Raw genomic sequence first — 144179 nt, 5'->3', positions numbered from 1 at the left:
CGAAAGAATCGAAAACGAATGCTTTATCATCATTTTTGTGGTAACATATCCAATGCGTGCCTGGATTTTCTTGATCGTCCAAGTTGACTACTCCGCATTCTCTTCTTTTGACGGTTGAAGGTAACGAGTCGGACATGAAAACTCCTCTGAAGTGTTTGATTTGTAACGGTTCGATCAGAGATTCAATGTCTCGGTTGGTGAGTGCTTCTGTTTCTTTTTTTTAAACTTTCTCATCACGCCCTTCCCCTTTTTCTTCTCCATGGCCAGGTTGTGACGTTTCTGTTCTTCCAATTCCGCCTTGATCTTCTTCGAGTCGATGACGGTTTTCGCGATGGCGGCACTTCCGCCGGCCAAACTTCCAACGGCCCCCAATGCTGCCAGGATGGCTGGGATGCTGAATATGAAACCTCCGATCTTTTGCTGTTTCCGCGAACGCTGCAATCTTTTCAATTGAGGTGTGCTGAGCAGCAATTTCATTCCGTGTCCTTTCGACAAGCAAGAACGTTTCTTCTCGCGTTGTTTCTTGGTGAGTAACCCATCGAGAGCACCTAGATTTTTTAGATTGGAGTATGGTATCTGGTACACGACACCCTTGGGCTTCATGTTGATGCTCTATGTGTTATTTTCACGGTATGTTATTTATATATATATTCTGAGATTTTTTCTTGTGTAGTTTTTTTACGGTATGTTATTTATATATTTTCAAGGCCTCGCAGTCGTTACACAAATTCTATTATGTGCATCGTTTTCTTGCCAAGAAGTTCCTTTGTCCCCTTGTACACGATTCGAGTTTTGTTCTCGATTAAAATAGATAGCTTCTCGTCGGATAACATGTTAGCGTATCGATCTGGTAAAAATAGACTGTATTGTGCGTTGAGCAACAGGCGTACCTTGGGGCCATACTGGGTAGAAACGATTGAACCGGAAGTTATCGTGTAAGGTTTGTCGACTTCCAATTCCTGAATTTTTACATACTCGAGTGACAAATTTAGCATTTGTTTTAATGCTTGGAGATCGCTCATTTTTTCAGTTGTCAGAGTGTTAGAGAGAAATTTAATTGCTTTTTTTTTCACGATGTGTGTTATTTATATATAGCGAAGATTATTTTTTTACGATGTGTGTTATTTATATATCAAGTTTTTTTTTTTACGGTATGTTATTTATATACTCCACCCCAATTTTTGTTTCGTGTTCATGGCGATGGTGGTACCCAGTGCGGCGACCCGTTCACCCAGCGATGCGTCTCTGCTCACGAACCTTTCGAAAGCTGCATGTTCCAATTTTCTGTCTGCTTCGTGACGTGCATCCAGATCCGTCTGCGTGGTGTTGTAGGCGATGTCGTGATCTTTGCATGCCGCGTCCAACGGATTCACACCCTTGTCTCCTCTCTCCAATCTTTTCTCGAGTTTGGTACCCGGTCCGCAGTACTGGTAGCCAGGTAGATGCATCTCGAAAGGTAACTTGTTGATGATGTCGTTCACGAGTCCCTTTCCTTCGGCCACGTTCCAAAATTTCGGAGGCAGCGTGTTGATGATTTTGATCAGGTAACCTATGCCCTTGTCGTCGTTCACGATGAAGTTGGAAAGTTTCGTGCTGATCATGTCCACGATGCCAACCTTCTCGTTGTAGAAATTACGGTTGCCTGCATTCTCTTCGCCGGCTATCACCAACAATCGGTCCACGAGTTTCCTAACGTCGTCCACCCAAACGAATTCTTTGGGTAACGTGTTGTAGCGTTTGACGCCGCTGCCTGTTTTGACCTGGTTCCAAATCGGTTTGATGAGATTCCTGTACTTCTCGCCGCTGCTCGATTTCACCCTATTTTGCGAGGCGTCGTTGTTCTGGTACAAGGCATCCGTCATGATCAGAATTTCCTTGTAACTTTGGTAATCTTCGTCGGTGTAATCTTTCGGCTGCTTTTTGGCGACGAGTTCCCACAGTCCCACCGTACCCGGATACCTGTTCCAACTATCCTTGTCGCCTAAATTGACTTTAATGTCGTTGCCTTCGAAGGTCACCTTCGATTTCCCAATCTTCCACACCACACCGCCGCCTTCGCTGGTTTCCATGCTGGGATACAATCCGAACACTTCATCCTTGTCGAATTTCCCCGTGCTCAGGTAGTCTCGTGCCAAAGGTCCCAACTCGATTTTATCCGAAGACGACGACGTGCTGCCTATGGCTCGACGTCGTGCCGGTGCATCCTTCAGTTCGAACGGTGTCGAAGGAATGCTCGAAATAGGTGTGGGTACGGCGTAACTTTTAGCTGCGAGCGGTACGAGTTCATTAATCAAATTTTTATTTTGTTCCGTGACACTTTTAATTTCTTTACCTAGACTGCTGATGGCATCGATCACAGGTTGATCCTGACGTTTCTTCTCTTCGTAGAATCCGCGATTCTCGGATTTCCAACCTTTGAAGCGTTTCGCGAGGTAATCGCGAAGCTTGAGATTTTCGTCTTCAATTTTTCGTTTCGTCATGACGTTATTTATATACGTCGTTTCTCACAACGTTGCAACGTTTAGAAAGTCGTTGATTTTGTTTCTGTATTTTCCGTCGTTGGGTTTCCTCGTCATGTCGATCGTCACGAATCCGAAATCGTCACCGTTCCAGCAAGTAGAGCAGCCTTCCGAAAATTGATTGTAGTTCATGTCTCCGCCTACGTAGTCATCGTACGCGTGCTTGAGGTTGGTGTGATCTTGACGAAACAAACATATGAAATTAGCGTTGTCGCGTACTAACTGTTTTGGAATTTTGGAAAACGTTTGAGCTAGGTAGAAGCAATCCATTCCTTTGTGACGACCTTGCGTGAAAAAGTTGCGAATTTCATTTTGATTTTCCAGGATGGCGTCGTCGAACACGACGACTGAATTTTCACAACAATCGTCGAGTGGTTTTATTTCCGAGGCGAACGTTGCAATGTCCAGGCCATCGTACAGTTTCATCAGTTGCTGGTATTTGGATTGCTCCAAACTTTTCGAGAACACGTACAGGTGCCTGTTCTTCCAATCCAACCAATTCGGTGCGAGGAGAAAATTGTCCACGAGCAGTGTTGTTTTCCCACACCCCGAAGGACCTACGATCAGACAGCGGATGCTGTCGGGAAGCAACTCGCCGTTCTTTTTTTTTCTCGTTTGACTTTCTGGATCCGGTAGACGCTTCACCACGTTCCACGTACTCACAAGATCACTTCGTTCGCGTCGATCCAACTCTTTTCTGGAAGTCCCAGCCATTTGACAAACAGTTTGTCACCTTTCCTACGCAATACTTTCTCGATGAGGTACGTGTCAGGGTGTTTCGTTTTAGAGAGTTCCTCTTCGTAAAATCTTCCTTTCAAAATCTCGCCGCTACTATCTTTTATTATATACGTGTGTCGGTTTCCGGGTAGAACTCGAACCACCGTAAAGAGTTCCGTGCTCCAATTTTTTGTGAACCCCTTCTCGAAGGTGCGTTTGAATTTGCTGATCCTCACCCGGTCTCCAATTTTGTATTTAGCTTTTTTTGTCGTGGGCGTGTACTTTGGACAGTAAACGGTAGAAATTAAACGCTGCTCGTCAGACTTGGTAACGTCAGCTGGCTTCATGCCTATTGTTCTGTGTGCCGTTTCATTATAGGTGTCGACGAGTTCCGGCAGGATGTCGACCCATTTGTAATTTCCCCGAAGCGTGAATCGTTTCCACATGTGTGTTTTCAAGGTTCGATTGAATCTTTCCACGATACTGGCTTTGATGTGACTGAAGGTCGAATAATGTCGAATCTTGTGTTTTTGAATAAACTTTTGGAATACGGCGTTGTAAAATTCTTTACCGTTGTCCGTTTGCAGAAACCGTGGTCGTCTGCCGCCGCTTTCGCGAAAAATTAATTTGAATGCTTCCGTGACGCACGTTCCCGTTTTCGCCTTCAAAGGTAGAGCCCATGCGAATTTCGAAAACGTGTCTATGACGGTGAGGAGGTACTTGTTGCCCTTGTTCAATTTATGCACGTTTTTCAAATTGCCGCTGCTCATCTCCACGAGGTCACTTTGCCAGAGGTCGTCGATACCCTTGGTTACCACAGCCAAACGTTCGTAGTTGCGGCGTGCAGGTTTATGCAATTCTTCGACGATGGCTTGCCTAGACATTTTTTTAGAGATTACGTTTCAAGAGAAGCACAAGCGTGATGGGATTCAAAGAGGGTGGCACTTCGCTCGTGTTTTGAATGATCAGCTTATCGCCGGCACTCACGTCGAAAACGGTGAGATCTTCGTCTTCGTGTATTTCATATATGTTGCGCGTTTCGTTCCAACGTGCCAGAGGAATGTTTCCTGCTTTCTGGACACCACGATTCGATATCAAAGTCATGGTGGGAACGCTAGCTTTTCTACCGTGAGACCAGTACGAAAATTCGTTTATCTGAATCGTGCCATCGAGGAGAAACTTGTAGTACGGATGATAAGGATGCAACATGTACAGTTTGTTACCTTCGACGAACGTGGAGATTCTCTGTTGATTGGGTACGCTGTTGATTTCGATGGCTTGCAGAGAATGCAGTTTAGCGAATTTAGTGTCGACGCCGAGCAGATTACTGTGAACGTGTCCGAGTTTATTTTCGATGGGCAGCAAATGCTCGACTATGGTATCCGTTACGGCAGACAACGACGGTTTGATTTTCACTTCCACGTTCAACTGCTTGTAGTTTTCGTTGAGTTCTTGCAACTTGGCACCGAAAGAAGCCAGCGTTGATTCCTGCGTGGATTCCAGCACACCGACTTGATCTCTGATGTTGACCACAATGTTCTGAAGGTTCTCGACTTGATTCAATTTCGAGCTCTTCTCGGTAAGATCGTTCACGATGCTTCGCATCTCTGTAAACTGCGTGTGAAGGTCGGCGACGCTCTGCGAAGTGGGCAGTGTCGACACCAACGAACTAATTTCGTCTCGAATCTGTTCCACGTTCGTCGTTTCCGTTTCCAGTCGTTTCAGCATACGTGATATGTTCCTTTTCAAAGCGTGTAATTCTTTGGAGGTAGGGAGATTGGCCACTTTACTCTCGAGATCGCTCAACGAACTTTTGATGTCACTCGAATCGGATAGTGCCGTCACCGCCGTTTTCAATTTTTCCAAATCTTCGCTCGAAGGCACGCTCGTTCGTAACGATTCCAAGTCACCCTGTATGTTGTCCAGTACGTGATGAAAATGAGCGAGATTCGTTTCGACGTTCAAATTTTCTAAATATTCGATCTTCTGCCGAACCGTGCTCAACGTGTCTTGAATGCTCGTCAACGCTCTCGCTTCAGCGTGAATATTTTTAATTTCTTCGTTGATCAATTCCAAGGACGCCTGAAGCGTAGCGATGGTGGTTTGAATGTGTTCGAAATCTCGATAGGCCTCCAGTTGAATTTTTATGTTCGCGACGCTTTTACCGATGACCTGCAGTTCGTCCGACGATGGTAGGTTCGTCATTGTATCTTCCAAAGTCTGCAACTTGGATTTAATTTCTTCCAACGTGCTGGTGAATTCTTCTTGTAATTTGGAAACGACGACATGCAAGCGTTCTACATCAATATCGTTCACGACGGTTTGAAGTTCAGAGAAATTCTTTTCTATTGCGGAAGTTCGTTCTTCGATTTCGAGTTTCAATTTTTCCAAATCTTCATTTTTCGATTGAAATTGCTGTAATTTGGCCAAATCATTTTGAAGCGAATCCACGCTCAACTGTATATTTTGAACGCTGTCGTAAGAAGGTACGTCGACATAATTTTTTATCAGCGTTTTCAGTTCGGAATCGATTTTCAGAATAGGGTCGAGACATTGCGTTTGGAGCGTAGCGATTTCCGACTCTAAACTTTTGTTTAAGGTTTCCTGCAAAGCGATCAAATCAGTCCTCAACTTCTTAACTCGAATGTCCAACATGAGAATCTCTTCTGCATGGTCCACACGCTTGGTGTTGCCGAAAATGTCGTTAGGCATTTTTGGTTAACGGTTATTTATAATAGGATAGACGATTCGTAATTCTACGAAGAGAGGAATAAGTTTGTCGTAGTCTCCGAGGAGTTCCACGTAAAGATAATCTCCTGCAGACACATCGTACGTAATGTTAGAAAGTATCTTGTCGTGCTTCATTCGAAAAATGTTCTTGCCGGTAGAAATTTTGATTTCGCCTGCGTTTTCCGGATTCACGGTGATTTGAAGTTTCCCGTCGATCGGAATTTCGTAGAAATGTAAATTGTTATTAAAAACATAAAACATCTTGCCCACATCGTCATTCAGTTTCGTCCAAATGCTGTTGAGGTGAATGATCAACAGACCGTTGAGTTTAGGTAACACGGAAGGTAAGACTTCATGATCTGGTATGGTTTCCATAATGATCTGTTTTTTAAAACCGAACAAATTCATAGGCATGCTGGTTATTTATTCTCACAACGTTGCAACGTTTAGAAAGTCGTTGATTTTGTTTCTGTATTTTCCGTCGTTGGGTTTCCTCGTCACGTCGATCGTCGCGAATCCGAAATCGTCACTGTTCCAGCAAGAAGAGCAGCGTTCCGAAAATTGATTGATCAACAGACCGTTGAGTTTAGATAACATGGAAGGTAGAAATTCATGATCTGCCGTGCGGTGTACAGTCTCCATTGTTTGCTTTCGGAAACCAAAGTGATTCATTGTCCTTGCTAGTTATTTATTGTGTATGTGAGATAGTTAATTTTTTTTATTTTAGTTATAGTTATTTAAGTTCATTTTTTTTTCATTTGCATTGCCTACAATTTTTACTAATTTCTAAACGATAGTGTCCCCAAGGCAACGTGTGGATTCCACAAGACAAAATACATCTTTTATCGTCATGCGGATCTAATGCTACTTTCCTAACTTTGTTTGTTGTAATCACGTGGTCTACACTTTGGATTCTTTGTTCTATGCTTAGTATCGTCGATTGTGAGTAAAGGCAATCGATGTAATCGTGGAAGGTGAGTTTGTTCTCCACCGTATTTTTGCCCACACCTTTTGCTTTCTTCGTGACGCTACTCTCTGTTCTCATGGCATACATCTTCGAACGCAAACCCGCGAACTCGACAATAATATCACCGTTACATTCATCTTTCAGTTTACCTAGGACTTTTTTGTTGAGGGATGGAATTCCAAATCTGTTGGGTTGAGGGTACGCAGAAGTATCGAAATACTCAAGCATGGAAGGATTTTTTATGTCTTCGTATAGGTTAGGTGTTTGTATGCTGTAAATGAAGCTGTCGGTGTCCGTGTACAAAAGTGATATTTTATCATTGTAGAAGGGTTTCATCACGTCATAATGAAATTCGAACATGTAAAGTTTCGACAAGTCGAGAACCGTTGCACCAACGTAAATTGGTTTTCTGAATTTCATCAATTTTATATGTAGATTGAAAAGTGCTAAATTCTCGTTGTAAATTTTTCTCGACTTGAATCTAGGATCGGCTATCCACTTCCGACATTTATTCTTATCGGAAATTAATTTCACGTCTACGTGCTTTCTAACATTCTCCATGGTCTTTCCGTACACCGCATTGTTCATTAATTTAAAAAAATCCTTGTCTAAATCGGAAGTGGCAGCTGTTCTATGTTGTGTGTTAGTTTCTATGTAAGGTCTTAACCACGTGGAATGTTTAAACTTTAGTATTCTTCTAACATTTACTATCTGAACACCCTTCCCAATCAAAAACCGGAGATTCTTGTAGTGGACGACGTATCTCTGTTTAGGGTCCAATGTTAACAAAAGCTTGTCTTGAACCGAGTCGGGTGGACATTTGATTTCGGGAGTCGGAGGCAAATCCGAAAACATGTCGTGCAGGTGGTCGGAGAATTGGAGATCTACCTCTGCGAAGAAACCACACTCGCTATCGTCGAAATGAATAATATCTATCGAAGTGGGATCTAACCATTCGAATCCCCCGTAAGGAAGTTTCTGAACCATGGCATGTCCGTAGAGATTATTAACGTCGGCGTAGAAGATGTAATTCGATGCTCGATTTGAATCGTAATCTTCTTTCATGTGTACGTTATTAGCTTTCGCATGTCTCTGTACGCATTGCACCATTCCACCTCGTATCCCTCTTTCGATAAATAGCAACATGTCAACGTCCGATATCAGTTCCAGCTTGACCTTTGTCTGGAATAACATTGCCGACCACGCTAATCCCGGTAGACTGTAGAAATATGCTGGATCTAATTTGTAAATATTCGTTGCCGTTTTCCTGAACGCCTGAAAAACATCCGCGAGTATCGTGACGTCTAATTTTAAGTAGGCATCGTGGTAGTCTCCGAGTGTCCTACATTCTAATTTCTCCCACATGAGTTGCGCGTGTTGGTATTCTTCGTCCGTGATTCCTTTCTCTCTGAGTCTGCTGTAAAATTCCCTTGGAGGTGGGAGAACGTCGTCGTTAAATTTAGAATCATCACTAACATATTCGTAAGGATAAACCCCTTTACGTCTAACGAGTTCTATGTCTACGTTGGGAAAACTAGCTCTAGTTATTTTAAATTGATCGTCGCTGAGTTTGTTCGCTAAAGCATCCAGACTTGCAGAGAGAAATCTATACGAATCCAGGAAGCGCATCTCGATTGTATTTTTCGTTCCCGGAATCGACACTTGCTTGCTGAGACTAATGTAGCGTTCTTCATTCTCGGCCAAGACACCTATACGTTTCGGATCGTAGCCAAGATGTCTCACCAGGTGGTGAAAATCATATCCGCTTCCGTTGTGAAAGAATATGGGGATGAATTTAGGTTTCTGGATTTTAAGATTGCACGTGTTGCAAATTCCACCTATGTAGTTTCCGCTGAAATGATCGTGGTGGAATATTTTTTTGTTCTCATCAGTGAAACTTTGATCACATACCGGACACACCTCAGTGGAATTGTAATTTTGAAGTTCATTTTCAGTTAAAGGTGCCATCGGTTTTGATGTAAGCAGTACGCTACCAATTACCTCAACCTCCTCCACCATTTTTTCCAGGAAGTGTTCGATTACATTTGGCCCGCGGTATATATATGCTTCATTTATTTTATCACGTCGCACAACAACATAGCCGAAACTGTTTGGTTGATGAAGCTGGTACGGCGTTGTGGAGGAAATTTCAGGATCCGGTTCGCAGTAGGAGAGTGGTTTGAGGAACGCCTCGAAATCTGCGACGATGATTGCGGGATGTTCCAACAATGCCTTGTGCATTTTGAATTCTTCGACTTCGTTCGTTTCGGGCATCAACATTCTAGCCGGTCTGTTGTCGCCGCAATAAATTTTATGTTCGGCAAGTTTCTCCAGAGCAATTTGACGACTATGAAGATTTTGATGATCACGTCGGTCACGATCGTCGAACGTGGTTAGGCATCTCGGGCAAACTTCGATGCAATGTTCATGCTTGGTAGTTTGACTTTTGACCAAACGTGATAGTGAACGAATTAGCGTGTAGTGATGAACATCCTCGTTTGAAATTAGAAGAAGATTAATCACACGAGCATCATCATCGTCGACATCGCTTATCCTGACGGGATGCACGAGATATTTATCTGACGTGAAGGAATACACATTAATAGCGATGCGTTTTCCTGCACGATTTTCGAACTTTGTTATATCCGACAATGTCATCGGGTATTCAATGTCAGACATTACACTTTCAAACTCGGACTCGTATTGCTTGTAATGAGAAACCTGTTCTGGATTATTTGACCAATGAACAGGATGCAGTGCAGCCAATATACACCAAAGGAAACACTTGTTATCGCTGTTCTGTATATTTAACACAGCCCTCTTGTGTTGAATGTTCGGTGGAAGAGGAACGTAGCTGGAAGCGCGAAGAGGCGAGAATCGGTTCACGTAAACGGTTAACGTGTGAGGACTTCCACACAGAGACCATCCCGACCCTTTAGCCTCGAAATCGTCATGTTTCTTAACCAGCTCGTTGGAAACTTTATAATAGAAGTTGTCCAAATTTTCGACGTCAGCAAAATAAAGAGTCTGGTTTTTTGTACGATGATAAAAAATACTCGTTGGGCCATCAACTTTCTCGTATTCAGAAAACAGAACAACGTATACTTTTATAGAGTTGTTTTCAAGTTTATCTTTTAAAATATTTAGTACAGATGTTTTCGTTTCATCCAAGAAACTAAGGATGTCACGACCTGGTTCTGACTTAATTGAAAAATCCTGGAGTTGGTCGTTAAATGCAGATCTAATTGGTTTGCGTTCATTAGATAATTTAATTTGCTTGGAAGTGGAAGCTTCCGTTTCTGAATTATCGATTTTCCTTTTCGATGTTCCTTGTTCGGTCGATGGTTTGCAAATTTTGAGATGTTTACTTAAATTTGTAATGCTGATCATCTTTCCGCATCGAGCACAGGGCTTAGAAGGTAACGAACGATTAATTCTCGAACCTGTTTCGCTACATCTTGCCCTGTGTACCGATAAATTGTTCCTTGAGATTAGCTTCCCACAAGTAACACATTCAGTTTTATCATTTTTACGATTGAAACTGGTGGTGGATGCCATTGCTTTCTCCAAAATCACAGAAATCAAAAAGTCTAGTATATAGCGACACAATTTTCAGGTATGTTATTTTATATAGAATTTCTTGGAGTGATTACAAAACTCAAAAATTCAATCTACTGTAAATAGAATTTCAGGTATGTTATTTATATAGAATTTCTTGTGTACGAATACAAAAACTCAAGAATTCAATCTACTGTAAATACAATTTTCAGGTATGTTATTTTATATAGAATTTCTTGGGGTAATTACAAAACTCAAAAAATGAATCTACTGTGAATATAATTTTCAGGTATGTTATTTTATATAGAATTTTCTCGGGGGCGAATACAAAACTCAACGTTTCAGCTACTAGGACCTCATTACCATGAGCCTAATCCTAGTAAGCCACATACACACCTGTTCTTCGTATCGCATATGCTAGTAAGTCAGATGACATATTGGGAGAATCACATTTCCCCCAATGATCCCACCACAACAAACGTCGCACATGCTAGAAGCGTCACATCAAGCTTCAGGTATGCATCGTGGTAATCACCGAAAGTTCGGCAACCCAACTCGACCCACATAGACTGAGCATGCTTGTACTCCTCGTCGGTAATACCTGAACCTCTCAACTGGCTGTAGAACTTATCCTGGGGAGGCAGCAACTCTTCTTCGAACTTGGAAGGGTCTGTGACGTATTCGTAGGGGTAGACCCCTTTACGTCTGATGAGTGCGACATCTAAGTTTGGGAAACTTGATGTAGTAATGGCTAGTTGGTCGTCTCTGAGCTTCCCAGCAAGAGCATCGAGGCTTGCCTGGAGGAACCTCAGAGAGTCGAGGAACCGAAGCTCGATGCTGTTGCTTGAGTTGGGGATCGGCACCCAGTTGCTGATGCTAATATAACGCTCCTCGTTCTGCGCCAGGACATTGATTCTCGCATTGTCGTACCCTAGATGTGTAACCAAGTGATGGAAATCATATCCCGAGCCATTGTGAAAAAAGACCGGTATTTCATCAGACGGTTTCTTATACTTGCAGCATAGCACGGCATAGAATTTAGTGGAGTATGTAGGCAATGCTTCGTTGAGGATGGATATTATCTTAGCTCGCTCGCTCTCCAGAAAACTACGCACATCGCAGAAGCTGTCTGATGTTATGTTAAAGTCTTCTAATAAATGCTCAAACGCAATTCGGTCTGCTTTCTTCGTCAGCTTGACGCATTTGGTAGGTGGCGATGCATCGAGGGAGGTTACTTCTACCTTTCGCTTGGAAGGTTGCGGTAGTGATGTTCCAGTGCTCTTGCAAGTAAGCTGGTGTCGCTTGAAGTAGTCAATAGAAAAATTGTTTCCATACTTAGAGCACAGTTTGGTCGCACATATTCGCTTTCCCGGCACACAAGTACGACAGTGCCTTTTGAAAATTTTTACTTGATACAGTAATTTGGCACGTAGGGCAATTTTTTTCAGAACACATAATGCAGAGATTTTTTGGGGGTATGTTATTTAATACCAAATGCTGTGCAATGCAAAATATAATTGCTCACTTTTTTTTTAACTATTTTCTATGACCTTACTTTGGGTTTTTTTTTTTCGCCAAATTATATGCTTCTAGTCTCCTATACAATACAATATACGTACAATATATTGTCAACGGTATTATATTTGAGCGGGCCGCTTGTCGCCTAAACACTACAGCTCACAGGTCGGGAAAATCTGACATGAAAGCAGATAATACGCTTATCCTTATTTATATATAATTTTCACGGGGCGTACAATATTGTCAACGGTATTATATTTGAGCGAGCCGCTTGTCACCTAAACACTACAGCTCACAGGTCGGGAAAATCTGACATGAAAGCAGATAATACGCTTATACCTTATTTATATATAATTTTCACGGGGCGTACAATATTGTCAACGGTATTATATTTGAGCGAGCCGCTTGTCGCCTAAACACTACAGCTCACAGGTCGGGAAAATCTGACATGAAAGCAGATAATACGCTTATCCTTATTTATATATAATTTTCACGGGGCGTACAATATTGTCAACGGTATTATATTTGAGCGAGCCGCTTGTCGCCTAAACACTACAGCTCACAGGTCGGGAAAATCTGACATGAAAGCAGATAATACGCTTATACCTTATTTATATATAATTTTCACGGGGCGTACAATATTGTCAACGGTATTATATTTGAGCGAGCCGCTTGTCACCTAAACACTACAGCTCACAGGTCGGGAAAATCTGACATGAAAGCAGATAATACGCTTATCCTTATTTATATATAATTTTCACGGGGCGTACAATATTGTCAACGGTATTATATTTGAGCGAGCCGCTTGTCACCTAAACACTACAGCTCACAGGTCGGGAAAATCTGACATGAAAGCAGATAATACGCTTATCCTTATTTATATATAATTTTCACGGGGCGTACAATATTGTCAACGGTATTATATTTGAGCGCGTCGCTTGTCGCCTAAACACTACAGCTCACAGGTCGGGAAAATCTGACATGAAAGCAGATAATACGCTTATCCCTTATTTATATATAATTTTCACGGGGCATACAATATTGTTAAGAGCGTTAGTTTTTGTAGAGCTCTCTTTTTCCATCTTTCCTCTATACAGTGAAGCTGTAGAAGACGCAATTAGCTAACCTAGCATACAACATACCTTCCTAATTAATATGGATATTGTCACACATTCCTCTTATTTTATACTGTTGTAAATAGAAAAAATTATGTACGGTAAATGTTTTGTATATTATAGGAAAAAAAATGCAAAATATCCCCCAATTTTAATTCGAATTTTATCGAATTTTTACATATTTCCACGCCACCACATATTGTCCTATTTGCTTCTTTTACTTGCCTTTCTTAATTAACTCTCGCTAATTAGCATTTTTTTTGGAAGAAGTCAACTAGAACAACATATGGCGGTATGAGAAATATGTAAATTAAAGAACATTTTAGCAATATATGGGCCCTAGCAATTAGCTTTCTCGACTAAGAGTAGTCCTTCAAACATCTTCTGCTGATCGTATTACTAAACGAGGACGTTTAAAATTTTTGGGTGTTGAAAAAGTTTGACCCTACTTTTTTATTTCTATTGTTTGCTAATAGATGGCGCTAATAGTACCCCCTCCCCTCCCCTCTCCCCTCTTCTCCTCTGCTGTATGACAAATAGCACAAACATAAAAATCAAGATTTTGGAGAGCAAAACATAAAATTTGCATGCATCTGATGTCGAACCAGGAACTTTTATCTTTCGGGGAGTCAACATTATTTTTTTACTCAGTCGTCATATAACATGAACACACGCAAAGATTCACATGTGCTTTTTATTATTTTGTGTTCGGTAAGTACAAGTATATTCTTAAAAAAAAAAAAAAAAAAAAAAAGGTAAAGTGTTCCCCTGTGCATAGCACCACGCCATGAAGGCGTATAGGGGGTGTGAGGGTAACGCCCCACACTTTCTTGATCCGGTCGTGAGTGGGGGTGATGTGATCAGCATCACGCCCCTGACCGCCTTTACCCCCCAGGGTTTCCCCCAGGTACCCATGTTATTCGACGCTGGGTGGGCGCCGGGGCCGCTTTCACCGTTAGAAAAGTTCCCGGATTTGAACCGGCCGGGGATCGAACCCGGGACCTTGAGCATGGTAGTCAGACGCGTTACCGACTGAGCCACCGCGGCCACAAGTATATTCTTACATAAATTATTGTTTAATTTAATAAATTGTAAACTCAAAACCTGCTAAACTAACACTCCTTCTGTATTTCATTAAACTATTGAAAGCGAATGTTGCGTGCATGCGGAAATAACACAGAAAAAAAAAGCGGATGGAAGCAATTTAAAATCACTGGGGCAAGGTCAGTATTACGAGAGCGTAAAAACATGTGCTTCCATTCAACTTCGAAAAATAAGAATAAATGTGTGCATACAGAACACATATGCTTTCTTTTCACAGTTGTAAAATCATATAAATTGTGCATGAAGTAAGTTACGGGAAGGCTCTTTTTTTTATGTCTGTGTATATGTTGTACAATTAGGTACAAGTATTGTACAATTAGGTACAAATTGTTGTACAATTATTTTCCCCAGTTGCCCAGTTGGAGTTGGGGGGGGGGGGCATAACACTGGTATTATTTGTAATCACAGTGCTTACTCATGTATTTTGTTTAATATTTTATTTCAAATTCACTGTCAGAAACTAGTGTTGTTAGTTTCTGCATGTAGGTTTATTTACTCTGTTGGTTGTCACTGTCAAGTTTTTAGTATTCGTACAGCATAAAAAGCTATAACCCCCCTCTCAAAATATATACATTGTATACGCCAAGATGCCCAATAGCCTGGCAACACATCATGAAAAAACATGCCAAGAAGACCCAGTGGGTTTATAAGTCAGTGGTGCCAATTCCTATTTGTAGGTTAGCTTAGCCAGTGAAAGATCATATAGTAGAATTTTTGTAGAGTGGGTGTTTGCGAGTTCCACGATGCCTTGCCCGAGGATACCCTATGCAGTGTCATCCTAATTGCAGAGAAGTCCTTCGCCTACGACGTGAAGAACGAGAGGGTCACGGAGCAGTTTTAAAATTCATAAAAAATTGCCACATACTAAAAATCAACATCCAACACATTTTAGGTTATATAAAATTTGTGAAAACCTTATAATACTAAAATATTAAAACAAACAGAGTCCCTTGTAGGTTAGTTCGGTGCGTAAATAAAAAAATGATAGGTTAAGTTATATCACTTAGGATCGTAAAAAAAATTAAAAAATCGTAAAAAAAAAAGATAGGTTAAGTTGTATCACGTAAGATCGTGATATACCTACCAAGTATAAATGGAAAAAATAAGTGCAGTGAAAATTTGTACTAAAACATCGCTAAACGCTATAACATCGACAAAAAATTGTCAAAATATGTCAAAAACTTATATTCGATTGATAAAAAAAAAAATACCTACAAAATATGATCCTCAAATGATGACGTTCAAACAGTGCATAAATAAAAAAAATGATAGGTTAAGTTATATCACTTAGGATCGTAAAAAAAATTAAATAATCGTAAAAAAAGGATAGGTTAAGTTGTATCACGTAAGATCATAATATACCTACCAAGTACGAGTGGGGGAAAAATGAGTATAGTGAAAATTGTACTAAAAACATTGCTAAACGCTAAAACATCGACAAAAAATTGTCAAAATATGTCAAAAAGTGATATTCAATTGGTAAAAAAAGAGGATACCTACTAAGTACTACTTTGAAACGCCCCAATTACACTACTCTCCCCCTGTTAAGCATTCCTACAAAAGTCTCCATTTCTTTCCTCCTTGCGCCCGAACCCTTACTCTAATATTTCCTCGATAAAACATCTTGGATTTTCATTTTATAAGTATTATCGATTACACATAATCCTTTATGAACTTTATCCGTATATTGCATAGATTTCTTGTTATTTCGCAAGTAAAAACGAAAATTTTGAACTCGATTGAAGGATGTGTAATTTTATTAATAAATCTCCAGTCATAATTTTCACATTTGTGTTTGTACCAGATGGCTACCAGCACAGCTAGGCTTACCCGAAAGTACGTTACAGCTCGCTATTGCATAGCATCTAACGTTGTTCTTTATCCACATGTTATTTCTTGTAGCATTGGCCGTGAAAGAAATCTCAACGAGGCCAGGGTTGGTGTCGATCGAGCTCAGCGGAGCGGGAGCATGTGTCCTACATCCGAACAGATGTGGCGAAGACAGCTGTTCAAATTTTGGTTAAAAAACCGCCCACTGCAAAGAGATATAGCGCGGTTTTATTTCAGACGCGTGTCTCCTCAGTAAGTTCTTATTCTGCAAAAACAAAGCTCCTAGTGGCCGGGGATGCAGCCACAATCGAAGGTTTTGCATATGGCTTGCACCGTTGTCAGCCAGGACGACATGTAGCAACTGGTTCCTGTAATCCTTTTCTTTTTTTTCATTTGCCCTGGAGTGGCAAGACGGTTGTTGCAAGCGATCGGAAGGTTGTGCAATCGCCTTTTGCGCAGAAAACAGTTTCACTACGTGTTGAGCCTCACGGCAGCAGGCATTGCATTGACTTTGGGGATGGGTGAGGGGCCAAGACACCTCCTGCTCCTCCCCATGGGCGTCGCGAGAAATTATTGTAAAGGGGGCAAGTCATTGATAAAGCTTGAAAAGTAAAAATTATAACAATAATTTTTCATTGCTATGATTTATAATTATTCAATAATAACTTCTTAACTAATAAAAATAAACCAATTTTATGTAAAAGGTATTAATTATTGTTATTACATCCTTGGAAAAACTTTTTTCTACTCAATCCATCAGAAGAGTGATTATCCAGTACAACTGTTTGTCCATTTTATTAAAAATTTCTTACTGAAGTGCACAGTTATCCTATTTTGTTTTTAACTTCAACACACCTTCAAGAAAGAGCTTCAAAAGTTGGGGGAAATTTTTACTCATAAAGTTTATGTTGTGTGATCTCACATAAAACTTAATTTTTTGCAAATTTGAAAATCGTAGAATCATTTAATTTTTAGTTTAAATGTAGAATACGAAATCATAACCTGGTTCCTGTATTTTAAAATCAATTTTTGATCTAAGGCACGATTGGTTATTTATTGTTAACATTTCAACGGTGAACCTGCCTATCCACAAAGACCCTGCAATGGCCTGAATGGTGCATGGTTCGGTTACACTATGTTGATAGCATCCACACTGCTAAAATGAAGCAATACATTCCATTTTTCTTCACTGTACTGTCAATATTTTCATATCTTTCCCAAAGAAAGATTGGTTTGGTAAGAATAAACACCATTTTAAAACGTGATCAATCATATATTCTTAATCAGTATGTTCTTTTGCTGCAACTATATGTATTCTATATTTATGGTACTGTTTTTAATTAGGCACGTTTTAACAGTATTCTTTGTAAAGTACGTTAATGCAAGAAAACCTCATTTTTTTATTTATTGTACTTTCGTTATTCATTATACCATTGCTGACAGTAAAAATTAAAACATTAGTTAATAAGCTTTCCAAGCTGTCACTTTTTTTTTACACGCTCGGCTTGTCGATCGTGTATTCAAATTACAAATATTTCATGTTCAAAGTAATTATATTGTCACTATGTAGCTAATATTATACCTATAAAATGTATTCGGGCGCATTCCAATGGAACCGAATACTTTTTTTCTTCTTTTTTTCCCCAGAAAGTACAAATGTGGCTAATCTGAAAAATTAGAGTGTGTTTTCCATGATCTGGGACCAAGCAGGCCACCTGGGACCAAGTGACCATTGGCGGTCCGTGAGCCATACTTTCAGAAACACACCTTACATTCTAATTTACTGGAATCCCAGACGAAAGAGGACTCTCGGAATCGGACACGCTCTTGGTCTCATCCCCCAACAGTCTCAAAAGATCTTGTTCCATCTTGACTCATCTAGGTTTATAAACAGCAATCTCGGTCATACATGAACTATCACTTTGTTGAACGAAACGGAAGAGAAATAATTTACGTTGTAGTTAAAAGGAAACGAAATTATCGCTTAAAATCTCTGCTCCAAACTAAATATAATGTTGAGTGTGTCCCATATAAACCTCATCGTCTCCCCCTTCCTCCGTCCCTTTCGGGCAAGTTAAGAGGACTTAAAGTTCTTGAAGGTAGATTTTCTCGAGTAATTTCCTAAACAAGATGTAAATAATATTAAATTCGGATATCAATGTCAAATCTCTGGTGTCAAATATTTAACTGATATTGTGTATTCCTTAACCCGTGGCGCAACAGCCCGTGAGGTTCAGGCACTACCTACCGACTGCCGGCCTCACTCTCACCTGCCGAGGTTGGCGATCATCCAACCAGTTACGGGGTGACGTGTTGTCAGCACGACGAACCCCCAGTCGTTGCTGTAGGTTTTCATGACCGGGTTACGCTACTCATTCGTAGCTCCAAAATTTCCTCACGATGGTAGGTAGTCATCGGTCCCATACACAGACCGAAATCTCAGGAGAAAGGTTGTTACGCTACCCCCAGGAGACTCGAACCTGCGACCGTCCCATACCCAGAACCCAAAGCATTACGCCTTAGAACACACGGCCACGGTGCGGGACCCATTGTGTATTTCTAGTAATATATAAAAATAGCTTGCTTGTGAACAAAATACATGGAATAACAACGGTAAATATACAGGGTGTACCAAAAGAAGTAAACCTTTTTGAAACACGAATTATTACTAGAGTGTACAAATTATGTCCCTTCTTCCTGTTGCAGGTTAGAGCTGTGGGTCTGGAGTTTTGAACATGAACAGGTGGACTCACGCAGAACGTGCTTCCATCGTTGAACTTTACTTTTCCAATGGACGAGGCATTGTGCAAGCTCAGCGAGCATACAGACGACAATTTAATGTTCGCATTGCCCCCTCAAAACATGTCATACGGCAATGTGTTGATCAATTCCGTGTCACAGCCACAAGTAATGTTGCTGACAAGCTCCGATCTGAACGTTCTAAATCGTCTCGCACAGCAGAAAAGATCGAGACTGTCCGTACGTCAGTGTTAAACAGTCCTCAAAAATCACTTCGCCGTCGTTCGTAGGAGCTGAGTATACCCCAAAACGTCCTTACGCACAATCTTGCGTGATGACTTACACACACATATCCCTATAAACTTCAAATTGTTTAGAAAATAACGCCTAGAGACATGCAACAAAGGTTACAGATTGCACATGAGTTCCTTGAGCTGGCAGAACAACCAAATGGAAACATTAGCTGGCCTCCGAGATCACCAGACCCCACAGCTCTTGATTTTTTCCTCTGAGGGTTCCTCAATGATAATGTCTACCGGAATAAACCAGCAACGATTACTGCTCTCAAGGACAACATTCGTATCTACGTCCACTAGATTCAAAACGTAATCAATTCTTTTCAAGCCATCTTTCAAAAATGCTGTCCCGCCGTTTTTCTATAGCCAAACTTCATGAAGACATTATACCGTAGTATAATCTGAAAACTCAAAATTCCTATTTGAACAGAGAAAGTAGAAATATAAATACAGCCATTAGTATACCCTTGACACAAAGCAGAAAGTGATTGATTTATTTAATTCCACTCATTTCTTCATATTTCTTTATTGGGTACCGTTAATTTTTCTCTTGACAGGCCCCATGCCCCATGGTGACTCCTCTGTAACAACCATGGCTATTCCCACATGGAACCAACATACGATCCAGGTTCACCGCGAGCACCTGAAAACATTTACATTTTCGACGTTCTCATTAATATCCCATCTGAAAGTTCGAAACCAATGCTGTTGCGTAAATGCATTTGCATGCATGCCACACGGAGAAAACTAATTGAAACTGAGATTATGTCACCGATACTCGTCTTGAGTACTAATCAATTGCCTGTTATCGACAAACAGACAAATCAAGTTGCTCCATAAAGTAGCCTCCTCGTATGTGCAAGTTAGTGCTTTGTTTTCCGTTTTTCCACGTAACCAACTCTGCACTCTTGACATTTAAAGCAATGGATGAGATAAACCCTCAAATCATCCCCTTCTCAACACGAAATTCAATGTTTTATGTCATGGTTTTATCGCACGAGTGCGGTAACAGTTCTCAAGGCAAGACAAAAGAAATTGCTAAGGAGATCCTGTATTGCTTCATTCTTCCTTTCATTTTAGAACTACTTGCTTATCTGGGAACACCCAGCCTTAGATTAGGTTAGGTGAAACTCGGAAAATAATAAGTTTTAGTAAAATATTTTATACATGGAAGAAATGCTTAAAGGTTTTTTAAACTTCATCTGCTGTTATAACATTTACAACCATATGAAGATATTTTTTTTCTCAATACACAACTTTACACTACTCCTATATTATTTTAAATGAACCAGTTTCATTCTCGCCAACAAGGTCCTCAGCTAATGTTGCACTGATACTCTGCACCTGAAACAATTCGATAACCATTATGAGAATTAAACTTTTTCGTTTAGGGGTGATGCAAGAAATCGGCTCTTTTGGGAGCAGATAAATGGATTTGTTGTTGTTTCTATTTGTTTCTTCGCTTTTCTACCACCTTTGGCTAATCGTGATTCGCGAAGATGAGGCTGAATGGTGATGAGATGCGTGAAGGGGTAAACATGTAGGGACGACACAACACGTCCCCCCAGAAAGGATTATCCTGTCTGCAGGTCCAGGATCCAGAGCCTCCTTAGTCTGAAAAATGTATTCCAGGTGCAGTGCCTGGAAGCAGGCCCGTTCACAGGATTTTTTTGAGGGAGGGGCCAGATCCGAATATATATATATATATATATATATATATATATATATATATATATATATATATATATATATTGTTAAGTGTTAGATTTTATTTAATTCTTGCTTTCTATTAATAATCACATAATGATCAATAAGATTTAATTTCATACTTATATTAGTCTTGCATTATCTTTATTTTGTATATGTTGCTATAAGGCCCGTTCCCAGGATTTTTTTTAAAGGGGGGTAGATCCGAAAATGTGGAACAAACAGAAGATCAGAAATGTGTGAGGTTGATTGAATTACGGATATTCAAGTTTGTCTAGTCGCGACGATGAGGATAAGCGATGATATGAAATTGATGAAGGAACACACAAAGAACACCTTTGCTCAGGCTGGGATATGAAGCACTGTCGTCATAGCGTGCTGTAATCACTCCGTCACTGTGGTCGGCGAAATGCTGTTAGAGTATTAGACCACCAATTCTATGGTAATATTAAACATAGAACTAAACTTACAATTGTACAATTGAGTTGCAACATACTAGTCCAAAGCAATAGTGAAAAATTCAACTCAACATGCAGTCCCCTCCCCCCTTTCCCAACAATCAGTCACACAGTTGCAAAGACTGTCACACAGCTTGGAGCTTATTGAATACATCCAATTTTGATAAGTATTTGAATAGTACCGTAGTCTGCAAAATTAACAACGTTTTCAAATTTCCTTTACATTTTCTTAAACTGAACAGCCATGATAACTTTATGTTAAAAAAAATAATATATTTGTAAATTAAATGTTACGTATTAGCATTGATTTTTAAAATAGAGAACCTGTCTAACCTGTCTAAATGTGAGTTAATAAAAAAAATAGACATTTTCGCAACACGAAAAAAAGTCGGGACAGGGAATAAAGAGAATGGACTGTCCTGAGAAAATCTAATAGCCCTAAATCAATGGTAATCATCAAACAAAAATTACTAAATATTGCGGACTTCAGATTTCTGAAGTCGGCCTCTCTGCACAACAAACCCATTAATTTATGCGAGGACGAAATCGAAATTCTTGCAAATATTTGAAAAATTGGCAATTTATTTTCATAGGGTTACATAGGTTAACATTATGATATTTCATAGTTCGAGGGGGGGAGCATGGCCCACATGGCCCCTCGCCTAGGTACGGGCCTGCCTGGAAGAGAGGTTGACATTTGGGTGTCTCTAGAAATGGTCACCCATTACACCCCGATTTCTTGTTGTTATAATACTATAACTACAACTACTTGATAAACTATTCATTTTCTCACACTAATTTATTTCCAGAACATTCTCTGTTCCATTGTTGATTTAACTAAATTTCTATTTTCCAACAAATATTTCATTTTGAAAACTTTTAGTCTTCAAGTCTCTTTATACAACAAGGATAATTATTTTTGTGGAACTGATAATAAATTGCCTTACCATTTGGCACATGCAGGAGATATACGTCGCATAAATTTAAACGAGAAATGCAGGCGGCTTGGCTTGACTAGAACATCTTCAAAAAATGAAATGCATTTATTATACTTTTCCTTTTTTAAATTCGCAGTGGTCTGCCAGCCACGCGGGAGACTCGGGTTCGATTCCAGGGGTGGGTGATCTAAGGTCGGAATTTTTCCGGCCTTGTCCCCGCATAAAGTGGCTGCTGTGGGGCTCACCTCAAATCAATGGGTACCTGGCAGCCGGAGCGTGATGCTGATCACATCGCTTTAAAAATGCCCGAGATCAGGAATGTGTGGGTCCCTACCCCCACATCACCTAAATGTGACTTCATGGCACGGTGCTATATGCACGGGGAACTTTACCTTACCTTTAACTTTTTTTTCCTGTTTTTAGTACATTTCTCCTATTACCTAATTTCCCATCCCCTTATTTTTCTCTGTCGATCTTAACACAAATAACACATCTATACACGCAATCCATAGGCGTGCGCAGACCCTCTGATTAGGGGAGCAAAAGCCTTGATCAAAGTTGAGGCGGGAGAGAAAAACCTCATTTTATCTCACTGCTTTAGTTTCATTTCATTGATGGATATATATACCTGACATAATTCAGCAACTTGGAGGCACCATAACGAATAAATAAATTGCCTCTGAAATGTGCCATGCTCCTTTTCCTCCAAACAATTGTGTTCATGCATTTAAGACAAAACTGTTTAGCAGCAAGAGTCTGAAGTACTTAGTAGTTATACCTTCTCTCTCTCGTAATTTACAATGCATTACAGAAGACAACAAAACTGCGAGCGAAGCGAGCAAGAAAATTTTTATATCCAATTTTTTGCAAACTGAAAACAATATTGATTTAATATAGCACAAAAAAAAATCATGGGGTGCCATGGCATTCTCTTTTACATTTTTTTTTCATTTAGATTGTTTGGCCCCAGGGCCAACTCCCGCCGCCCCCTATAGCTACGGCTCTGAACTTGACAAGACTGTAAGAAAAGCAGACATTACGAGCGAAGCGAGCAATACAAGTTTACGAAATGTATTTTTATTTGTATAAAATTTGGTAACGAGGGGGGCAATTCCCCTTTGTGCCCCCTGCAGGTGCTCTTGGCCGTCTGGAAGAAATAATGCAAGAAAGACGAAAATTAATTCCATCTTGAGTATCCTTTTGTCCTGCTGCTCTTAGATTCTTACTATCTATACCTCAATGTTTGCCCTCCTAGAATTGATTTCCATCCAAGGTTGGGGAAGGGCAATGCCCATCGCCCCCCTGTGGTTGCGCCAATGCAACCCCTTCCCCCGTAGTGCTTTGAACTTGAATCGGCTTGAAAATACTTGATTTTCTTTTTAAAGAGTATAATATCGTTTAATACCGGCGATCTTCTACACTAAATTTGTAGGTGCTCATATAATAATGTAGGGATATGGGCGTCTGGAAGGGGAGGGCAAGGATGGCTTCACCTCCCCCTTAGAAATCGAATATCAACCTAAAAGTATATATTTCACATGTATAATTTCATTTCAGTCATAGTAATTTACATTAATGCGATAATTTCAAATTCAAGTGTGTTTTTTTTTGTTTTTTTTTGAGGGGGCAACACTATTATCGGTGTAATATACCCCATGGAAAATTACCTTGCTTGTCCCTCCGTGGAAAAAATCTGCGGACGTTCATTATTAGGGAGGGCAATTGCCCCCCTCCCTTGCCACCCCGTGCGCACGCCTATGACGCAATCCAGGATTCGAACCCGGGATCCTTGGCATTGTAGCGCTGACTATTCGGCCGCGGAGGTCGACTCAAGCCTAGGTTACGTGGAGTAATTGGTTAGAGCACCGGATTTGTAGTAAAGTCACACTCGCAGGTCTGTCGTGCGTTCGATTCTCACCACCGGCAAACAGAAATGTGTTCACCTGAAGACTAGAAAAGGTGGGTGCTCTCTCGAAACGCAGTGTTCGGGCTATGGTTAGAATAATCAGTGATTTTTTTTTCGGTACTCTTCAGCTTGGCGTCTTTTACTTTCCTTTCCTTGTTTCCTTTTTCTAGCTTTCTATTTGTTTAGTTTTAGTACAGTTTTAGTACCTGTTTATTCGTGTTTACTTCCTCTTGTCATCCTTTCTTTTCTATAGTTTCCCATCCCATTCTCTGTTTCTTCTTTATTCTTTCTCTCGATCGATCTTCTCTCTTTCTGCCTGTTTTTCTTCTAGGCTACATTTATATATTCTCTCTTTCTAGTTTTTCTATTTTCTTTCTTCTTTCTCTCTCTGGCTTCTCTTCTCTCTTCTTTCTCTCTCTGACTTTTCTGTTTCTTTCACACACTCTCTATTTTCTCTCGTACTCTCTCCCTCCATTTTGCTTCCTCTCTCTCACTCTCTCTCTCTCTCTCTCTCTCTCTCTCCCCCTGCGCTCGCGTGTGTTGTCTCGCTTCTTTATTTCCCTTTCTTTATGTGTCTCTCACTCATGTTTTCTTTTTCCTTCCTTTTCTCTCTTCTGTGGCTTCTTTGATTCCTTTCTCTCATTTTCTACCGCTTATTTCATCTTTCTTATGATGACATGTAAACATGATGTCAATATATCTAACTCAAGTTGGAAACTTTTATGCGTAGCAATAGAGCCCATGAAAGAACTACTCAAAATATCCTGGTATATTCATAAATGATTGAGCATTCAAGTACACACACACACACCCAGCCCCCGTGGCGGTGTGGTTAGCACATCGCGGTACGACGCCAGGGGTCCTAGGTTCGAATCCCGGCCTGGGCATGGATGTTTGTGAATTGTGAGTGTCCAATCATGAATGTCATCATATCATCAGTCATCCCCATCATCGCAATTAGCCAAAGGTGGCACAAAAGGGAAGTAATATAAAGCAAATGTGTGTACATTTATTTTGTTAAAATAAAAGGTGCCGGTGTAGCGTATACCGTTGTGGGTCGTCAGAAGAAAAAGCACTGAGAGTAAGTACTCAAATGTACTAGGTAATCGATAATGTCCATTTAACATTGCATGTTAATGTAGAATCATTGTCACCATTATTCAGAGAACAACATACCGCCCAAATCAAAAATGTTTCTGTGCTACTGTGATGTCTCGCATGTTTGTTAGTTTCTAAAAAAATGGTATATCACGGAACGTTGATTATACAGATTTAAACCGTATAGGGAATCAAAATTTAAATAACTTATGTTGCACTAGTAAATAAGGTTAGTCAGTCGACTGAATTTTATCTGTATGGCTACAGAAGTTCTTAAGATAACGCGGCCCGATAAGACCAGATGGTATGATCGTCGCAAAAAGGAGTTATCTCAAAATGACGTCGAAACAGTGTATTATTTAATTTGTTAATTCATGTCTATGAACATCCTAATCCATGCTAGTAGTAACCAAACTCTTACACAACAGTGACTTTCTACACTGCAAATTTATGGCGGATTGAATTTCGCAATCAAAGAAACTGTTAACTGCTTCCAGAAATTCTGACAATAATGAGCTTTAAGGATGGCCTTGTTTCGTGGAAAACGTTATGCTTCCTGATCAAAGTCTGCTGCCAGTTATCTTGCTTAGATAACATCTGATCTTGGCCGTTGCGTCTTCACCAACTTGTTTTCTTGCGTTTCAAGGAAGAGTGAATCACTCTCAGACAGGTGGGAAACTTCGGGAACAAACACTCATACAAGCACTAAATGTAATTCCTTGTGTTAAGTTCATGTTCAAAAGCAACGAAGGCTGAGAATTAACAGAAAAGAAGCATTCTTGTTACGTCATGATTGTATAATGGCTCGTACATTTCGTTGCATGTTCCACATCACAAAAAACACAACCTTCTATTGATTGCTAGTTCAACTCTTAGCCTGTTCCTTTGTGAGCGTCCCTTCACCAAATTAATCTACTCATTATTCACCGTCGCGATTAGCCAAAATGAGCGGAAAAGGGAATCAACACGAGAAATATACAAGAATACAAATGTTGACCGTTTCCCATTCCCTTGTATATAATATCATCATTGGTTTTAAAAGTAATAAGTATAAATGTTTGTATTACGAACAGAGCAAGCAAGAGTGCATTGCAAATCGAGAAGAACATTAATTGAATAGGCTATGGTATCAATTTTTATGCAGTTTTACAGGCCGCTACATTAATTGCTATTTTCCAAGCTTTATGTATTTGTTCGTTAGGAGATTCTTTTCTCCTGCATCTGGGCGACAATCACTCTTCCTCTTACCCTATAGCTACAGGGGTTTATCGAGAATTTTCCATCTGGAGGATTTTGCAGAAGGGAGTCAAACTGTTGGAAAACAGTAATAAGAATGCTTGCAGTTATTATTCCAAACTACTGATACTAAAAATTATTTTATTGGCAATCTAATATTATTATAATTATATCCTTGCGGAGAGACCCTTTTTTTTAACTCAATGCACCAGATAGGTGAATACTATTCGGCTCAGCAGTTTTTTTTATTTTCACAATTCATACCGTTAATATTACTGTAAGTAAGTGTAACTCAATAGTTATTCAGTTTAGGGATGGCCAGAAATTTTTCGGATCCGGAACTTTCGGATCCGGATCCGTTTGACCATCCCACATGAGCGCTTCTTTGGAGAGAAAGAATGTGTTTATAACATATAGTTACCTGCTAATACACACACACACACACACACACACACACACACACACCCCCACACACACACACACACACACACACATATATATATATATATATATATATATATATATATATATATATATATATAGTGTGGAACGATTCAAGAGATTTTACCTTTTTTACAGAGTCTCTCTTGAATCGAATCACAATATATATAGTGCGTGTGTGCGATTTGTAATTAATACACTTACGTTAGTCTTACACTTTGTAATTATATAACACTGCATATATTATAATGTTTTATTTTAATTTTTAAAACTGTAACTGTAGAACAATTGTATAATTTTTGTATAACATTTCTATCTTGTTAAATGTGTTAAAAGTTTCATCCTGGACTGGAATGTCTCACATTTATGTGTGTTTCCATATCCAATACATTCGAATGAATACATATTCGTTTCAAAGGAATTTACAAAATCACCTCTGAAATTTTATGTGAAACAAGTAAGATTATTTTTGTGCACGAGTGTGTTAGCCGATGAGTAGCAAATTATTTTAGGAACAACACTTGAAAAAAATCTTGTAGGACTAACAAATGAAAAATTTATTTTCGGATCAGGATCCGTTTGGCCATCCCTAATTCAGTTATTAACTTTCACACAAATCTTTCAATAAAACACTTTGAATGTTAGGGGTGAAATTTTAGTTGAGTTTTATTTTGTGTTACCTCTTACGTATCTCTTGCAATTTTGAGGACCCATTTATTCCTTGCATTTATTCTTAGGATTTGAATACATAAAGTTATCACCTTGTTTCTGCATTTTGCACTCAATTTTTAGAGCTCACTCCTTTGCGACTCTAGCACAACTTGCTATGCCGTACCAAGATTTAATCACTGCATTTACATCCTAACTTAACAAAAACAACTTGTGCCACATCCTCAGTAATAATGAAATACTCTTACTAATATAAAAGTAATTTGTATTTGGATGTCTCTCCGATGGCGTAGTAACATCGTCGCCTTGTAATCAAGGAGTCCAGGGTTCGGTTGTGGAGGCACATATAGTGTGGTTCGGATCCTACGTTAGACTGTGGGCTGAGTACCGATCAGCTTATACGTGCACAAAGTGGTCTTTAAACGGAAATTAATTTGGGGAGGTCCGGATCCCCTTGACAGTCCTTGGTTTCATCAATGTGAATCAACAAACATATTGTAAACAAAAACTTAACGTGTGTGGACTCTCTCGAAAGATTTTTGTAGATAAGTTTCTGTAATGACATTAGAATCTTCATAACATACATAAAGAAAAAAAATGAAACAAGTTTCAAAGTTGGTTTCTTTTTAATTCCGATGCCATGACTGCATTGTGCTTACTCCCACTGGTTCAATACTTGATTTCCGGCTATCCCGTGAGTCATCCACATTACCTCGGAATATTTCGGTTCTTCTCGGAACTCGTCGTTGATGACGTACTGTCACGTGGTTGGAGGGTGAGTTCACCTAACTAAAAATAGCTTGGTGTAGAATGACATCATCCTCCATTTCAGATGGTCACAGAAAGAGTTCGGAGGGCTTCCCCCAAAGGGTGACTCATCCCCAGTGCTGTGGAAATAAACGAATGTAAACAGGTGCATGCTAACCTCGCAGAAGTGACCTTTATCAAGAAACACCGAGCGACGTACTTTGAAAGCGACCCGACTGGCTGTGAGGTCAGATTATGTACACAACGATTAATACGACCCAGACAACAGATACTCAAGAGTTTCGAGTGACCACAACAGATTTTCTAACGACAATGCCAACATCAGTTTCAGCATCTGAAATTGTAACGTCATCTACGGTAAGTTGAACCATGTAAATATATTTTTTAAATTTGTTTCTTAAAGAAAGTTGTCATAAAGTATTATGTTTAATTCCCTTATTTAAGTAGCATATGCGTAGAAGGAAAGCTTCTCGCGATAGCACTGCCAGTAGAATGATTGATCTATTGAGTCTTGTGTATAATATATTCCACATATGATATTTCGTTGATGCTCAGAGTAATCCAGAAGTATATCAAGTTTGATCATGTAAGAGTTCGAAACTTTTTTGTTGTTGAAAGTTTGGTTGCAATTGGAGATGATGTTTTTATACAGGGGCTAACTATTGGTCGTGCTCCTTCTGCCTGAATGTTGCGAGTCAGTTGCATAACATTTTGTTGAAGGTGCACAGTGGATATTAAAACGAGTGGGTATGATAGTTATTGAGAAAACACATGCATACATCGTCCACACACGCCTCCCCATTTCTACCTCTATTGGCAATACGGTTAGATAATATTGAGCTAGTGAGAGCAGTTTGATTATACATCTTGTTGTAGCATCTGGTCAAAAACAACACTTCTGTATTATATGGGGAAACCATATGGGGTAACAGTTTCATAGATCGGAGACACGTTCAAATAGGGTATTTTGTGTATTGCATGGTTCGTACTTACCAATTGTGTATTGCGCAACATAGTTCAAGGTGCCATTATGGTTCTTACATGAAAACAAACACTTTTTCTACTATTATAACGCATTTTTCTAAGTGCTACCGAACGCACGTAACAGTGCGATATTGCTTACTTTGCGAATGATATCGCTTCTTTTGTTTTCGAATATCATTGTTTCCAACCTTCTTCACCTAAAAATACCTACTATAGTGTTCGTCACGTGTGCAAATTGTACATTATGTACAGGTAGCTGACGGATAGCCCCACGAACCATTTCCGATAAGGTTAGGTTTGGTTAGGTTAGGCAAGCATAGTTTAAAAAAAAAAGTATTGGACACACTGACATGATTTCCAGGTCAAATAGATACCACGATGAAAGAAAATACCTCGACTAACGTTGGAAACCTTAGAGAAACTTAGTTTCTTCTGCAAAAATGAAGAAATGTGTCTCCGATGTATGAAACTGTTACTTTATATGGTTTATTCTTGTAGCCTGTTTTTAAAGGAAATACTAAAACAAAATATCTACAGCAAACCAAAATTATAAATACAGTAGTTAATTCAGTGGATGCACAGTGCAAAATCATCTGATAACAAATTCGGCATAAAGATTATTAGGTAACAGTTCGTTATATCGGAGACACATTTCTTCATTTTTACAGAAGAAACTACTTACGAAAATGAGTTTCTCCAAGCTTTCCAACGTTCGTCGAAGTATTTTCTTTCATCGTGGAATATATTTGACTGGGAAATCATGTATTTTTCAACAGAATATCTCACCAACGCACAAATGCCATTGCTTTCGCTACGTGAATTGAATGATGCGTACGTTTTATGACGTAAGCCCCTGTCAGTGTTTCCAACCTCTTTTTTTTTTTCACTATGCTTGCCTAACCAAACCAAACCTTATCGGAAATGGTTCGTGGGGCTATCCGTCAGCTGCCGTGCATAATGGTTCATGGGGCTATTCGGGAATGGTTCATGGGGCTATTCAGGAATGGTTCGTGGGGCTATTCGGGAATGGTTCGTGGGGCTATCCGTGAATGGTTCGTGGGGCAATCCGTCAGATACCTGTGCATAATATAACATTTTCACATGTGACGAACACGATAGTAGGTATTTTTCGGTGAAGAAGGTTGGAAACAGTGCATACCCACAACATGAGTCAAAATGTGACCGCCATGTTGTGTGTTACAGAAGCGAAGAAAGGAATGAAAAAAAATTACTCTGTATGTGAAAAATTGTGTTTGTTTTCGTGTAAAAAGCATAATGGCACCTTGAACTATGTTCCGCAATACACAATTGGTAGGTGCGAACCATGCGAAACCCAAAGTATCCGATTTTAATGTGTCATCGATATAACGAACTGTTACTGATTATTATGTTGTGCAACTTGTACAGTGGATCACTTCCATAGTGCTCTAGGTTTGCTTACTAGCTGATTTATTACTCAATACTATAACACCAACAGGAGTAATGTAATTTATGTACATGAATCGTGATTGTTTTTCAATAGGCTAAGGGATCTAATTATTTTCCATACTATACACTTTGGAGCTATTGGAAAGTTATACATATTTATGGTACACTTTTACCTAGTTTTCAAATTTTGAATTGTGAGTGGGAATCGCTGTAGATTAATGTACACTAAATTACAAGTTATAGTACACGAGTGTATCACATAAAGTACCAACTTCTGATGGTAATCTTACCATTATGCATTGTTTGTTCTACAACATATGAATGCATGTATGCATATGCTATGGAGGAGTAATGAATGATTGCTGAATCTTTTATGCAGAATACTTTTTCTGTCCCATAAACTTCCATATGCATTTTATACATAACACAGTCATTCAGCTGGTTCCAAGGTATAGAGTGGTATTGTCACCGAAACATTTAGCATTATGTGCAGAGACGCAACCACAAATTTTTGTCTGGAGGGGCAAATACCAGGATAAACGTACCAATAATAATAATAATAATAATAATTTTAATATCATTATTATTGTTATGCTTTATTTTACTTCGCTTATTGCGCCACTCTTGGCTAATTTGCGAAGATGGGAATGAGTGATGAGATGAAATTGATGAATGCACACTCACAAACATCCATGCCCAAGCTGGAATACGAACCAACATCATTATTATTATTATTAATAGTAGTAGTATCAAAGACGTTATTACCCTCGTAAATTATGCACAAGTGGGTAGAAGTTCGTGCTAAAGCATGTTCAAACAAACGATTTGAATTATTTTTTCAACACGTTCAATTTCACATAATAATGGAAAACAAGCACACAAACTATTTTTGAAAGACAGAAAATGCTTGATAAATGCATTCCAAATATAATTATTTTTACATTAACTTTCATGCAAGATATATGTTTTACATTATGCAACAAGGAGCAACGTGAACACTAAATTGTGTACATATTGAAAGTTTCTTAAATACATATTATATACAACATATATTATTTAAATACATTACACAACCAATCCATCCATCTCACAATAAACCATCAGCAAAAATGACAAATTGTCTCTCAAATGTGCATGCTTCCTTTCCTCAGAACAACTGTTCATGCATTTAAAAGAAAATCAATTAAGACAAGTCTTATTCCTCTGTCTGGTAATTTACAATGCATTACAGAGAACAATGAAAAGTTGCGAGCAAAGCGAGCAGAAAAATTTTGGGATCCAATTTCTTTGCAGGCTGAAATCAATATTGATTTAATAGGGTGGAAATAATTTCACAGCACGCCAATGCATTCTCTCTTGTACAACTTTTGTGTCTCCCCGATGGTGCAGTGGTAACATCGTAGCCTTGTGATCAAGAGGTCCTGGGTTCGATACCTGCTGGATGCACATGGCACAGTGGTTCGGATCCCACTTTTAACTGTAGGTCCAGTTCCGATTAGCCTTTCTGTGCGTAAACTGGACTTAAAGCCACAAACCAACCAATCAATTTTGCAACTTATTTTCATTTAGATCGTTCGGTGCCCGGGGCAGACTCCCGCTGTCCCTTAACTACAGTCCTAAACTTGATAAGACTAAGACAAGCAGGCATTGCGAGTAAAGCTAGCAAGAAAATTTTACAAAAAGTATTTTTATTTGCATAAAATTTGAAGTTGTGGGCGGTAATTGCCCCCTGCAGGCCCACATAGCCGTCAATGTTTGCCCCCTCTAGATCTCATTTCCATCCAAGGTTGGTGGGGGCGATGCCCCCCCCCCCCTGTGGTTGTGCCACTGGTTATGTGCAATTCTGCTTATTCTTTTTGTCTGAGAGTAGGAATTTCTTTACACTTGTGTACAATTAAAATCAATTTCCTTGACATATTCCATCAGTTCGTATGTTTTTTCTGTGAAATGTTATTCCCTTAAGAAAGTGCTTATGAAGAAAGCATAAACTTTACACCATGTGTCATCAGCTGGACATAATTTTTTGCAGAAATATAAATAAAAAGATGCACATATGGCCATTGATAAGGATACCATAATTAAAATTTTTCGATTAAACCTGAACTCCATGGCATCAGCAGGCAACTTTTCATTGGTGATGCACAGCCAGTGCATCAAGTCCCTCTTTCACAATTAAACAGTATCCAAACCATTTCCCTGTTCATTCTGTGATCGTTGCTAGGTATTCCATTAATCCTGATTTGATTGCTGTCTCGTATGTTTCTGTGTTAAAAATTTCACCTAGAAGTTGATAATGAAGGAAACGTGACAAAAATATTTTTTAAGAATTAAAAGATTTAATATCAGCTATTGGCGAAATCATTACATTTCAGAACATTTTCTTATTAGTACACATTTTTGTGCTACACTATGGCATCTGGTCTAAAAAGCCAGATAACAGTGGTGATGAGACTCAAAGCCCCAACCATGTATTACCAAATGAAATACCTGGTGGAGGCACAAAGCAGTTTGGATCCCACTCAGTGGCATAGTGGCCACCCCCGTAATGCAGGGGGGGGGGGGGCTATATGGGTCCAACAATGTGCTCCTGAAATATTAGGCTATATAATCGCAGAAATTCCACAGATAGTGTCGCTTATAAGAAAATAGATTTACGAAAGGAAAAAGAACTTTGGTTCCCAGTAACATCTTATGACAACGTTTGCAATAATAAGCAGTGGCGTATTGTCTCAGCCGGAGGGGCCCAGGTAACTTGTAATGTGGGTCCCCTCCGAAATGTAGAATTAACATATTTGCTCCGCGGATAGCAATCGATAGGAACATATCCCTAATCGCATACCTTTATAGCTACGCAGTTTGTCGCAAATGTAGTGTAGTGTGTCAATTATCTACAGTTATGAATCCAGTAGAAAGATTCAGTTGCTCAAGCAGTCGATGTCTTATTACCACACAATAAAGATCAAACTTGGTAATTCATGACGTTTTACAAGTAATATTAGTTTTATATGTGATATTTAAAATGTAACTTCACACTAAATATTTTCAAGGAGGCCTCAAGAGAACTGCGCTACGCCACTGATCTCACTTTAAACTGTAGGTCCAGTCCCGATTAGCCTTACTGTGAATATAGTGAACTTAAAACACCTAATCAACCATGAAAAGCAGCTTGACCTGATGTGGTCTTCAACGCTTATTATGCCACAAGTTTAGTTTATGTAAGAACTAGTAAAAAGTGGTGTGCTTATAAAATGCTCATGTGTGCGCAAAGTTTTTATTTATTTTGGTAATGCAACAAATTATTATTTTCCATTCTACTATGAAAAAGCATGAGTAGCATACCATTGCATATTACCAGAGAAAAAGCACTGTGTATGTGCTCAGCAAAATTCTATAACTGAGAGAGAAATATAAAGTTGAAAAGAAAAGTCAGCTTTCGATTGGATGTATTTTCCCTTAAGATGGAATTGTTATCCCATTTTCTCATTTGTTTTGCTTTATATGCAAATTTAAATGTATTACAATAAGGGATAATGCACTGAACCCATGTGCCCTTCTTGTAGCGAGCCTGCATCCATTACCCTGCTCCCCCCCCTCCTCCCTCAGATAACTAAGCTAAATGCCCTTTCAGCTGGAAATGTGTATTTTTTGTTTGCTGGCTTTGGCTATCAAATCTGATTGCACCCCTCCCCTCCTGACACTCTGCCAATACACTTTTTTTTTTTTTAGCACAATTAGTGCGTACTATATGAACATGTTAATATCCAACTATTGGATGTCTAAGAATTAGGGAAATGCACTGAAATTTTTCTGTCGCAGCAATAAAGTTGGAAATGGTAAATGGCTTTTTGGAGAGAGAGGGGGGGAGTTTATTTTGGGTCTTTCTCTTGTCCCTCCCCCTTTCCCCACTGTTTCAATGAATACATTAGAATATATTGGAATTCTCTGATTGTTATCTGTGTGTTTCAGTAGGCATATTGAAAAAATGTCGATACAGTATATTCACATTTGCACGACTATATTATTTTTATGTATTTTTGTTAATAAAATCTAGTAAATATGATCTATTTTCATTTTTGAATTTGATATCCAAACATGCACAGGAGCAAAACAAATTAGAAAATAGTGCTGCATCTCTTAACACACCTAAAATATACCCTCAGTGGTACTATTCTTTCTTGAACTATTTTCTTAAATTGAAAATTATTTTAATTTTTTTAGTGTCCTGCACTCAAGTTCAGAAAGAACCATTGCAAATCTAGTAGATAACTCCTCTTTATATTTGTGTTTATCAGTGAATGTTTATTCTGTCTTTGAAGTGTATTATGTATAGTTTGACTTCATTGTTACTAAACCTTGTTGCAGAAGAAGTTGCGATGTGTTTTGGCCAGATGGGCTGGCTGCCTAGAGCAAGGTAGTCCTAAACTGAGGCAGAATCTGAAATAGATTGTCCACAAATGGCAAGAATGGCGATAATTTAATATTAAAATCTGTCTTATTATCATAAATGTTTGTATTAAGCCCACCATATGCTCAGCTGGGAAGGGGATCCGACCACTGTCCTCCTCTGAGGATTGAACCTGGGACCCTTTGCATTATCATTAACTCTGTGTAGTTCGTGCAAGTTCTCTAGTTCGGGGTGTCTGGTTTTGACGCCAATTGCCTCCTCGATGGCACAGAGGAAACTTTTAATCAAGGGGTCCTGTGTTTGATACCAGGTGGAGGCACATATTGGTTTGGATTCCACTTTAAACTGTAGGTCCAATCCCGATTAGCCTCTCTTTTGTGCATGTCCTCTGTATTTACGTCAGTGACTAAAATGTACATTTCATATTGTTGTACAATCTCAATTGTTTGGAAAACAAGATTTAATTTAGGGTTTGGCATTTTAGATCTTTAATCAGTGACGATGCAAGGGAGGGGGCTAGTGGTAGTCAGACACTTTGCGCCCCCCCCCCCCCCCAAGTGACCTTAATTAAATATTGAATAAGAGAGTTCAAATTTTCGAAGTGGTGTATTCTGCCTGGCTTGCAATACCAACTTGTCTAACAAAAATTAATTTTGTTTTGGTATATGTGTGACTTTCGTTCAAGATTCCAGCGCCGATCTGCATGTAGGTGAATTCTTATTCATTTATGTTCTGTCATGGCTCAACAGCCCTCGAAGGGCCAGGGCCTGCCAGAGCAGCTTTTTCATTGGGTGACGTGTGGTCCGCAAATCGGATCCCATCGCCACTGTTTTCTGGCTTTCGTGACCGAAGCCCGCTACTTCTTCTCTTCAAGTAGCTTCCCAATTGTCCTCAAACTCTAGGTCAACGCTGAAATTTTGGGAGCTCACACCGGGAATCGAACCCAGGACTGTTCGCACCAAAGGCAAGAGCACTAACCATTTGGCTATTAACCTAAGTTATAACCAGTTTTACGAACTAGAAAAAAGTAGTAGAGCAAATTATTCTCATAGTGGATCGTCAGTGACAACGCTAATTAATGAAAGACATTAAAAGGTGGTTAAGAAAACCGATACTACATGTTAGTTGTGAATGCATCACAGTATCTTACTATGAGTTTTTTTTTTTAGATGAGTCTGAGGCAAGCCTTAACAGAGGGAATTTCTTGGAACTCTAGAAGTAAATTTGAAAATGAGCCAATATTATTCAGAAATGTGTTGAACGTGAACCTTAAAATTCAGCTTGTACTCACAATTTGATTCAAAATAAATTAATCCACGTAATGTCCACACTTATTATCAACAAAAGAAGCCAGGAAATGGAAGAGGCGAAAGTATTTGAATTGATAACGAATGAAACAAAAGACATTCCAAGGAAGGAACAGGTGTCAGTTTTCTGTTATCTGTATCGTGGTAAGGTAAAAGAATGCTTTTTAGGATTTGCCGCTCTTCAATCATTAGATGCATGTTCGCTCTTTGCATACATCCAAATCAAAGAAGTTCTTTCCAAAAATTCCAATGATTCCTGTAATTGTGTAACACAAACATATGTTGGAATGGTAGCGTGACAGGTGCACCAGAGTCAGAATAGTTCTTGAATTATGAGATAACTGTAATCTTTCTCGGATTATTATTGCTGTGTTATCATTGCCCTGAAAGGTGAAATGTAAATTTTGCCCAAAACTCTTCAGCTTTACAAAGATGGGACAAAAGTAGTGCACTTAATGGATTTCTTCCATATCCTAGGAAAGTGTAAATTGGCATTTCATGAGATTCACACTCTAGTTGTATTCTCTGTAACAATCCTAGTTTCCAATGCAGCATGTGAAAGAACCTTTGAAAAGTCTTTCTCAAGGCAGAATGCTGGATGCCAGCTGTCTCGTTTGGCTGTCCTTCCTATTGAGAAGAAGGAATGTCTAGTCTTGGATATATCGAAAGTGGTCAATGTGTTCTCCAAAGAACATATAGCAGAATTCTCCAATAGGAGAATTGCACTTCACTAAGCGACTTTCATTGTTTCTAATACTTAAGAAAATAATTTTCTTCAGACATATTTATTTTTCAAGAATATTAAACTTTTCGAAACATTTTATTTTCATCATTTATATTATTATCTTATAACTTGAATATTGATATATCACTAGTTTCATCTCAAGAAAGATGATTGGTTGTGAAATTATAAATGGGAAAATTCATTTTCTACCTGTGTCTCAATACTGAACTGAAATGGATCACTAGAAACAATGCAACTTATGGCAGTTCCCATGAATAAAAAGAATTGATGCCTTTATTAAAACATATAATTTGAGAATAAACTTGTAGTCAAGAATTAAATTTAGGCAGTAAACGTCTACTGCATAAAGGACAAACACAAAACACCATCCATGAATATATATTGGTTTCAGGCATTTTAATGTGACTGGCCCCCTAAAATATTCTCTCCTCAAACTTCTACCCCCAGTCACTTTTCCCTGTGCCTTTACTGTCTTAATTGAACATATTTTAAGAACCTGATCTCTGACACTGTGCAGGACTAATGACATAATTTTTCTTGAGCGACACATGAAGGGTTAAATCACCAGGAGTTCCTTCCATATAAGATTTTGTAGCTAGTTTCAAAATATGGCATTATGAACTTCTAAACTCACAGTGGAGACTGCATTTGAAATAGAATAGCTGCAACTGCCAAAATAGCCAAACTTTCCATCCCCCTTCCAGATTTTGATTGGAGAAACTGGCTTATTTTGAAACTCCAGACAGCAATTTGATTTTTATGTTTGAACCAAGATTCTGATGACTTCCATCATTTTTCATTATGCTTTATTATATGCTGTTATGTAGAAGAGACTGTGGAGTGGTCAACTCATAATCTCCATCACTGAAGGTTGCAAGTTCATATCTTGGCTTTTGCATGATGATATTTCACATCATGTACCATTAGTATATTAAAAATTAGATAAATTCACACTACTTTTGTGTTTTGTCTTTTGAATTAATAAAGCCATTTGGTCATCAGTTATTCTCATCATTGTGATTAGACAAAAGTGGCAATAAAAGCAATATTAAATGCAGAGCAGCCTCCGGCTGAACCTTGCCTGCCAAATAAAGAATTATTATTATTACAGTTGAGCCTGTGTTATACGTACGTCAGGGTGAAGAAAAAATAATATTCATATCTGAGAATCAGATTTAGAAACCATATAATATCGTTACTAAAATATTATAATTGTATCTTTTTTTGAGGAGAAAGATGTATGTAATACAGGTTGTTTCTGTCATAAACTGGTTAATTAATGAATCTAAAAGTTTGATTCTTAAATACATTACATTTGACACTTTATTACTGAACGCTTTGATACTGAAATACTACAGTAGACACTAATTGTTTTATAGGTTTAGCACCCAATTTAAAAAAATCGTCTAAAATAACATTTCTTTTACTAATGACTGCAAACTGTGGTGTAAGCGATGTCTAAATCTGTATTTCAGTTTTAGTTTAATGTGGATTAACATCCACTCCATGTATAAATTTTACTTTCTGGTAAAGCCCGTAGCTTTTCCTCTGTTGTCCCTGGCCAAGCAGTAGCAACTGAAAACTGTCACCTCTGATGTTGTAGCTTGGTTCTGTACAAATCAACAGTATTTTATGAAAATTAGTACATATTACACCAAATTACGTATATATGCATTATGTACAAATAAGGTTTAATTAACATGGTTTTTACATTATATTTTGCCGGGACCTACAGTGATTTGCTTATAAAACAGAATTACGCAGAACTGAGTTGCGTATAAAGCAATCTTAACTGCATTATTAATACTTTTATTTCCAAACCTTTAGTTTGGACTGAAATGTTTGAATCAATTTCAGATCCTTAGATGTCTCATTAAAATTACTAGGAGTGTACAGGATCCTGAAATTATACTACAACGATAGAGAAATACATTTCTCATCCTGATCCTGACTTAGGGAAATTTTGAATGTCCTGTATTCAAATGTTTAGTTCTTGAATTATTTTGTGCTATTAGTGCTTAAAACATTTCGGAGATGGCAGTTTCCCTTCCAGAAATGTGGAAATAATCACTTCAGGTAGATATAGTGTGCATATTTTGATATTTCCAGTTTCTGGAAATTTCCTGTCTAAATCCCAGACAACAAAGAAATTTGTGTCGTGCACACTCCTAAAAGTTGTACATGCACCAGCTAGAATTCAAAATAATAATGTTATTTTGTACTATACAACAGTGGTTATTCAAGCTCTTAAGAGGACAAATCGAATTAAGACAATACTACTAGATTTGGAAATAAGAAAACTGTATCATGTGGTTCAGCAATATAAATATTATTATAATAGTAATAATTCTGGGTCTAATACATTCAACCTAATTTGCCATACTTTCGTTTCTTAATTTAAAATCCAGAAAACACTTGGATAGCTTTCTAACTGAAGAGGCAAGCCAGGTGACACGTCATTGGGAAAGAATCTTAAAAAATAAATGCAATCTTTTGCACCAAAGTGACATGGCAATGCATATATTGCTTGTTGGTTGCGTGTCACTTAGGCTGGGCCTTTTTCTCAATATTATGCATTGTGTTGAATCAGTCTGGTGGTTGGACTTGTACAGTAAAATGAACACAAACAGGATTTTTTTTCGAGAGAGAGGCAAGTAAGGTATTTTTTCCAGAGGGGGAGGGGGAAACGAAGCATACTTTGCACCATCAAGAAACACTCCTTTAGTTTTAAGTTATCGTGTTCCTGCAACATCCTAAAAATAATGAACATACATTACTGATTGAAATGAAATTATATGTATGTGTGAAACAGGCACGTATCTAGTAATATGTTTCCGGGAAGGGGGGGAGGTCCGAACCAAGTGTCTTAGGAATAATAATAATGTTTAAATTAAAAATAATTGTATTAAATCAAATTAATACTGATTACAATACATAAATTAATATTACACAAATAGGTAAAAAGACTGTATAAGCTAACTTGTGGTGAAGATCAGAGTAACTTACATAAAAACAAGTGCCCTGGTAATGAAATTAATGTCAAATTGATGAATAATTGAAGGTTTATCGAATAACAAAAATGATGTTACATGTATTTGGAGAAAAGTAAGTTTCTGATTAAAATTTTATGCATATTATTTTGAGTAGTAGTGTACATAAATCTTCTTTGTAATGCCATTCAAAGCGGTATGATCCCAATATAATCTTGGCCTTGTAAAAAGTTCAGAGGATATTAATAACCATCGATTATGCAACAAATGCTAATATTTTCATTACTTAATTTTAGTACTTGGTAAGTCTTTCGGGGTGCCCAGACCCCAGGACCCCCCTAAAAACCTCCTTCCTGTACTTCAAAGCCATATGATCCCAGTAATCCTTGTCTTCAATAAGTTTAGAGGAAATTATGCAACAACTTCTAAACGAGTATATTTTCATTATTTAATTTTCGTACTTAAGTCTTTCAGGTGTATGTGTGTGTTTGTTGGGAGGGGGGGGGGGTCCGGACCCCCTAAATACGTCCTTCCTGTCCTTCAAAGCTGTATGATCCAAATATAAATCCTTGTCTTCCAATAAGTTCAGAGGAAATTGTACAGCAATTTATATTTTCATTATTTAATTTTCATACTTAATAAGTCTTTCGGGAGGGGGTCCGGACCCCCTAAATACGTCCTTTCCGTTCTTCAAAGCCGTATGATCCCAATATAATCCTTGTCTTACAATAAGTTCAGAGGAAATTATATAACAACGGCTAAACGAATAATTTTTTTCATTATTTAATTTTAGTACTCGATAAATCTTTCGGGCGAGTTCCGGACCCCCCCCCCTAAATACGTCCTTGGTGTGAAATATACATATACTTTTAGGTTGGCATGTAATTTGTTATAACGAACCTGTCTACCAAGAGAAGGTCAACTTCCCTTGCCCCCGATGGATGTCGATTACATGAAGTTGATGAAGGGCACTCGCATCGCAAATGACCCTCCAAGAGGGGACTCGAACTCGGAACGTAAACCCCTCGACTCAATCGATCTATGCTTTGCTATAGATCGACCACAAGGAAAGAAACCTTGGGACGAAAAGTCCCCGCGCAGCGTTCCCTTCTTCCCTCCACCTCCGACCATGAGGAAGCATGGTCCACTCTCCCCCTCCCCTGCTCGCGGGGGTATGGTGCAGAGGAGTCGCGGGTCTGCGCAGGTTGTTTTGCTCGTGGTTCCACTTTTTTATACGAACCTGCTTAAACCAGTAAGGCGTAAGATATGAGAATAAATCCAAGGAGGTATTTTAATGATTCGATTGATTGATTTATTTTACTTCGCTTTTCTGCCACATTTAGCTAATCGCGAAGATCAGGATGAGTGATGATATGATTAAGTTGATGAAGACACACAAATGACGCCCAGGCCGGGTTTCGAACCCTCTGGCGTCCTAACGCGCTATGCTAATCACTGCCACGGAGAGAGGGCCGGTATTTGAATGGGCATTAGGGGAAATTTCAGAATTTCCCCCCTCGGTGAACATTTTTAAAGTGCCACACTGCCAAAATCTATTTCTGCATACGACCAGTGGCTGAAGAGTGTGTGCGAAATTGTTCCAAAGCTCGTACTCGTTGCGTCACTCCGATGGCGCAGTGGTAGCGTCGTCGCCTTGTAATCAAGGGGTCCCGGGTTCGATTCCCAAAGGAGGCATATAATGGTTCGGATCCCACTTGAAACTGTAGGTCCAGTCCTGATTAGCCTTACTGTGCATAAAGTGGACTTAAAACACAAACTCCATCTATGGTTGCGCCACTTTCAAGTTGGACGGAGAATTGGTGCGGATGGAAGGCACATCTGGCAATGTTTCAAACTTGGCTCCACTGCATCTGGGATCAGCAGGTACCCGCGTGTACCTGTTCATTCAAAGCACCTGCCATAGATGGCAGCAGTGTTTGTCGTATTACCAGATCAAGGGCTATGCGGTGTACTTACGTAGTGGCAGGCGAAGGAGGGGAGGGAATTTTTTCCACGAACTTGCCTCGAGACATGACGTCATTACAGTTAGTATGACGACCTTGTAAAAGGCGATGAGTTTGCCTTGGCAGAACATTCGCATGTCAAAGCAGGCAGCGGAGTAGTGTGTTGTAGACGAGCTGATTCTTGTGTAGAAAGTGATTTCAGTGTGTTTGCCGTGTGCGGACTGATAGTTCTGAATAACGCAGTGCGAACATCGTGTGGAGTGCTAGTTCTTCCTGCATAGTTCGCAGATTCGATTATTCATTCTGCTTTAATGTTGCAACTTGTTCCCGTGTGCCAGGTTCCATCAGGAGACGACGACTATACAATGTATTCCGAGTGGTCGAGAGAGGACAAAGATCGAGTGGTGAGTGCATTACTTTTGTAGATTACGTGACCGATCACTCGTAACCTTTGATGTTTGCTGTAGAAAAGGTTACGTAATTGAATCTAGGCGTGTTGTTGAGAATATAAAGCGAATTCAAGCATGATGGTAGCAGTAGTAGTTGACACTACTTGGCGTGTTGTACCTTTGCAACTTGAATACTTTTGGTACGAGTTTGCTAGTACAGCAAAACCTCGTTAATCCGGACTAAGGGGGGATAAGTTGACCGGTTTAACGAAAGTCTGGATTAACTGAAGTAACCTACAGGAACGGTAGAAAATTCATTAAAACTTCGTTTATAGCAACAAAACAAGTTTATTATTAAGTGTATTTAAAGGGCATAGGCCTAAATACACTACAGTACAAAGTCTGCGGGAAACAGAATTTCATCAGTGGTTGACTGCCTTTTCTTTGGGAAATTCGCTTGTTGACTACTAAGCCCCGCGACAGGTTAAGTTTGCAGCAGGTTTTATGTATTAATCCGCATGAGAACTACGCTCTGCATCTCCCGTGCCAGTCTTGCCTCAACCACCGAGCTGTTCATATCGCAGACAGTGAGAAAATCGTCAGTATTGCAGCGAAACTATATTCTGCACGCACATTTGGGTCTATATATGCGAAAAGTTGCTGCAAACTTAACCTGTCGCGGGGCTTAGCCACATTTAAAACCTTGAATATATTTTTTTTCCTGTACGGATTAACGAGGGTTTACCGTAATTGTTATGTGAACCGAATGAGTTATTTACAAAACTCGAAATAATATTGTCTTGGAATTTGAGTGATCTCTTACATATAACTTGTTTATCGTGCAGTTGTTACATTTGGCCAATCGCGACGACTAACTTGATTGAGTAGATGAAATTTATGAAAAACTTAAGATGACCGGACCCCTCTCCGATTTTCTTCACATTTGGCATACTCACTAATTGAGGCCTCCTATTCACGAATCTGAAGTTAAAAGTTGTCGGAAACATCTAGAAATTGCAAAATAAGCGAATATAAGTAATTAGTTTTCGGAATGGAAACCGTCGATTTTCGCGAAATGTTTTGTTTCACAAGGAAATATATATATTCCTGATACTACCACGACACCAAATTTTAACTGTTTACCTAACTTAACCACACGACAATGGTTCGCAATTATCTTGCAATTTCTAGATCCTGATACTACCACGACACCAAATTTTAACTGTTTGCCTAACCTAACTACACGTCAATGGTTCGCAATTATTTTGCAATTTCTAGACGTTTCAGACAAATTTTAACTTCAGATTCGTCATTAGCAGGCCTCAGTAAGTATGTCAAATATGAAGAAAATCTGAGAGGGGTCCGGTCATCTTAAGTCATACCCAAGGAACATCGATACCCGGACCCAGGGGTTTATCCAGAATTTTCGACAGGGGGTTGGGTTTTTGTGACAAATTTTACAGGGATGTTTGGATAAATCACTGTCGGACCAGAACTCGAAACTTCGAGCACTCAACGTGCGGACCTGCTGAGGTGTCAGTTGGATTGAACCATCCTCCTATAGAACGCAGAAACTATGTAAACCCCCCTTCAATGAAGAAGTTACGGTATGACACGGAAGGTTTATTATTTTTAATCACAGGTGGTTATTCTGGTGAAACCTTTCCGTGCACGCCGCTGTGTTGGGAATTTGTTTTGTGGGCATCAGGCCAAGAAGGTGGTTTGGAATCTTGTAGCTCTCCTGTGTTGGATGCGTGGGTTGAAGGAACTGTGGAGACAAGATGTAACATGTTTAAACATGTATTGACGTACTATTTCGTTATCTTATAGAAACTACCAGGTAAAAATCGTAATGAGATCTATGTGAACGTGGCTTAAATCACGGACAAGCCAATTGTGGGCACAGCAGTGATGACGTCAGTGGTGAAATACTTCACCAAATGAACGGATGTTGCGTCATTCCGTACTAGGTACGAGCCGCGGTGGAGGAACACCTACAAAGGATGATGTCATAGTTCTCAGAAAATTGAAGTAGGTCGTTCTGTTTTTGTGATAGTTGAACAAAGCTCTCAGATTTTCGTGCGATTGTCGTTCAGGGGCGCCGAATTCGAATAAATGAAGAGGGGGACACAATTGACAAGATGACATTTCTCCACGTGATCACAAGCAATTGAGTTTCCAACCATGACCATGCGACCTTCATTATACTGCAAAAAAGAGTAGAATAAACTCGTTTTTTAAAAGGGATTTTCCCTTTTTACTGATCTCGACCGCCTTTCCTGGAGAGCTAAAATAGAAATAGATGAAATTGAGCGAAGATAAACTGTCATGTGTAGGATGCAATTTAAATTTATATTACCAACCATGGAGTCTGCGTGTACTAAAGTCGCAGATTTTTCGTGCAAGGAACGTAACAGCGATATTGATATTAATTTAATATTTAAAGGCAAGCGGGTGGAATATAAGAACAGTATTGTTTTATTGTGCGTTCATTCATGTGTATCCACATCCGCTATTTTATGTCTGAACGTGGCTTACGAGTTTCTTTTATTCTGTCCACTGTATGCAAGTATTGGGAAAAAGAAGTTGTCGAGTTTTAGGCTATAACAGGGGTTCCCAGACTTTTTCGTTTCACGGCGTACTTTGTGTTTCAAAATTTTAACGCGGCTCCCAAGCCAGAATGTAGACCTATGTCACACTTGCAACGCCCAGTGTGGTCAGGTTGCTTCCCTTAAGTTGAAAAAACAAACTCCTATTTCAAATTTAGAAACATTTTAAATGTAAAAGGTACTAAATAAATCATGTTTGTAAGAAGTCATTTCAGTGAAAATATTGGAACGCTTCGCGGCGCACACTTTAGGAACCATTGGGCTGTGAGTTCCTTACTTTGCAGTTCCTAGCGGAGTTTTTGTCTTATTAAGCAACATACTTTATTAGAAATATAGTTGATATACATGTTTCGACTCCTATGCATTTCTTGTAGAGTGAAAACGCTCGCTCTTCGACTCCCAAGTTTTCACCAATCGGAGCAATGTGTTGGTATGCTCATCTAGGCGAGATTAACTTTTTCTCTTGTCATCCATGTGCTTTTACAATTATATTGTCACATGTCTGAGGCACTTTAAATATCTTATTAAGGGCCAATACAAAATTTTAACCGCCAGACCGCGTAAATCTCACTCGCGCTCGAAGGAAACTGCACTGGGGCAATGGCCATTTACTCATTCGTTAATTGACAATTTATCGTCAACTTTCCGACGCTTGAAGGCCGAGGGCCTTTCTCTCGTAAAGCCAATGTGCCGAGCGCAAATGCTTTTTAAAAAAATCGATCGTTTCAAATACTACAGTGCAGCTGCAGCTTGGTGAAACAGCCATGTCAGTGTTGCCAAACCTGTGTACTAACACGGAGCTAATGTCACTACGAAGCTGCAAGAGCATGCATGCTATCCCATACATGATCATAACATGCCGCCAGTAAGGAATCCTGGCCCAATATCACGTAAGACATTGAGTGACTTCAAAACTAATATACCTATCACGAATAATGAGCTTGTGAAATGCTTTAGCGAAATCAGCTATCTCATCCATTAGACGTTTTTTTCCCAACGAATTAAACTTAAGGTTTTTACACAGGTCAAACGAGATCACCTTCTCATATCCTCCACAGAAATACTATTATCTTGTGATAGGTGAGCTAGCGGCGCCCACAAAGGTGGTATTTGTAAGGCTGGAACGAGAATGCCCCCTTAGGGTGATACTGAATGTAAAATCCTTTTTCTTGGAAAAATATTACGGGAATCTCGCTAGAAATCTTTCAAATACCACACTGGTGTCCCCCGCGCTTACACTTATACAATTATTTTCGGCTTAAAATATTGAAGAAACGTGTAACCAAATTTGCAAATGCTTTGTTGAAAGAAAACTAGAAACCTGTTACGGCAATATTGGAGAACTAAATTTTTCCTCAACGAGGATCGCAGTGGGGGAAAGGCAATCTAGCTCCAAAAGAGCGGAGATGGCAACAAGGGAAGTAGCCTCGGCCTGTGCTTCAAGAAGCGGAACTGGGATTGCGCAAGGGTCACGAGGATGTAATCACGTGGTGTCATGTGAAGCTGATAATTGTTTTTTGTGTTCCATCCGTCAGTCAGTTGAGTGTGCGCAGTGCACGCTGTTTCACAAAAGAAGCAAGGTGAGTAAACTGCTGTGATATACTCAAAGGAAACCAGCGAAACGCGTACTTTGTTCCATTGTGTTGGCGTGACTTCGCAAGTGGGGGCACGCAGCTTAACGTTTCTGTTCGTCGGTGTACCATTACAAACAAGCAGTAATTTTAAAGTCGAAAACGCGTCTCGACAAGACGATGCGACGAGCTGATTATTTTATTGGCGCGAAAAGTAACAACATTGTGTTTATTTCTGTCAAGCTTTTTCCCCCTCAGATTACGGAATAAAGTTTGTGACGTTTTTTATATTACTATTGATTGATACAATTTCGATGCTGTAGGGAACAACGGGATGACTTCGTGTTTTTTTTTTCCCCACCGTAAAAGTTGAGCGTACCGTGTCGAAGATGGGAGAGCTAATCGAGGCACTGATTGCATTCTATTTTAAAACTTTCTCTGAAATTCGACAATCCCATTGAGATTTTTAGCATTTATCAAACTTCATTAACGAACTTATCATTTAATAATTGCTAATAACATTTCCTGAAGCAATAAGAATGTAATACAAAAATTAGGAAATGAGGATGATGATGAAAAACGGATGATGAAAAACGTAATTTGAAATGTATGGAGTCGATATTTTGTGTTTATTCAGCCCTATTCTGGCATTTTCGTACATGCGTGATCCAATGTGGAAAATAACGTGCTAAAAATTGATTGAAATGTTCCAGCACTGATCGATTCGGAATAGTGAGTGATCATGTAATGGGTAAAATGTCATGTGCATTTTATCATCCAAATTGCTTAGTTTCTGCCGCTCTTGTGAATACCAGTGTAGTGCAGTGTATGTTATGTACGTCCCCATTTCCTTCGTGCATTTGAGAATTCGGTAGACAAGTTTATTAATAGTTTATACATGTTATTGTATTTTCCCAGATTAAATTTCCAAGGTCGAATCGAAGTATTTCAGCCGATATCTCACGTTTTTGTTTCAGGGATGACTTTATCCTGAGATTAGCAATAAAGCGGGGACCATAATCGCTGCAAAGCGAACAGGAATGTGTGGAACGTCCGACAGCCGCGAACCGGAAATTCTTCCAGGAATCGCCCACGCTCAGTACCAAACCTCGTGCACTCACTTTCCTCGTTGAGTCTGCCTGAGGGCGCGCGGGAAACCGCACTTTTATCAATAATCTATACAGTGCTATATGCTGCTTGTATAAAAATGCCGGCAGACGTGTTTGCTTCCCATCAAAACAAATCTCGAATTTTTTCTCTTCACGAAACTTTAGTTACTACCGTTGAATAAAAGTTTCTCCAGTATGATTTATTACTTGTACATAAAACATACAAGTTTGGATTACCTTTTTGAATCTTTTATGCAAGATTTGTTTTTCTAAAGTATTCTTTGACTGTGCGGGTGTGCTTTGAAAGCAGTATTCCGTATTACATGCCCGTATTTTGTTATTTAAAATAAAATATCCCATTACGACTTGGTATCAAAATTGACTTTCGAAAGGGAAGGGCCACCCTATGATGCCACCGCGTTCTACATAGGAATAGAAAGAACGCTAGACGAACAGTGGATATTGTATCACCTATAGAAAACTCACGTCTATCAGTGACGACACCACAAAAAATGAGTGGGGAGGTAGATAGGGAACGGGATATTTTCCGGGTAGAGGGGACGGGCAACTTCTCTTGTAAACAGATGTGATAGTTCAACGTGGCCTTCATTATAATGCCCGTCTTAAAAAAGAAAGACGACTAAATTACCAACTTCATCAGGAGTAATAGCCCAGACAATTTATGGATTACAGACTACATTCCTAAGCAGCAGTATTCAGTGCTAATGGCATTTGTGGAAGGGCGCTCGTCTTTCATTGAATGTGCCCATTTTTATTCATATCTGCATTTTCTCGTGTTGCGCATTGTTGCAATCCAGAAGCTGAGGGTGGCTGAACAAATGGGCTCAGTGACGTGTCTAGGATTTACGTGAAAAATGGGGAATGGGGGTCCGTAGTCATACCTATATTTTGTAATCTTCTCTGCCCCCTCCCCCTATCGGGCACGCCACTGAATAGAGCGCTAAAAACATGGCACGGCGGTGGTGAACAGGTTGTGAATCTCGCCGTGCCATCCAAACCAAACGGAGCCGCGTTGCTTTTGTTCTTATTTTGGAGCAACCTAGTATTCCAAGTTCACCGTGCCAAGTCTGCTGTTTGTTTTTGCCGACTTGTGGAAGTGGGTGTTGGTTCTTGGCATAAACCCCTGCCAAGGAGCGGAGTAATTGCCAGGGCGTCCCACTGATTTCAGCGCGTTTTGGTTAAATACGGCCATAACAGCAGCCCCGGCCACACTCACAGGCGTTCGCTGTGCCGGTGCAGATCTTTTTCTGCAGTCGACAAAATAAGACTGCCGGCAGCGAGACTGCAATGAAAGCGCTTGAGTTACAAAAGGATTAACGAACGCCGACGAACGAACGAACGAATATTAAGTCGATTAATTGAATTGATCGCGCGCGATCGAAAATAAGAAAGGAAAACTATTAACAATGGAACCATTGGATTTGAGTGCTTTTCCAGTAGATTTGTGGTATCAGGAGGTTAGTATTGCGTGTTTGTGGGTAAAATATAGCAACACTTGCCTGCTGTAGTATTGCAACAATTTTGAGAGTTTTTCATATAATAATCGAAATTTTCCTTTACGCTAACCTTGTAGTCAACCTGTAACGACATTTCAATTTCCAGTGTTCTCTGTGTATGTCTACTGTGTTTCTAATATTACTCATATTAAAAATAAAAAATGCTTCCTTTTTACACAAGTTTGCTGAAAATTTACGGCTCTTAGTTTATCTATAGGGTGGCAGAAAGCATGACCCTAGGCAGGAAAAATCTTCGGGGGGGGGGGGGGGTTCATTCATAATTGTTCCCATGGGCGTTGCCAGAAATTTGAATAATAGAAATAAAAACAATAATTAAAATTTCATAATAATAAATCAAGTTTATTCCATAATATAATAATAATTATATCAAAGAGGGGGCATACTCAATCCAGCAGATGAGTGAATATCCAGCAGAAGTTTTTTTCTTTTAAAGTTTCAGTGTGTACTGAAATGCACAATTATTATACTTTTTTTTATTAAATTTTAGATAATTTCAAGAAAAAAAATTAAGTTAGATGGAAATTTGTCAAAGTTTTTGTTGCTTGACCTTAAAACTAAATTTTTGGAATTTTGAAAAGTATGGAACCAGTTATTCTTTTTAAAAACAGCCTGGTGCATGGATTGTAACCTCAATCTTGGAACAATCATAAGGGAATTTTCAGTCTATATTCCTTGTGACTCAGGAAGAACACTGGAAAGGAGACAGAAGAAGTGAAAATGGAGGGGTCGCAGGTGGGCTACGATTCCAAGAATAAATCCTGTTTCACTCAAGTTTCAGAATTCCAAATGTATGAATATTCTAGCTCTATCGTTTCAACATTGTCTCCTTGTTTTTTTTTTTGTGATGCTTCGAAAAAAAATAATTGAAAATGAGTTACAGATTTTGGTTTCTGCACTTCCATTAATCCAACATGTCAGAAGTTTTGGGGGGGGGTTGAACCCTAGAAACCCCCCTCTAAATACGGCCATGGCAGAAATTGATCCGGAAAATAACAAACAATTGAAGCTGTCATACTCATTAAAAGACATTTTATTATTCTAATGATGGAATAAATAAGACTTCCTTGAATGTGCGCATAACCACTGTTTCACTATAAGAAAGTATAAAAGTAGGTACGAGTGTTTGTTTCTGATGCACAATAATTTTAGTGTCATTTCAAAGACCTATCTTTCTATGCAAGACAGACTGCATAGTTGGTTTTTTTTTGCCTTTTGCTGGATAAGGATGTGTTCTTGGGAGGAACATACAGAGCCTTGCAAGGTAGGAGAAATCATAATTTAGCATTGTCAAAATGACAGTTAATTCTAGTGTATGAATGCTGTTTGCATCTCACTGATTTGTGTGATTTTTTATTGCAGCTTGGGACTCTTGAAGGTCTAAATTCTGGTGTGCCGACTCGAACGACTCCCACTTTGACACCAACGACTCTGCGTAACATTGAACAGACATTCATTGAGCTGCAGTGCGAAAGCATTTCACATCAAAATGAAGCAGGCTTTGTCCCGCCAGTTGTGCAGCCAGTTTCTCAGGGTAAGTTCAAGTTAAAAAGTTATATGAAGTAGTTACATGATTTTCACAAATTGAGGAGAGGTTGAGGGGAAACATCTGTATGATGAGTATTAATTTTTGGAGCTTTCAAAATGGAATTTCCATACTTTTGGGGAGGCATTAACATGCAGCATATGTGTACATCAGAGGAAGGAGAGTAGGAATACTAAGGAAACCAAACTTAATTAAGCACCCAACAGCATGGGTGTCGGGAAGGGGGTCGAACAGGTCCATCGACCCCCTCTGGAAATTGACATCATTCATTTCAAGTTACAAAACAAAGTTTATTACTTTCATTGTTAATAACAGAAATAAAGTTCAGTTAAGTTATTTTATTCGAACAGAACAAAGAAGTAGAAAATGCATAAAATAAATGAAAGGGAAATACAGGAACGAGTGTATTTTTCATCTGCAATTTAATTAAAAGTGAACAAATGGTTTCTCAGTTTTCAAAATTACAAAAATGAGACTTTTATGAAAAAGGGCATGAAAAAACTAACTTTGGAAGACTTTTTTTTTAAAAAAACAAGGTGTGAAAGTCAATAAAGATTGATTGTATTGTTTTAAGTCCACCTTATGCACAGATAGGCTAATCAAGACTGGACCTACAGTTTAAAGTGGTATTTGAACCACCATGAAGAATTGAAACAAAAACCTCAATAAGTATAGGGCAACTTGTGCTCTAGTATCTGTTCAGTTTTATTCCTTAAAGAAACAGGATATAGAAGAATAAAAGAACTAAAGTAGTGATGGATGCTTTGCCCACTATTCTTATTTCTGCTGATTGTACATATGTTAAGTGATCACCTTGATGCCATAAGTCAATGTTGCATGCACAGGCTTTGTAACTCCACACCATCTGAATAAAGTATTGGTGATGTTTGCATGTATTTCAACAAGGGAAGAGGTTATTTCACAGAAATAGAAAAATTATTATACTGTCTGTTTTCCTAATTTGCCAGTTCTAATAGCAAGGTACACATGGTAAACTTTCAAAAATACGAGGGCTATTTTTTTTTAAACCTCCGATAGGGCATGAAATCAAAACCACAGTGAATAGCAAAATGGGTTTGACAAAAGTTACGTACACGTATAATCTACTTTTCATGTACTCTCCAAGAAGATTCAGGCATTTGTGATACCAATGCACCAGCTTTCCAATATCCTCTGCAAAAAAAGGTGCTGCCTGTTTGTTGAGCCAGGTCTGCATGGTGTCTCGAAGTTCCTAATTGGTGTGGATGCACAGTCATTCCAACCACTTCTTTATTGCCTGGAAAAGGTGGAAGTCACTCGTTCTAGGTTATAGGGGGGTGATCAAACACTTCCCAGTGGAATCTTGGAAGAAAGTCTTGGGTTAACACAGCAACATGTGGTTGGGCATTGTCATAAAGCAAAACAATACCTGAAGACAGCATGCCTATCCGTTTGTTCTGAGTTATCTGCGCATTCTCTCACAATATGCAGCAGCATTGATTGTCACCCTCTGCCTGTAGAAATCATATAACACTACGCACCTTGCACTTGGCGGGAGAGTCGATTGTAGGAGACATCTCTACGGGCTCATTGCTCAGCTTCAACTGAAGTGTTGGCCTTGGCAGTGGGGATGCCAATCACGCTGCATGATGCCACGCTTCCTAGCACTTCACGGGCCACCTGGCAACACCCTCGTATCTTAAACAATATCCTTTATGTGGTGAATTAAGTGTTTGTCAGCTGCATATAATGCATGCATATGTGAGGTGTAGTGTTACTTGTGTAGGAAAGAAGCTGTAGTCTTCTAGTAAGTTGTCTGAGAAAATATGATTTTAAGAATTCTTTGAACATTTGAATTGGATAAGTTACTTTCTCTGAAGAAAAAAAGAAAAGAGGCATAGCTGATTGTACATATATCATTAATTGGAATGATTTATTTTGCAGCTGGAAATACATTTCTGAACGTTGACAGCAAAGGTTGGCAAGGGGGAAGCACCACTGTAGCTCAGTCTCGCCCAACTGTAGTGACTGCAGGCACAACAGTTAGCACCACCAGCACCACTCGCAGAAACATGGGAGGAAGAAGGCCAATAAGGGACGATAGGGTAAGTTGAGATCATGCAGTTGCAACATTACATACCTAGTGTAAAAATTTATACTTACCAAAGAAATGATCATTCGTTATTTATTAAATCAAGTCAGTCGAACAAGGAGCTGGGTGCTTCTTACCAGCAGACTATTAACACTAGTCTACAAGTAGTTTTTGCAATTTTCGAAATTGTTCACAAAGCTGGTGATGCAGGAAGTGCAAGTGATGGTTATTTAATATAAAGTAATGAACTGTAAACTTTGATTTTCCATTGAAAAGTGGTGATACATGGTGTACAGGTATGGTTGATTGTTTTGGTAATTCAGGAAGTGTCTGACCTTTTCAGAGCTATCAATCTTACCTTCAGATATTCAATGCCCAGAAGTTTTCCATAACTCATTTGTGTGATAACAAGAAATTTCAATAAATCTGTCTCTTGGGAAACTTCAAAGACCTTTTTTTTTTTTCTTTCTTGATGTTCAGGTAATAGAGATTGTCATATTATCTGATGATCTGTAAATAGTCTTCCACTAACCAGACATTGTTAACATTTCGTATAATTATATTGTTTCTTCCAGATTTCTCCAGAGGAGGAGGCGAGGCGAAGTATGAGGCGAGAAAGGAATAAATTAGCTGCAGCTCGCTGTAGGAAAAGAAGAATGGATCACACAAATGCTCTTCTCTTGGTAAGTTCATTGGATTTTTAAATATTTTAAGGTTACGATACAATATTTTTTCCGTATTGTGATATTGGCGATATATTGTCTCCATGATATATATCACCAAATATAGTGATGATATATCATGTAGTTGATATCACCTGCACGATATTTCTTCCATTATCGTTATATCGCCCAACACTAGTGATTTGCCAACATTGATAGAAAACATTTCACTTTTGCCTCCAACCAACTCATTAGTTGGAAATTTTTCATAAAGGTGTGAGAATAAAATATGACTACATATTTATTTTCAAGTCTTCATTAAGTCTTGGTTAATTAAAATGTTGTGAAATCTTTATTTATTAACATGTTAAGACATTTAACTGGAAAAAAATAGGGGAATTATATTTGGCAAAATCAGTCTGAAACCCTGTCTTTTGAACTGTTCTGTCAGTTTTGTCATGTGTCAACAATACTTGGGAAAATTCCACAAATTGTTTTTTTTTTTCCTCCACTACCGGATGTCATATTGCAACTCCATTGAAGTGTATTGAAATGATAATTTTGATATAAAAAGCTTAGTAGAATGCATATGTATGGGAATGGAATGAGGAAAAGCCCCAGAAGGGTGGATACACAAAATGTGTAAAGTAAAAGACTGTAAACACTTACCACACACAGAAACAATGGGTTGATATTTTGTGGCCTGGCCACATGTTCAGTCGGTGCTCTATTCATACCTTGTAAAATTCGGCCATTTTGTTATTTTATGAATAACTTGACAAGTTTTTGTCCTCATTTACTGACCAAACTCATTAAAAACTCATTAACGTAGAAACCTGCAATTTTAGAATCTTTTTATGATGTAAGCACCCACTAAGGTTTTTTTTTGGATGCCTATTATTCTTATTCATTATTATTGTTAGGTATTCATATGAAGCCTATTTCTGGTACATGCTGATGTTGTACTAAATGCTTCATAATTCTGTGCTAGTCATTCACTGTATCTTGACAACCTGGTTTGAATTTGACAATTTGGTATTTGAATTATTGATTTCAACTTTAATTAAGGTGGTTTACATTTATGTTGTAGAAACATTTGCAATTTTATATCAGCTGTACACTTTATATCTGTATCAGCAAAAATTAGTCAATCTCTACTATATACAGAATCAATATTTATGTATGTATTGATCCACCCACTCAGTTTTTTGTAATTTCCTTTGCATTTTATTCTTTTTAGGAGACTGAGAGCTTGGAGCAGAAGAAAGAAGGGCTCCAAACTGAGATCCAGCAGTTGCAGATACAAAAGGCAGAATTAGAATTCTTATTGACAGCTCACAAGGAGTGCTGTCGGCTCAACACAACAGGTCCCTCATCGCCTCCAGACATCAAGCCAATCATTTTCCCAATCAGTGAATCAAAGGACATGCTCATGAGGGTTAAACGTGAACTACGCTCAGAAGCAAATGTTGCCATAAGTGAATCGCAACCTCAGAAGAGGATCATGCTGTCTGGAGGGAACGGTGCCAAACTACCTCGTCCAAACTCTCTTCCGGTTGCGGCTGCATTCACGCCAGCAGTTCCCAAAGGTGATTCTTCGATTTCAGAAGTTGCTGGCATCCCCATCACAACCCCATCTTCAGGTATTCCCTTCAACTTCGAATCTCTCATGGATGGCGGCACAGGATTGACCCCAGTGTCGTCATCTGCTGGGCTGATGCCAATGTCATCAGGACTTGCACCCATCATACCTTCATGCTCAAGCCAGCAGCGCAATTCCAGTAGTGACCTTTCAAGCCCAGATTCTGTTCCGCCCAAACTGGTGTCTTTGTGATTGGATAACGAGGCCTCTGACGAAGAGGGCAGTTCAGGGGATGAAACCGTGGAAGGTGTTGCTATTGGGTAGATTCCCTTCGTCTGCATAGCAAATAGAACTTGAATGTGCACAAGTCGTGTGAATTATGTACAAGTATTGAAACCAAAGTGGCCTCGGTTTGGCTTTTTCTGAAGTTCTCAATTTTCTCAACAGGAGGAGCTCAAACATACCAATTTGCTTATAGCCATGAAAATGCCTTTCTCTCATATTTGGTAATATTGCATACTCTTCAATACAAAGAAGCAGTCCTCATACAGCTATGCAAACTATTCCATCCATGCTTTTTTTGTCTATTCACCATGCGAGGTATTTTTTATGACTAGCCCCTGTTAGGTATTATTAGGAACTGATGCATTTTATATGTGTATATGTGGGTGTGCATTCAGTCATTTTGTAGTGCTGTTGAATGATTTTTTCATATATTCTTATAAAAGCAATATGGCTTGTTAAGCCTCAGATTGTAATAAGTGTGTATACATGCAATACATATATATATTGTATTTATTTTTATCAGATGCTGGCCAGTAAAACTACCCGTATTATTAAATATAATTTATTACAAAAATCGTTTTGATATATATGAAAAATCAAATATACAATTTATTGATGAAATGTGGATCATTTCAATTCCTTTGACTAAGCATGCTTAGAAAATGACCCTATTACTGTTCCAGCATCAAAGAACGTATATAGTAGTGCATACATATATATAAATATTTATACTATTTTCATACAGGAATTAGTGTCTCGTCTATTGCCTGCTTGTTTGTCAATGTGTGAATGAAACTGCTAGTCTTAAGCCCTGTACTTAATGATCTTTAAAAGAAAATGTAAGAGATTATGGAAATAAATTGTTCGGTCTTCCAGATTAGGAAATTAAACTAACAGCAATGTGATTTTTCCATTTTTATTGAAAAAAGTATAGTTGTGCTATGTAATTTGAAAATTTTGTGATAAAATATATGAAATATCTAAACTTTGTATTTTTGTTTCTATTTGCTACCTCTTTTGAGGGAGAACTTGATCTTCATTTATTTCTGCCACAACTAAATTCCAGGGCCAAATGGTCAGCATGTAAAGTGAACTCAATAGAAGTACTATTTTTTTTGAAGATGTGAACCCCCAACAGCAATGAATGCGAAAATTAAAGTTTACCTCATTTGGTTCAGAAGGTTGCAGGTGAGACAAATTTATTAGAATATAAAGCTTGGAGCATTTAACAGAGGAATAAGAAGGGAGGAAATGTAGACGTATAGAATCAATTTTCATGAATATATTTTTTTTTGGGTTGGGTGATACGTTCTGGAAATATGTGGAGGTGCTTTGTATGCATTTTTTTTGGCCATTTTTCAGTTTCATTCAGCATATTTTGGCTTTTTCAAAGTACTGTAAAGAAAAAATAGCATCTCTGTATTCTTACGGATGTTGAAATGTTTTGGATTCACTTCGTTTATCATTCCTGCACAACTTTAAATTGATTGATTGAAGCATTTGTCTGGTATTAGTGTCAGCGTTATTCTTGTTTGCCTTGTGATGGGAATTTCCACTAGAGGGCTTTGTAATCATTTGATGCAGTTATATTGGCGGGAGTTCGAAATACACTTTTTACTAGTGGAGTTCATGGTACATTGTATTTTGCAAATTGTGTATTATTGACAGTTTGGTTATTATTTCTTGGGAGTGTTGTGGTGGTTAGTAGAGTGAATTTAGCACAAGTTTTGTAGAAAAACTGGTAGAAAGTAATTTCCCCATGTAAGCAAGGAATATTGCTTATTTTATATACAGATGGCAATTCCCAGAGATTTGCCCTAAATCGGACAACAACTTCATGTGCAGAAATCCACTCGGTTAGCAGTTGCTGAAAAGCAAGAGCAGCAACAAAATCATAACATGAATCACTGTGGCACAAGGAAAAATACATCATCTCAAGTGGATCGTAAGATAAAGGACAGGGCACTACAGAACAGAGGAATAAGTTTTCACGAAATTGCGATTAAACTTCAAAAATGAGGTAGGAGTTATCCTTAGTCATACTAGCGTAATGCCTCGCTAAAAGAACAGGGGGTTTCTTGAAAAGTTTCATGTAAAAATCCCAGACTAACTGCAGCACATACGAAAGCTAGATATCGTATCATGCCGAAGGCGAGACTCGAACCCGGGGCCCCCATAGCCCCTGGGGGAACAATGTTAACATGTAAACAAGCTAAGGGGTCTCACCCCAGTGAAATAAGAACAACCCTTAAACATTAGATTTTAACACTTGATGGTTGACTGGTCTGGCAGGGTTATGAGAATGATGAGGGGGAATAGAGGAACATTCCTTACCTCTGGTTTCCTGTAGCTTGATCATCTCGTTGAATCAGTAGACCCAAAAGTGACTACACAGTCCCTGAAATAAAACTAAGCTATCGCACCACTGCCCGTGGGAACACTTTATTTACGTAACAATCTATACTCGGGGCCCATCATTGGGGGGAGACTAGAACTGTTCACGCAATTGATTTTGAATAACACTTGTGGTGAAAAGTATTATCTCGAGCTAATTATGTGAAATTCACACTTGATCGTTAAGACCATTTACAGACAGTCTCTCTTGATAACTGGGAGGGGGCTGAGTTTTCAGCATAAAGCTGTGTTTGCATTATCTTTCCTGAGATTCCGGAAGAATTCATATGAAGTGGTTTTTTACATCTGCTGAAGATTGCCGGTGTAATTAGCTTGAGGAAGCTCTTTCCAGCTTTCATAATTGGGCCCTTTTTATGAAGTGCTTAGACTATCGGGCTATGGTGGCCCGGGTTTGAGTCATGCCTTCGGGCCATGATACAATACGAATTTGTCAGGATGTTGGTTTATGCAATGGTACAACCAGGACCTCATAGACCACCAACATGCCCCTGCTTTGGCCAGCAGTCAACAACTGGCGTACATGGCTTGTATGGAACAGGCAATGGGTATCAAGGCTATTCCATTAAGAGAGACCCCTGTTAAATCGCCAGATGTATGAACTACTATTGTTCCTTTGATCTACTAAAATTGAACATCCCAAAAACGTCTAACCATGACACTCGACGAACCTTGAAAAACTTTCAAGGAAGAGTGGGCTAAACTGAATGAGGCTGTGCTGAATAGAAGCTTCCTTTAAGGGAAGCTCCAATGTCGTGATTGGTGATGGAATGGGTTTTACAGCCTATGATAGGAGAGAACATCACTACCATAAGGGTGGAAAAACCTTCTGTAGCTGCAAAGTTTGAGATGTGCCAAGCAAATCTTAAAACATCTTCCTAGATGATAGACAAATTTCAGCGATAGTGGTAACAAACCAAAAGTAAAAAATGTGTGTGTGAATTTTCTTTTTTGCTTCAGGACACTTCTAGGATTTTAAATTTCAGCCAAAATGGTGCCAAAGTTACATACATTTGTTTTATGCTGACATATCCATGGAAAAAGCATGCCCATGGATGTGATAAAAGTAATATTTTCTACATGGAAGAACATGTTTTTATGTATTACAATTAGGGCTGAGCCGATACCACTTTGAACAGATACTTTAAAATTGCAATAATTAAAATTTGTTCAAAATATTGATCAATCTTGGTGTGCAAAATTTTCCTCTCCAATTATATGCATCAATTTACAAAGAAATTTGCTTTAGAATATTCAAGAATTGCATCAGAATATTAAAATAGATATTATGTAATCACAAAATATAGTTTTCCGTGCAAAATAAAAGAAAGTGAATTTTGCATAATTATTTGGATAATTAGACCCTGGGAAAGTGTCGTGCGGCATTTTACAGACCCCATGAAAGACCAAAATGCCAGAAAAGTATTTGCTGGTATTGGTAGATGAATTCCAACTGATACTTTCCAATACCGATACATTGGGATCGACTTCGGCTCAGCCCAAATTATAATATATATACAATTAATATTTTACAATCTTACATGGGGTACCAGACGTCCTAAGTTTTTGATATATTAAGTCACTAACCCAAAAAATGCTTTCAAGGTGCCTATGCATCCTTTCAACTGGGAGATATTTATCATTCAATCTTCTTTTCCTTCATATGATTCATTAATTCAACCATTGACAGAATAAGCTGCTTAGAATTCTGTGATTATGTCAGCCAGAAGTAAGATCTACTCGAGATGGATGTTTCTCATGTACAGAATCTGGTTTGATCATTTGGAACTGTTTCACAGACAAGATGAATTGGTCTTTAGGCTTCCCTTATTTTTGTAGAAAACCTAGCTCCATGCTATTTTCCATCTCCAGGAGAGGGGAAAGGGGCAGAAACAGTTGAGGGATTTTAATATTTTTCAGGGTAAAAAGTTTCATCGATGCTACAAAATTGAATCTTTATCCAAAGATTTCAATTACAAATGCAGGCATATGTTTTCTCTCTGTAGTACTGGTGTCACTCAATTAGCCTGAAAATTTGCAACACATTTTATTGAAATGAGATTTGAAAATTTTCAACTAAGGCAGCTGTAAAACTTCAGGACATATAAACCAGCGATTTCAGATAAGCCTATTCCTTCACCAACTAAATTAGAGGGAGAGATAATATTTTTAGAATAGAAACACTTTAAAAGTGAATCTCTTTTTTATTATTATTATACATTAAAATTATGCTACATAACAGAATGAAATAACAAATTACTAACTGATATCCAGAGTTCTACTTTAGTTATGTCCATTTTATTTAATGGGTTTGTTGATCCCTCCATCATCATCGTAACATTTTATTAAATCACAGAAACTCAGGGTGTAGCTTGAGTTGAGATTTCACTATAACACCACTTAAGTTTCCATCACCTCTCAGCTTGTATCCTTAGCTTCATCCTTTGAAACTGGTTTACTAAATGGAGCTAGATCAAACAACCTGGCAACTCCAAGCGTTGCAAAACCTATTGAAGTAAAAAGAAAGGAACATAGTGTACTGTGCAATTTGATTTGAAGTTACATCAAAAATATAAAGTTTTCTTCACAAAAAAAATGAGGTGCTCTTCACAACACCTCATTTGTCCACCCTGAAAAAAATTCAAAGTCTGAATTCGTAAATTTGGCAACAAATTTGCAGCAGTTCTTCTTCCTAAATGAAAGAGCTGTTGTTTATTGTTTTCATTCTTTCACATTCCATGATGTTAGAAACCCTAAACCAGTAATACAATACATAATTAAACAAAACTTGTAAGTAGAAATGTGAATGTTGATTTTTTTTTATTTTTTTTTTTAATTCTTCATTCTGAAATTAAAAGTAGGGAAATTCACGTGCAGTTTGAAACACTGAACACGTTCTCCTCCACTTGGAGAGAATCACCTTCACATTTTAATGAAGAGAGGTAAATTTCTCACGATTTTAGTTGAAATTTCAGTAAAGATACCTTGCATAATACCGGACGATTCTGCAAAGTGCGTCTTTTCCTTCATCTGTGGCGAAAAATGGTTCTGAGCTCCAGCGCAATGGTTGTTTCCACAGAGATCAAAGTGTTTTACACAGATTTCGTCAGTAATCTCATGGTGCAGTTGGTTAGATTTATTTATTTATTTATTTATTGAACTCAACAGGTACATACCTAATTACAGAGCCCATATGAAGGATACATAGTCATTACAATTATATATATTTCTGTAATATAGAGATAGAAATTATATATAAATATATATACACATATACATACATATATATGCATATATATATATATATATATATATATATATATATAGACATACATACATAGCCTACACACACACATACATATACATATACATACATAAAATATTAAAAATATTTTTATATATATATACACACTTTATCACACAATTTAAATACGAACTTATGTGTTTAAGCTTAGGCCATTGTGTTAATAGTGGCTTTACTGAAGTCCCTTAGGTTCATAGAAAAGATGTCAATGGTGTTATTCTTGATTAGCAAGTTATTGTAACTGGTGCACATCCTCCACAATGGAGATTTCTTTTTAATTTCGGATCTAGCCTTTTTTATAAGAAACACTTCATTCTTTAGTCTAGTTTTCGACGACGGGATTCGAAAATTAATCTGGCAGAGTAGATGTTCAGCATCTATTTCGTGATTTAACAATTTCCACAAGAATATTATTTCATGTAACCTTCTTCTGTGACACAGCTTTGTAAACCGACATTCATATATTAGGTTGTCGTAGTGTTCAAATGTGGGGTAAACGTTTTGAAATTTGTATTTTAAAAATCTAAGAAATCTCGATTGGACTCTTTCAATTGCTACACTGTACTTTGCTGTGTCTGTATTCCATATAACAGATGCATATTCGAGTTTGGGTCTTACATATGAATAATACAAAACTTTTAGTGTCTCTATACTCTTGAAATCCCTCCCCATTCTAAGAATAAACCCCAGGTTCTTGAACGCTTCACTAATTATTTGTTCTACGTGTTTATTAAAAGTAAGATTTGAATCAAAAATAACCCCTAAATCCTTTACTGTAAAATTTCTTCCTAGAGTATTGTTGCATATTTGATACTGAAATTCAACTGGGTTTTTCTTTCGAGTATATGTTACATAATGACATTTACTGATATTTAGTGTTAAATCATTGATTTTTGTCCACGTTTCTAACTTTGTAACATCATTTTGAAGTTGCACACTGTCATCTTGTTTGCTTATTTTCCTGTAAAATTTCAGGTCATCTGCAAACAGCAATTTGTGTGAGTTTTCAAATGAATCCGGCAAATCATTAATAAGTAATGTGAAAAGAAGTGGCCCAAGGTTAGACCCCTGAGGTACTCCTGAGGTGACTCTTATCTCGTCGGATGTGTGTCCTTTATACGTTACGTACTGCTTACGGTTCTGCAAATAGGAAGCGAACAGTTGACGCAGTGGTTCAGAAATATTGAAGCATGCTAATTTACTTAATAGAATATCGTGGTTAACCAAGTCGAACGCTTTGCAAAAGTCGGTATATATTACGTCAACCTGACCTCCTTCGTCCAATGCTGAACTAATAAAATTGGTAATATCGGAGAGATTGGTCAACACCGATCTACGTGGTACAAAGCCATGCTGAAACGATGATATTACAGGTTTTACGTGGGTAAATATGTAACGGTGCATGATTTTTTCGAATATTTTTGCTGGGGCTGATAATATACTTATTGGTCGGTAGTTTTGTACGTCATTAGTGTTATTACTTTTGGGAAGTGGACAAATTGCCGTGGCTTTCCATTTTTCAGGAAATTTGTGTTTTGCAAGAATTAAATTGAAAATGAGATATAACGGGTATTTCAATATATTACTGCAACCTTTGACTACATAGGGCGGTATCTTGTCCGGTCCGGCTGATTTCTTAGGTTTTAAGTTTTTAATTGCTTTTTCTACGTCCTCAATTCGTATCTCTGTAATATTAAGATTATCCAAAGTTTCATATTGTTTATGGTTAGGTAATACTTTCATGTCATATCTAGGGGGATCTTTTTTATACACCGACTGAAAATGCTGTGCAAAAGCTTCGACTACTGATAGTCGGTCTGACAACACTTTATCTTGGAACAGTACAGGATCTTTGTTACTTTTCCTGCGTTTATTTGTAACAAACGACCAAAACTGGGTGCTATCTTTTGCAATATTTATTTCCGAATTGGCAACATAACTGTTGTATGCATCAATAATTTCCTTACTAACTATTGTTCGAAATTCGCTAAATTTATTGTAGTGGTATCGAAAGTCTCCCGCCTGTTTTTTCCACTTCTTGTGGTGATAATGTTTCCTATTTATATTTTTAATAATGCTGCTCGTAAACCAACACGGGTACTGTCTTTTGCGGCTTTTCTTTAAGGGGATACATTCATCGAATATTTTATATATAATTTCATAAAACACGTCTGTAGCTTGATCAACGTCATTCTTTGTTTTCAATACATCCCAGTTCGTGTTAAGCAGCTTGTGATAGATGGATGGAAAGTCGGCTTTACTAAAGTTGTACTGTAGCTTATGACAAGTTTTGTCGCGGGTTTCTTTGACATAATTAATATCTACTAGCAACGAGGGATGGTGTGTGTCTTCAGGAACTAGCGGCTGTGTGTTTCGTGTTACTGTTATTCCCTGCCCATTTATCAAAAACAAATCGAGTGTTTTCCCATTGCTATTTTTAATGTCGTTCAAGCTTTTTAGTTGATATACATTAATAAAGTTGTTTAAATCGAAATACGTTGTTGCTGATGTACTAGTTAGATTGTAATTGCTGCCAGTTATATCTGTCAGATTAAAGTCCCCACCTATCAGGAGTTTAGCGTCACCAGGTTGACAGTGCTTTTCTATGAACCTAAAGAATAAAGTGTATGTGTCTTTGTTACTACCAGGTGCTATGTACACAACGCAAACATATACAGTTCCTAATCCGTTTAACCATAGTTTAATCAAAATGCAGTCTATATTCGGATGTAAACACGGTGAATCTATTAATGCACTCTTGACGTTTGATTTCACTGCAATGATTACACCACCACCCATTGTTTTACCAGACACTTTTTTGCTTCGGTCCCCCCTATATACAACATATCTTTCATCGAAAAGTTCACTATTCTCGTGGGAATCTGCTAACCAACTTTCAGTTATCATTATTGCACTAAAGTTATTACAAAGGACATTCGTGTAAAATTCTCTTGTTTTGGTTCGGAGACCCCTAACATTTTGGTAACATAATTGAAACAACGAAGTGTCAAGTTCTTCTGAAATACATTTGGAGTTGCCTGTACTTACTTGGCCTTTATTTTTGGGGAGATCTCTTTTGTCACCGGGTTTGCTGACCTCTAGCCTGGTACGCGGAGGGAAATCTTCCATTGTGCCTCGGGGGTAAGTTATTGTGACTCGTCGAGGGAGGGGGAGGATTGAACACTCTTCTGTCCTCGATTCCTGCTGCATACCTGCGGGCGCCGTTCTGCATCGCTGATTGTGGTGCGTTTAGTTTCCTTGTTGCTTCACTGTATGATTTCCTATTCTTGGTTTGAGCTTTTTGGGGGGAAGGGGATGGATGCTGATCAGCAAAGTTCTGTGATGATGATGATGATGCTGGTTCTGTAGGTGATTCAACGGGGAGAAGGGGCTGGGTGCGGAGATGTTCAGTTTTTCGACCGGCACTGTTATACTTTTTCGTCACGAACGAAACATCTTGGGCTAAAATCCCACCCTCTCCTGTTTCTTTTTTTCTTGTTATTTACCGAGTAATTATGAGATTATTAATAAGATTATATTAAATCACTGCATTCCTCGAGGGATCCTTTTGCTCAGCTTGCTTGATTTTCCTCTGGTGCATTACTCATCATGAGTTCAAGGATATTCAATGATTGGCATGATTTTATGCAATATCTCTTTTTCATTCAGCTGTCATAAGCTATGTTAACACACATTAAGAATTTATGTCATAAATATCTGTTCTTAAAAATAATGATGTAATCAAGGGGTCCCAGGTTCGATACCTGGTGGAGGCACATTGCACAGTGGTTCGGATTTCAGTTTAAATTGTACATACATTCTCGATTAGCCTATTTGTGCATAAATTGGACATAAAACATTAATACAAATATATATACAAACAGGATGTTCTTTGTTGTTTGTGCTCTTCACTGCGAACCTAAAATATTTCATTGGATTTCCGTGATACAACTATATTGTTTTTCGATGTTCAACGTTTGAAACTACCCACCTCAGAATTTACTTCACACATTTCTGCACATTCCACGTTGCATCTTGCTAACTACGATTCAAATGTCTTCCAGAAACGGTGGATGTAAATTGCATAAATATCGAAGGAAATTTCCAAGAAATGTGGATAAGAATTCTCGTCCAAAGCAGTTTGCTTTAAGAAAAAGTTTCTGCAAAGAATGAGGTTTGAATCCACGACCTGCCATTCCGCAAGAAAACACAATCCCTCTACACCACACATCTCACATTTACTTCATGGAAAGTCTTAGATGGGGAATGTTTGCTATAGCCTTTAGGATAGCTGGGGTATGCTTGTAGGATTAAGCATTATGGCCATTGCATAAGTTGGATGGAAGGTGGCAGTTTACGTCAATTATCCTTGCTAAGGGATATCGTCCCATATCTCCACTTTATAATACAGAAAAATCAGGTGCATATTTCAAAAATGACTTGAAGACCAATGACGTTTTCCACCACGAAAATATTTTTTTCATAGTTTGTACTTTGATAATATGTATAAGATTTCCCATTGTTTTAATTTCACACTTGTCGCAATATTTCAGAAGTTGAATATATTTTATATAAGTTGTCTTATATTTTTTATCACCGTAAAAACAAGAAAAAAGGGCAGTTTATTTTAGTGTTGCAAACAATCGCTCTCTTAGAAAGTCTACAAATTAAAAAAGGTTGTCCGATCATGATTAAATTTTAGTATGGTGCAGGCAGAAAGGTTTTAAACACAATTCTTAATTTTCAGATTTTTAAAATTTGTCAAAAAACTGATATCATCAATTTTGCGAAATAACTTTTTCTTAGTATTGGGTAGTCCTACAAATACAGGATTGGTCTTGTTTTGAAGCTCTTTGCATCTGTTCTAAAAATCCATTATCATTGTCAATTCACATTGCGAAACAGATTTTATACAGATTTTTATTCAACCAAGTAGAGCTGCATGCGGAACGTGGCAACACCGCTTGCTTGACCCGCAGTTTCCATGGTGCAACAGACATTGCTGTGTGTGGTGTCAGCCCAACCCAAATGGATAGTGATCAACATCCATGGTGCTGTCCAAAACAACCCCTCCGCTCACAAAAGGTGTTACTCTTGTGTGGTGGTCTAATGTTGGGAGTGATGCATCATGTCTTCCCCGCTGTGGATCGTTACAGTGCTGAACTGCAAGAAATGTATGCCAACTTGTCCTCAGGTATCCAGCAGTGGTCAACAGACATTGAGTCCTCATGTTGCACGACAATTGCCTGGCCACACTTCATACAAAAGACTATGTAGATCCTTGGTGAGTTGCAGTATAAAAATCTTTGTTATCTACCATATTTCACTGACTTATATCTACCACTGATTACCACCTGTTCTGTCTGCCCCATTGTCACTTCTGGCCAATATATATATCGCTGATGGGCAGAGAGGTCCAGCATGAGATTGACACCGTCTTCTCATCACAGAATCCTGAGTTATTTCTCTGTGGAACCCAGTCATTGACAGTGATTGCAAAAGTGTGTGGATGTACACTAACCAGGTAATGTTGATTTCAACTATGAGGTATTTGGAAATGACACATATCTATCAGACATTTGAAATGCACCAACCCATTACAAGATTTTTTTCCCCCATCCATCCATCCCACCCAATCCAACTTCAATGCAAAAGAAGCTGAGACACATAATTTTCAGAAAGTAGGGAACGAAGATTATAAGCTTACCTAGGTATATCCATAAAAATTATAACAAAATGACAAAATTTGTACTAAATTACAAGATATTTTTATACAGCCATGTCAAACCAATTACATAATCTGTCTCATCCCTACTTTCAACCATTTCCAAATTTATGAGAATTTTCTAATAAATGCTTATGATTCATTATTGAAATAGCATGGGTCATAGTCTATTTTGATTCTCTATTTTTCAAAACTAAAATGGAAGACATTTATTTGTCACAAGAGTTTATGAAACTTTCAGTTTCTGATATTGACAAATATTAAATTTTAACAAAACTATGCAATGCTCTTTGAGAAATGGTTTAGTTTAAATTTTAACAAGTCCGTCAATCAGCACATTGGTTGAAAGCACACTCTCTGATCTTTTATAAATAATAATAATAATAATAAAAAAAACACGCACACATACATGTATATAGATGTAGGAAAGAACACTTACTAAATTATTATTCATAACAATGCAGAGAACACTTCTGAAAAAAATATAAAAAATACCTCCTACCACAAGGAAAAAAACCTGACGAAAAGTCCCCATGCAGCTTTTCCTTCTTCCCTTCCGCTCAGGCCATAAGGAAGCATGATCCACTCTCCCCCTCCCCTCCTCCCAGGACTACAGTGCACAGGAGTTGCACGTCTGCGCAGGTTTCTTTGCTTGTGGATCCACTATAGGATGCTATGACTAACATCTTTGCAGCGAAAATTGCCACTTGGGTTGTAATAAAACATTTGTAATGAAAGAGTGAGAGAGCGAACTACATTTATTATAAATTCAGTTCGAGATTCCAAATAAAACTATTCTCATTTGTTTATTATTGATTTTATCTAACAGTGTATTTTTATTGCTATGTTATTAACTCATAATGGTAACAATAAAAAGATTGTCATCAATTGAAATTAAGAAAACAAAATTAGTTCAATTTATAACACAAATAACCTTCATTATGCAAGGTTTACACTACTGGAAAGGTCACACTCTATACCACTGTTAAAATCAGAGCCAGGACATTGGAAAATGGAAAGAACAAGAAAAATACCCACTTATATAATGCACAGAAAAAATGAAGTTGGAAGCCTTCAACATACCTGCAGCTATAGCGTAAAACAAGCCTCTATTATATCCTGAGCTTTTGTTGCCCTGAACTCCAATGTAAGCTCCAGCTCCGATTAGGCCAGCTCCACTCGTCACACGACACAAGAGACAATCTCTGGGACGATCAGTTACAACTCCCATTTTCTTAATTTGTGCCTGCAATATCATTAAGATTCAGATTAGAAAAATAAAAAATGAGAAAAAAAGACAAGTTTTCTAATTTTTCTCTTGCCAACACATTTCTCTTTTAAAATTAGAAGACGTGTGATTTATATTTATCACAAAGGTTTACTGTAAATCATTTTGGGATATATAATTCCCTGACCCTGTTGTTCCTGGAAAAGATCAGATACCCTTAACTATTCATCCCCCATATGTTCCAATATGTCAAAGGGGATCCATAGCTTGAGGCTGTGTCTTCAGCAATTTCCACAACAGTCTAAGTGTCATAAATCACGGTAGAAAACTGCTGGAAAAATTGTGCACAATCAAAAAAATAAGCCACCAACAGACCCTATGAGATCACGTTCTCACAAGATTGATTGATTGAGTGAATTGGTGTTTTAAGTTCACTTTATGTACAGATAGGCTAATCAGGACAGGACCTACAGTTTAAAGTGGGATCCGAACCACTATGTGCTTCCACCGGGTATCGAACCCGGGACCCCTTGATTACAAGGTGACGATGCTACCACTGTGCCATCGGAGATGCCACGACTTTCTCACAAGAATTGGCAACATCAGTGTCTTTAGGCCCACACCTCCAAGATTGTGGATGGAATTCCCCAAAATCGTCCATCATGATCCATCTTAAAAATCATTTGGATAAATTTTGTATGAAAATTAATTTTTATCTGGATGCAATAGTCTGTAAATTAGTTGTCAATATTTTTCTCAAATTTTCGAAATAAGGAAAACTAGCACATTGGTTGGCTAGATACCTAAGTTAACTTGTAAGGTGAGAAAATATAATAATATTACATTATATATTTAAAATTTATTTTCTGACCTTATAAATTATTCATATATTTTAATTTCATTTCAATTGTTCAAATTATTATAACCTTACAAATTATTCCATGCACACACACACTCTCTCTCCCTTTCCCTCTCTCATGTTTCAACATTTTTCATAATTACCAACACACAATAAAACCGTTACTATTTAAACTCTTGGCAACAGTGTTTTGGAAGTGTGCTGCACATTTTGCCAATGCAAGGACAGGATTACATGGTAATCAGCTGATTGTATCACCTACTCCCCCTCCTGTTACTTGTGGTGAAAAATTCAACAACATACTGGAAGTCTATATAAAACAAATGGAGGAGAAAGTCCTGTGTGTAAAAATTGTGACTCTGACGGCACCTCACTAGTTTTTCATCTTGGTTAAAGTGTAAGTATAGTGACTGGAGATATTTTGATTTGAAAAGTAGCTTGTGCAAACATTTGTGCTCTACAGTGAACAACCATTCTTGGTTTACAGTTATCTCATACATAGAATACCGGCAGATTTTTCATGCGAGAATCAAAATTTGACCCACCTAACATTGAAAGCATTTGGGAACATAATGCCTCCTTACATCTCATGTTACATGATGTAGCATCAGTAACAGTTCATATCCAAGTTGATAGTGAACGAATGGCTGTTAGCAAACAAATATACACATAGGAATACACAGAAGGAAAAATCATTCTCCAGAAAACATGCAGCAAGTAATCATTAAACGGTAAAACTTCGGTATGGTCCCAACACCTCTCCCTCGTTTATTTCGTCATTTTTAACATTCGTACTTACGTATTCTGCATTGCGAAAGATTCTTCAAGGTGTTATTTTGCTTTTTCCACGAAAATAATTTCAATTTGTGACATGAGGAGTAATTATTGTTCTTCCATTTTGCGCTTCCGTAAGACACAATATGGCAAGACAGCTTGAGTAGCGTGGTACAGCATCAGTGGGTATGCAGTGTTTCCAACCTTGTCAACTTAAAAATCCCCACGAACTATGCACGAATAGCCCCACAAACCGAAAAATCCCCACGAACCATGCATGGATAGCCCCACAAACCATGCACGGCAAGGTTAAGTTAGGTAAACATAGTTTAAATTGTAATCTTCTTGGCATGGTTGGAAACACTGACAGGGAGTTATGTCATCAAACGTTTGCAACATTTGGTTCACGTAAAGGTAAAAGGTAAAGTGTTCCCCTGTGCTTAGCACCACACCATGAAGGCGTATAGGGGGTGTGGGGGTAACGCCCCACACTTCCTTGATCCGGTCGTGAGTGGGGGTGATGTGATCAGCACCACGCCCCTGATCGCCTTTACCCCCCAGGTTTCCCCAGGTACCCATGTTATTCGACGCTGGGTGGGCGCCGGGGCCGCTTCCAACGTTAGAAAAGTTCCCGGATTTGAACCGGCCGGGGATCGAACCCGGGACCTTTAGCATGGTAGTCAGATGCGTTACCGACTGAGCCACCGCGGCCACCACATTTGGTTCACGTAGTGCAAGCAAATGAAAGCAACAGCAATTGTGCGTCGGAGAGATATTGCTGTTGAAAAATACATGATTTCCCGGTGAAATAGATTCCACGATGAAAGAAAATACCTCCACGAACTTCTAAATGCTACAGAAACTCATTTCCGTAAGTAGTTTCTGTAAAAATGAAGAAATCCGTTGGGACCATACCAAAGTTTTAGCCATTAAACCTCTGAAGTATTGTTTGCAGAACCATATAAAATATATGTGTACCATGATTAGTTCAGAATTAAACAATTGGGCCGGGACATCTTCTATGACGCAAACTGAATTTGAATATGGAAAACGAAACAGGCCCGTAGCCAGAAATTCTTTGTAGGGGGGGGGGGGGGCGAAGTCAATCCTAGAGGGGGCAAATGTTTAATATATTGTGTCGCATTGGCAGATATAACAGGGTACACAGAGGCACTTGCACCCTCCCCCAAAAGAGATAAATAACAGAAAAGGGACGATATCTTGAAACTGCAACGAACAAATGAACTTCGAGCAACATCAAATAGCAATATTTCGATAATGACTTTTCCAGATTGCTAAACAATATAAAGTTTAACACAAATAGGCTAATAGGGACTGTATCTACTTGATATTTACAGGTCGATAATGTTAATAGATGATTAATATGCACCAACAACACCAATTTGGGCCTCTCTGCAGAACTGATTAAGGGAGCCCTTTATAAATCATGCTTCATAATGATTCCCTCTAGTTTCCAGTATGCAAGATTTTTACGCACAAAGGAATCTAATGAGAATCCAACAACACCATTGTGTTGTGTTATGCAAGAAAATTAGAATTAATTAAATAATAATGGTTACATATTACCTACACTTTGATGAATTGTGTACAAATTTGTAGCTAATACATTTTTTTGTACTTGCTAAAACATTAAAACATGGGTCCCTTAGTCCACCACGGACTCAATTTCTTTCAAAGGGGAGACTCTTGCATCAGTAGACTACAGACAACGTTTGCCTACTGGTTACGTTAACCATTTTGTAAAATATTGTGTGAATTGTATTATATTATAGTTGAAATACTAGGGTTACCAGATCGCTGTAAGGGAAATGTAGGACATGCTGTCCCAAAATGTAGGACACAAAACATTCTCAATAAATATTACATATTTCTATAGGGCACGTTAGAAAGTAATTGAAAAATTACACTTTTCAGTTTTAAAAAAATGTATTCTTAATGATTTTTTAATTGCAAAATTTCAAGACTTGCAATCATACTAATCAATGCACCTTTTACTACATGATTTAAGTGGTACTTCTCTGAGGAGACAATTTTTTTCAAAATTTCAGGTTTATTCAAACTATATTTATGTTAGAGTGGACAGTCGAACTCCTTGAATTTATAGGGAAAACAGACATTTTACAGACTTTATGAAAAAATAATTTCTCTCGTTAGTCTGTTGGGCTGATGGTAATTAAAATACTCTCTGAACATTTTCATTATGACCTGTAATGTTAAACAAATATTCAGCAATTACCGTAATTTAAAATTTGAGAAGTTTCATCTTGGGTAGTCTTTATTTTGGGTACCAAAATAACACATCCAGAATTCTTGACTTTTTCTGGACTTTTCTAGACCTTTTTCCAGTCTTTCTTAACGTTTATTTATCCGACCCCTACTTAGGTAAAATTGGAAATTAGTAATTAAGAAAATAAATATTTATTTATTGAAAACCCCCTACCAAAGGGCCAGTTAAGATGAAAACTCAAGCTGAATTTAAGAAGAGAATTAGATTTGCTTTCCCGTATTAATGCATCCTGAACTGTGTTTCTCAGACGAGCAAGGCTTTGGCATCTGGACTCAAGCCAGTATAGTCTTATGTGGGGCTTGTGTCGATTGTCCCTATATGTTTGTGACTGTCCCTTCATCCATCTTACCTTAGAGCCATTCATTATCATTTTCGCACTTAATCAAAGGGATAGAAAAAAGTTAAGTAAAATAAAGTAAATGAACCAATCAGTCATTATGATAGCAAAACTTCTTGACCACAAGAATAATTTATTGCCTTTTTATTTACTTCTTGACCTATTTGTTGATTTCTTTACTTCTTCTTGACTACCATGACTTTCTTGACTGGTAGACACCCTGAATAACTTTGTTCTCTATACCCCTGCTTTACAATCAAATTATATTGAATAAGAATGGCAACACCTTGTTCCATCAGTATAATCCCTAAGGCAAGAGATTCTGCTCAGGCATTGAACAGTGATGTTATCAGAAAGTGGTCCCAAAACTTTGCTCATTAAGTACTTACGTTTTTTTAATAGCAGGACAAACTTTTTCTTTTTGGGCAATGACTGAACCAAAATAAATTTTGGTACTACTTTACTATACCGGAGACACCTATCAATGATTTATTTTGAAAATTTTTTACATTGCTAATGTACTATTCTGCATTGCGGAACATTTCTTTAGGTGAAATAATGAATTTCTAACGAAAATAATGTCTATTTCTTACATTAACGAGTACTTACTGTTGTTCCTTATTTCCCACAAACCATCCACGGGTAGCCCCAAAAACCATTGACATTAGCCCGAAAATTCATGATAGCCCCACGAACCATCACGGGGACGAGGTATGCCTACTAGGTTAGGTTAGGCCTGTTAGGTTAGGTTCCATTAGCACTCTTTTAGTTCAATTTAGCATATACGGACAATACGAGAGCGTATTGTGCTCTCGTACAGAAAGCAAATGGCGGCAACAGCAATAGTGAGTCGGAAATAGATTTTTGTAGAAAACCACATGCATTTGCATTAAAATGGATCAAAACTACATTCCCGAACATCAACAACGCTACAGAAAATGATTTGCGTAAGTACTTTCTCCTGTAAATTTGAAGAAATCTGTCTCTGGTATAGTAAAGTGTTACCTAAATTTCACCATTGAGTTTGGAAGCGCAGTCCATAGACTTGTAACTTGCATGATTATTTCTGTTACCTACTTTCCTAATTAATATTATGTGACGCTCAAAATGTAGGACATTTATGATATTTTTCAAATTCCTCCCGGATGCCGGACATAAGGCTAAAATGTAGGCCATGTCCGGGAAAATCCGGATGTCTGGTAACCCTATGAAATACATGTTTTGACACCTGACAAACAAATAGGAATCCCTTGATTGATCAATGACTTCTTGGATTACAGTGTCATCATTAATATTTCATATTAAGTTTCATAGAAAGAAATTATTTTAATAGGGTGCAATAATTTTACGGGGCACCATGGCATTCTCTTTAACATTTTTTTCCCCATATAGATCCTTTGGCTCCCAGGGCCGACTCCTGCCGCCCCATAGCTATGGCTCTGAACTTGGACTATAAGAATAGCAGACATTGCGTGCGAAGCGAGCGAGCAAGAAAATTTTACGAAATGTTTTTTATTTGTATAAAATTTGAAGTCGAGGGGGGCAATTGCCCCTCTGTGCCCCTTGCAAGTGCCCTTGGCCGTCTGGTAGAAAAATGCAAGGAACACGTAAAAACTAATTCCATCATGAGTATCCAATTGTCCTGCTATTCTTAGATTCTCCTAGTCTTGTTTTTTTTACTTAAATGTTTGCTTCCCCTAGAATGGACTTCTGTCCAAGGTCAGGGGGAGGGGACAATGCCCCCAGCCCCCCTGTAGCTGCGGCACACTGTTTATGAGTGTCTCATCATCAATTTCATGTCATCCTTCATTGTTGCACTTAGCTAGAAGTGGCAGAAAAGCAACGCAAAGTAACAAAAATCAAATAACCACTCCCTCTCTCTACCACATTATTACCAAAAGATAGACTTGGGAAACAAAAATTTAAGCAATTCAAAGTTCATAGCAACACATCCAAGAAAAACATCCAAACACATTAGGCACCTTTAATACAATACTACTCAAAATGTCTCAGCTGCTCTAGATACTGAAAATTGTGAAATCATTTCCCGAAGTCTAATCTGGAAGAGCATCCCCCCCCCCCTCAAATCCTGATACAATATTATACGGAATCCCATACACCCTAATAAATCACAAAATCAATAAGTGTCTTTGTAATGTTATTAGAGTAACACATGATATAATTGTAAAGATTAGTGAGAATTTCAGGTAGGAATGTGTTCTGTATTTTTCACAGGGGGGCAGAGCAATGCTCTCAGGAGGTGGGGGGGCAGTTGCCCCCTCTAGCTACGGGCCTGAAACGAAAACAATTAGGCCGTATCCTAGGCAACAGTACACAAATGCCTGTAGGATATGGATATATGAGTCAGGAAGTTCTTTCTCTTATAAAGATGTACTAAGTAATCAGTAAGCTTCGACGTTAGAATATGTTTATAGGCATGTATGGAATCCCAATCAGCAGAAAATGCATATTTCGGAATAACATAATCGGAACTTAGGTCAAATGATTCTCGCATCTTGTTACGATGATGTATTTTGCGTAATTTACTTTCTGCAGAAAGACAAAAAAAAATGAATTATTCATAATAATCGTTTTATGTTAGTGATTCTGATTAATTTGAGATACTAACTATCAATTTTAGAAGAAAACATTAACACAAATACAAAACAGTAACGATGTCCAAAGTCGACAAGATAATGCTGACAGGGACAGTTTTTTTTATATATATATATACTATATATACACAAAAAAATACTGCAGAAGTCCAAATATGCCACTATATACATATTCTTACCTCACAATTTCATAATATTTAGAAAATGTATTAAAAAACAATTACAAGCAAATAGAAACTTCACAGAAGCACTTCGAAAATAACCGCAGCCTAGGACACCATCACCTCACCATCGGACGTGATCATATAGCATATACAAATGTTGCTAGTCATTATAAGAAAAAAATTCCTTTTACTTGAAGAGTAGGCAGCCAGAATGTCATCATATGGATTTATTTTTGTAAATTTCGATTTTCTAAAGAAAATGTTTACAACACCCATTAACCAAAATAAAAAAAAATTATAAAAATAACGAAATGGCGTATTTTTATAACTTAATAATTATACAATCATTTTCACACTTAGTATGCTCAATTAGACTATTTTAACCACAACTAAGAACAATTAAAGGCAGTTTGTACGAAAGGATAAAAAGCGACTTTTCAAAATATGCTGTATAAAGTATTAAGATTATTAAATTCTTCCCGTGAGAGCGATAGTGTATCTCCCTTTTTGCACAACACTAAGGCAAGTTTGCGTTCTAACCTAACAACGTTCTAGCAACATTGACTGGATAGGGATTCCACTTATCGTACAACACTTGAGCAACCTTGTGTTCTGACGTCACGTGAGAAATCTTTTTAATTTTAGAATAAATGCCTACGTTGTTAGGTTAGGCCAGCTAGATTTACTTCTCTTAGCCTAAATAATAATTTTTCATTTTATTTATGCTAATGGAACCTAACCTAACATCGTAGTCATTCCTCATCTGACGTCAGAACTATAGGTTGCAGAAGTGAAGTGAAACAAGGCAGACCCGACCGGATGTTATGTCACATTACTACAAATGGCTGCCACCTCAACTAGGCAATTGTATGGCTGGTAGTGTTTCAATGGTTTGTGCACATATGGATTTTGAACAAGTCTCTTTATAATTTTCGTACGTGTGCTGCTGTAAATTATTGACGCAAACAGATACATTTATATATACATATATATACTATTTAAACATGGATTTAATTTTCTTCATATGTACTCTTCTTAGCATCCTGGGAGTATACGTGGAAGGTATCATGTTCCACTTACAACCGAACAGCCAGAAGTGTTTAAGGGAGGAACTACAGTCTGATGTTCTTGTGAGTGGAGAATATGAAGTGTCGGACGCTCCAGGTCAAAAAGTGGATTACATAGTACGTATTTTAGTTTTGGCTGTTACGTAAGTTTTTAAGAATAATAGTTGACGTTAGTCGATGACATTTAGATTTTGCACACACCCTTGACAAAAGCAGAAATTGGTACTATTATAGTATGGGTGAGACACCTATAAATTTTACTTTTAGCCGAAGTAATCAATCTGACCACTGAGATTTAGGTCCGAGTGAAATTGCTGCAAGACTGGAGAGAGAGAGAGAGAGCTATGGTTCACAACCACTGTGTTGTCCATTCATGAGTCAGTACCATCATGTATGTTACCACTTGATAGTAACCGGAAGAATAGTGAAAGTGGGCCAGTTAAGAGACTAACATTATTGGTAACAAGAAAAATCCACCCTTTCTTATGAAGGAACCAAATTATGACTTTCATGAGGGTGTACACTTGTGCAATGCATGTCTGCTCCGCACCATCCTATAGCTGAATTGCCTCACCTCGATAGGTTTCAAACTTGTTCATGATACTGTTAGTTCAATCATTAGTACTAGTTTACTATCCTTCGGACAGATTTCTTCATTTCTACAGAAGAAACTACTTACCGTAATAAGTTTCTGTAGTATTGTCTAACATCGGAAAGGTGTTTTGTGTGAAATTCAGGTAAAAGCAGTACTAATTTACTATCCTTCGGACACATTTCTTTATTTTTACAGAAGAAACTACTTACCGTAATTAGTTCCTGTAGCATCTTGTAAATTTGAAGAAATCTGTTCGGGCTATATCGCATATTTACCCAGATTTCTTCAAATTTGAAAGTTTGGGGCTCATTTGGGTGCAGGTGACTCCGGCCAATTTCTAACATGCCTTTAACAGGGAGTCTATAGAAAAGGCCAGGAAGCCGGAGCGGAGGCGGGGACGCATTAGCAGTAAAGGGCAATGGGTCAATTACCCCAGGGGCGGAGCCTGGAATCAGTGGGACTCAAAAATTTCAAACTAAAATAATTTTTTACTTTAAATTTCACACCGATTTCGGGATGGGTAGCCCCAAAAAACCATTCACGGAATGTTCCGCGAAGCAGATAGGTAAGTACGAATGTCAAAAATTAAAGAAACGAAGAATTTATAGGTGTCCGAAGGATAGTAAATATTTACCGTTGAAAATTAATTCTCCGACGGACAATAGCGTTCGGCGCGTACACCATCGTACATCATCACGCAACGTGATTGTGTTTTGTTCATGTTCATTGGGTATCCAGTGTTTCAAACTGTCTGTGTTTGCAACGAAAGTTAGAAACATGATGTGTCGTGGATGCGTGGTGAAATTCGTACTGGGTGTGGAAGATCCAGTGATTTTTTTTTAATTTAATTGAACACTGAATCGTGAAGAAAGGAAAGGAATGTCGAAAGTGTGGCAGTGAATGTAAGCTACTCGTTAGAAGGAATGGGCTGTGTGTATATGCCTAATATGACGTGTCATGGATGCATGGTGAAATTCAGTTAAGTTTTCCGTATCCTGGAAACAAATTTCTTCAAATTTAAAAGTTTGGGTCTCATTTGGGGGCAGGTGACTCCGGCCAGTTTCTAACATGCCTTTAACAGGGACTCTATAGAGAAAGTCGGGTAGCTCGGAGAGATGCAGGGCCATGGTAGCGGTAGGGCAGGTAGGTCAATTACTCCAGGGGTGTAGCACGGAATCGGTGGGAAATTTACTCAAAAAATTTCAAACGAAATTATTTTTTTTGTTTAAATTTCCCACCAATTCCGGGACGGATTGCGCCACAATACATTACAATTTTCTTTGTAAAACAATGCGAAAAAGTTTTTAAAAAAAATTAGATCAAATGAGCTTTGTTCACTGGTATTTCTTGGTTTCCGAATGTTGAAACACTGCATAACGAATGAAAATCGAAAAAACACAAGCACGACGCACGATTATGTAGGAAGGTGTATGCGCCATATTGTGTGTCAGGCAAGCGAAAAGACTACGAGAAAGAAGTATTCGTAATGCGAAAAATTGCAACTACTTTGATCAAAAAAACGTGAATAGACCTTAAAGAATGTTCCGCGAAGCAGATAGGTAAGTACAAATGTCAAAAATTGACAAAACGAAGAAATTATAGGTGTCCGGAGAATAGTAGATTTTTACCAGTGATGTGTGAATTCATTATAAAACTCGCAGCAACAGATGAAAAACTGCAGAGCTGGAATCAGTCTCGGCTAACATTTTTTTCCCCGTTTCTTCGAAAAAGAAAGACTCGAGTGCGTGTGCTTCATCGAAATCATCTGAGGCGGCAGCTGCAATGTTGGAGTCTAATAACACTTTTGTTACGACGGAAACAGTTTCCAGAGGCCGGAAATTTAAGGAAGAATGGTGCAATGAACTAGAAATAGTTCAAATTTGATCCCAGTGTTGGTGTTGCTAGATGTGAAACATGTGCTTCATTTCCCACCATATCAGATGGAAATTCAAAAGTTGTAAAAGTGTTTACTGGTCCGCTCAAGCTGGAAACTTTCAAAAAACACAATCAATCATCTCACCATAAAAAAAATGAGTTGCTGCAAACAGGGCACTAACTTAGGCAGAATCAGCCCCTTTGGCAGCATGTGGGAAGAAAATGAACGAAAAGATGTTTGCACACCTCAAAAGTGTTTTCACTGTAGCCTACTATGTAGCAAAAAATAACAAGCCGTTCTCTGATTTTGAAGACTTGTTAACATTAACAGACAAGCTAGGTGTTGAAATCAGTGGCGAAGCGTCGAGTTGCTAGGAGGGTAGCCACAAAAGTGCGATAATTTCCATTAGTTGCTTAAATCTGTAAAAAGAAAGGGAGGGGGCTATGTCATGGAGAGTGGTTCAATGTCTCTCCAGGCCACTTCTTTACTTGCCAGTGGCGTGATGTTTTCAAAAGTTTTGTTACCAGCCATCAGTACGATAATCATGTCTTAGACGTTCTCCTCCCACCGACGAGATGTCATCGATCTAGACTTTTGTTCATTTCGGTTTCTTTTGTTTGTATTTTTTCAACTCCTGATTTATGCACACACCTCCAGAAAGAATACCAATCATGAGATCGCGAAAATCCAACGAATAGTGCTCGAGCCCTGCTGTCAATTCATCATCACTTTTTCTCTAATTTTTTTATTTTTTTATTTTGCAATTGAGATGAAAATGGCTAGAAGAACCCCATAATTTTCGGATCAGTATGACGTTGGTGCCGTGAGCAGACAACGGAATTCCGCACTTTCAGCGACTGTCAGTTTGGTACGATCTACTACTGCCAACTTCGTTTTTTTTTTTTTTTAGCAAGACTTCCTCGCACCGAGGAAAACACCATTGTTATCTGTTGTCTAACTAAAGGAATGGTTGTAGTTAATTCCAGTCTTGGCTTTCTAGATAGATGAATTTCTGACATCTGTATGTGCAAGTAAACATAATTTAAATTTTGAATACCTTCGTCTCATTTGTTCTGCATTATGCTAATCGAGGATCAGGAAACATTGACATGACCACAATTAGGTCATCTGGCTTCGTAACGTGTTAGGATGACCACTATGGGGTTTTCAAGGAAAAACATAGGTAAAACTGACCTCTCTCATTCAGTGTGTATACTTCGCATCCTAGTTTGTTCTACCCCTTGTGTGAGTAGACACCTTTACGTGATAATAGAACATAAGATCCTTGTTTGGTTGGTTGATTTGGTGTTTCAAGTCCACTTTATGCACAGTAAGGCTAATTGGGACTGGACCTACAGTTTAAAGTGGGAACCAAACCACTATGTGCCTCCACCTGGTGTAGAACCCGGGACACCTTGATTACAAGGCGGTGATGCTATGATCCTTGTTTGGGACCCGGCAACACGACAGGTTACTATGTAACATATAAACAGGTTCGCCACTGGTTGAAAGAAAAAGTGAGTATAGAAATGACAAGACGTGTGCCGAATTTGTTGCTGGAGTACTTAGAAAAGAATTAATCAGTGAACTGCAAGAAAAAATAATGTAAGTTTAATGCTTCGCTTTGTGTGTTGTCAGTGCTACCTGTGTCTAGTGTTTCCTGTGAGAGGAGCTTTTCTTTAATGAACTTATTCCAAAACAATTTGAGGTCAGACAGCCTCAATAGTTTGATGTTTATCAACTCGGATGGTCCATCCTTGCAGGATTTTGATTCCACAAAATCAATAGATGATTGGTATTTTAGTGCCAAAACCACAAGGCATGTGCATGCCCACAAGGGGCACATTGCCACTGTGTAGAAAGGAGTTCACAATTGTGAGAGTTGTGAATTCACTTGACTGCCTTGTGATCTGTGACTTTTTGTAAATAGTGAAATTGCAAATGACTTGTACAGTGGGATCCATGAGTATTACCTTGCAAATTGTCCATCACCATGTTCGTGCACTTTATATGACCTAATAAGAGCTTCAAGAATTAAAAGAAAACTCAAAACAAGCTGTTGACAACTTCTGCACCAACATACATAAAAATCCATCACTTAAAAACAGACGGGATATAAGAGAAAAATTAATGAAAATAGTCATGGACAATTTGCACGGTAATACTCATGGATCCCACTGTACAGACAGTTGGGATCAATATTTTTTTACGCTATGTGCTGTGAATATGTCAGTCTGACTACATGTGTGCCCAATAAAAAAATTCTGATAAATTGGGAATATTTCTTCAACAAACTACAGTTAATACGTCAGTGGATAGCCTCTCAACACAAAAGTAAGTTTGTACCTTTTAAATTGCAATTTATAGCTCAAAAAAATGTATACATGTACATGATGTATTTGTATTTTTATTAGCCATTGATTTCTTTTTTTTCCTGAAACCTGGTTCTGAAGAAGATTTTTCGAATCCTGGTTATGCATATTTTTATTTTGTATTTTGTATATGTTAACAGTGTTTGTTTCTTAGCAGGGTGATATAACACTTTGTTAGTGTAATTGATACTTCTTTTCAAATTTTCAGGTTAGGGATTCCAAGGGTCATATTCTGTCTCAAAAGGATGACATTTCAAAAGGAAAGTTTACTTTTGTCACGGAGACGTTTGATACGTTTGAAATCTGTTTTCTTTCCAGAGTGCCTCCTAGTAAGTATTTGCTAAACTATTTCGTGATATTCATATGTATACAGTTTTTTTTTTTTTAAATTATTGTTCGGTGTTTTGCTCCTATATTATACTGAGTGCTAAATAACAACAACAACCAAAAAAAAATGGATGCAACAAAATTAAATCACATCATTAAAAGAATTGTGTTTAAACATAGTATGTTCTATAAAGAAAACATGATGAATATGATGAGACAGACCGAAAATTTATCGATTTATTCTTAGGGTTCAAGCCTCATGTAACTGGAGACAGTATTGTATCATCTGAGAATGGTAATCTTTCAAAAGTTGAGTACACAGCAAAAACACACGCTTATTTCTCTGCTTTTCATTGATATTGAAGTACAGTGGATTGATGAGTTATTTATTTTCTGTTGTGAATGATGTCAATAGCAAATATGGATTTGTTGAAAATCTATTTTAGGTGTACACTGGTCCATTTTCTGAACTGTTTGGAATAGGCCTCTCTACCATTACAAAAATTTTGCTGGCCCCCTGTGGCAGAGTGGTTAGCACAACACGCTACAACGCCAGTGTTCCCGGGTTTAAACCCTGACCTGGGCATGGTTGTATGTGAGTGTCCATTCATCAATTTCATCATATCATCACTCATCACCATCTTCGCAAATTAAACAAGGGTGGCACAAAAGGCGAAGGAAAAAGAAGCAAATCAATCAATCAATCTTTACAAAAATTTTATTTTTATTTTTCACATCATTCTAGAAGGATACAAGAATACAGTGGACTTTTTCTAATTTGAATTACTCTGTAATTGGAACAGAAGTTCCCCTTGAAATCATCTTTAATGATGTGACGTTTTTGTTCTTTCGAACCTTTTTCATGTGCCGTTGGAGTTCTGATTAAAAAGAGTCCATTTTACATGTAATTGATTACTAGGGGGCGGACTTTTGCATATTTGCATGTTTTCTTCCTTAAGGAAAATCCATATGCTCTCAACGGATTTATCCATTTCACTTGATGTGGATTACTTTGGTAAAGTTTTATAGTGCATATAAATGCATATTTGGGATGTTAGTGCATATTTTAGCTTAACGTGCATATAATTAGCATATATTGGGAATTTTGGAGCAAATATCATGTAATTGTTCGTTTCAAGTTTGTCTCCTTCATATCCCTGTTCATTGTGTCAGCATTAATAAATAGCGTACTTCGTCTGGTCTTGGGCACTAGTTGGGTCAAGAACATTCCAAACCTCATCTCGTAGCATTGCAGGTGGTCTGGTTGCGAAGATAGAGAAAACCCACCCTTTCATCAACCAACGAACAATCTTTCAGAGATGTGAGTCACATTTCCAAATTCCAGCAACCACACTGGGGTAGTGTTATTTGAAGATTATCTGTTAATGTGACATCTTGATAAATCTGCGAGTGTGTGTGTGTGGTGCAGAAGTGACAATAAATGCTCCAACATTGAGTAGAAGGCAAAGATGCGTTTACCACTGCCGGCAGAGTTATTTATTGTCAAGTATGCTCTAAACATGCAATACATTTCAGGTATTTAGAGTAGTTTTTGGTGTCAATTTACCATGTGCTGCTCAAACAGCTTTCATTTTTGGTAACAGAAAGCATTTGTTGCCTGCTTTGGCATGGACACTGTGAACTTATGTTAATTTTTGCGGACAATGCTGCTGTATAACCTAGTGAAGAATCATTCTGTTATTTGAGTACAAAATAACAAAACGGTAGAAACTAAGGGGATTATGTTCAGATGATGAAGGTATGCATTATGAGCATATTTTATTCTTAAATTAGACATAATAAGAATACAATAACATTTTGCAATTATGTCTGTCATTGGATTGCAGCTAAATATTGAAACAACATACTGGTGAGGATTAAACATGAGTTTTGGGTGCTTTTCGTCATGCAAGTAGTAGTGATTTGAAGTGGTAATTTTACTATTAAAGTAATTTGAAGGAGAAAGATGGCAGTCCTATAGGCTTCCAAATTTTTGTAACAGAAATCCATTATTTTAAACTTAAAAAAATAATTTCTTGGAAGTTTGAACATCTGCCCAGTGCACTGCTGTTATTTTTCACATTCACCGCCCATACTAGCTGAGGCCTTGTACTACATCAAAAAAAGGGGGGGAGGTTACCTTTTCGCCCACCAGTTGTAGCCTTATCTTTCCATGCTACTTTTTTTCTGTTTTGTATAGTCAAATACATTAGAGAAACTAATGATTCATTTTCATTATTCCTTCATTTCATTTTGTGTGTATCCGAGAATATACTCTTTGCGCATTGCATGTTCCATTCACATTCATGATTTTGCCATCTGAACTTTGTCTGTCTGTATCAACTGTTGGTATAAAGACAAAATTTCTTGAACTGATTGACTTACCCAATAGCACTTCAATGGAACTCAATTAGTGAAACAACAATTGATCCAAGATATCATGGAAACTATGAAATGTGAATATATAAAATTTTATTTTGATTGACATGTCCTTCTGTCTATGGAGGGGGAAGTGATACATTTGAAAGTCAACAATCCATACATTTTTAATGCTATCTCTGAAATCAATCATGCTATAAATAAGAAATGTGTCAAGTTGAAAGAATTATGAATTTCCTACTTCATTCATTTTCCATATTCTCTATCGGCTCATCTGTTTGTTCTAGCTAAAAATAGAAAGCAGCTGATATCTATTGATTTGTCAAACTACTACGGATGGAAGCATAAAATTCAGTGTACAGAAATTTCTACCTAACACTAATTTAACATGATATAAAGGATCTGATTGACTCACTGCTTGGAAACTGCAATCATAAAATTTCATCTGAAAGAGGTACCATGTGCTAATGAAGTATTTAATATCTTGTTCAAACTGTCTGTGTAAATGGTAACCAAAAAATTGACAACAATTGGTATTATAGTGACTTGTGTGTAACATATACAATTAGAAACATATTTTGTTGTAAAGTACCAATCAGTTGTCTCAATTTCACAGTGCAGGAAACTATGTATCCTAGAAAGATGAAATAATATGTAATAAAATCAGATTCAAATAGTGACATAAATTATCATCTCTATTTTTCATCAATGTTCTGATTAGTACCCATCATGCATATTATAGTTATATAGTAATGAGGCAAAATTACTGTTAGTCTAATTTCACGGGATCAGAAAAAAATATGAATAATTTTACTGATAGAACGATGCACTGATATCCTTATATTGACTGCACCAGCGGAGTAACAAATAATATGCCATGTGGGAATCCTGGGTTTGATTTCATGGTGGAAATGTTTCTGACAATATACCAGCATAATATTTTGATACATAGATATTATGCCAATGTTTTTAAAGTATCAAAGCAACATCATAAAAATTAAACCTCAGTATGTCAATATCGACATTTTTAAATTTGTTGGTCAAGTATGCATATGCATTCTATTGCATTTGACAGCTCTCGGCAACAAAACAATGAAAGTTAGAGGATTGAAAATTTTCCCTGCTCAGTTTCCAAATGACCTGGTGATCGTGTAGGAAATGGCACTTTGAGAGATGCTTTGTGATATGATAATCCATGTCATTGTTGTATCATTCATGGTGTGACTATCATTTTGTTACATAGTGTACTTATATTTAAGAGAGCGGATTTTAAAGGGAAAACTTTTCCTCTAAAAAGGACAAAAATGGAAAATTATTTCCAAACAAGGGGGGAAAAGGACTAGTTATTTTGCACTTCACTAAAATACAATTTTAAATGAAAGCGCAATATATATCATCCAAATATAAAAAGGGATACGTTAAGTTTTGAATTAATGCATCCCTTTTCATATATAAATGGTATATATTGTGCTTTAATTTAAAATAGTATTTTTAATGTAGTGCAAAAAAACTAGTCCTTTTTAATTTCCTTTTTTTGAAGGTAAAGTGCAGCGAATAATCTTACCACATTCCATAACTTGCTGCCACTTGTACCTGGCTTCGCCATTTCACCGACACTCAATACTGACGCCACTGTCACACAGTTAAGTTAAAACTATTCTAAAAAACTTCACATTAAAAGTCTTAATTCTAGCAGATAAGTAAGTACACTTTCAACCCAACAGGCATGCCGCTTACAATGTGTTTGTTGCTGCGTAAGCCCAGATGGCATTGTTTCAACAATAGCTGCAACATACTCCCAACACACATGGACGGAAGTTAAGTGCTTCTTTGCTTTAAACTGCACTAAATAGAGAATTGTTGGATATTTTGTTTAGGGAAAAAAAAATTGATATCTTGTCAATTAAGGGACCAAGGAAGATGTTTTTATTTTAAAAAGGTGAAAAAAGGAATGTAGGCTGAAAAACTAGTCAATAAAGGGACCAGTAAGAAAAATGTTTTAAAGGAAGGAAATATGGGCTGAAAAAAGGAAAAAGAGGGAAGTCAAAACTACGTAATCTTGTTGATGGAAGATAATTATCAACACTTGTTATTTATTCCATGAGCCGTGGTGAAAAATAAGAAAAAGGACTTCCTTTTAAAATCCAGTCTCTACTTATACTATATGCATTCAAGGTGAGACAGACAAAAATTACATAATGTTTATAAATCAAGAAGAATTTGCAAGTAATTTTATTTGAATTTTGGTTTTAAGTCCACTTTATGCTCAGTCCGGGACCTGTTGATTACAAGGCGACACGTTGCCACTACACCATCATGGAGGCCTGAATTTGTGAATGAGACAGATCTTTACAACTAGAGAGAGAACCATGATCAAGGCAGGCATTTACAACTCAGGACAGAACCTAAAATTATTGATTTTGTTTATTATACTTTGCGTTTCTGCCACTTTTGGCTAATTACAAAGATGAGGATGAAAGGACGTGCCCAAAGAACACTCATGTTCAGGTCAGGATTCAATCCCAGGACACGGGGCAGAATTTAAAATTAAAATGTCAAACACCTTGTTGCATACAAGACGAGTCCATTGGTCCATTGATGGTGTGTGTGTGTATATATATATATACACACACACACACACACATATATATTTTTAAAATTCATCATACATGTTTGTAATGCTCATAACAAGTATATTTTCTGTAGCAAGAACATGTCAAGTAGTAGATATCAGTTGCTAGGATAAAATAGACTACGATGCCAGGGGTCCCAGATTTGAATCCCCGCCTGGACATGGGTGTTCCTTGTGAGTGTCCCATCATCACTCATCCTCATTGTCGTGATTAGCCAAAAGTGGCAGAAAAGCGATGATAAGTACCAAAAATCAAATCAAATCCAAAGCTATGTTAAGACATGGATGTACGTTTGTTCTATTACTCATTTTATTTTTTCATTATTTATCCTTATGGTTATTATTTACTAGGAAGGTAGAGAATCCTTTAATTATATCTAAAATAGATCTATACAGTGTAAATTTTCATGCCTTCTTTCTTCCTGTTTTAGCTCAAAGAGGGATGAATCAGGAAGTATCCCTTGTGACAAAACGTGGAATTGAAGCTAAGAGTTACGAAGGGGTAAGTCAGTGTAGTGGTTTCAAGATGCATTAGTCTACAGTATTTAATATGAGATTTTTCCGCCTTTGTCTCTCTTGGTCATGAACCTCAAAGGATTATATATAATTTTTTTTAGTGTACAAAAGTTTTCTATAAATGATATTTTCAGTAAAGGTTATTAGAATAGGGTCATCACAACAACGTGATGTGTGATTTAAGTATCATGTAGGTCAGCAGAACTCTTAATAAATAATAATAAATACCCCAGGTGCTAGTTTTTCCTACTCTTTCTTAAGGTAGAACTTTTTCTTCATCTTTTTTCATTGATAATATATTATAAAATATCTCTGTGGCATGTGTTCGGATAAATTCTTATTTGCAGTAATTTTTTTCTTTTTTCTTATGGCTTTTTGGGCTTCCTTTGTTTGGGATGATGTTGGCCATGGATGCAGCTGGTAAAGTGGTTGAATGTTCTCTGCTTTTTTGCTTGAGTGTGGGGTGCTTTTCATCTGTTGCGTAGTTCTTAGCATGGATCAAATAAATATATTTTTAAAGCATGTTATCTTTCTTTAATTTGCTCAGTATAGGTAGTCATACAGCATGCTTATTACAGTAGATACAGACCAACATGAACATGTTGCATATATGGCCAGCTCAATAACTAATTCTATGAAGCAAGACTGGAATTATTGTATTGATCATGGTATTCAGAGTACCACAATTAATAGTTTTAACCTTGGCAGAAAAAACTGTTATTATTTTTTAATAAATATGCATCTAGTAACTGACAATACACCATGACTCCTTTTATTTAATCAACAGGTTTCAATGTTTTACGTGATGTAAAATTTATTTCAAGATGCAGAAACCACAAATAACCAAGAGGTTTAACTCTTAACGTGTGACCATCATTCATCCAATTCCTTATCCGGAACAGTTTCACTGTTTTTCAACAAAATATATTTGTATGATAGAAAAGACTCCTAACCCAACATCATAAAATCTGAAAGACAACCATTTGCAAGGAATATACATGCACCTTGAAAATATCTATAATCTGCTACGTATTTGCAGAAATTAAAAGTATTTTTGTGTCAGTATCCATGTGACCAACAGTCTTGAATTTGTTATACCCTAGAGCACTTTAAAGTTTTGTTTAACAGATATCATTGCATGGGCACATTACTCTTCCGCCAAAGAAAATTGTAACAGCTTTAAACCTAACACTCCTAACCAAACAAAGACATAAAATCACTATCAGCAACAACATTATTATCTGATAAACAGTATCACACACATTACTTTGCCATAACACATCTCCACAAGCTAAAAGCAATAGAAAATATTCATAAGTAATGCAAATAAGGAGGGTCACCATCACTTAATGTACTTATTTTTAAATTGTTACTAAGTGTTAGATTTGTTCGTTTCTGAAAGTACCAAATTAGTTTTTCCATGTTCAAACCACCTGGATTAAATAAAAAAAAATCATATTTCTAATGTCAAATTTAACAATATTACAAATTCTACCATGTCTTTTACATGTAACCTTGAATAGTGTATAGTTTGAGGTTACTCATCCATAATTATTGATAAAATAATGGCAATGCAGAAAAAGAAGTGGGAAACAGGTTCTGTGTAATTAACAAGGAAACTTGTGATCAGTTTTACATGGAATTGAACTGCAGAAGCAATTGTGCAAATTATGAAATTTTAGGAAGAAAATCTGAGATTATCTCTAACAGTATAGGATTGGTATATTATTGAACAGACACACATGCCAAAAATAAATATATGCTATTGTCAGTAGATGATTTATTGTTGGCCAGTTGATGGTCCCTGTGTTACTTATGCAGATATTAAAACTATTAGATAATGCTGTGGGAATGATGAAGAGGAACATTACCATAAGGGGTAGCTGGTCTTCACAGTAGATTTTAATTTTTTGCCTATTCCTAGCAACATATATTTGTGGATAATAAAAAATTCAAATTATTAGTACAAAAATAATGACTACAGATTTGATTCCAATTCAGCATGTAAAATGAGTTTAGTGTTATGGTAATTTTATTTACCACAACACTAAACTATTTCGCACTTATTCAAAATAAAGTTGTTTTCTATATACAGTCTTGAAACTTTCACCTTTTTAAAAAGAAAATCATGTGCCATGACAAGTTGCAAAAAAGCCTGCTTTTTTGAATGGATGTTTTTTTTTCAATAAAAAGCAAACTTTTGGAAGGAAAAAGAAACGGGAATTTTGGCTTTTCTGGCTTTTTACCAATTGCGGCTAACATATTTCACTTGCAGTATCAGTTAAGGGTTTAGAGGTTTTGGAACTAGCTAAATATTTTTACGTGATTTAGCAGCCAGAAGACACATATTGGCCATTTCTTCTCGGGGTATTCGAAAAGTTACGCAACAGAGACTTTGAATGAATGTAACTTTTCTACAAACTGTGATGAGACATGAACCTTGCATTGGGTATTAACTTTGTCTATGTGGATATTTTTAAAACATTAAAAAAGAAAATGATCCTCTGCATGAACGTTCAGTGGGAGAAAAAATTAGTAAGGTGTAAAAAGTATTTTTATGAAGCAAAGAAAGACAGGCGAGAGCTCGCGAACAGTGTAGCTGCTCGGACGTGTAAACAAAAGCAGCTCCGGTGTGCATTGCTATCTATTCAACATATATGTTAATTGTAGTGCTCATAATAATAATAAAACATCTAAAAGCAAAAAACAAGGACTTAATCTAAAAAGTCTGAATTTGTAATACAAAAATGTGATTATTTTTTTGTGCATCCTTAATTGTGTTTTTCACGCTTTCATTGCATGCAAAATTCCATGTTCTTGAACTGTATTCCAGTATAATCCTGACACACAAAGTGAAAAAATTAATTAATAGAAATATTTAAATGAAAACTCTGCCAATCACTACATTTGGTGATGTACATTGCTTCTCTGTACTAAGTGAGTAGTCACAAGAGCTTAAATGCAAAGCTCAATATTTGTCTAAGGTAGTACTGGAGACTAACAGAGTAATAGAATCAATTACGAAAGAAGTAGCATGTAATATTAGAACAAAATATGATTGACAACAATTTCAATCCCATTCTTGCCAAATTTCCCTTAGGGTGGGTGGTTTATGTGGCTAATCATCTTGATTAGGAGAGACTGGTTGGTAAAATGGTTAAAGACTGAAGGTAGTAGGGGTGGAGATGAGACAGTCTGGTATATGCTATGTACTTTCTTTGACACTTTTTGTTTAGGAGTTGCATGTTACTTTTGTTCTGTAAGTTTCAACAAGTAGTTTTGAATATTAGCATCCTTCTTGTTTTTCACCACATGTTCAGTTCTTTCCTCTTTATTTTCTCTCTCTCTTTTTTTTTAATAACCAAGAAATCAAAGTGTGAAAGGCCACATGGTTTTCCATTAGAAATTCAAAGAATAATCTTGGCTCCTGAGGTTCAAGGTTCGAATCCTAGCCTGGGCATGGGTCTGCCTTTGAGTGTGACTATTAATTTAATCTAATCAGCATTCATCTTCATCATCATAATTAGCCTAATAGGACAGAAAAGTGATGTAAAATAGGAAAAATACAAAAATAATGCTTATTAATGGAAGTTGTTTGTGTTCCCAAATTTGTGCTGTGTTTTAAAAATCTTCTGTGTTTATAAATTTGCATGTGTGTGTGCTTGTAAGTTAGTTGTGTATTTATAGTAATAAAATAGAGAGTACAACCTACCCATGCTGATAGAAAAAAGGAATGACAGCTTTCCCGGATACTAAGGGTTTTCTTTCAGAAGTAGTAGATGAAAACGTGGAAAACATAAGGTGAAAGCAGCTGGCAAGAAGCAATATTGTCTGCCAGAGGTGAATGATGACACATTGCCCTTCAGAATCCTTCAAGGAAGACTCGTTCAGGTTTCATTTAGTCTGCTTTCTCAAATGCCAATATATATTTATATATATTTTTTTTAACTACTAGAGGGTCATTATATATTTTATTATACTATTATGAAGGTGGTGGCAACATACATAATTGTGAGGACCTTTTATACATTCCATTTCTTTGCATAAGTTTATCATATGACAGGTAACAATTTTTGTAAGTACAGCACTTAAAGAAAGAAACTGTGATTATTGTTGTATAAAAAGTGTTGTAATGTAGAAGTGTTGAGAGAACCATGGTGAGCATATTAAAGTTAATAGTAAATTAAAATATTCTTCTATAGTGCCATGATCGTAAGAATGATATTTGGTTTTGTCTGTAAAATGTTAACATTTCACGTACTAAAAAATAGGATCACATGTAAAAACCTCTGACGTGTTGGGAAGTATATTCAATCAGTTTGAACTTAAGAAACACTTACCTTACTACTCAGGATTAGACACTTAAAACATATTGCAAGAAAGTGAAAAAAAATTACAAGAAATAATTTTTAACTTCTTTGTTATTTGTTTTAATCATATAATTGTACATACCCTTCATGTAACATGACTTTAAACTTGTTGGAACATTGCGAGAACTTATTAATTGAACAGGAGTAGATAAAATTGCATGCAGGGAAGTTATGCTACCAGTGGAGCTGTAGTTTGGGAAACTGATAACATTGTTGTGTATACTAGGGTTGAGCTGATACTGATGCATTTGATTGTATGATTTACAGAGTATAAATCAAATGTCGGAGGCTTTTCTAAAAAAGAACAACTTCAATTAGATTTTGAGTTAACAATGTAAAGAAACATATGAAAGAGAAACAGTTTTTTTTTTAACAGTCCTCAGTTACATGCCATCAACAACTTAAATTTGTCTTAGGTAGTGGTGTTGCTGGACAAGTACAAGAAATAGCAGTCATGTATGATCCATATGTGCACACTGACACAAGTGTGTTACGAGTAACTTAAGAAATGTAATTATTGAAAAATGAAGTCACAAATTGTGATTATCTGCTGGTATGAAGTTGACAAGTTTTTTGTATCCTCAGGTGGGAGAAGCAGCTAAATTAAAACCCATGGAAGTAGAGTTGAAGCGTTTGGAAGATCTGTCCGATGCCATTGTTCAAGATTTCTCACAAATGAGGAAGAATGAAGAAGAAATGAGGGATACAAATGGTATGTTGGTTTGGTATCACTTTCCTGCTGTAGATTCTGTACACAAATTGTTATCCTTAAAATTTGTGCACTTGTAAGGAGCACAATACAGATTGGGTGTGTAGAAATTTTAACGATAAATACAGGTTCAAACAGGACTCAAACCAAGGTCTCTGGCATACCATGCCATTGCTATACCAACTGAGCCTGCCCTAGCTTTTCACTTCTGCTGTTTTTACCTGTGTGGAATTGTTGTGGTCAATAATACTGCAACGGGATCTGTAGCCTTCGTAACATTGACGATGTCAATGGTGCGTAGAATCTCACAGCATGGAGCTTGTATGTGAACTCCTTCTTATGTAAGCAATTTAATAGAGAAAAAAACATGCATTTCATGTAGAAATTCTATTTATCTTCCTTGTTCTGTTTCAGAATCTACAAACAGCCGAGTGCTTTACTTCAGTATATTCAGCATGTGCTGCCTGCTGGCTTTGGCCACATGGCAAGTATTATATCTCCGGCGCTTCTTCAAAGCCAAGAAGCTCATTGAGTAAGCCCTGTGCAATCAAACAAAGTAGTTGAGGAAGAAGTTATCGAATGTAAAAACAGCTGAGTGATTTTTTCTTGAATGAGATCCAAGAAACACTGGTGCCTGACTGTTAATTTGTTGTTCCAGAATTCAGTGGTAAAGGTGTTGGTTATACAAAATAACAATTGCTTACAAAGTTGACACTTTCGAAGTGCTTATTGTGGAAGGATGCACGTTGCGGATGCTTGTTCTTGAGTGAGAGTGAATGAATATTTTGTGTTGAATATCACTTTTCACTAAATTAATTAAGGTTCACGGTAAGAGGACTTAACTGGCAAAAGAAATTGTATTTGTTGATTTATTGTTTCATGTGTCACTTGTAAGTTTGCATTTAATTTGTGTGTGGTAACAAGTCCTTTACAGTTCTTTCACTAATCACCAATACCTTAATTGTTTGTCTTTAGAAGAATTTTTTTTCCTTCTTTTGCTTTGTTTGCAGAAATAAATGGATTGATTTTTAACTATGCAGTTTTTATACACATATAGTTGTCTATTGCTTCAATACAATTTAATTACAATCAGTAGAGATTTACTGGTGATAAATAAAAATTCACAATTTGCATACAAAACATACCACATATAACATGACATTTCTATCTTATGGTGAATCCTTTCTCAAATTTGATCTACTTATTTATTTATTGAGAAAATTCCAGATACAGCACAGTTGGACATTTTACACTGAAATTGTCAACAGTGAAAATGCAATGATAATAATAAGCAAAAATAATAATAAAAGTAACAAAATAACACAAGTGAATAGCAAATTAACAAAAAATAAGTAAAAGATGGCACTATTTGATATTATTTACAAACATTTCTTCTAATAGATCACCAAAAGGCGAACTCTGAGGAAAATATATTGAATAATAATTCTCAAATAATAAATCTCAATAATAAATTGAGATCATTGTATTGTGTGGCAAGTCTGTAAAAGATAGATCTTTTTTGAATTTCTAGTCTAGGTTTTTTGTAAAAATAATCTTGTATTGGGAGTTGAGCACGTAGGTACTTTAAAGTGGAATTACTCAAGAAGTGTGTTGCAGCGGATTTTGCCATTCACAATTTTGTATAAATAACTGAAATCATTCTGCAAACGTTGGTGATAAGCAGTTTGTAAGTTTAGAAAAGACAAGAGATGAGGAGATGAAAAATTGCGTAACGAGGGAACCCTGTATCGAACTTTAGCTAGGAAGAAGTAAAAGACTGAATCGATTCTAGAGAGCTGAGTGGGACATGCCATGGACCAGATGGGAGAGCAGTACAATGTGAGGGCTGAGATTTCACTAATTTCAGTGAAACGGTACAGTAAACCTAAGAGACGCATGGCCTTTTTAGTCGTGCCTAAAATTTGTTCCTCAAATGTGAGCTTTTGGTCGAAAACAATACTTAGGTCTTTGTGAGAGAATACTGCTTGGATGTTATTGCCAGAGATGGAATAAGATGACTTTGAGTAGTACACTTTTCAGGATGTAATGTAAGGCCCGATGTCAGACACCAGGAAGTAAATGTTTTAATGTCATTCTGAAGGAGATGAGTATCGTCAGAAGTGGAGATTTCTCTGAAAATTTTAGTCATCTGTGAAAAGAAGATAGTTACTAGAGGGAGCTGTGATATGGTCAGCAAGGTCGTCGACGAATAGTATGAATAAGAGAGGTCCTAGAACACTGCCCTGTGGAACTCCAGAGAGGACAGGAAGAAAGTTAGATACAGTCCCTGGAAGAAGGACACGTTGGCGATCGCTAAGGGTAACCTCTGAGAAGGGTTAGAAATTTGCCATGAATGTTGAGTCTATTGCATAATTTGCGAATCAGAAGGTGGTGACTAACAGTATCAAAGGCTTTGGCCAGATCAAAGTATATTACATTTAATTGTGAATTATTTGAAATACATTTCATATGTGGGAGAGGCATAGGCAGGTTTGTAAGACAAGAGCTACCAGGAAGAAAGCCATGTTGGTTTGAGCGTAAGTATGGTGAAATAAATTTGTACATTCTGTCTTTGATTACTTTTTCACAGATGATGGACAGAGGAGAGAGTAAGGAGATTGGTCTGTAAGAAGAAACAAGATTTTTGTTACCACTTTTGTGACTTGATTACTTATTCTTATTTTAAACAATATTAAAAAAAAAATCATCTTAATAGGCACATTTATACTCTGCACCTTCTACTATGCAGTGAAAAGAACTTCTGATTCTATGGTTTCGTGTTGGTTTCTCTGAAGGTACAGAACAACATCCAGAAAATATTTCCTCATGGCTTGTCTGAAAAAAGGTCTGTTTTTTTTTTTAAATTATAAAATATTTTTTCCCCCTTGAAACAAGAAGTTTGCCTTTTCAAGAGGAAAAATAAACCAAAGCTGAGCTCATCTCCAAGATTTTAAATTGTTCAGTAGTTAGAGAATGTGAACTTTTTTGTTTCAGTGATAACCAAATTCCGAGGAAAGCAAAATAATGTATGGAAATGTGTGTTGGCAGGTTTAGGAGCCAGCTTTATACTACTTCGGAACTGTAAAATATCAAATTTGGTTGTTATAGAGTAACACCGTTAAACACTTCGATGTGGAAAATGCCAGGAAAAAATTCAACATAAACTGGAGAGAACATTGTTCTGTGAAATATTTTTTTTATCATGTATCAAGCAATTACAGCCTGAGAGCAAAATGTTGCTGCAGAAAATGTGTAGGCACCAGCGTTATTGTCACACAAGAAGTGAAACTAATGACAACAAACTAAAATGTTTGTGGCAAATGACAATGTGTGTAAACAAAAAAGTGTTTTGAATAAATATTATCAACATTTAACAATGATGTTTGAAAAACATCCAACTGCACCATTGCAAAACTAAAAAGCAAATTTGAAAGTGAAATATAATTCTGATCAAAGATTTACATGAGATTATTCATCTTGCATATTTAGTTTACAATGAACCACATATACAAATATCAAAACTATTTTTCAAAGAGAGAGTTTTAAAATTTATTAACTTTAAAAATTATGACTTGTTCAAACTTTACACTGGATTAAATGTCTACATTTGTATGGCTAGAAATAACATAATATGTAAAAACAAATAAGTAACACTGGCTTCAATCAGTTAATAACACCGATTTTTACACTAAACTGTGAAAAAAATGGATTGCAATACAAAATAATGTATTTTGAAGGAAATATGAAATTTAAAGTTCATGTTCCTATCCTAGTTACATATGTTAGAACATGGCCACCTCACCAAGCCAATATAAGTTATTCTGAAATATTTTTAGATTAATTGATTAATTGGACTGTTTGTTCATTGCCAAACTTTTCCGGTGGCAGCGCCACCCCTGTTGTGTCACAAGAATTTCATTCGTCATTTGGTTGCCCTAAACTTTACATTGGAGCGTGATAGAATGGCTATTGAAAAGTTATTTGGAATGAAGGTAAATCGATAATAAAAATGTATTTAGTAAACCTTTATTTAACATTATGTAGCAAGCAGCCGGATTAACCTATGGGCAACTGGGGCAATTGTCCTGGGGCCCCCACCAAATGGTAAATGTGAAGGGCCTCCAAAAAAAAAAAAAAAAATCGACCAAAAAGACAAGAAAAGTGTGTGTACTATAAGTGATAAGCCTTTGGGAATTTTCCTGAAGAAAGTGTAGTTACTACAATTTCCACAATGAACCTGTCGGTAATTGTCCAGTAGATGGACCATGCATATGTAGTGACATATTTACTCTAAATTGTAAATGATATAATTTATAATAATAAATTATGTACGTAAGTATAGTCTACTGCTCAGTTCTCTGTTTCCATATGAACCCCCTTAGTATTTACTAAATATTGTACTTACGGTGTTCACTCTTCATAATATACTGTAGACATTTAGACCAGAATTTTACTGCTGCTATAGCGCTACAATTTTCGTCCTGTAACTTTATTTTACTGGCTATTCTCCCTGCAAACCTATCTGCGATATGTGATATTGTGAATGACTACTGTTTCTAAAATCAGGTCTACCATTTCAACTGCTGAAAATTGGTGGTTAGCATATTGAGCTAATAAAGCTCCTAGCAAAAAAAAAAATAAAAAAAATGGGAGGCCCCCACAAAACATTTGGCCCAGGGGCCTCCACAAACCTTGATACGGCCCTGGTAGCAAATCATAAGTTTCCGAAAATTACATTCTCCTGAACCTAACAATTAATATATTTAAGAGCGAAGGCAGGGTAGCTCGAATGGGCTAAATATAGCATGTTTATTGCCAAAGAGCACTAAACTTGACATCATTTGGGTCATCCCTAACTGCCATAAGTCGATAATACAAAATTTAAAATTTTTACGCAGTGCTTTGTTCTTTCTGGTTGCGAGTAATTGTAATTCAACGGCGGGAATAGGAATCTGAGAAACTCCCAAAATTATAAAGAAAAATGTATTAAGTGCGTAAGTGCATGATATTTATTGTTATACACTATGACCTATCCGATATCTTAATATTAACATATGTTTTCTTTGTATTAAGTAGGCATTTCCCCCTCATACTTTCGTCCTTTTTGTTGGGGTTTACAACAATTTTAAAATTATAATTCCTGTACGTAGGAAAGCCATAGAGGTTGCGAGACGTGAAACAGAAGATAAGATCATTTCTGAGGTTAAGATGAAATTAAACTTGCTGAATGTGCTGCTATTACATTAAATTGCATCAAATTCCCCATGTATTTATTGCCCATCAATAGCGTGAGGGCACAACAGGGGTGCTGCCACCTACAATACCTTGCTTTGACCAGGCCCATTATTGCAAAATTATCAATTTTATTCTCCTTTGGAAAAAAAGTCAAATTTTTGTTCTAGATTTTATCACTTTGTATCTTGTGCATTTTAGCATATCGCTGAAGTCACACAATTTTTGCACTGTTTGTGTGAATTATTCTAGTTGTAATGTTCCTGCCTGCATTGTCAATCTCACAACACTTAAAACCATACAAAAGTCAAATAGACCCTATTTGCGTCTCCAGGACTACATTTTCATTTTAGGGATGTCTGTTCATTTTGTGTGTACCTGGTTATTATTATTATAAGGATTGCAATATCACTTTTTAGTGTTAATAAAAGTCCCAACAGTTGAAAAATTATTACACAACTGTATTTTTACCATTGTTTAATGTTTTTATGATAGTAATAGTTGTTGATTTTTTCCAGAAAAATTATACATTATTAAAACAGTGCTCAAAGAGGGGGGGGGGGGGGATGTCATGTACTTTGTCACATATTGAACCATCCAAGTATATTTTCACCTGAACCCATGATTTTGAACAGAGTGGTATTTGTAGGGGTGGGGATGAGAGATAATTCTCCCTCTGGATACTGCATTCTAATGTCTGGTTGCAAATGTTACCTGTTGCAGGTGAAGCTCTATATATGATAATATCCTCATGCTTTGAAAGAATGTACTGGAATTTCCTCCCCTCCAGTAATGGTGCCCAATGTGGGCATAGGTAAGCAACAACCTATTTGAAACTTCCTGTGTCTACCAGGAAAGAATTCAGACAAATCACCCAGGCAGGAGATCTGGGAATATTGCATGTAATTCTTTTAAAAATCCAATCATATATCACAGACCTACAACGGTAAACATGAAGTCAAGCCTTCATTTCTTTCCTAATACTTGTTACATTTAACTTAAAAGAGAGAGAGAGTTTTCATAAAATATAATAATAATATAAAATTAGTGTTGCATTTTCTAAAGTTTAACTGTGGTGGAGCGAGATATCCTTTTGTGCTTAATAGTATTGAAATAGCGTAACAAGTCTCAGTATTTATTTTATAGTTTGATATTTTACTTAGGAATATATTGATTTTCAATTTCCCGTTGCTGCGTAATGTATTTTACATTAATAGTATTGTTAGTTTAGAAAGAAATATTTGTAGATCTAAAAATTTTCACGCTCACTTTGCTCGCACCCTTCATCTTACTGCATAGCTTATATTTATTGCTTAGAAGCAGATATTGCATGCAATCTGTTCATGATATAATAAGCAAGGTACCGAGTGATGACTAAAAGTGTATGGAAATTGAAAATAGCCCAATTCTGGGTATTTGCATGTTTGATGCATTGATGAGATGATTACTACTTTTGCTGAAAGAGACAAGCTCAGTATTGATTAATATTTTAATGTTATTTCACAATGTATGGATGTTTTATGGTAAAGTAAAGAAAGAAGAAAAAACCCAGTAAAAACGAGGGAGGAAGGTTAATCTGTAAAATTAAAGAGATAAGCAACAGGAGGAACAAAAAGGAGAAATTAAAAGGGAAGTATATAAGAAGAAGAGAATACCTCCATGGTGGAGTAGTTGAATGCTAGGATGCCTGGTGTCCTGGGGTCGAATCCCAGTCTGGGCATGGATGTTCTGTGTGTGTGCCCATTCATGAATTTAATCATATCACCACTCATATTCATTATTGCAATTAGCCAAAAGTGACAGAACTTCTTCTCCTATTACGCTGCAGCCCGATATCGAGCCCTGGCCTCCATAATAGAGCCCTCCATTCTTCTTTGTCCAAGGCTTTCCTCCTCCAATTTCTCATTCCTTACATTCCTTTCACATCTTCCTGCACCGCCTCCATCCATCTCCTGGGTTTCCCTACAGATCTTCTACCTCCTATTGTACTATAACCCACCTCCTTGGGTATGCAATGTGCATCCATTCTTTGGACATGTCCTGCCCACTCTAGTCTCTTAAATTTAACACTTACAGTGCTAATCACATATATATACAGAGGTTGTTCCGTCTACATTTGGCCAATTTTGACTTACCCAAAAATTTAGACGAATCCATGGCGCCAGGTCCGTAAGTGCTCGATGTGTGTCCCTTGGTTCCTAACAATAGCCCGACAGCGTAATTTCCACTGTAATAGGCTTCTCTGAAGAACTGGGAGGGGAATCTTGTCCCATTCACTTTGCACAGCTTTCCAAAGTCCTTCCACAGTTGTCACACGCCGTTTTCCCAAAGCCCGCTTCAGCAAGCCAAATCCACAATAGTCCATAGGACTTGCGTCTGGAGATTTAACAGGTACCTCATGGAAAGGTATCACCTGTATACCATTTGCCTCCTCCATCTCCCTGTAGAATGTGAGGGACGATCGTGAAGTATGTGATGAGGCCTTGTCCATGTGAATGTGCACCAGATTGGCATCATTTCCGTACATTGTTGGAATCTCATGCTCGTAGATCGGCCGCATGATCTGCTCCTGATACTACTGCGAGTTTATTTTGCAGTTCTTCGCCACCCTACGAATCTTCAGTTTACCTCGGTAACAGTAGCCAGTAACGACCATGAACCCTTTTGGGAAGGATTCTTTTACATACACAGACCCACATTCTGAAGTTCTTTGCACCTTTCTCTCGGTACATGATGGCTCTCGGTTTACCGCAGTCGGAAAGGTAAATCCATGCTTCATCGAGCGTTATGACGTGCTTCCACCTTTGTTTTGCCAGATGCCGTTCGTACAGCTTCTGGGCCAGAGGCGAAGATATAGTACAAGCAATGCAAGCACTGCTTGCATAATTCGAATATCATTTAATGTACTTAATGTTCTAACCGTATTTAGTTTCCATCGCACTCGATTTCGCGAAAAAATGCGGCCGCAAACTCCCCCAGCAGCTCTGTAGCAAGCACCAGCCTCAATGCTTGCAGCCGTTCTGCGGGAAAATAAGGCCTCCGAAGGAGTCACATGGCGAAGCGTGAATTCTGGTGGAACCCGTCCACAAAGCTTCTACAAAAAGCTGTGCTTTCCGAGCTTGCGTGATTCCCGAAAATAGCAGAGTTCAACCGAAAGCAGGTCTTCTCTTTTCTCATCGAAGGATTCATCTATGGGTACGTTGCCAGCAAAGACTAGTAACGAATATTTGTCTTCATGAACACGTAAACAAGATCGCAAATATAATAATAATTGTTAGTCATAAAATAACTAAAAGAAGTTATTATCACTGTTCTAAATTCCATATATATCATATTATATTACAAATTATTTTAGATTTCGCGAAATGTAAAACGCGTAAAAAAGTTGACATTGGGAGTTGGGGCAGTGGAATTTCTGCACCCCCGTGAAGAGTTTTCTCAGGGAGGGAGGGAAGATTGGACGGACCTTGGTCCTGCACCCTGCTTCCTGGTCGGTCCAGCTCAAATTACGCCAGACGTGTTGACCGCTACCAGTGTTTGCAACTGCCAAATTATTTACGCAGTAATTCAAGTGAGCTCTTTCACAAATTTTACAATCAATAAATTGACTGCTTTTGAATAAAACTTGGGGTGAAAATAAAGCTATCTGAGAAAGAACTATCTACTGATATTTGTACATGGCATAGAAGTAAATCGTATACATTCTGCATATTATGAGCACAAGAATATGTTTTAATTATTGATTGATTGATTTGTTGTTTTAAGTCCACTTTATGCACAGTAAGGCTAATCGGGACTGGACCTACAGTTTAAAATGGGATCTGAAACACTTGTGCCTCCACCGGGTATCGAACCCGGAACCCCTTGATTACAAGGCGACGACACTACCACTGCGCCATCGGGGAGGCCCGAATATGTTTTAAGTTCTATTATTATGACGCAAGTGGTGTTCCCAGGGTCTTTTTACGGTCCCCATTTTGTCATCTTTTCCTTCCTTTGACGTTTTTTCTTAGATATACTGGGCCAAATGGGGGTTAATTCTACCATCCACCCCCCCCCCCTTCGCCCCGGGCACGCCATTGAATGACACTTTATTACTTAAATATTAATGTACATACTCGTTCTGCTGAAATGATTCTGATTCCTCCGCGTAATTTTTATCTCCAAACTGATATATCTTTCCTTTGTGACGGATAAAATTAATGAAATAGGTTGGTATCACTTTCTGTTGTTTCAGAGATTTTCAAAGTGATCTTGTGTAGATGCTTGCATTTGCAGTTGTGGAAAGCGCGTGGGATAGTGTGAGTGTTTGTTGCTTCGTGTTTTGTGCTGTGAATTTATCGGAATTAACGCGTATTTAGGAACGGTTGATGTGAAGTGCGGGTGTATTATTGAGCAATTGAAAATTGCTTCGTTTAGCTCGAGAGAGATAAGTGTTAAAACGAAAATCGTGGAAGGGGGTCGACCAACACCAAGAGTTTGAAATTTATTGTGGTGAGTACATCGTCTATGCATGTGTTTCTTTGCTTTGAAATGAATTTTTTATTGTTTGTGTTTAACTTTTTATTTAGTGTTTAAGTTACTCCAATGCGGTTTTTAGGGTGCCCAAAAATACTAAATTACATCATGCAGCGTAAAATAAACAAATGATTCCCATTTTTTTTTTATGTAAATCGGTTTGGTCACCGTTTGACCATATTAAATAATAATGAACAAATAAAGGTACTAATAAGTAAGTAAGAAATTCCGTCTCCCTTTAGTCGTATGCGGAAAGTTCGCATATGCAAAACGTTTAATATCATATGAATAACGTTACCTGGATTTTTTTAAAAAAGTAAATGTGACGTTTGCGGATCATATGGTTTATTTTTAGTACAGTCACTTTATTACGATATTTTGACAAATCCAGCGACTGGGTAAATGAGGCTATAAACCTTGAATCTTTCCCCTCGGCATGTCGTTGTACTACATGTTTTGTTGTACTGAAACATTGCTTGCCTCCTTCGTAAGACTACGCTTCGCTACTGTTCTGGGCGTTACACTTTCGTTCCTCTTGGTGGGCATCCGTGAGAAGATGGCAGCGAGCTTTTATGACTTTTTCCAGCTTGAGTTGATGGTGTAAGGTCCGGCTCACAGTCCCCAAAGACACGTCAAGACGATTAGCCATACACCTTTGTGTTGGCGGATTTTCTTGCATTGCCATTTTGCGCAGTTTCCTCTGCATGGTAGGGGTGGCCTTGGCCTTGGCCCGCTTCCTAGGCAACTTCGTTGGTGATCCAAATGGTGGAGCTTCGTTGCTCTTGTACTTTTTAATAACATTTTTTATTCCACTTAAACTGATGTTGCAATCATTCTTCTTGCACTGTTTTCTAATAACAGAAACACTAAACTGGGCATCATAAAGAGCCGCAACATAGCCTTCCCAAAACCGGCTTAGTTTGGGCGGCATGTTGGTCACAGAGCGGAAACCTACACACTTGGAAAAATATTTTACACAACACTCACAACAATGGTCCTGTTTTGTGCGTTATTTTCGTCCGCGCGGATAAACAACTCTGTTCCCAGACAGTCGCTGCACAACACTGCAGGACGCCATGTGCCAGTTCGGGTGAGTCCAATCTGCCCGGGAGGGGGGGAGGAACGAAATCGGCCAAACATAGACGGAACAACCTCTGTATACGGAGTTCCCGAACTTCTCTAGTGTGCGGATCACGTATATATACGGAGTGGAATTCAAAATTTATTTCAACGGTAATTTGTCGTACATTTACGGAGTTAGCAATCCTGAGTAATGTTTGGACATCGTACTTCCTCATACTGCCACTAGATGGTGGGCAAATGCTCATAACGGCTCTGTTCGCGTCGTTCTCGGATAGCGATATGCTTGCTTTCCTTTTCTACAGTGCCGGCGATGAGGGGGGCCATTTGCCCCCCCCCCCAATTTTCACCACTTTTGCCTCTGCACTATGCTAAATCTTATCTACAAAGGGAAATATACGGTCTTTACCCCCCTAGCCTTGGCACCTTGCCCCCCCCCCCCTCCTTCAGTTTTGGGACCCAATTGCTGCCACTTCATGTCATATATCCTGTCAACTTTTTATTTTTAGTACATTTCATATCATTTATGATGAAACATCCAAGGTAGCCCTGTGGTTATAATGTAACATATCATATATCAAAATAAAGAGGAAGAATCAAATTTTATATTTTACATTTTTAGTTTTTGAGATATGATTTTTTAAAAAGTAGTGAAAATGGTCAGCATTCTTGGGACGGAAAACGACTTAGAGGTCAGCACTGTAAGTGTTAATAAAGTGGGATATACATAATTCTTTGTATAGATGGTACAATTCATTGTTATATCTTAGTCTCTATCCATCCCTGTCTTTTACTGGTCCCCATATTCTTAGAATTTTCCTTTCAAAAGCATCCAGGTGCATCTTGGGTTTCTTATTGAACGTCCAGCTCTTACTCCCATAGTACAATGTTGGCCTGATTATAGATTTATATAGTTTAACCTTAGTTGCTCTGTGTACTTCCCTGGTTTTGAATATCGGCAATAGGGAAAAATAAACTTTGTTTCACTGATTTATTCTTCTTTTGATTTCATAGCTTTCATTTCCATCTTTATGTATTTTTCTCCCAAATATACAAATTCTTCTACTAGGTCAATATCATCATTACCTACTGATTGTTTTTCTTGCATCATATGCCTTGGTCTTTGGACTTTGGATCATCATTTTGTTTTATTTAAGTGTATTTGTAGGCCAACTGTTTTAGCTGCTTTTTTAAGTTGAGCATATGTTTCTTCTGCTGCGACCATTGTTCTTGAAATTATAATTATGTCCTCTCCATAAGCCATTATCTGAGTGGTCTTATATACTATAGTGCCATTGCTGTCTATGTTGGTTTGTCTTATTATATATTCTAAAACCATATTGAAAAGCAAAGGAGCAAGTCCGTTGCCTTGTTTCAATCCCTGGTTCACTAGTATGTCTTCTGTGAGTTTGTTCTGTATTTTAATTTGGCTTTTGGTTCCTGTCATTGTCTGACTAATCAGTTTTTCTGGTATTTTGTCCTCTCAGTACACTATCATATGCCTGTTTAAAATCTATAAAAGTCTACATTGTATTCCCAGCATCTCTCAGTAACCTGTCTTAATGTGTAAATCTGGTCTGTTGTTGATCTTCCTATTCGAAAACCTGCTTGGTATACATTTTTCTGCCAAGGGTTCCAATCTCCCTTTAAGAAGTCCTGATAATATTTTATGCTGTTGACAGAAGTGATATACCGTACCTCTGTAGTTGTTACATGTTAGCATATCCCCCTTTTTGTAAATAGGGCATATAATACCTTTCTTCCATTCTTCCGGCATATGTTCATCCCAGATTTTATATATCAACTGGTATATTGCCTTTATTAATTCCGGTCCTCCTTTTTTGAATAGTTAACTGGGTATGCCATCCCTTCCCGGTTTTTTATTCCTTTTCTGTCTGTTCATTACTTTTTTAAGTTCTTCTTTTTCTTTTGTTGAGGTGGTTCGATTTGTACTTCTATATTATCTTGCTGTTCTCTACTTGTCTGTATTTCTATTGTATTATCTTCTCTGTTCAGGGGTGGGTTCAATAACTGCTCAAAATAGTCTTTCCATACTTGCATAATCTCCTGTCTTTCACTTACTATTTCTCCCTCGCTTTTGCAGATTAGATCTGTTCTTGGTTTGTATCCTTCTTTGAAGAATCTAACTTGTCTAAAAAGCTTGTTTTATATTATTATTTGTCTTAAATTCTTCTTCTATCTGTCTCAGGTTATCATTTATATATTTCCGTTTCTTCCTTCTACAAATTTTAGCTGCTGCCCTTCTTGCTTCTTTATACACTTTTTCTCTCCCTCTAGTTGGTCTGTCCTGGTATTCCATATATTTTCTATTCCTAAATTCAATCGCTTCCTTACATTCAGTATCAAACCATTTCTGTTGTTTTGGTTTCTTTTCGCTGTTCCATTCTCCCTCACTTTCTCCCATATTTCTTCTATAGAGTCTTGTGGTATTATTGGGTTCCTTTGCATGTTTTCCTTTTTAACTCCTCTGTATTCCATTAGTTTTTCTTCTTGATATAATCCCTCAATCTTGTATTTGTCCTGCCTACTCTTTTTACTTGGTTTATTTTTGTTTATTCTGCATCTATATTTGATTGTTACCACGTGATGATCTGATCCACAGTGTTCTCCTCGCATGGTTCTTACATCTAATATGCTTGTGGTGAAACTTTTATCTATTAAGACATGGTCAATTTGTATTAAATGTTATGCCATCCGGTGATATCCACGTTCTTTTGTATACATCTTTATGTGGGAAAATAGTGGAGCTAATTATCATGTTCTTACTTACTGCAAATTCCATTAGTCTCATCCCATTCTCATTGGATTCATTATGCAGACTGTTCATACCTATCGTTCCTCTGTATTCTTGCTATTTTCCAATTTTGGCATTCATGTCTCCTAAGACTATTATTGTATCATTATTGGGCGTTGAATCATAGACTCTTTCCAGCTGTTGGTAGAATAAATCCTTTGTTACCTCATCCTTTCCCTCTGTTCGGGCATCCACATTTATCAAGGTTAGGTTACAAAACCTGGTCTTAATTCTTAAGGAGCATATTCTTTCACTAATTAGTTTAAAATCCAAGATATTGTTTTAAACTTCTTATCAATTATAAATGCCACTCCAAATTCTCTTCCTCCTCCTTCTTTTCCACGGTAGCAAGTTGTATGAGTCTTTATGTTCAGTGATTCCTTTATCTTTCCATCTTGTTTCTTGTATAACTGTTATCTGGATGTTGTGTTTCTTAAGTTCTTGTATCAAACCTCCTATTGCCCCTGGTTTATAGCATGTTCGGATGTTCCATGTACCAATCTTCATATCCATTTTCCATTGCCTTTGTCGTTTCCATTTGTGGCTTCCATTCCGAGGCTCCTTTTATGGTTTTGAAACCTTTCTCATTTTACGGTGTGGGGTTGTCAGCCCCACCCCAACCCCCATACTTGGAGGACCAGGATTTTTGATTGAGGTTTACTCCCCTAGAGAGACTGGCTTCACTACGCCTTCGGAGCCCTCCCTGCCCCCTTGGTTTTCTGTTAGGGTTCCTTCCCTTAGCCTTTGAGGATCCTTCCCCTCCCTGCAAGGCAGCAGGGGCTGAGCTTTTTTGGTGGTGTGTCTACCTCGCCACATTACAGAATTTTTTCTTGGAGTCTTGCAGTATTTACTGAGATGTAGATGCCACTCCACATCTCGCTGCCTCCTCTAATCCTGCTGCTGCTTGTCTGTGACTGTTTCCAGCTAGCCAACATATCTGCTGGCCGTTCCCCTATCCGCAACCTGAGGATGCACCTGGTGGCATGCAGCTCTGCCTCTGGGAAGATAGCCCAGCTCAGGAAAAGTGACAGAAAGGCGACGTTAAATAACAAAAATCAAATCAAGAAGAAAACATATTAAAGAGAATTGTGTAATATTTCAGAAGACACGTAAGCAGCATAACTTTTTCTTTGTCAAAGAAGGGGGAGGGGTGCACTTGACCCTGTGCTCTTTTAGTATAGCTGCAACCTCCCAGTACACATCAATGGATGTCCTGCTTTTCATTTCAGAAAATCTGGTCACCCTACAAATGAGGCAGTTGGCATCCAGCATTCTGTTTCGAGCATGGCTTTTCAAAGGTTTCAATCAAGAAAAGGTTCTTTCACATGCTGCATTGAAAACTGGGATTGTTACAGAGAATACAACTAGAGTGTGAACCTTGTGAAATGCCAATTTATATTTTCCTAGGATATCGAAGAAATACATTAGGACTACTTTCGATCCATCTTCGCAACGCTGAAGAGTTTTGGGCAAAATCTGTGTTTCACCTTTCAGGGAAATCATGTTACAGGAATAAAAATCTTAAAAAAGTTAGTTATCTCATAACTCAAGAAATATTCTGACCCTGGTGCACCTCTCATGCTACCATTCCGACGTATGTTTGTTTGTGTTACACAATTATAGGCATCTATGGAGATCTTAGAAATAAGTTCTTTGATTTTGATATTTGCAAAAGCGAACCTGCATCTAATGATTGAGGAACGGCAAATCCTAAAAAGCGTTATTTTACCTGCCCGCGATACAAATATCTGTCCTGCTCCTTTCTCGCACTGTCTTTTGTTTCATCTGACATCAGTGTGAATACTTTCGCCTCTTCCACTTTCTAGTTTCTGGCTTATTTTGCTGAGAATAAGTGTGAATATTACGCAGATTATTTTGTTTGCACAGTGGTTCGGATCGCACTTTAAACTGTAGGCCCAGTCCCGATTAGCCTTTTCTGTGCTTAAATTGGACTTAAAATGGGCAGACTCCCGCCGCACCTATAGTGGAATGGGAACCACAAGCAAAAAAACCTGCACAGACCCGCGACTCCTGAGCATCGTATCCCCGCATGGAGGGGAGGGGGAAAGTGGACCATGCTTCCTTATGGCCCGAGCTGAACGGAAGAAGGGAAAGCTGTGCAGGGACTTTTCGTCCAAAGTTTTTTTCCTTGTGGTTGCTCTATAGCTATGGTTCTGAAGTTAATAAGTCCAAGAAAAGCAGGAATTGTGAGCGAAGTGAGCAAGAAAATTTAATGAAAAGTATTTTTATTTGCATAAAATTTGTACTTGTGGGCTCTAATTGCCCCCTGCAAGCACACTTGGCCGTCAATGTTTGCCCCCCTAGAACTAATTTCCATCCAAGGTTCGGGGGGGGGGCAATGCCCCCTGTGGTTGCGCTACTGCTAACGATACACTATTAGAATATTTTGTCCATACTACAGATGATGTTTTATGATCCTCAGAATGTTTGTGATGTTTTAAAACATTTAACCTTTACTCGGCCAATGGGTCACATGTGACCCATACAAAATATAGGCGTAGTTGGCCAATGAGTCACTGGTGACCCATTGTGCTGATTAAAAAGTTCATATGCTTTTAGCACCTTCATACTTGTAGGTAAGGTTGTAAACGCTGACAGATATTCAGATAAAATTTTGAAATGTCATGTGGAAGAAAACCCACGTACCCAGGACCCCATTCCCCAACTCCAAAGTTACGTATGGAAGCTGGCGCGAATTTCAAATTTGTACACTTATTTGACCAAAAATGTTATAACTGGTAGACAATTTGACCAATCTACCTCGGGTAACTTTTGTGTTGCAGCTAAAACATCAGGGCATGCAACCGTGCAGGAATCAAAATGCCAAAGGCAATAAGATGGGTTAGGTGGGTTGCGGCCCCCAACTTTCAATGAAAAAAATCATAAAAACGGGGAGTTTGCCCCCTCTTCCTCCGCTATTTTTGGAAGAGGATCCAAACTTTAGCCTAATTTTCAAAGAATGGTCCTTTCTCAACCAAATGAAAGTCATTTCATGTTCCTGGGTACATTACATTATAGAATATGTGAAAAAACTCCCCATTTTTATGATTTTTTTCAATGAAAGTTGGGGCGGCGGCCCACTTAACCCCTCTTATTGACTTTGGTGTTTTGATTCCTGCACGGTTGCATGCCCTGATGTTCTAGATGCAAAACAAAAGTTACCCGAAGTAGATTGCTCAAATAATCTCCGATATATAAGTTTTTTTTTTCTGAAATAAGTGTAAAATTTAAAAATCACGCGCAAAGGCGGCGGCCAGAGAGAGGTTACTTTCGAAAATCCGCTCGGCGGTCTAAAGGTTAACGTTTTTTTCAGGTTTTTAAAACTTAGGTTAATCGCGACGATTATATAACAAAAATTAATGAGAAATCCCCTATGCCCAGGTCGGCGCTGGAATTTTGAACGGAAGTCACACACGCATTGTAAAACAAAATTTATTTTTGTTGTAGTCATGTTTTTGTATTATAAGCAGGAAAGGTGACATGCACAAAATACACGAAAAGGGCCTCCCCGACGGTGCAGTGGTAGCGTCGTCGCCTTGTAATCAAGGGGTCCCGGGTCCGATACCCGGTGGAGGCACATAGTGGTTCGGATCCCACTATAAACTGTAGGTCCAGTCCCAATTAGCCTTTCTGTGCACAAAGTGGACTTAAAACAACAATTCAATCAATCATGCACAAAATACACGAAAAGGTGAAAATCGTCATACTATTAGAAATGAACTCTCTTATTATGTGACATTTCATTAACGTTACTTGGGCTGTGGCGCAACCACAGGGGGAAGGGGGCATTGCCCCCAAACCTTGGTCGGAAATGATATCTAAGGGGGGAAACATTGACGGCCAAGTGTACCTGCAGGGGGCAATTACCGCCCACAACTTCAAATTTTATGCAAATAAAAATACTTTTCGAAAAATTTTCTTGTTCGCTACGCTCGCAATTCCTCCTTTTCTTGGCCTTATCAAGTTCAGAACCGTAGCTAGGGGACTTCGGGAGACGCCCTGGGCGCCGAACGATCTAAATAATAAAAAAGTTGTAACATTGATTGATTGATTTGTACTTTTTTAAAGTCTACTTTATGCACAGAAAGGCTAATTGAGACTGGGCCTATAGCTTAAAGTGGGTTCCGAACCACTATGTGCCTCCACTGGGTATCAAACCCAGGATCCCTTGATCACAAGGCGACGATATTACAACTACACCATCGGGGAGGCACAAAAGTTGTGAATGATATAATGCCATGGCGTTGCATGAAATTATTTGCGCCCAATTAAATTAATATTTATTATTTGAGCCTGGGAAAAAATTGGATCCAAAAATTTTCTTACTTGCTTCGCTCGCAATTTCTGTTTGTTCGCTGTAATGCATTTTAAAACTACCAGACAGAGGTATAAGACTTGTCTTAATTTAATTTGTTGTAAATGCATGAACAATTGTTTTGAGGAAAGGGAGCGTGCACATTTCAGAGACAATTTATGGAATTTTTGCTGTTGGTTTATTGTGAGATGGATGAATTGGTTGTGTAATGTATTTAAATAATATATGCTGTGCTGTGTATAATATTTATTGAAGAAACTTTGAAAACGTACACAATTTAGTGTCCACGTCACTCCACATTGCATATATGTAAAACAAATATCGTGCATGAAAGTTATGTTAATGTTAAAATAATTATACTTGGAATGCATTTATCAAGCACTTTCTGTCTTTCAAAAGTAGTTTATGTGCTTGTTTTCCGTTATTAATGTGAAATTGAACGTGTTAAAAAAAATATTTAAATAGTTTGTTCGAACACAAATGCTTTAGCACAAACTTCTACACCCTTTTTGCGTAATTTACGAGGATAATAACGTATTTGATATTACCACTATTAATAGTAATAATAATGTTGGTCGTGGGTTCGAATCCCAGCTTGGGCATAATGTTTGCGAGTATCCATTCATCATACCATCACTCATCTCCATCTTCACAAATTAGCCAAAAGTGTCACAAGAAACGAAGTAAAATAACGCAAATCAATAATAACGATAACAATAATAATAATGTTATAATAACATAATTATTATTAACACTATTTTATTAAAAGTATTATTAAAAATATTAGTATTATTATTATTGGTACGTTTATCTTGGTACTTGCACCCCAGACAAAAATTCGTGGTTGGGCCTCTGCACTTGGGGGGGGGGCGAATGTCTGACTGGTGGGTGCCCGCCTCCCCTCTTGCGTCTTCACTGGTTCTATGCACAGACAAGAAAAGTTCTGTGGTAGTGAGGTCGTCAGAATTTTTTCTTGGGTGGGGCTCAAGGATGCATAAAATATCTTTAGGTGGGTGGTTTGGTGCTCATGGCCAAGGCCGCCGCTGGAAATTTTTCAAGGTGGAGCGACGTTTATGAACGTTGTGCAATACCATAGACTAAGACTAGTATATGGCTGTACTGCAGCATTCTTGTTCATGGCTCAAATTCATACTTATAATGCATTATTACAAATATTTTGTATGCAATTTTTATTAGTGTTAAAAATTCGGCATATAAATTTTCTGTATTTTGTAAAAAAAAATGAATATTATAAAAATAAAAGCGAAATAATCTTTCATCGGTTAAAGAAAAGCTTCTCTAGGCTTTTACAAGACGAACGAGCTGGTCACGTGGCGGAGTGGTTAGCACATCGCGCTACGCCAGGGGTCCCGGGTTCCAATCTCAAAAGTGGCACAAAAAGCGAAGTCAAATCAATAAAATAAAACAATCAACAAGACAAACGAAGCTTGTAAACGTAAGAATGGAAAAATTATATTCAACAGATAACATTCATAGAAGATTTGATTTACCAAAATTCATGTAGTCAAAGTTACCGGAATAGTAAATAGGTTTCAATAATTACCATTTTGATCACATTTATTCGATAATTTTTCATATTTTTGTAGGTTTACTCATTGTTCTTATTTGTGTTAAAAGTTTAATTTGATCATTTTGGCGCACGTAATCATAAAAAGAAGTTTTTTTTTACGATACCTACCATTTTTCGCACGTTAATGAAAGGAATCCAACCTAATCGAGAATCTAGAAACGATATTCACTTTTGAAGTGAAACTGAGTTTTGCTTTATACTATAATTATTTACCAGCTTGTAACTTTGCGTTATCTAAATACAGTGCGATTGCAAAGTCCGCGAACCCAAACTTCAAAAAGAAAAAAAAAAATCGCCGGTCGTTATGATGATAATGTAATAATTTCTGTGGAAGTTGGTTTGCGAGGGTCTTGGCTGTATACGACACAAGAGATGGCGCCACAGATGGCGCTGGGGAGTGGCGCTAGCAGTCGTGGCGAGGAAATGAACTACGTAGAGGAGTATTTGAAAACGACATCATACAGGGTAAGTCAAAATGATGGACCCGATTTCAGACATTTATTCTGTGAAATATAATAAACAAACGTTATTGTGAGATATGTGCGAAGAAAGGTAAAGTGTCAAAGTTTTTTTTCAAACAAATCACAAGTGTTCTATGTGAGCACCTCGCGTAATAGGGCACACATCAAGCCGATAGTCTATCTCCTGCCAAACCTTGTGTAGCATGTTGCGGTCAATATCATCAATGGCTGCTGTGATGCGGGCACGCAGGTCATCCAGTGTTGTTGGAAGTCGTGGTACGTAAACATGATCCTTGACGAAACCCCACATGAAGAAATAACATGGGTCAAATCGGGAGAACGAGGTGGCCAATGAAGGAGAGGTCGATCCTCCGGAGATGCAAAAGTTGCTTCATCACTGTAAATTAACCTCTCAGAGAACCCATCCGTTTCCATTAATGCGAGGAAATCAAAACAGAAGGAAGCGTGCAAAGCATAATCAGTGTCTTTTAAGGCTTGAACTAGTTGCAAGCGGTAGGGTTTCATTTGTAAACGTTTCCGCAGAACCCGCCAGACAGTTTTCTGTGGATGTTGAAGTTCTTTCGCTGCCCGGTAGGTGGACTTCTGTGGACTCCGCACTCGTTCCACTGTCTCTTCCTCAGGCTGTGTCCAAAAGGTACAAAGTACATACTTGAAGTACAGTCTTGACGGAAGTGACGTCACCTAGTGCAGTTCGAAAGCGCCAAGCAAACGAGTGTACAAGACCAGAGGACGCAGCACACGAGCGGTGCACACTTGCGATCTGTGCTTGCTTTTCATTTGTTACAAAAATGGACGTCTGAAGTCAATCAGCTGGTAGTTGTAGTTCTTCCATTGTGTGGAAATGTAAGTAAACAAGTTTTTAAAATACTATGTAATTTTATTTATTGGTTTTATTCATATATGCGTGGTTTTTTTCTTCTATAGTGAGAAGGTGTTTAAAAGTGAGAAAACAATTTATTTTCCCGCAATCGTAAACCATGTAGCGGAATGTGTGAAAATTAATTTGAAAGAGCAAATTTCTTTCATATTTCTATAATTAATAACGTGCTGTGTTATATAAACTGCACGCCGAGTCATGTGTGTTGTTCAGGGAAAACAAGAGTGGTACATACAGTCGATGTTTGATAATTTTAGTTTCGAAGCAACTTTTGTTGCATTCCTCACTTGTGTTGGCGCTGCAGTCGAAGTGCAGTTCGAAAGCTTTCCGCTTCCAGGCTTCAAGACCGCACTGCGAGTATGCTCTCGAAGTATGCTCGCTTCAAGTATGGTCTTGCAGCTTTCGGACACAGCCTCAGTCGACGGACGGCCAGTCGATTTTCGTTTACAGATGCAGCCCGAATCTCTGAAATGATCATACCACTTACGAATGGCCTTCCCCGTAGGTGGTTCTCTACGATATTTGGTACGAAAATGCCGTTGCACACTAATCACAGACTTGTTCACATGATAATCAAGCACACAGAAAGATCTATGTTCTCCAGTCAACGCCATTTTCCTGCTCGCTGCTCGCTGCTGACTCCTAGCGGTAGAAAGTGGAAACACTGCGTGGAAACTAAACTTTGAAAGTTAACCTTTCGAAGCGCATGTCTCACAATCAGGCACGTATCCAGAGGGGGGCTTAGGGGGCTCGAGCCCCCCCGAAAGTTTTAGGTTTACACTAGATAAAATGAGGTTTTTGGTTTCTTGTGGTGTGAAATAAAATAATGTGACAATAATTTAAGGAGAGAAATAATTATCGAGACAAGACGGATAATGTTCTGTAACCCTGTTATTGATAATAGAACGTATCCAAGGTGGGGATGAGGTGGCTCGAGCCCCCTCCCCCCTCAGGAAATTTCAATTTACACTAGATAAAATTAGATTTTTGGCGTCTTGAATAATGTGAAGATAATAAATTTATAAATCTGAGAGAAATAATTATCGAGACAAGACGGAAATAGAATTGAAAACACTTCTGACCTAAAAATAGACCCTTTAATTGACATTAATGGCTTTTTTATTCATTTTCGAGGGGTGACGCTATTGTTAATTAATCTAGCGCCACGTGTCGGGGGTGAAGGAGGAGATGAATCATCGATGACTCATGCACACGTGTGAGTTTGAAATTAATGGTTTTCCATTAGTGCACAAAAGATACTATTATGTATTCCGTTTTTACCCTAACCTAACCCTATTGTTGTATTTTATATATGCGTTTCTGCCGGATATGAGTCACAGATGATTTATACAAACGTTGGAGTTTGGAATTAATGGATTTTCCATTAATGTACAAAAGATACTATTATGTATTCCGTTTTTTACCCTAACCTAACTCTATTGTTGTACTTTATATATGTGTTTCATCCGGATATGAGTCACGGATGCTTTATGCACACGTGGGAACTTGAAGTTAATGGTTTTTCCATTAATGTACAAGCCATTTGATGGCGTCAGGCAAGGTTTCCAGGCGTCGATGATGTCATGTGACGTCGGAGGTGGATTATATTAGCTATAATTAAGGATCTGGATTTACCCGAATTCAACTGGTGCCGACGCGTTCGATTGGAGGTAGAAGATATTATAACACATGTTCGCTTTAAAGGCGAAGAAATTGAACGATGTAGCCTATATGAAAACGAAGTATGCGGGCAGAATGCATGTTATGAATAATAATTGCTCTTAAAAAAGGGAACATCAATACTGCAAGAACCTGTTACGTGGTTGCATTCATCGCCACCCCAAACCGCGAGCGTTCATGGACACGTGAGGGGAAAGAAAGGTTCTCCATTGTTATGTCCCCCATCGGTCTTTTTCCGGAGCTGTATGGTAGGCAGACAGGTGCCGCCAATATTTTTACACGCGGTTCCAATTTTATTTGGCAGATGTAATATACGCGTTCTTTTTTCTTCCGCCTTTCGTAACATTGCAAAGATTATTTAACCTAAGGCGTAAGGAATTTGTCTGAACTAGGAACAATCAGTTCCTGTATCTACAGGTTAAAGTGGATGCGAACCACTATTTGCCCTTATTTCTAGCTTGCGAACCACGGACCCTTTGATTATTGGGTTATAAACATCAGGATTCTCGTAAAATTGACCAGATGATTTTACTGTTAGGGCCAATATTTCGCATTTTTTGTGTATTTTTACTCAGAAAACGCTATTTGAACGATTCAAGCAAGAGTTCGCTTGGCAATTTTGACACACAAACTGTGTTTCTTCAACTTTAGCTGAAGTTTAGGTTTATTTTTTTTACTCTAATATCACAATTTCATCTATTCAGGCAACATTTTTTATTAAATTTTGGACTCACAGAGACATTTTTTCAACTTTTAACTTGCTATTTTAAAAGTTTATTTCCATTTTTTACTCTAATATCACAATTTCATCTATTCTGGCAGGAGTGTTTATTCCAGTTTAGACTTGCAAAGATAATTTTTTCAACATCTTTTACTAATTTTTCTAAATATTGCCTTTTGTATCTTATATTTTTTAATTCTTAACTTTGAGTTTTGTTCTTTATTTAAAAAAATTCTCTAATCACTAAGGAAGAAGTACTTTTAAGTAAAACTGTACCCACAAACTTTATTATTACTATTATTATTATTAGTATTATTATTATTATTATTGTTTTTGTTTTGATGTAGTTGTTGAATCTTGTTGTTGTTGTTAGGGTTTATTGACTTCCACTACGCTATTTTTGGTTTGCTTCGTAGGAAAGTTTGTTTATTTTAGAGTTTCCTCGGTATTTTCTTACTGTTAGGGTAGGTAAAGTTTCCTAAATATATGAGTAGGGTTCCATATATTCTTGTTCTTGCATGTTTTTCATATGATGTGATCACAACAACTCTCCAAGTGCTTTTACTGCATGTTTCCATTTTTATTGAGGCTTAGTGATTCCTAGAGCCACTTTATGCATGAGAGAAAGCTTGAAAATTTCGATCTCAGATAATCGCCAATCTTATGTCAGAGTATTTTCGAGTATATTTTAGACTTATTATGGGCCACTAGTATATCACGGCTTGCTTATTTTTTAAGTATGTTCCGCAGTTATTGTATTTTTGCTTTTGCTTACTAGATTAACTGTATGAAATGTTTAATATTTGTACTTTTTTGCACTTATAAGAGGCCAAACTTTTACTGTAACTAAAATTATTATGTGTCTAAGGGCTGAAACCCCTTTACCAAGAGTACTATAACTGAACGTTTATTAATATTGTTTCTTTCTTCCCTTAAATATAACTACTTAACAATATAATGACAAATCACAGGACAAGTCGATGTTAGCAGATGACTACGTGGCTCTTAAGTACACCGGCCAAACTTTTGTTACCATGCTATTTACCCTTATAGTCTTTTATTCGGGGTACGTTTCAAGTATTACTGACTTTTTTTGAGTGTTTGAGTAACACCAGGGGTTATTTGTATCTGTTATGTTGTATTATTTGAGGCTTCTATTTTTTTATTCTACAATCACTATATGTCCCTGAGAACTAAATTCCACTGACTGAAGCTTAAAGCTTAGGCTCTACAGCATGTTGAATGGTTAAGCACTGGTCAATATGAATTTTACAGAGGCTAGTAGGAGGCATAGGAACACACGCCAGAGCCTTATTAGCGTGCAAGAAGCACTTTCAGGGAGTACTACGAGGAAACAAAGTTAATTTTTTGAGTGCTTTTCCAGTTACACATCCAATATTTCCTATTTCAAGTAACTACATGTACCAGAACATTTTACAGCCCAACACTAACTAGACTTCAATTTATACTTTATTAGGTGCTAAATGTAGCAAGAACACTGATTGTACATACTTTTGAGAATCCAACTATATCAGGATTTTTTCTATGTAAGTATATTTTTTATTGATTACTAACTTTAACAGGCCAAACTGGAAGACGACAAAATTCACTAAACTTAGTACTATAGTGTAGGTGATTGCATGAAAAGTAGAAATTATAACATCCACAAGATTTCGCTTTTTTTTGCTTTTGTGACTAATCGTGACGCTGATGATGATTGGATGGCCAAAAATCTTAAGGACTGGATGTATTTTACCACTACAGACGCCTATGTAGAAACACTAGAGTACTGTTAGCTTTCAAAATTGAGGTTATACTGCACTGTTTCGTATTTGGCACGTTACACTTATATCCATTTCAGGACAAATATTGCTAAAACTCTCAAATTTACTGTGTACAAGTTGATATTTCTGCTATCAGAGGAATGAACAACCCTATTTTACAAACAAATGGTATTGTTTACACTTTATTTACTTCAATCTGAGACTAATATTTTACAGTAATTGAATCATTCAGCCCTAGTCAATACTTTACTGCATCAGAAAGTTTGTTATTAATCTAATAAGTATGCTATTTTGTGCTATTCTAACGCAAACGTTGTTTAATTCACTGGTTATAATGCAAACTTTTGCACAAATTCGATATATTCACTACCTTCAAACCAAACAATTGTACTTATTTAGAGCATTTCATTTATATTTCTTGTAATTAACTTATGTTTCTTATAATTAACAAACTAAACTAATTACTTTGGCATGTTAAAAACCTTATTTTTTACTATTTCCTATTCTATCAGGTTCTATATTGCTGTTTTTATCAATTGTGTAAGACCACACTCTGGTAAATACACATATATTCTCTTTTATACACACGCACGCCACACACACACACACACACACACACACACACACACACACACACACACACACACACACACACACACACACACACACATTTACACACTTATACGAATATACATCTGACGTTTTTCAATATTTTGGTATGAAGTTTGCATCCACGCTATTCAAACAAGGGCAGGCAATGTAGTATTTATGAGTATTAGTAATCCCAAAGTGCTGTTTTTTGGTGTCCAAGTTCAGATGAGAGACTACTATGTGCCTTTTGCGGGGGATTGCATGTGAAGTGTATGCATATTGAGCATTATTGAGTGTGTAAGCTTCCAAGTTTTGCTGTTATTTTCCTATAATTCTGCGAGACTGTAGAGAGTTCTCTCTTTTCAAGCAGTTTTCTTTCATTGATTGGATACTTTTTGTGAACTTAGCAGTTTTTTATGTTATGAAGCAGATTGTTGTAGAATATTTTGCATGGTCTTTTGTGATATTGAGTGGCTGCTGTAATGGCAGTAAGTATCTTTCCTTCTTGTGTTGATGTTCTTGTGTAGGTTTCCTATTTTCGGTCAAGTTGCAGTACTTAGACTAATCTCTATTGTCTTATTGATCTACGAAGCTCCTTTGAATAATCATTTGCATGTGACCCTATACTCCACGCTGTACTTTGTTCTGGGAGCTATCTTTTGAAGCCTTAGCATTCTGCTTACAGTATTATTAACGTAGAGGTAAATTAGTTCGTGAAAATATGTATTTTTCTGATTAACTATAGTCACTTAGTTGTTCTAACAGGTATAAGTATTTACTGCTGATGTTGTTAATTTCCTATTCGCAGTTGCTATGTATGATGTAGCTTATTTGGGTAATTATAATTCTGTACTGTAAATAGCCTTGGCTGTCCCTTTTATTCTTATGTTGTTGAGTTTCTCCATAAGCATGCATTGTTTTACTCTATTCTATGCCTTGTGGCTGTTAGATATCTGAGGTATGTTGCTGGTTCATATCTGAGTTAGCTTGTTTGACTTCCTATTATTTTTGCTATGGCTGTGGCTATTGCTGTCCCTTTCTGAATTCCATGTTGGTTTCTGTTTATCCTTGTTGCTGCTTGATATCTGAGTTAGGTTGTTTGACTTCAGTGCTATCCTTTTTTTAACTTTATTGTTGATTGCTTTTTTTTTGTTTATTTCCTTATTTGTTTTTATTTGTTTACTGAATCTATTTGTTTTGTGTCTTGTAATATTATTCACTATAGTAACAAATTATTTTTAAAAATTGATATTTATCAACAAGCTTGTATATTTCTCGTTCAGTATTTGTCAAAGTTTAATTTATTTTTACTGCTATCTTTAGCACGTAACACTTTTTTGAATTCTAATATATAAATTCATGAAAATTTACTGTAATTTTATATCAACTAACATATTTATTTTAACAACAATAGCAAATTTGTACACAAGTTCAAATTGCAGAAGAATTGTACTTTTAAATTATAAACTTTGAAAAAATTGTATTTTTAAAACTTTAACTTTGAAAGAATTGTACTCTTAAAACATTAACTTTTAAAAAATTCACTTTGAAAAAATTGTACTCTTAAATTATTAACTTTGAAAAAATTGTATTTTTAAAACTTTAACTTTGAAAGAATTGTACTCTTAAAACATTAACTTTGAAAAAATTGTACTTTTAAAACATTAACTTTGAAAAATTGTACTCTTAAATTATTGACTTTGAAAAAAATGTACTTTTAAAAAATTCACTTTGAAAAAATTGTACTCTTAAATTATTAATTTTGAAAGCACCAGAAATAATCAAATATATGGGAAAGGAGGAGAAGATCTGTTGCTCAGAATAATAAATGTGGGATGGAAGGAAAATAATTTTGTTACTATAGTGAATAATATTACAAGACACAAAACAAATAGATTCAGTAAACAAATAAAAACAAATAAGGAAATAAACAAAAAAAAAGCAATCAACAATAAAGTTAAAAAAAGGATAGCACTGAAGTCAAACAACCTAACTCAGATATCAAGCAGCAACAAGGATAAACAGAAACCAACATGGAATTCAGAAAGGGACATCAATAGCCACAGCCATAGCAAAAATAATAGGAAGTCAAACAAGCTAACTCAGATATGAACCAGCAACATACCTCAGATATCTAACAGCCACAAGGCATAGAATAGAGTAAAACAATGCATGCTTATGGAGAAACTCAACAACATAAGAATAAAAGGGACAGCCAAGGCTATTTACAGTACAGAATTATAATTACCCAAATAAGCTACATCATACATAGCAACTGCGAATAGGAAATTAACAACATCAGCAGTAAATACTTATACCTGTTAGAACAACTAAGTGACTATAGTTAATCAGAAAAATACATATTTTCACGAACTAATTTACCTCTACGTTAATAATACTGTAAGCAGAATGCTAAGGCTTCAAAAGATAGCTCCCAGAACAAAGTACAGCGTGGAGTATAGGGTCACATGCAAATGATTATTCAAAGGAGCTTCGTAGATCAATAAGACAATAGAGATTAGTCTAAGTACTGCAACTTGACCGAAAATAGGAAACCTACACAAGAACATCAACACAAGAAGGAAAGATACTTACTGCCATTACAGCAGCCACTCAATATCACAAAAGACCATGCAAAATATTCTACAACAATCTGCTTCATAACATAAAAAACTGCTAAGTTCACAAAAAGTATCCAATCAATGAAAGAAAACTGCTTGAAAAGAGAGAACTCTCTACAGTCTCGCAGAATTATAGGAAAATAACAGCAAAACTTGGAAGCTTACACACTCAATAATGCTCAATATGCATACACTTCACATGCAATCCCCCGCAAAAGGCACATAGTAGTCTCTCATCTGAACTTGGACACCAAAAAACAGCACTTTGGGATTACTAATACTCATAAATACTACATTGCCTGCCCTTGTTTGAATAGCGTGGATGCAAACTTCATACCAAAATATTGAAAAACGTCAGATGTATATTCGTATAAGTGTGTAAATGTGTGTGTGTGTGTGTGTGTGTGTGTGTGTGTGTGTGTGTGTGTGTGTGTGTGTGTGTGTGTGTGTGTGGCGTGCGTGTGTATAAAAGAGAATATATGTGTATTTACCAGAGTGTGGTCTTACACAATTGATAAAAACAGCAATATAGAACCTGATAGAATAGGAAATAGTAAAAAATAAGGTTTTTAACATGCCAAAGTAATTAGTTTAGTTTGTTAATTATAAGAAACATAAGTTAATTACAAGAAATATAAATGAAATGCTCTAAATAAGTACAATTGTTTGGTTTGAAGGTAGTGAATATATCGAATTTGTGCAAAAGTTTGCATTATAACCAGTGAATTAAACAACGTTTGCGTTAGAATAGCACAAAATAGCATACTTATTAGATTAATAACAAACTTTCTGATGCAGTAAAGTATTGACTAGGGCTGAATGATTCAATTACTGTAAAATATTAGTCTCAGATTGAAGTAAATAAAGTGTAAACAATACCATTTGTTTGTAAAATAGGGTTGTTCATTCCTCTGATAGCAGAAATATCAACTTGTACACAGTAAATTTGAGAGTTTTAGCAATATTTGTCCTGAAATGGATATAAGTGTAACGTGCCAAATACGAAACAGTGCAGTATAACCTCAATTTTGAAAGCTAACAGTACTCTAGTGTTTCTACATAGGCGTCTGTAGTGGTAAAATACATCCAGTCCTTAAGATTTTTGGCCATCCAATCATCATCAGCGTCACGATTAGTCACAAAAGCAAAAAAAGCGAAATCTTGTGGATGTTATAATTTCTACTTTTCATGCAATCACCTACACTATAGTACTAAGTTTAGTGAATTTTGTCGTCTTCCAGTTTGGCCTGTTAAAGTTAGTAATCAATAAAAAATATACTTACATAGAAAAAATCCTGATATAGTTGGATTCTCAAAAGTATGTACAATCAGTGTTCTTGCTACATTTAGCACCTAATAAAGTATAAATTGAAGTCTAGTTAGTGTTGGGCTGTAAAATGTTCTGGTACATGTAGTTACTTGAAATAGGAAATATTGGATGTGTAACTGGAAAAGCACTCAAAAAATCAACTTTGTTTCCTCGTAGTACTCCCTGAAAGTGCTTCTTGCACGCTAATAAGGCTCTGGCGTGTGTTCCTATGCCTCCTACTAGCCTCTGTAAAATTCATATTGACCAGTGCTTAACCATTCAACATGCTGTAGAGCCTAAGCTTTAAGCTTCAGTCAGTGGAATTTAGTTCTCAGGGACATATAGTGATTGTAGAATAAAAAAATAGAAGCCTCAAATAATACAACATAACAGATACAAATAACCCCTGGTGTTACTCAAACACTCAAAAAAAAGTCAGTAATACTTGAAACGTACCCCGAATAAAAGACTATAAGGGTAAATAGCATGGTAACAAAAGTTTGGCCGGTGTACTTAAGAGCCACGTAGTCATCTGCTAACATCGACTTGTCCTGTGATTTGTCATTATATTGTTAAGTAGTTATATTTAAGGGAAGAAAGAAACAATATTAATAAACGTTCAGTTATAGTACTCTTGGTAAAGGGGTTTCAGTCCTTAGACACATAATAATTTTAGTTACAGTAAAAGTTTGGCCTCTTATAAGTGCAAAAAAGTACAAATATTAAACATTTCATACAGTTAATCTAGTAAGCAAAAGCAAAAATACAATAACTGCGGAACATACTTAAAAAATAAGCAAGCCGTGATATTCTAGTGGCCCATAATAAGTCTAAAATATACTCGAAAATACTCTGACATAAGATTGGCGATTATCTGAGATCGAAATTTTCAAGCTTTCTCTCATGCATAAAGTGGCTCTAGGAATCACTAAGCCTCAATAAAAATGGAAACATGCAGTAAAAGCACTTGGAGAGTTGTTGTGATCACATCATATGAAAAACATGCAAGAACAAGAATATATGGAACCCTACTCATATATTTAGGAAACTTTACCTACCCTAACAGCAAGAAAATACCGAGGAAACTCTAAAATAAACAAACTTTCCTACGAAGCAAACCAAAAATAGCGTAGTGGAAGTCAATAAACCCTAACAACAACAACAAGATTCAACAAATACATCTAAACAAAAACAACAATAATAATAATAATACTAATAATAATAATAGTAATAATAAAGTTTGTGGGTACAGTTTTACTTAAAAGTACTTCTTCCTTAGTGATTAGAGAAATTTTTTAAATAATGAACAAAACTCAAAGTTAAGAATTAAAAAAATATAAGATACAAAAGGCAATAAATAGAAAAATTAATAAAAGATGTTGAAAAAATTATCTTTGCAAGTCTAAACTGGAATAAACACTCCTGCCAGAATAGATGAAATTGTGATATTAGAGTAAAAAATGGAAATAAACTTTTAAAATAGCAAGTTAAAAGTTGAAAAAATGTCTCTGTGAGTCCAAAATTTAATAAAAAATGTTGCCTGAATAGATGAAATTGTGATATTAGAGTAAAAAAAATAAACCTAAACTTCAGCTAAAGTTGAAGAAACACAGTTTGTGTGTCTAAATTGCCATGCGAACTCTTGCTTGAATCGTTCAAATAGCGTTTTCTGAGTAAAAATACACAAAAAATGCGAAATATTGGCCCTAACAGTAAAAACATCTGGTCAATTTTACATGAATCCTGATGTTTATAACCCAATAATCAAAGGGTCCGTGGTTCGCAAGCTAGAAATAAGGGCAAATATTCAGACAAATTCCTTACGCCTTAGGTTAAATAATCTTTGCAATGTTACGAAAGGCGGAAGAAAAAAGAACGCGTATATTACATCTGCCAAATAAAATTGGAACCGCGTGTAAAAATATTGGCGGCACCTGTCTGCCTACCATACAGCTCCGGAAAAAGACCGATGGGGGACATAACAATGGAGAACCTTTCTTTCCCCTCACGTGTCCATGAACGCTCGCGGTTTGGGGTGGCGATGAATGCAACCACGTAACAGGTTCTTGCAGTATTGATGTTCCCTTTTTTAAGAGCAATTATTATTCATAACATGCATTCTTCCCGCATACTTCGTTTTCATATAGGCTACATCGTTCAATTTCTTCGCCTTTAAAGCGAACATGTGTTATAATATCTTCTACCTCCTATAGAACGCGTCGGCACCTGTTGAATTCGGGTAAATCCAGATCCTTAATTATAGCTAATATAATCCACCTCCGACGTCACATGATATCATCGACGCCTGGAAACCTTGCCTGACGCCATCAAATGGCTTGTACATTAATGGAAAAACCATTAACTTCAAGTTCCCACGTGTGCATAAAGCATCCGTGACTCATATCCGGATGAAACACATATATAAAGTACAACAATAGAGTTAGGTTAGGGTAAAAAACGGAATACATAATAGTATCTTTTGTACATTAATGGAAAATCCATTAATTCCAAACTCCAACGTTTGTATAAATCATCTGTGACTCATATCCGGCAGAAACGCATATATAAAATACAACAATAGGGTTAGGTTAGGGTAAAAACGGAATACATAATAGTATATTTTGTGCACTAATGGAAAACCATTAATTTCAAACTCACACTTGTGCATGAGTCATCGATGACTCATCTCCTCCTTCACCCCCGACACGTGGCGCTAGATTAATTAACAATAGAGTCACCCCTCGAAAATGAATAAAAAAGCCATTAATGTCAATTAAAGGGTCTATTGTTAGGTCAGAAGTGTTTTCAATTCTACTGACGGAGAGTGTTCTATAACCTTATTATTGTCAATAGCACATATCCAAGGTGGGAATAAGGAGGCTCGAGCCCCCCTTCAGAAATATTTTCTGTTTACACTAGATAAAATTAGGATTTTGGCTTCTTGAATAATGTGATGATAATTTGGGAGAAATAATTATCGAGACAAGACGGAGAATGTTCTATAACCCTGTTATTGTTAATAGCACGTATCCAAAGTGGGGTTGAGGTGGCTCGAGCCCCCCCCCGCAGGAATTTTTTTTATTTTACACTAGATAAAATTAGGTTTATGGTTTTTTGAATAATGTGACGATGATTTACGGAGATAGACAATTATCGAGGCAAGACGGAGAATGTTCTATAACCCTGTTGTTGATAATATTGCACGTAAACTTTTCTTGCGTTTTCGGTGTTGTCGCAGCGCACTGAGCACTATGTAGAGACTTTTCAGCATTTGGAAGCTGCACAACAAAGGTAGCGCCACACGTAGGGCGATTCGTTGTAATTTCTAATCTCTGGAAGGCGGGAGAGGGTACGTTCTTGAATGAGAGGAGTCAACTACTGGCAATATTAACGAATCATTTTATCTGCGGAACGTTCTAGAATTTTTTTCTTCTATGGTCAACAAGAGCTACTACTTCGAGGTGACAATGACAGTGGCCCAATAAGGGAGATTTCACACCGTGTCGCCTGAGGATTTTACAAGTCGAAATTAGGTTTGTGCTGCCTTTTGTGTCGCTACGGTGTGAAACGTTGCTGTTGATTGGCCCATTCCAATCGACATGTACCGCGTGTCCCTTCGGTCTGAAACCTTCCTAAGTCTTGAAAATCCAAGTCACAAGGATGGAAAATTAAAAAAAAGTTAAAAGTTAGGTGCGAAGGCAGGCAGACGACAGCACCCTAAAGGATCATATCCAAACCTGCAGGAAGAACGCATCATTCTTCAATCTCCAATATGGAATAATAAAAACTTCTGGTGAGTTGATTTTAAAAAATGTGTCCGAGATAAAGAGAAGTGTGCCCAGGATTTTCGGAAGGGAGAGGGGTTACGCATATTATTTTTGATGGTCATTCCTGATTTTGCTATTTTTTCCGTCTTTGACGTTCCTCTCTTTTTTTTTTAAAAAAAAAGGAATACTGGGTCAAATACGGTTATGACCTCACCAACCCTCCCTTGGGAACGTCACTGGAGATAAATGAGTAAGCATTTGATCATACTGGGAGACGAAACATTAGATGTTTTGGGAACGGAAGGGTTTCCACTGTGCATTAATTGTTTCGTAATCCACCTGTATTCGAATAGACTTCCTTTGTTTCGTGCCGATATATGACAAGACAGCGGAAGCTGTGACAGGTATTTTTGAACCCTTGTGAGTACTAAGGTCTGAATCGGAACAATTTGTGGGTTTCGGCTTTTATAAGAGCTGCAAACATTGGAGGAGAAGACACATTAGTGGTGTTCAGGCTCGAATCAGAGAGCTGTCTGCTTCCAGTTCGCAGCCCACAGTTTGAATCTCACATTGTCGAGTGGATTTTCCATCCCGTGCATGTGCAACAGCTTCGTAAAAACACTCAAAGACACCATAGATGTTTTTATGTCTGATGAGAAGAAATGGACAAACACACATACTGAGATGGTTCCGGCACACAATGTTAATGCATGGAAACAGAGGAGTCGAGTGGTAAAAAATGTTCCGATTTCACGTTCTGATTAAAATGACAGCCTTACAGTGGCGACGATTTAAGGGATAGTTGCTGCCCATTTATTTTCTTGCCTCAACATTATGGCCTCTTAATGTTAAGCCTTGTCTACCAAGAGAAAGTAAACTTTCCTTACAACGCCCTCCGCACCGTCCCCCCTGCACCCCCCGTTTTGGAACCCAATTGCCACCACTGGTCTTGAATATACAATTGTGAGGTTCTTACTATACCCCTTTAAAAATGATGTTGAGCCCCCCCGAAAGGAATTCCTGGATACGTGCCTGCTCACAATAACATATGTTTATTAGATTTCACTAGATTTTTTTTACTAGTGCAATTTTTATTCTGCCGTCGAACAACGTCAATCACACAAAAGGAGACCAGCAGTGAATTTTTATATTTAACTATCTAAGTATTTATACACCACAAAATACAGTATTAATATTTATTAAAGGCCCAGGCACCTGACGTCTGTGGTTTACAAACGATTCCGGAATACACAGATTAGTCAGCTTCCGGTGTGAATTTGTTGAGATAGACCAAACTTAGTTCTTAGAGGTTATTTCACAGAGTGCTTACGTCTTCGATGTAACTACTTCGGTATTTACTTCACTTGGCGATAAACACGCTGAAAAACACTAACGTTGAACACTTAGAGGGAGTTGGGGGGAATACAAAAATCTTGCTGACACCGAGTTCGACGTCTTCAATCTTCTAATCCTCCTGTCGTTGGTTTATAATAAACATGTAGCCTCTCTTCTTTAGTAACCTTTTCTCAGATTCAGGTAGAGATACTGCACAGACCGATAGTTCACTCACAGTTTATTCTATAGACACTATCTCTCTTTCCGGCTGAGATCATGACCGTTAGTTCACTTACAGTTCGTTCTTTAGACACTTTCTTTCCGGCAGAGATCATGACCGTTAGTTCACTTATGGCCGAGTGCACCAACGCCGATTATTTCGAAGTTCAGATGAGCGGGATCAATTTTGATCCACTCTAAATGAACTTGGTTAAAAGATTTGCATTGCACCAACGAAAAACGACGTTCAAGAGATTCCGTTCAAATGATCCGAGATTAATTTGTAAGGCTATACCTGATTGGTTGGCTAAAACAAATGACAATCAAGAACCCACCGAATAGTGTGATGTGTTAAAATATCAACGTGTAGGAGAAGAAAGTAATTCGGGCCGCAAACTTATCTGAATTTGAGAAATGTACTGATTAACCTTGTCGAGGAGTACAAGGTTGTAGTAGGGTGTAAAGAAATAATAATCTTAAAAAAGAACTGACGGCATAAGACAAAAGAATAAGGAGAAAGCATGGAACCTTCTTCTACGGGACTTCAATGCCTTACGAAATGCATTCGCGAGAGAACAGCGTACGCTGAAACTCGCCCGCTCAATAAAGATATTTTATTATTATTATTACTGTATTGTGGTAAGTATTTGAATTTTTCATTTCTTAATTCTTATATATTTATACTGTCATGTCGTGTAGCAACACCATGTAGCAATATCGTAACATTGCTCTGTTCTAATTTACCTTGCACTTGCACATGTTTTGTGTTCTGGGATAGAAAGTACAGTATTTAGAAACATTTCGACTTTGCACCACAGAATCACAAATTATTATTATTATTTTGGCAGTTTTTAGTTTACTTTACACAACTCTCGAATTATCAGCATTGTACATCCAACATCTCTAGCGTTTGCACGCCCTCGATATCACTTTCCGCTCTTTTTATATTCAAAAACAACTGCCTGCAGTCGAAGCGTCAGTATCGTGAACCAGGATCGGCCACCAAAACGGTGGCGAATGGCCGTTCAGAAGATAAACTCGTTTTGATGTTCCTAGATCGCGATCAAGCGTTGAACCGTCTTCGTGCAATGGAATTTTCCAGTGATCCTTTCCCGATCCGAGTTTAAAATTTGATCTTCGTTCGTGCACACGGCCATTACAGTTTGTCCTTTATACACTATCTCTATTTCCGGCTGAGATCATGGCCATTAGTTCACTTACAGTTTGTCCTTTGGCCCGCGCGAAACCCATAACCAACGTAACACGGGTCCTAACCGTATCAATGCTTGAGCCGGACTGTCTTCTCTGCAACGCACAACAATCGTCCCCTAGAAAAGACGTTAACGTCTCTTGCCGCCCTTTTTTCCCCAGCGAGGGCGGGTCAACTTTTATAAGGGATGCGTCAAGATCGGTTACATACCAGGGCATTATACAGCAGTTTATCGCGCTTTTGGACGCCGATGAACGAGATGTGTGGTTACAACAAGACGGGGCAACATGCCATACGTCCAATGCCACCATGGCATTTCTGCTTGAATTTTTTGATGACCGCCTGATTTCATCAGAGCTTTGGCCGGCAAGATCACCTGATTTAACCTCACCCGTTTTTTCTTGTGGGGTTATTTGAAGGGGAAAGTGAACGAAAATAATCCCCACGATTTAGATACCCTGAAAATCAACATTGCCCAGTGCATTACTGCAATTAGTGTGCCTATTCTGCATCGCGTAGCACGAAACAAGTGCCGTCGCATACGTTTATGCATGCTGCAGCATGGGGGACACTTTCAGCATCTCTTGTGATGTGCCTACATCCACCCAGATATCCAATGAGAAAGATCTACGCGATCACGCAGGTAAGGTCCACTTGTTCCTTGCTTTCACAGTTTAGGTACAGCGCCTTGAATAACGTAGTGTGGAAAACGACCCAAGAAACTTGTTCCCCAGACGGATGAGAAACATAGATGGCAGTGCGATCAATGTCGGTGCTAATTTTCTTATGAAAGTAATGCGGCTTTGTTAGTTTTTGGAATATATTATGTAGGTTTATTTGTCTTGAAAGGCGGTACGTGAATTGATGGAAACAGTTATATTTGTGGAGTGATTTGCAGTCACGAAATGACATTAATTTGGAAAGAAAAGTAAAATAAAATTAATAAATAAATAGCATGCGTAACACAAGAAGAAACATCGCAAAGTGATTCCGGACGTCAGGTGTTGGATTTTGTACTAGAGTTTTATTTTTCTATGTTATTAGAATATAAATAGTATCCTGAGAGATATTTCATACCGAGGCGACAAACCACAAGTGTCGCTTGGAAGCGAGCAGTCCGTAATCAATACAGCCTTTCGAACCGTAGGGACACCAGCTCTGACTGCACCGTTTCCTCAAGAAGATTTTACACCAAAGCGACACGCGACAAACGATACGAGGATTTCACACCAAAGCGACACGGGTCATTCGGTCCAAGGCAACTTTCACACCTAAGCGACACATGTTGCTTGGAAACGAGCCAATCAATAGCACATCGTAGCGGCATGACGGGAAGCACAGGCCAGCGTTCGGTTGGTGAAATCATCAAGAGATAAGTGTCGCGTGCTCCTTGTCGCTTTGGTGCACAATCTCCCTAAAGCAAAACACTCATTGCATCGCGCATGCGCGAACAACAAACCACGGCAACATGTTGCAAGCTATTGAGGAAATGGCCCAGTTTGAGCGACAAAGCGACACGTGTGGCTTATCGTGTCGCCTAGATCTGTTGTTGTAATGTGCGGTTTATCGTGACGCCTATCTGTTATTCGCACAATTAGCAGCGAACGCTTTCCAATAGACTAAAGGCACCATGTCGCTTGTCACTTAGTTGGGAACTCCCCCTGTAGCGCGTCGCTTCGGTCTGAGCACCCTTCCTTTAAGGAGCTTTCCGACCGAAGTAACAAGTAGCACGCGAATACGCCATATGAACGTGTCGTTTGCTGTTTGGACCCTCATGTGCAATGAATGCTATTTTACAGTCTGGAAGTGTGTGTCACTAGTGTGCAGGGGCGCCGACTTGTCAAAATTATTGGGGGGGCTCTGATCACTGAAATAAATGAATGAATGACTCACTCACTCCCTTTTTTTAAAAATAAAAATTACGTCCTCGTATAGCAGTTTTTAAACAGCTATTATATTCCTCATGCAAATGAAATGTAACAGGAAAAACATTTAGAAAATGTTTCAAAGTCTCTTTATGTCTTTTGTGTCTGTTCATTTGTTTTTTAGATAACAATTAACATTTTTCTTGAAAAGTATGTATTTACATTAAGAGACCAACCTAAGAGTTTTATGCTGGCCTCGGTAGCCGAGCGTGTTGGGTGGTCGACTCAACTCGCTTTGATCCAGAGGTCTCGGGTTCGAGTCCCGGCGAGGGCATGGGTGTGTTTTAATGTCCGCAACATACATGTGATGGGTTGCAAATAATGAATATTTAACAGTTTTATTTAATTATTTACATAAATGCTAACACAAATCGCAGGAAAATAGTTTTAGTTGTTTGTTCTTGCTACAATTTATTACTTCTTAAATTTAATTTTGCAATAATAAAAAAATAGCATGTACACTAAGATATAAAGTGACATAAACAACAAAAACGTATGAACATGATTTAAAAATAAAGCAAAAGTTGCTCTACGCAGCGGGTTATTTTTTATGAACTCATCAACGGACGGTGTCAGGTCCAAATTATCAAGCACAGTTTGATGTATGTGGAGTACTCGTACCGCCAAGCTGCTTAGTCTCTTCTGCGTCATTGTAGATCTCAAATATGTCTTTAGTCGGCTAATAGCACTGAATGACCTTTCGGCTGTGGCTGTCGTCACTGGCACAGTGCGGAGGACAATCATGAATTTGGCTCCTGGAGGGTGGTATCTTGCAAAAGAAACTTCCTTATGTCACGCATGGTAGTTAGAACCACTTTCTTCTGTTTTGCGATAACACCAAGCATGGACATGTCTAAGGAGAGCCTATCGGCATCCAAATCTTGCCGAAAGAATTCTCGCGTTTGCTGAAAGTTTGTTGTGCAACTGTTCACAGATGAGATGCATTCTTTCTCTACGGCTGTTACTTTTTGTAGTCCTGTACATTCATGTCCTTGTTTAACACATGATTTTGCTGTGTCACACACGTCAGTGTATATTGATTTATAATGCTATTTTGGAGTGTAGAACTTGTGATGTTTGGCAGCATCAGGATTTTCAAGTCTCTTAGGGACGTGACGTTGCCGGGGCAATTCTGGCTCATCAACGAGGCTTGATTTGCCCTCTGTGCATTTCAGCCAGAACTGCTCAAAACCCATTCGCTTTTCTTGAAAGATGTCAGTCAAGTATTTTAGTTTTGATTCCACTTCTGTAGCAGCAATGCGTGGAAACTGAATCTTACAGTTTACCTCTTCTATTGGACCCATCACATGGCAGTAGAGGGAGAGAAAGAAAAATGTCTTGAAGTGAAGCATTGTCTCCAGGTATCCAGCACATTTTGATGCTGCGTCAGTAGAATCTCCTTCAGAAAATTTATCAAGAAATTTGAGAAGGTTTTCATAGTTCCTGAAGATCTGTTGCATACTGGAGGCTCTCAACGTCCACCGACGAGGGCAAAGTGGACGCAGTCCAGTATGGCCAGCCTTCTCATTCACATCAATAATATTCGTAAATATTTGCATTCTTTTAGGGGATTCCCAAACAGTCTTTAACAAGTCGTTGGCTAAATTCATTATGTCTCTGATTAATATATGTAAAATAGTAAATAATAGACTAATTATACACTTAGTATATTGTAGAGATATGGAGACCATTAAACCGAGAAAACCTCGTCATGTTAATATTCACACTTGTTTATTTCCTGAACTTGTCCGACCAGCGAGTGATCCCAAGAATGCGCTAACTTGTAACTTCCGTAAAACAAGGAACTGGAAAGGCAAACGCGTGGATCTAAACAGGATCTACCGCGTTTGAAAGGTTTAACAACCTTTCGACGCCTAGAATGATAAAAGCAAGCTCCGTCCCGGAGCTCGCTCTCTTTTGATTCTGACACTCATCGACGCTACATGGATAACTAGTCCGATTACTTTACAACACGTTACACTGCTAACTACGACGATGGAACACGGAGTTACCGCTGCCTAGCATGCTACAAGGCGCAAGGGATTGCTCGGTTTGGTGAGCTGAGGGTCGCTGGATAGAACCTTGGAACTGTCACGATTCGGTCTGCGAGAAGCATCAGGACAAGACATCACACACATCTACCAGGTATGAACAAGCGTGAATAACCTTACACCAACTTTCCATATCTCTACCCTCCTAACGGAGCAGGTTCAGCCATCAAATATTATTAAGCTCTACCTAAATGTTTAAATGAAACTTCCCTGTGACCTCTCAGAGCCCAGGAAAACGGGCTTACAACATGGTGGAGGTGCTTCAGGCCCTTTTTGCAATTAAGTACCCTCCTGTACGAATTGCTTTACATTAAATTATTCTCTCCCCCCCTCCCTCCCACTTTGGGAGCATTTTAAAGTAAATTTTTAGTAATTCCAACTCATACTCCCACAAAACGCTTAAGATGCGTCAGACCCAGTGACAATTTTGTGTATTACCTTATGGAAAACAACCCCTCTTTTTCTTTTATGCCGAGTCCCCCCCCTCCCAACAAAAATCTAGTTCTTCTGCATAATATGTATTCAAGCATCATTCACACAGGAATGAGAACACTTGCTTATACTTATTTGACCAGCGATATATTCATGACATAAATAACTGTATGCCCATACTTTCATTTGTTCTTTGGTCAGCACGACGAACCTTCGTTTATGAATACGTCACAGATAGCGTTGCACGAACACCTAGATTCCTCCCTCGACCAAATCATAGAGTTAGCAACTGCAATCACGGCAAATCCAATAAATTCACGACCTTTAACCCCAATTCCCTCCCCTCCACTAACACGGTTAAGGTCTGCTAATAGAAATTACCCTCAATTTGTCCTTGGACTAGCAACACCCGACAGAAACCGACCCCAACCCTTAGCAAGTACCCCAGCTCCCGTTTCAACTTCCTCTAACACTGTTAATAGTTCTGGTAACGTAGCTGTACAAATTTCCACCACTAACATGGCCACCCCAATCCCAACTGCGTTGTACCCGGCACCATTTAGCGGAAATGACCCTAAGGACATTGACTCATTTTTCCTTAAGTTCCAAAATGTAGCACACGCCGCAGGATGGTCGGAAGCTAAGCGTAAAGAGATGTTACCTTTATTTTTGACGGACACCGCTTTAACTTATTTTCATGACATACAGAAACGACCCAATTTTGTAGACTTGACATATACCCATATCAAAGACGAGCTAAGTACGCTATTTAAGGGATCATACTTGTCAGCAGATCCTGTACAGATAATACTCCAAAGAAAACAGGTGGTAACCGAGCCCATTCACACCTACGTTATTGCTAAAAAAGCATTAGTCCAGCAATACTTCCCGAACGCCACTGAAGAACAAACTCTCTCTTACATCATCACGGGACTGCGAGCCAAATACATTGGCTGTTTAACCAACAAGCATTTTGCTAGAACAGAAGAATTAATTGCCCACCTACAGGAATTTCGAACGCCAGCAGTCATTAATTAATTCCCGTATGTTGGAAGAGAAATTGGAAATTGATCAGGCCATCGCTCAGGCGAGCTTGCCCCAGACATTCATCCCGACACCACTTCACAGCTGTTCGCATGCACAGGTCTATTCCCCCCTCCCCAGTAATTCTCACAACCCGACTCAGCACTTTGTACCATACAACCAGTGTTCATCTCCTTCTCTCCCACCATTGACACATCAAGTCCAAAGTCTACAGTCCAATCCGGCTCTCGTAAATAGTTCCCACACAGTGTATCAAGGAATGTATCATATACCGAGTTCTGATAATGTCCGCTGCGCGGCGACACCATCCATAGCCGCTGTGGAACACGCTCCAAGTGCTACCTCTGGTGACGAAATAAACAAACTTTCGTCACAACTCTCGACCTTAGCTCTGCACTCAACCGAACAGATGAACGCAGGGTCTCTCTTCAATCTTTGCTCAAATGTACTGGAATTTGCGAAAATGGCTAATCAAAACGCACATAACAGAGGTTTCAACAAGGGGAATACTAACTCTTCCTACAGAAATAATAATAATTCTAGAGCTAATCACAGAGGTAATTATAGATCGAACTCACGAGGCCAGTTCAGAGGCAATAGTAACAAGAGGTTTCAACGTCGAGATCAGGCTAATCGCGACGATGCAAATACCTCAGCCTGTAAGTTCTGTGGTCGTTATAATCACGAGAGCGACAACTGCTTTTACAAGCCACAAAGAGACAGTGATTTAAACTAAAATCGTCTTCGACTTGCAGGAACGAAATCGAAGATAATACCAGATTAGATAAAGTTCCTATAATTGAGAGAAATGGCCTATACTTTATTAATAGTAGCATACAAGGAAAACAGGTAGATTTACTTATTGACGTGGGTTCCCAAATCTCAATTTATCCTTCCCACCTTCTCCCTACTGAAAGAAAAACATACAAAGTACAATCCACAATCCAAGGTGTGTCCGGATCGAAACTGAGTGTGTCTGAAATTGTAGTTCTTCCTATCATAATTGGAAAGCGTAAATATTCGCACCCATTTAGAATAGTAGATTCAACTAACGTCCCTCCCCTTTTAGGAAATGACTTTTTACGAACGCAGAGGTGCGAAATGTCGTTAAAAGACAACACAATAACTCTTTATCATTTAGGACGTACTCCTAATTATAGTATCTTAAGATCAAAGTACAAAACTCACCAGGTGTCGCATGACATATTTACTCAAATTGAGAATGTAAATGTGTATGAGGGAAGAGCTACCCTTTCAAACACAGTTCAGTTAAGTCCACGAACAGAAACTTATATCAATTTGAACATCACCACTACGACACCTAACACCCCTAAGCCTGTACTTTTTACCCCATCTGCTTCCCTTATGGCCCAGCATCCAGTAGTCCTTCCCAATGATACAGTAAACACTCAGTCACCTGTAATTCCCAAAGACAACCCTATAGAAAAGACTAATCTTGACAAGAAAGATGATGATGATGATGATGACTTATTCTTTCATCAAGTATTTCATGCACAAGCAGCAGATTTTGATATTAGTTCAGAACAACGTAAAGACCCCTATTTTAGAGACATTATTAATGTTTTAGAAAACAAAGACAAACCTAGTAATCCTAAACTAGAAAAGCTTTCGTATTCTTATGTACTCAAAAATGGAGTCTTATACAGGACTAATAAAATCAAAACTGGTAATAGGGATAGACTTTGTATTCCTCATGCATTAAGAAATCAAGTTTTCGATCTTATTCATGCACATAAAATGAACGGAAGTCACCAAGGTGCACAAAAGACATATAATCTAATGCTTATGCGTTACTTTTTCCCCAATATGAAGAAATTTGTGTACGATAAGGTTCGACATTGCATCCCTTGTCAGATCTCAAAGAAACCACAAGGTTCTAAACCGCATACGCTGCAAACATTTCAACCAGCCCAAATCCCTTTCCAACGAATTCATATTGACGTATGTGGTCCTTTAGTCTCTTCAAAAACGCACAAATACAAATATTTCCTATCGGTAGTTGATAGTTGTACAAGGTACGTAATTACAGCTCCTTTGGCTAATCACGATGCACAAAACATAGCAACAGCTTTAGTTGAGAAAGTCTTTTTAGTCCATGGCATCCCGGAAATGATCTATTTAGATCGTTCAACACCCAATTCAAGTTTACTCTTACGAGAGTTAGCTAATATTACAGGCGTGCAACTAAAATATGTAGATACTTGTGCCCATTTCACGAATGGATTAGTTGAAAGTTCATTTAGTTACTTGAAGAAAGTTATGAGAGTTTTTGTGTTAGAAAAGAAGGCTTCATGGTGTGACTATTTAGCTAGCGCAGCGTTCAGCCACAACGTTACAATCCATTCTGGATCCCTCCAGAGCCCGTATTTTACTTTGTTTGGCTACAACCCAAGGATCTTAGCTGACGCAGTCCTTCCTTCGAACCCCGACAATGTTTCCCAGACGAACGCACAGAGACTTGAACTCCTGACCTCCATACGTAAGACAGCACATGACAACTTGAATAAGCGTTACGAACAGCAGAAAAAGTACGCAGACAGCACTTCTAGGAAAATACAGTACTCACCAGGACAACATGTATGGATTCTAGATGCCACTCCAACTCCAGGTGTGTCAAAAGCCTTTGCGTCCTCTTATAAGTACAAAGGAACTATTCTTCGCAAAGTTAACGAGAATTCCTACGAAGTAACTTTCATCGACGGCAGGAATAAACAAAAGACTGACACTATTACTATTTCTAGACTCAAAGCCCGCTACGACTAGTGCCATAAAAACCCCACTAACATTCATTAACACGCCACTCCGTTAACCTCTCTTTAGCCTCATCGCTCCGTACATTGCACATGCTAGCGTCCCATGATCCAGCATTTTCTCACGCTCATCGACTCCCCTCCCCCCTCTTTCCACTTCCAGTGCTCGCACTGCATTTCTGCGTTAGAACGAACTCATTTTTATTTTTTTAATACAACATGGTTATTTTTATTTTTAACAAGATCAGGATTACAGAATGCTTTCTCAATCGTCGGAACATTTATAATACATCTCTTGCCTAATAATAATTTTTTTTTACAGATATTTTAGTGTTATTTTATAATTTGCGTTTAAACGCATAGTAATAGTCAGAACATATCACTTAGCTGATTTGACTAATAAGTACTTAGTGTGTTTATGATCCTAACTAGCAAATATTTTTTTTTCCCCCATTTGCTGGTACATATACGCTCAAATGAAGAAAAAAAGTACACAGAAATAAAGAACGAATGAACTAAGATAGAACAAGATCAATGATTTAAAGAACAAATGAACTGCGTAGAACTTGCTTGAACAATTGGCTTTTTGGCCATAGCAATTTTTTTTATTTACGCTCAGGTGTAACGCGAACTGCTTCTTTGAAAGCTGCAATGCACTAAATATGTTAATAAAGCATATAATAAATATAGGCAAATGTTCCCACTCTCTCCTTTAATATTATAGTTCAAATATTGATAGCATACAACATGGTATAGCACATATCCCATGAAATTACAATCTACTGTATTTTTCAACGAACTCTTACACAAATCTATTACTTACTCTTTCTCACTTCTTTTTCAATTTTTTTTTATTAGCAGCGAATCGAAGGCGCTTAAACCTTTGTCCACAAGACACGTAAAATTCTTGCAATTGCTTTTATAAACGACATTTACACATATTACAGAAGGAAATGTCTCGTAATCACTTAGTTCGTTCTATTATCGCTGAATTCTCCTATCTTTTCTCATTTCAGACTCCTACCACAAGATGTCTCCAGCTCATTATGCTATTATCGCATCCATCGTAATAGCTCTTCTTGGCATACTTATTTTATTGGCATTATTAATTATATCTTGCTGTTGTTCCCACAAATCACGTGTCACAACACCCCAACAACAATTAAAGAAACTTTCCATCAGTGCCACGATTGCTTTACAATCACTTTCGCATGCCCCGGAGACACCAGTCATTCCCACACCACCCCCTCTTCCCCCTGCCCCTTTCACTACTGGTACAAAACAAATTAATACTCCAACTCAATGTACCACCATTCTTTCGAAAGGACGCCGACTTCCGGCACCTCAAGTCAAGCCACCGCCGCCCCCGGCCCCTATCCCGGCTAAGCCGACTATTCCACCTATTCCCCCCCCATTCCCCCCCGGCGAACTTCCCTCATGTAAACCTGTTAATCATAAACAGGCCCCCTTAAAACCACTACATCATATAAGTAACAACGCCCCTTCGCCGTCATTCAAATTAGATATTACCTCCCCTCCCCCCCAAAATAATTCACCAGCTTTAACTGAAAGTCCTTTTTCAATTGACTTTATAACCCGTCATCATTTATTGTAACCCTGCTCCACTACCTTTTGCTTTTTCCTAATTTTTCCCTTTTTTGCGCTTGTTTCATTCTCATCGCCACGGATGCTGCCGGACTCATGACGACCACCGGCCTGTACCATCGACCGAGAGACCTAGGCTCATCGCAGAGACCGACGACGATTTTGTGGAATTCCAGCACCAACAAGGACCCGTTCCCGTCTGGACCCCATGGCTGATTTTTCCATCTCCCGCGCCGCGACCCAGATGTGGAGCGCTTTATCCAGGACGTTTGTTGACCCAAAGCGCCATCGCAAACTTGACTTCCAGACTGCCCTACCATGACGTCACGGCGATCTACATCGACAAGGCCGCGCCCACTCCGTGCGTACTGCCCGTGTTTACTGACGACACATGATACTTATTGTTATTTTTCATCGGCTACAAGTGTTCCGGTGCTCAGCTACTTCAACTACAGTAAGGCACATGCTATTAGCACACACGCATGTTCTTTACAGTGCCAAAGTTTGTGCCCATGGGTACTACCCATATTGGATTAGAGATACGTCTCTTTCTTTTGTGTTTTTTTTTTTTATCGTCAGCTGCACAGAACGTCCAGCCTATGGCGGCATGCAGTTTACAGAGTTGCCATGGGTAACATACCTCAAGGCTCCGCCCAGCATCGTGTATGTTCCGACGAGTGTACTTTGAACTCAGCAAACAGTAAATACAACCGCTTGCGGTTCCCGGCGTTTCTTCACACTGTGCTGACATGTGTTTTTTTTTTTATTATTATTGTGCTGTCATCATTCAACCAAAACTAGTTCAGTATAACACTTATGTCATTGATTTTTATCCATGCCTCAAGACTTAGTTATTGTGCTCGTACTTTTTGAGTTTATAAGAGGCTATGACCTACAATTTAATTTTTTTTTATTCTACGTGTTTTTATATTTTTTTTCTCAACGGTGTTTAGTGCCACGATATGATATGACTATTCTGGTGATTTCAATTTTTTTTTATGGTGATGCGATTCTTCTAGTGATTGACTTGCTGTATTGGTTTTCTACGAGTTTTGATATGTTAATAAATCATAATTTTTAAATATAACCTACTCCGGACGAGGTAGTCGACCATCACAGAGTGGTTCGATTATTTCAACAAGGGGAATGTAGAGATATGGAGACCATTAAACCGAGAAAACCTCGTCATGTTAATATTCACACTTGTTTATTTCCTGAACTTGTCCGACCAGCGAGTGATCCCAAGAATGCGCTAACTTGTAACTTCCGTAAAACAAGGAACTGGAAAGGCAAACGCGTGGATCTAAACAGGATCTACCGCGTTTGAAAGGTTTAACAACCTTTCGACGCCTAGAATGATAAAAGCAAGCTCCGTCCCGGAGCTCGCTCTCTTTTGATTCTGACACTCATCGACGCTACATGGATAACTAGTCCGATTACTTTACAACACGTTACACTGCTAACTACGACGATGGAACACGGAGTTACCGCTGCCTAGCATGCTACAAGGCGCAAGGGATTGCTCGGTTTGGTGAGCTGAGGGTCGCTGGATAGAACCTTGGAACTGTCACGATTCGGTCTGCGAGAAGCATCAGGACAAGACATCACACACATCTACCAGGTATGAACAAGCGTGAATAACCTTACACCAACTTTCCATATCTCTACCCTCCTAACGGAGCAGGTTCAGCCATCAAATATTATTAAGCTCTACCTAAATGTTTAAATGAAACTTCCCTGTGACCTCTCAGAGCCCAGGAAAACGGGCTTACAACAATATAGTAATTAAGTCATGTGTTTTGCTGTCTCCGGTCATAGCCCCCCCCCCCCAAAGTTGATGGTTTAGCGGTCTCAGCCCCCCAAAGTTGATGGTCTAGAACATTTCAAATATGTATTTAAAGTTAAGTTCATGTGGCACAATTCAGAATAAACAAGAGAAGAAAAATAATACATTAGATCCTCTTATCAAAATTATTTGGGGGGCTCTGCCCTCACATCATTAACATTGGGGGGGCTCTGCCCCCACATAATTAACATTGGGGGGGCTCGAGCCCCCCTAAGCCCCATGGAGTCGGCGCCTATGCTAGTGTGACAGTGTGAACATCCCGTGTCGCTTGTCCCATTGGTTTGAACGTTTCCTTACACTCATGTCGATGGCACTAAGAAAGTTTTGTGGGGTTCCCCTTGTCGTTTCATGGAATCATCATTATCATCATCGCCGCGATTAGTTGAAATCGGAAGAAAAGAGACAGTAAATATCCAAAATACGAATGCTTCAGTGTGTATATCTTTAAAAGAAACGATGATGATGATAATAATAATGAACCTAATTCATACACAAAAATTTAGTTGCCAAGAGCATTCCACGCGTATTTTATGTCCCGTATTATTAACGAAAGTATGACGATAACAAGACGTGGTCGACTGTCTAGAATGTTCGTTAATATCTTCGCGACCACTGTACCATACATCATAGCAATTATCATATTCATAGAAATGCTTCATGTAAAAGAATCAGACGTTGCAGCGAAAACTCCATTTACTTCCATTATAAGCAGACGAATACCAAGCACCGGGTTTAACACCAGCCCAGCGTGGCAGTAGACTCGGTCTTTGTTTTATCGTGATTTCATCATGCTATGTATGCAATTACGTCTGTAACACATACTGTGAAGTTGTAGCGATTACTTTCACAAAAATGTTTTAAGATTAGGTACCTCAGCATTCTTCTAATAATAATCCTAAATGCTCTCGTAGTTAGGTTAAGTTCTGTTAGCATTAAAATAATATCGCTAAATGCTTTCTAAAGATAAAGGTTCTAAATAACCTGTACATTCATTCCCACTAATCATAAACTTGCATTTCTCTCGTCTAAAGCCCCTATCAGACGGAACTGGATTTCTAGTTGGAATGCCCTAGTTGGCGATGAACTGACTGTCGAGGTAGAAAATATGGCCTCCTGGCTGACTGCTTGACTGGTTTTGAGGAATAGGACATGTTCTAATTGCTACTAACTTCTTCGACTAGATTCTGTGGAACAGCCAATCAGAGCAAAGTTTGGCCATGTGAAGATAATCTGTGACTTTGCAAAGTAGCCTTTTTTGTCTGTGGTTTCCGAGTGCATACAGCACGAAAGGCATGTTTACAATTGAAAAAGCTAAAATATTCTTCCATACGTGTACAGTAAACGTTGTAAAGTATGTATTTTATCAGCGCCGTTCTTCTCTACCTAAAACCATTTAATACGAAGCGATATTCCTCTCCGTTGAATAGTTATCGTATTTTAAAAGTGTGAAGTGATACGTTGTTTACATCTCGCGCGGCCGCCATTATGGGAACGAAAGACTATCGACAAGTACGGTGTAACAAGTACCGTGTGAGGCGAAAACTAGCAAATGGGTAGCCAGTCCAGCGTCAACTAGAGCGTTCCTACTAGAAATCCAGTTCCGTGTGATAGGGGCTTAAATCTGTTCTTAAGATTTGTAACATCATCTTAAGTCCCTATCACACGGAACTGGATTTCTAGTTAGAATTCCCTAGTTGGCGATGAACTGACTTTCTAGGTAGAAATCATGGCCGCCTGGCTGACTGCTTGACTGGTTTTGAGGAATAGGACATGTTCTAATTGCTACTAACTTCTTCGACTAGATTCTGTGGAACAGCCAATCAGAGCAAAGTTTGGCCATGTGAAGATATTCTGTGAGTTTGTAAAGTAGCCTTTTTTTGTCTGTGGCTTCCGAGTGCATACAACACGAAAGGCATGTTTACAATTGAAAAAGCTAAAATATTCTTCCATACGTGTATAGTAAACGTTGTAAAGTATGTATTTTATCAGCGCCGTTCTTCTCTACCTAAAACCATTTAATGCGATGCGATATTCCTCTCGGTTGGATAGTTATCGTATTTTAAAAGTGTGAAGTGATACGTTGTTTACATCTCGCGCGGCCGCCATTATGGGAACGAAAGACTATCGACAAGTACGGTATAACAAGTACCGTGTGAGGCGAAAACTAGCAAATGGGTAGCCAGTCCAGCGTCAACTAAAGCATTCCAACCAGGGAGCTTATTATTGAAACTCGTTACGGTAGCTAGCTGACGAGTTGGTGGCTGAAGTCGGTTGCAAGACAAACGACATCGAATATACCGTATTATTGAAACTCACTCGTTCGCTGGCTCTCGAGTCGTTCCGTTCGCTAGCACTCGGCAGCTCATACCCAACCGAGATCAGTCGTTCGGTCGAGTCGTTACCAAAATTGTCGAAGATGGATGTATATATATGTTTGCTTTTGGTACTTGAGACAAGGATAATGTGAGATGCAAGAGAATACTTACATTCCGGGCCATCTTAGGGTGAGTATGTTACGATTTGTATGAAATTCTACAGGTGCAAAGGAAGTCTTTAAATGGCAAAAGAAGGCTATACGTTGTATTAAAGGAGTACAGGATATGGAGTCATGTAGGGAATTCTTTAAGGAATACCGTATTATGACAGTGCCCTCTATAAATATTTATCATAGTTTAATGTACATAAAGGAAAACCTCCCCAGTTTTAGGTTGCGTTCTAATGTACATGACTATAATACAAGGCACAATCTGAATATAGAAATGCCATATGCTAGACTATGCAAGACTCAACAAAATTTTAAACATAATGGAATGAGATTATTCAATTTGCTACCAGCTTCTATACGTAATTTAGAAAACAAGCAGTTTGCTAAACACATTAATAATATATTAGTACGATATTGTATATATAGTGTCACGGAATTTGAAGAACACTTCCGTCAGGGCCTGTAAAATGTAAATGTCTACTCATAATGCATCACAGAGCTGTAAAATGGGTTTTTGTACATGACTTGTATTGTAATCAAAATAGAGTACTATTTTCCAATTGCTTTCGCTGTAATAAAACATGTAGTGTAATTTCCAAACTGTATTGTTGAATGTGTAATATTTTAATATGTATTTTTAATTTTCTTTTCTTTTGTAATTTTTTATATTAGTATTTATATACTTACTATGATGAAGTCTATTGCAATCATGTTGTCTAATGACTAATAAAGTATTCTATTCTATTCTATTCATTAAAATAACAGTAATCAGCGATGTAAATATGCCGTTGTTAGTCAATGCATTTTTTTCGATTTCTTAAGGAAATATTGGTTTCCGCGTACGCATGCTTGACTTTGTTGAAGACATATTTGTCAATGTATATTGTATTGCAGTAGTACAAGGTGTAAATAAAAATATATTTAAAAAAATACAATAGGTTTTTCCAATGTTCTTCTAAGTTGCCTTCATGACACGGTTCTATATCCACGGAAAACATTGCCTTTGCCCTTTTCTTGTGTAAAAAATAATATAAACGCACTTTAATGCTCATGGGGTAAGGCGTTAATATATGATTGTCTCATCATATATATGTCATAAGTTCGCAGTTATTGTCGCGATTGATCCACATGATAGAAAAGCGGTGCAACAAAAATTAAATTGAAAATACAGAAGCACTTTAAAGGTCATAATTGAGAAATAGAACACTAGCAGCTAACCTGAATTATGTTTAACTACAAGAACACGTTTCGTGTTGATCAGAGTTACAAATTGTATAGAGAAATTTTGAAATAATGGAATGTATATAAAATGCAAATGTATACACACTTACTACTGAGTACTGATAATGTAGAACTAAATTCGAACATTTTTAGAATGTTTAGTGATGTTTATATTTGCTTTTTTGCAACAGGCAGCTACAAGTTGGCAGTGGCAAGAGATTGCAGAATTTCCATTTCCTAGGCCAGAGTCAGGAATTGCATCAAGCAAGACTTTCTCCCAAGAAGAATACAGTGGAGAGGGTGAGTGTCTTTTTAAACACATTTATTCATGATTTCCAAAATTTAAGAAATGTTATTTTTGAAAAAGAAATGTAGAAAAAAATTATTTACCACACATATGTAGGCATTCTATTTTTCATTGATATGTGGTAAAATTTACATTTAGAGGTGTTCCACTAATTTATAACCATTGGTCCAATACTGACAATTTCAGAGGCCAACAAAATTAAAAATTAATATATACACATCAGTAATGTAAGTACTAATATAATCTGCATTTTTAAAAA

The 144179-nt window shown here is 37.8% G+C and overlaps 3 protein-coding genes and 1 long non-coding RNA gene across 8 annotated transcripts in view; 3 read left to right on the top strand and 1 right to left on the bottom strand.

The window, feature by feature from the left end:
* The first annotated feature begins 28367 nt into the window (after nt 1-28367).
* On the top strand, nt 28368-56486 carry kay (transcription factor kayak). 3 transcript variants are annotated; one of them, XM_083118663.1, is made up of 5 exons: nt 28368-28671; nt 50713-50884; nt 52820-52980; nt 53543-53650; nt 54870-56486. In XM_083118663.1, exons 1-5 carry the CDS (start codon nt 28549-28551, stop codon nt 55461-55463), a joined length of 1158 nt encoding a protein of 385 aa, XP_082974789.1. In that variant the 5' UTR covers nt 28368-28548; the 3' UTR covers nt 55464-56486. The 3 variants fall into 3 exon arrangements, with proteins under 3 accessions (XP_082974789.1, XP_082974790.1, XP_082974792.1); XM_083118664.1 differs by lacking the exon at nt 28368-28671 and adding an exon at nt 42224-42541; XM_083118666.1 differs by lacking the exon at nt 28368-28671 and adding an exon at nt 49041-49293.
* A 3608-nt stretch (nt 56487-60094) lies between these two features.
* On the bottom strand, nt 60095-140916 carry LOC145985815 (uncharacterized). 3 transcript variants are annotated; one of them, XM_083119903.1, is made up of 3 exons: nt 140889-140916; nt 68021-68183; nt 60095-60415 (listed from the first exon to the last, which is right to left on the bottom strand). In XM_083119903.1, the coding sequence occupies exons 1-3, from the start codon at nt 140898-140900 to the stop codon at nt 60327-60329; spliced, it is 264 nt and encodes an 87-aa protein (XP_082976029.1). In that variant the 5' UTR covers nt 140901-140916; the 3' UTR covers nt 60095-60326. The 3 variants fall into 3 exon arrangements, with proteins under 3 accessions (XP_082976029.1, XP_082976030.1, XP_082976031.1); XM_083119904.1 differs by lacking the exon at nt 140889-140916 and adding an exon at nt 75283-75396; XM_083119905.1 differs by lacking the exon at nt 140889-140916 and adding an exon at nt 75238-75387.
* On the top strand, nt 76044-93097 carry bai (Transmembrane emp24 domain-containing protein bai). The gene is made up of 5 exons (XM_083118662.1): nt 76044-76406; nt 81341-81461; nt 86902-86972; nt 91942-92068; nt 92480-93097. The coding sequence occupies exons 1-5, from the start codon at nt 76227-76229 to the stop codon at nt 92599-92601; spliced, it is 621 nt and encodes a 206-aa protein (XP_082974788.1). The 5' UTR covers nt 76044-76226; the 3' UTR covers nt 92602-93097.
* Nucleotides 140917-143639: 2723 nt separating the features above from the next.
* Nucleotides 143640-144179, top strand: part of LOC145985814 (uncharacterized) — a 3468-nt gene continuing 2928 nt past the window's right edge. The window contains exon 1 of the long non-coding RNA XR_014441456.1: nt 143640-143913. This is a non-coding gene — a long non-coding RNA (uncharacterized LOC145985814). The remainder of the gene's footprint in view (nt 143914-144179) is intronic.

Source organism: Lepisma saccharinum, chromosome 3 (genome assembly GCF_977018435.1).
Source record: "Lepisma saccharinum chromosome 3, izLepSacc3.1, whole genome shotgun sequence".
NCBI lineage: Eukaryota > Metazoa > Arthropoda > Insecta > Zygentoma > Lepismatidae > Lepisma > Lepisma saccharinum.
This window is presented reverse-complemented; position numbering and strand designations above follow the sequence as displayed.

Coding starts and splice junctions, on each gene's coding strand:
- LOC145985815 (XM_083119903.1), bottom strand. Junction 60,416..68,020: donor GTTTTACGCTATAGCTGCAG/GTATGTTGAAGG, acceptor TTACTTCAATAG/GTTTTGCAACGCTTGGAGTT.
- bai (XM_083118662.1), top strand. CDS start 76,227: ATGGATTTAATTTTCTTCATATGTACTCTTCTTAGCATCCTGGGAGTA. Junction 81,462..86,901: donor TCTTTCCAGAGTGCCTCCTA/GTAAGTATTTGC, acceptor TTCCTGTTTTAG/CTCAAAGAGGGATGAATCAG. Junction 92,069..92,479: donor AGAAATGAGGGATACAAATG/GTATGTTGGTTT, acceptor GTTCTGTTTCAG/AATCTACAAACAGCCGAGTG.
- kay (XM_083118663.1), top strand. CDS start 28,549: ATGTACACAACGATTAATACGACCCAGACAACAGATACTCAAGAGTTT. Junction 52,981..53,542: donor GGCCAATAAGGGACGATAGG/GTAAGTTGAGAT, acceptor TGTTTCTTCCAG/ATTTCTCCAGAGGAGGAGGC. Junction 53,651..54,869: donor ACACAAATGCTCTTCTCTTG/GTAAGTTCATTG, acceptor TATTCTTTTTAG/GAGACTGAGAGCTTGGAGCA.